The sequence below is a fragment of the Crocodylus siamensis genome, chromosome 13 (assembly GCF_052110815.1).
Source record: "Crocodylus siamensis isolate JL-2025a chromosome 13, ASM5211081v1, whole genome shotgun sequence".
In the NCBI taxonomy this organism is placed as follows: Eukaryota; Metazoa; Chordata; order Crocodylia; family Crocodylidae; genus Crocodylus; species Crocodylus siamensis.
This window is the reverse complement of record NC_143407.1, coordinates 9,383,056-9,524,745: the sequence shown is the minus strand read 5'-3', so window position 1 is coordinate 9,524,745 and position 141,690 is coordinate 9,383,056. Positions and strand designations below refer to the sequence as shown.

The 141,690-nt window shown below is 49.7% G+C and overlaps 3 protein-coding genes across 7 annotated transcripts; 1 reads left to right on the top strand and 2 right to left on the bottom strand.

The window, feature by feature from the left end:
* The first annotated feature begins 9,362 nt into the window (after nucleotides 1-9,362).
* On the top strand, nucleotides 9,363-25,669 carry LOC149853859 (chemokine-like protein TAFA-5). Its single transcript, XM_090026183.1, has 4 exons — nucleotides 9,363-9,794; nucleotides 16,870-17,022; nucleotides 18,669-18,796; nucleotides 23,381-25,669. The coding sequence occupies exons 1-4, from the start codon at nucleotides 9,698-9,700 to the stop codon at nucleotides 23,387-23,389; spliced, it is 387 nt and encodes a 128-aa protein (XP_089882309.1). The 5' UTR covers nucleotides 9,363-9,697; the 3' UTR covers nucleotides 23,390-25,669.
* A 37,514-nt stretch (nucleotides 25,670-63,183) lies between these two features.
* BRPF3 (bromodomain and PHD finger containing 3) lies at nucleotides 63,184-106,494 on the bottom strand. 4 transcript variants are annotated; one of them, XM_090025220.1, is made up of 13 exons: nucleotides 105,686-106,494; nucleotides 91,952-93,354; nucleotides 90,544-90,700; nucleotides 88,857-88,988; nucleotides 86,836-86,964; nucleotides 86,108-86,420; nucleotides 84,192-84,461; nucleotides 81,338-81,841; nucleotides 77,614-77,707; nucleotides 74,466-74,563; nucleotides 71,777-71,874; nucleotides 68,872-69,026; nucleotides 63,184-65,556 (listed from the first exon to the last, which is right to left on the bottom strand). In XM_090025220.1, exons 2-13 carry the CDS (start codon nucleotides 93,334-93,336, stop codon nucleotides 65,373-65,375), a joined length of 3,519 nt encoding a protein of 1,172 aa, XP_089881346.1. In that variant the 5' UTR covers nucleotides 93,337-93,354; nucleotides 105,686-106,494; the 3' UTR covers nucleotides 63,184-65,372. The 4 variants fall into 4 exon arrangements, with proteins under 4 accessions (XP_089881346.1, XP_089881348.1, XP_089881347.1 ...); XM_090025222.1 differs by having other exon boundaries at nucleotides 81,338-81,838; XM_090025221.1 differs by having other exon boundaries at nucleotides 105,734-106,494.
* A 13,279-nt stretch (nucleotides 106,495-119,773) lies between these two features.
* On the bottom strand, nucleotides 119,774-138,459 carry MAPK13 (mitogen-activated protein kinase 13). 2 transcript variants are annotated; one of them, XM_090025911.1, is made up of 12 exons: nucleotides 138,164-138,459; nucleotides 130,762-130,891; nucleotides 130,221-130,279; nucleotides 129,124-129,232; nucleotides 127,549-127,578; nucleotides 127,140-127,187; nucleotides 125,835-125,949; nucleotides 124,648-124,719; nucleotides 123,770-123,849; nucleotides 123,168-123,246; nucleotides 121,014-121,190; nucleotides 119,774-120,619 (listed from the first exon to the last, which is right to left on the bottom strand). In XM_090025911.1, the coding sequence occupies exons 1-12, from the start codon at nucleotides 138,280-138,282 to the stop codon at nucleotides 120,537-120,539; spliced, it is 1,101 nt and encodes a 366-aa protein (XP_089882037.1). In that variant the 5' UTR covers nucleotides 138,283-138,459; the 3' UTR covers nucleotides 119,774-120,536. The 2 variants fall into 2 exon arrangements, with proteins under 2 accessions (XP_089882037.1, XP_089882038.1); XM_090025912.1 differs by having other exon boundaries at nucleotides 121,014-121,187.
* Nucleotides 138,460-141,690: the final 3,231 nt, after the last annotated feature.

Genomic DNA, 141,690 nt, shown 5'->3' with positions numbered 1-141,690 from the left:
GCAGGATGCCAAGACCCCTCCACCTTCCCATCTAGCATTATGGGAAGAGCAAGCTGGTCATTGCGCTCGGATCCAAACCTCTGGGCATAGGCCATTGTGCTAGGTGCTGTACAAACACTGTACCAACCATGGCCCCTACCCAAAGAGCTTATCAGCTCAGTAAAGGCTCAGCTGCCCCAGGGTCACAGTGTGGATCCCTCTTTGGGTTCCCACTGTGCTGTGGAAATGCCTCCTGTGCTCACAGCTGTGAGCTACAGGGGGGTATTTCTCCACTCGGTCCACTAAACCTTGTTACTGCTTGGGGCAGGAAAGGAGTCCTGGCTTTCCTTGCCCTATGACTTATGGTCCTACAGCTGCCGTCGTTTACAGATGGGTCTAAGTTTCTGGGTTCTGGATTACACACCCACACACACTGCTGGCATACTATGCCACAGTATCTTTTCCTTTCCAGCCCAGTGAAAAAGCAAATGGTTATAAGTGTACAGAGCCTGATCTGTGGCTCATGGAGGAGGGACCAGCCAGCACAGGGAGTTTTCAGCAGTTTCACCTGCTTTGAGGAATATTTTTGTTGCCTGCTTGCTCAGGAAAGTCTTATTTTGTGAAAAATCACAATAGATTCACTTTGGCTTGCAAGGTAGACATGTGACCCCCAAACCGGTCTCCCCTGCCCAGTTCTATTAACGGGCTTACGACTTATTTAAAATTCTGAGCAGCTGGATATATCTCATCCACAGTGACGCATCCTGACGCACGCTGCTGTCACCGTGAGCCCTGATGCCTTCCCTCACCGATACAGGAGCCCACTGAAGGGCTGTAATTGCCCTTGTATCTGGCTGTTCAAAACCAGCTGCCTTTCCTTGTCTCCCTTACCAGGAATGTTTCCCCCTATGTTTCACGAATATCTTATACTAGGCTCCTGGCAATGACAGCAGGAAGGTTTAGCTCCCTGAAGTTCAGCCTGAGTATGAGGCCCCTCCGGTGTCCTTTCAAGCTACTCCAGTCATGTTCAACCATCATCTCAGACCGTGGTTAAATCTGCCTGTGCGGCTGTCCAGTGTACAGAACAATGATCCAGGGAAGAATTGCAGTTGGCATCACAACACAACCGGTGCGATTAACCCAGTTCAGGAAACATGCCCCCATACAGAGCTTCTCCAACAAAGCAATGAGCATCCCATCACAATCAACATCGCTTTGGTTTGGCAACCATCAGTGCTTCTGGATCATGGTGTATGTGTGAGAGGTCGCCCAGACCTTCAGTGCAAATGCCTAGGCAGGAGTTTGGAGAAATGGAGACTGCCCAGACCTTCCACCTCCCCTTAAAGTCACTAAGACCGAATCCAAAGGCCAGACTGAGTCCAGATGTTTGCTGCCTCCATAGCTGTATAAGCATCCCAGAACTGAATTCAGGTCTCCTGTGTGACAGGCAAGGGCCCTATACCACTGAACCACAGTGGACTTCGCAATCAATATTCATGTCGGTGAAATGGCCCCGAGGATCTGCTGACCATGGCAAAGGCTCCCCCTTCTCTCTGCGCATTCAGGAGTGGTGTGGGGGGAAGGGGAATCGGGATGTGAGCCCCAGGCATTGCCCCTTGATACTCTGAGGATCCACTGCACTAAATCGATCTATAACTCCCTGCAGACGGCTCGGCATCAGTCTTGCATAGCAGGACGCAGTGGTGTAGAAATGCAGGGCTAAAAGGGACCTCAAGAGGTCACATCTAGTCCAACCCTCCCTGCACAAGGCAGGATCGTGCCTGACAAATAACACCCTATTCAAGAATGAGTCTAACCTGCTCTTAAAAATTCACCCAACCTTCTCTAGCAACTACCAGGCACTGTACCTGCACTATCCGAAACACCTGTGCTTAATGGTGCTGCCGTCCTGTCGTAGAAGCATAGAGACATGGAGCTGCAAGGGCCCTCCAGAGGTCACCTAATCCAGTCCACTGCCTGAGGCAGGATCACCCCTATCCAAACCATCCTCACTGAATCCAGTTTTTAACCTCTTAGCAAAACTACCCAGTCAACCCTGACACAGCACAAGGTGTCACACCCAACCCTGCCACAGGTAAAGCAGGGGAAGGTAAAAACCCCCGCAGTCCATCCAAATCCAAGCATGAGGTTAAGTTCCTTCCTGACCCTAAGTGCAGCAATTGGTCTGACCTTGAGCGGGGGGGCAAGCTCCTCCAGCAAGGAAACTCCAGGTTTAAGTCCCAGCAGGAGCACTGGCACACCCCAGCCAAAATCCGCAGTCTGGGTGGCAGCCAACACCTGATGGCTCCGAGGAAGGTGGAAAAAACCCAAGCTGGATGCATGTAGCAGCAGGGAAATGACCATCCCCAGCTAGGAATTTCTAACCCCAAATTGATGATCACCCATCAAAAGCATCCAAGGCGACCCCCTTGTGCAGCGGGATCGCTACCCTTTCTGGAGCCCGTGGCACACAGCTCCAGACACACGTGGCTTTCCATCCCTGAACCTTGGGCAACAATTGCTGATTGTCCCAGTGTGAACTGATCCTTTTTCCTGGGCGAAGAAGCACGGCTCCACATCATGCAACTGGCCAGCCCGCGTCTGCTACATCTGGCAATTACCTTGCAGTGTCTGGCTCATGCTGCTTCTCCTCTGTGTTTTCATTTTTGCTGCTGGACGTCCAGCCGCTGCGGTAATTCCTGAAGTTCCTCAGGTGCAGAAGAGTCCAGCGTCCTTCCTTCAGAAGCCCTGCTGACCTGTTGGATGTCCATACTTCTGCCAGCAAGACAGTGGGGAGATTAAAACCTGGCCCTCAAATGATCAGGTTACGGGCTGCGACGGAGGAACCGTGGGAGTTTTAAAACAGGATTATGGGCTGGAACGAGGGAACCCCGAACTCCCACAAGGAAAGTGCAGTGCACTGCAAAATTAACCCATACGTCGGGATGCTAGGTGGTGATGTGGGGAGTTTGGGAGTATCCTCCCACAGTGCAGCATAGGCTTTCCAGGTACAATCTATGACAGTGAGGACACAGTGCGCTGGCTGTGTGTTCAAGGGGACAGCACTCTAAGGCATCTGCAGCTGGCTGCCAGCCACCAGGAAAACCTTTTCATGCAGACAGGGGCTGAGCCTTACCCTTAGCAGCTATGCCTACACGGCTGAGTAGTGTAGACTTCTCTGAGCTGGCCCCGAGTCAGCTAGCTTGGGTTGCCAGCAACCCTGCCCCTGTGGCAGCAGGGAGCTCAGCATGGGCTAACTCCCTGAGTGTTTTCCCCAGCTAGACTGCTTGCTTTGAGCTGGCTCAGGGAGTCTTCGCTCCCCTGAAGTCACATCGGCGACTGCAGTGCAGACACACCCCAGGAGACCAGTGTTGTCTCTGTTGCTGGCTATGGCGCTGTGAAGCTCGTTAGTACGGTACTACAGAAGCGGCTGCATAAACCAAATGACTGTCACGTGAGAGGGAATCAGATCACACACCAAGCATGCCCACCGTGCTGTCTCTGTGCAAGCAATCGGCTCTCATTCTGCAAGCGCGCGGTTGAATTAAACATATAATTACGTAGCATTCGAACGGCAAAGGCTATTTATTAGCAGGCACAAGTGGCCCCATCTGATTCCCACTTAACTCAGTGGAAGCCTTTCCGCTCACTTGAATGGGCACTGGCCAAGGCCCAAAATTACCCAGCATCACACAGAAAAAGACAACAGGCTGCTAGAGGAAGGGCGGCCCAATGGTTAGAGCAATAGCCTGTGACTCACAAAAGCCCAGTTTAATTTCCTGCTTTGCCTTCAGCCTCCCCGGTGTCCCTTCCCTGCCCCCCAGCAAGACCCCCCCATGTTTCTATGCCCCAGTTCCCCAACCCCGGAGCGAAGCAGATAGCACTGTCCTATCTCCCGGGAGTGTTGCGAGAGCGGGTCCATTAAAGGTAACGAGGAGCTCAGGTACTGTGATAACAGAAGCCGTAAGTACAGTGATAAAGAGAGGTGGCATCCAGCCTCCTGCCTCTGAGATAACACAGCTCTGTTAACTACTGTGTGGCGTGCCCTCAATATCCAAGCTCAGGCGCTAGTCTGCATGAGCCGCTGGCCTCTTCCAAGGTGGCATTTCCTTTCACAGTTGTGTGGCTTTAAACTAAAATAAATGAAGGCGCCTGATGGCTGCAGGGCTTTTGGGTCCTGAAAGCTCGGGAGTGTCTCAGAATCATTTAAAATTAAATTAAAAGAGCTGCTCCTTCTTGGTGCCCTTTCTTTGGGTCAGATCTCACCCGCAGGAGGCTAATTTGGTTAACGAGTTTCCCCAATGAACTGTTGTAGATTATACTCCAGCATCAGAAGACTTGCCAGACTAGCAGGTCACGCTCTTTTGTTTTCTCTGCCCAATTTATATAACGCAAACTAATGTGCGATAGGTTTGCAGGTGGTTTCTCAGACTCCTTTCTCTTCGGGAGACAGCGCTGTGCCTTTTCAAGGAGCACCCAGTTTTGATCTTGGGGGTCTTGGATGTTTCTCTAGATTGACTATTAGGCGGTTGCACAAACACACTCTCCAAGAGACCTGGCCCCAGCTGCACAATTGGGATCCAGGTTATGACACCCACAAGCTGGGAAAACTCAGAGGGGAGGCTGAGCTACCTTGTTGCTTCAGTCCATAAGAAAAGCAGGTGCCACCTGCAGAAATTTGCATTTAGATTTCAATCCCACGACAACCTAAGAGCGATCCAAGCCAGGGTTTTGCGGAAGGAAGTTTCCCAAGGCACTGTGAAACCAATCCAGCAAAGCACTTCAACACCTGCTTAACATCAAGCACGAGGCGAGTCCTACTGAAATCAAGAGGATGACGCACAAGCTTAAAAATAAGAGAGCGCTTAAGTCTTTCCTGGACAAGGGCCCAGATCAATGGCAGAGCCAAGCCCAAGGGGAGGAGAACGGTTTTGTCCTTAAAGCACTGGATAGGGTTTAGGGTTCAAATGCTGGCTCTTCCATAGACTTCCCCTCTTACCTTGGGCATCTCTCTCCACCTTAGTGCTCCATGTTGCTTTTTTCCCCTGTTCACTTAGATCAAAGTGTTTTCAAGCAGAACCTATGGGAAACCATCTCCCACTTGACGTGTGCCCAGAATGTGCACCAGAACCTGAAGATCAGTGGGAACTACCAAAATACGGTAATAAATCAGTAGGACACAGCTGTTCCCATCTCTCAGTGCCTTTGGCACATGTCTAGTGCAGGTGATGCTTCAAAGGCACATCAGCGGATGAGACACAATCCCAGTCAAGGAGGGAAAGGTTAGGTGAGCGTGCCTCCAGGAGGGGACTGCAGCAGAGGCCTGGCTTTTACAGCCCTCATTTCACATGTCACTGCGTCGTTGTCGCTTCCTTCACGGTAGGAATATTTTACAGGGCTCTGGGTCACGGGACTCTCCTGGAATGCTAAAGCGCTGTCATCAGAAACCCAAATGACTCCTCAAAGAGAGTCATCCATTCCCTGCGCCTCCCGCCTGCTGCCCCTCTGCGCCTGGGAGACAAGAACAACAGCCATAAATAACCGCTGTCAGGTGGTGGCAGATTCAACCTGCACTTAGCCAGAGACAACAAATGGGGAAATAATGTCTAGGCCCAGATTTAACCCCTGATGTTCATCCCTCTGGCAGGGAAACAGCGCAAGGCCTAGGACCACAAGGACGGCCAGCGCCAGTGCGTGCAAAGGCTTCGGGGCCAGAGATGCCCGCTTGCCTCTGCCAGATGCTGCACGGGGGTAGAGCTGGGGAAGAGGGAAGGGGCAGCCCTCCAAGAGAATCAGCTCAAAGCACAACTGGGAAACGGTCTCTCTCTCCACCCCCCAGCTCTCCTTTGATCTCCTCTCCTCTAACTGCTACACAAGGGTGTTTTCCCCCTTTGTTTCTGCTGACCTCATTTTCCCCACTCTTAATTTCTCCCCCATGACTTTAATTGGGGTCTCATTAGTCTCCCTATCTCCAATCTGGTGAGCACTTACTACTCCCCTCCCTGCCCCAAGTTTGATGCCCTGATTTCTCCCCCACGGCTCCCCTAAAAGAGCCACTCCCGTTCCAAGCACTTTGGGCATCTGACTTGTGTCTGTGCAGCAGGCAGCAGCAATCATGATGGGGCTAGGAAGGGTCTTCAAAGGGGAAAAGATTTGGGGGCTCCTCTTTGCTGTGGCTGTGCAGCAGCTCACTGCAGCACCCTGGCCTTTGCTCACTGATGGCCACTGAGCTTCTGGAAGCCAGTGCAGGTTCTGCCTGAATGAGGAGCACAGGCCTGGGCTAAGTGAGCCATTCCTAGTGCAGACACCAGCCGGCACAGGTCCTGCCCGCATCTGTCAGCTCATGTCCTCCCAGGACTCATTCACCCTGGAGATTGGTGACAAACACTTGACACTGCTCCTTGGATCGTCACGTCAAGACCCAAGCTGCATTTCTTCTGCAGAGGCAGCAAACCCCTCTCTGGGTGGGGTGGAGGTGGAGCGAGTCAGTTCAGGCCTCCTGGTGGCCCTCCATTAACAGCCGGGCTAACTGGACTTTGAACCTGTTTCAGCAATGGGTTAAGGGTTATTTGGAGATGAAGGAGGGAGGCAGATAATGATGGGCAGAGAAGTAGCAGAGCCCCTGGGTGTGGGAAGGCCACAGGCTGCCTCCCTCCCTCCTTACAGGGCTTGTCTAATGTTTGGAGAAGGGAAGTGAGAGCCAGGATGCTGGAGTTAGATCCCCTCTTGGACTGTAACCGAGCGGCTAAAACAGTTGTTCTCAGCCTTTACCCACTCGAGGCTGCCCTCAGAAATGCAAGCTCTTCGTTTTCACCCGTTTTTTGACTACAAAAAACCACTAAAGCACTTCTTCTGTTGCAAGGAACTCAGGAAGAGCATAGCAGGGCAGAGGGGTTTTAGCCCCAAGAATTTCTATTTGAAACCTTTGGGTTTATCTTGTCGGCATACCTAGCAGTGCTAACATTGTGAGGCAGCCCCAAAAGGTGTCCAGGCACCCCAAGGTGCTGCAACACCTTGGGGATCTTTGAGAGAAGGCTGGATAGGCATCTGGCTGGGGTCATCTCACCCCAGCACTCTTCCCTGCCCAGGCAGGGGGTCAGACTCGATGATCTGTTGAGGTCCCTTCTGACCCTAGGATCTATGAATCTATGGACACCCTGCTTGAGAATCGCTGGGCATGCCTACATGTGCATTTACAGCACAGTAAGCGGTTTTTAGGCTGGCATCTACACGTGCAGGTGTTACAGTGCAGGAACATTGTGTGTGGACTGACGTGGGGCTAAAGTTATTCCCAAGTCAGTCTATACACACAGTGTTCCTGTGCAGTAAGGCGTCTACACGTGCATTACTGCGCAGTGATGAATCGAGCACAGATTTGCTACCTGCATCATGGAGGTAGCAAATTTACGTCCAAGTTGGCATAAATCGCCATAGTTACTGTGCAGTACAGACATGCACGTTTAGACCCGTGCCCATACTGTACAGTAATTGTTGGTTACTGCACAATGACCTAAATTACTGAGCAGTAAATGTGCACGTGTAGACGTGCCCACTGAGTTGCAACAAGACTGCTGGGGTCAGGTTGCTGCTCCCAGCTCTGGGCAGATCACTGGGACCAGAAACAGAGCTCTCGCTGACAAGGAGCACAGCCTGAGACACCTCGCAGGGCAGATCCCCCCCACCCAAGTTCAGGGGGCGTGCAGGGGAGCTGCAGGTTCTTATCTCCTGGGAAGACCAGGCCTGTAACTGCTCTGTCTCCTTCTCCGTTGGGGAAAAGAGGGCAGTCATCCTGACTGATTTCAGACGGAAGGACCAAGGCGGCCACAACAGCACAGGATACCGAGTGCAAACGTCTCTGGGAACGCAGTGGGTCCTGGCCAGGCCTTGCAGGCCCTTGGAAAGCATCCCTCTGCTGACAGCACTAACGACTGCTCTTTAAGCAGAACTAATAAGGCTGCGTCGCGCCCCGGCTCCTTTTCAACTCCGATACGGCTCCCTTCCCTATTAATATTATCAGGTGCTTTATGAAGATAGAGTCTCCTTGCTTTGTGGCTCTAATAACAGTGCTGGCTATACTGGACAAGAGTCAATAATGGTAAGCTGGAGAGCTTATCTGAGGCTCGCTCCCCTGCATACAAATCTCATTTAAAGAACGCCCGGTGTCAGTAAACAGTTTTATTACTGACTATTTATATTGGTTTCCCTTTATCCTCGCGGATCGGATGGTAAATTACCTGCCTGAGTGCTGTTCATTCAGGGGTCCTCATAGTTAACAACCCAGTCACAGGCCCAGCCCTGGTGGAACACATGTATCGATTTCCCCCAAATCAAAGGAGAGGGCTGAGGGGCTGTGGTGGGTGGTTTTTAAACCAGAGCTCCCGGGGTAATGAAGTGACTCTCATCTCTGCGTCTGAATGGGGAACGTGGGGCCCGTTGCGCCGGAGCCTCCAGGGGCTGGAAGCGGGAGGGTTTCCAAGGTGCCAGTGAAGGGTGGATACCCCAGCACCTTCCCCTTCTCTGCCCTCTTCTTTCATGGCATGTGGGGGGGCAACCGCCCAGACACTGCCCTGCCTTGGAAACAGACCCGAAGTCCTGAGCAGGGTGGCAGATGTGCCCGTGCCCCCGCCTGCAGCACGGGCTCTGCCCACGACACAGGGAGGAGCCCCAAGTGCTGGGGTGGGGCCGGGGCTTGGTCTCCAGCCGCGTTCCCTTCCCTTTCCCCCCTGCCCCGTGGTGCTGACGGCCCCTCAAGGCCAAAACCAAACCTATCGGATGTGCCATTGGCAGCGCCCACCGAATCAGTGGGAGAAGAACCAGGGGAAACCCCCCCAGCCAGGCCCAGGTCGTGCCCCTTTCAGCACAGGAGGCGCCTACAGCCACGCCGAGGTAAACCTACAAGCCCCCTCGCTCGGGGGGCCGCTGGCTGGGGCTAGGAAGAGGAAGCCAGGGCAGGAGGGAAGCCTGGGGCGGGAATAGGGAAGCTTAAAGGTTGATGGGGAAGCTCAGGGGTTGACAGGGAAGTTTAGGGGTCAATAAGGAAGCCTGAGGGTCCATAGGGAAGTTTAAGGGGTCCACAGGGAAGCCTGAGGGTCCATAGGGAAGCTCAGGTGTAGGGACTGATAAGAAAGCTCAGGGGTCCACAGGGAAGCGTAGGGGTCGACAGGAGAGCGTAGGGGTCCGTAGGGAAGCTCAGGTAGATAGGGAAGTTTGGGGGGTTGACGGGGAAGCTCGGGTCCATAGGGAAGCGCAGGGGTGACAAGAAAGCTCTGGGCTCCACAGGGAAGTGCAGGGGTTGATGGGAAAGCTCAGGGGTCCACAGGGAAGCTCAGGGGTCGCCGGGAAGGCCGGGGGCGGATAACGCGGCCCCCACAGCCCCTGCCCGAGCCGCAGCGGCCGGCGCCCGGCTCGGCGCGGGCGGGAGCTGCCCGCCGCCCGCCGCTGCGGCCCCGCCAGGGGGCGGCCTCCCCCGGCCGGGGCGGGTTCGAGTCCCGCCCGGCGCCGCGCGGGCAGCGCCGACAGGTAGCGGCGCGGGAGGGGCCGGCGCTCATGCCCGCCCGGGGCGGCGGCGGCGGCGGCGGCGGCGGCGGCGGGGCTGGGCTGGGCCCCCCCCGGAGGAGGCGGCGGCGGCGGCGGCGGCGCGGACATGCCCGGCGCGGGGCGGTAGAGGCGGGCGGTGCGCGGCGCGGCCCCGGCCCCTGCCCCCGCCGCAGCGCGCAGGATGCCGGCCGGCTGGAGGGAGCTGTCGGCCGGCGGCGGGGCCGCGCTGTGCTGCCTGCTCTGCTTCTGGCTCCTCTACTCGCAGCCGCCCAAGGAAGGTAGGTGCCCGGCGGCGGCTGGCGCGAGCGCGGGCCCGGGGGCAGCCCCCGCCGGCCCGTGCCTCAGTTTCCCTCCTCCTCCTCCTCCTCGCGGGGACGCTGACCCCGCGTCCCCCCCTCTGGCGGGGAAACTGAGGCACGGGGCTGTTGTGGGGGTCGGGTGGCATCCTGCCTCGGGAGCGGGCGGCGGAGGAGCGGGGGTCCCCGATGGGAAGGGGAAGGTGGGCAGGACCGGGACAAGCCCCCTCCTCCCACAGGCCGGGGGCTTTCGCAGGCGGGTTGGGAGCCGGACGCGGCGCTCTCCCTGTCTCCTTGGCGTGCGATGCAGCCCAGCTCCTTCTTCCTTGCCGAAGCGAAATTCCCTCCCGGCGCTGCCGATCGCACTTGTGCGTGAGTCCTGCCACGGCTGAGACTGGGGAGGTCGCACGTGACCCAAGGAAGGACGGCAGGACCTGTCAGCAAGTGCCCGGGCCCCTTGCGGAGGGCGCCCCCGAGGCGCCGCGGCCAGGGCCCAGCCCTGGCAGGTGGGGTCGGTCTCTTGGCACCTTGACGGAGGGGACCGAGTGGTCCAACCCGCCACGTCGTGCAATATTTTCCCCCTCCGCCGCATGATTAACGGGGCTGCAGGACCCTGCAGAATCGTCCCTTCCCCCGCGCGCACCCCCCGAAATCTGCAGTCTTGCCTATGGCGACACTGCGTTAGGACGGTGGGAGCCCGGGCTGCTTCTCCCTCCCACCCAGAGGCTGCGTTCGCAAAGGAGGCCGGGAGAGGAGCCCTGCAGCTCTGTGTGGATCCATAAATAATGCCACAATTACCAACTGTAACTAAACATTTATGCAATCATTCAAATGATGCAGCATTACTCAGCCACGCGGGAGACACAAGTTCAAGCCTGGCCTCCGGCACAGGAGAGACTAGGCCTGGCGGAGGTCTCCGCTGGCAGAGCCCTGGGGTGCAAGAGTCCTTGCTGTGCAGCACCCCCTGCTGGGCAAACTGGTCAAGCAGCCGGGAGCCGCTCGCCAGCCGCGGGTGCTAGAGGAAAGGGGCAACTCAGTGACGGGGACACCCCAGCTGACTGCCTGGAGCTGACTCCAGTCCAGCCAGCGGATGGAGGGAAGCCCAGTGAATCAAGCCAGCAAGCCCTGAACACTCATCTCTGCCCCAAACCTGCTGTGATGCATCCCCAGGCCAAATCCCGTTCTCGGGAGTCAGCGGAGTCGCTCTGGATTTGTGCCGGCGCTACTCGGGCCCTCTGTGAACGTGAACCCCAGACCGTGCGAGAGTAGGAGCGGGGAGGACTCGACGGTCACATCGTTCCGTGAAACAAATGCTAAGGATTGTGATGTGGCTGGGTTGGGGGGGGTGTTGCGTGCGCGGGTATGTAAGAAGGCGAGTGTGTGTGTGCATGCATGTGTCTTAGTGATGGGAGGAGGAGGGGGAGTGGGAACATAAATACTTGGATGGACTCCAAGATTTTGATTTCGAACCGCAAATGATTTGGGCAGTATTGTGCCCTTTTACCTTGGCAGAACATCCCAAGGATTTCATGGGGGGGCTCTGATTTTTAAATCGGTGGCATACTCTTGCCCTTTATCTCCCCAGCTAACTTGATGGCAGTGATGGGAACCCTGCCGTGCTGGAGACCCTGCAGCGGCTCTGAGCAGCATGGGATGAAACACTCAGGGCAGTTCCCTAGCACTGCTTGTTGGGTGCAGAGTTTTTTAAAAGGGGGTTTGTCTGTCGCCATAGTAGGGGCTTTCTGAGCTGTCTGGTGTCCAAGGACTTTGCAATAGGTGGCATTTAAAAATCTTACCTGGATGTTTCTGGCACTGTGTATGTGAGCTGGGGGAGTGGGGGAACAGATGCTTTGAGCAGATCCTTGAGACTCACAGAGACTCAGTGACTTCCCGGATGCCTTACAAACCAAGCTGTGGTCCCAGCTAAGTTGATGGCAAGACTCCCACTGGCTTTCTCACAGCCAGGACCACTGAGGGCCAGGCTGTTCCAGTACCATTGGGCAAGGACTCTGGCTGTGTCCAGCAAACAGCAGTACTTCCAAAGCTACCCACCAACAGGAAAACTAGTTTTAGGGGGAGCAAAAACTGTTCCTGGTTATTGGTAAGAGTCAGTGAAGTCTTGACTGAAGAAAAGAGGGGGCATCCTTCCTCAGGTAGCGGGTTGAATTAGATGACCTCTAGAGGTCCCTTCCAGCTCTACCTCTCTGATTTTATCAATTTTAAAGGTTGAAACCATTCATTGCAACATTTCCTAAACCAGGGGTAGCCAGCCTGCAGCATGTGTGCCACAAGTGGCATGGGCAGCATCTATGTGTGGCACGCAACAGTCTGGGGAGGGGACTGGCAGATTGGGGAGGGAGCAGAAAGCGGAGCAGCGGACCAGGCAGATGAAGGGAATTGGAGTGGCATTCAGGCAGGGTACGGGGCCTAATTTTTGGCATGACTGAAAATCCCAGAGGTTCCTGGCTGGAGGGTTTTGCCCCTCTGCTCAGGGTCAGACTGACTGGGCATTTGGGACCAAGAAGACTTTTCTCCCATGGTCAGATCGACCTGACCGTGTGTGTGCTCGGGGGCAGAGGGGTTGCCTGCCTTGGCAGTGGGGGCATGGTCCAACAGTTCCTTGCATCTCTTGAGCATTTTTAAACAAACTGTTTCCTGCCTTTGCAGTGGCTGGATGTTGACTGTGCCGTTGTCCCCCTGCTTTACCTGTGGCAGGCTGAGGTGTTCTCGGGGTTTGGGGGCATTGTGTCTGGTGGAGGCAGAGGGTTGTTTGTGCAGTTTTAAGAATCGGTGAACCAAACACTTGTCTGAGATAGCTTAGATAGTGATGATCCTGCCTTGAGCAGCAGGTTGGACTAGATGACCTCCTGAGGTCCCTTCCAGCCCTAATTTTTATGATTCTATGAATGTTTTATAAGTTTGCCAGCAAGGAGAGAGCAAGGGAGCACTGATGATGAGTCCTGTAGGTCCCAGGGCTGTCACTTTGGAACACCCTGGGGACACCTTCTTGGTGTAGATCAACACATTGCATTTTCCTGTCTCCCCCCCAATCTCTCCCCACCTCCACGTGGCACTTTTCCCTGTCTAACAAAGCCTGATATTCTCAAAAATTTCTCACTTGTGTCAACTGAGGATAGAGGAGGAGGAGAAAGCTCCCGCCTCTTCCATGTTACTCACTGCGGATTGCAATGAGAGGGGAGATAGAAACACAGGCCAACAGAGCGAGGGATGTGCAAGCAACGTGTGTTTTAAACTAGGAACACATGGAGTGTCAAACACCTAATTAATGACAGGGTAATGTGAGTGATTGCAGCGTGTTCAGATATTGGCAGTAGGGGCAGGGGTTTGATGGCACCTACATACAGGCAGGAGGCATTTGGGGAGCATTAACAAGGCTGTCTTTGGCATGCAGCAAGAGCCCTGCACCTTGCCTTCCTCTCAGAGGAGCGGAGACTCTTCCTCCTTCAGTGGCTGGGGTGGATGTCTGAGCCCACTAGACTCCCTTCCAGTTTGCCCTAGGCTCTGACAGGGCCAAGACTCCTTCCTGGACCTTGCTGAAAGCCTTTCCCAGCAATGGCTGCTGCTCACACAGGCTCCCAGGCCTTGACAGAAGGCTGGGGCTCCATCCAGCCCACAGAAGCAGCAGTGACCTCAGTCACATATGGAACGGGAGGCAGCCGTGGCACGGGCTGCAAGCTGGAGCCAACTGGGCTTGCTCTGTGCTTGGGAGGGGACAAAACTAGAGAAACTGGGAGTAAACAGGGCTTGAACAGGGTTCTAGGCTAGTTTTGCTGGTGAGAGCAGCTGGAGTTTGCAAACCACTTTATGTCTGGTTACCCAGACATGACACTGGCCCCCAGTGTTTCCTACCTGAGATCCCTGTGCTGTTCAGCCATAAGGGCAGGGCAGGTTGTTCCTACTAATGCCTGTACAGCTGGTTTCAACCCCTTCCTGATGAGATTTGCAGGGCCTTTTGGATAGGGGCAACCTCTTCCAGGAAGGGCCTGAGCACAGCTTGAGGGGATCAGTAAAGCCTCCCTCTCTTACCCCAGTACCTCCTCACTATCCCCAGTGGCCTCATGCCTGCTTCATGCCCCTCTGAGCACATCTGCATACACAGCTGGTGCAGCATGGAGGCACTCTATGTAGCTCTCAAGGAACCAGCTCAGGTGCAGGACACACGCCAGCAGGGCCTATTTTCCCTGTTGAGAAGCCAAGATAAACTAGGGGGAGCCCACACTGCTATGGCAAGGCTGCTTCTGGTGCCCAGCTGACTGGGTCCATGCCTGCTCGGGCATCCTGACAGTGCCCTGCATTGCATGGTACAGACAGTGAGCAAGAACAGGCCCAGGCAGGTTTCAGGACTGCAGGGACACCAGACCAGCAAAGCACCCCAGTTCCTGGTTCCTCCACGAGGCTGCATGTCAGAGCTGCAGCTGAAGAGGCAGCGGTTATGGTCCCAAAAAATATTGAGGATAAATGCCTGTAAAGACTTGATGCAGCAGCAGTGCAGGACCAGATAAGTATGAAAGATTTAAGGATCAGAAAAGTTCTGAGAGCTTGGAAGTGCTTTGCCTCTCCTGTCCTTCAAGTCAAGAGCTCCATCCTTTCACAGGCTGAGCACCTGACTCCTGCTCACTTCAGCAGGCGTGGGAGGTGCTCAGGGCTTGGCTGGGTCAGGCCCAGACAGCTGAGGTTTATTACTGGAAAGTTAAACCTACTTAGAGCAAAGTGTTTTCTTTGTTCTTTATTTAATGGCTTCCCACTGAGTCTGAGCTACCAAGCCTGGCTTTGAGGGGTCTGGAGTTCAGCCCCAGCTGTTTGATGTGTTATGCTTTGCTGGCATTGGCTGGATTGGCCTGTTAGGTCGAAAGCCCATAATCACCACATTGGGATTCAGGCTTAGCTCCTGCTTTTTACACACACAAAGAACACAGACTTCCAATTTAAGCCCATTTCTAGCCCTCAGGTACTTATATATCTCACATCCTTGGGGTGGCAGAGCCCTTCACAACCTAGTGTCATATAGAGCCTTCAAACACGGTGGCTATTATTCCCATTTCACAGATGTGCAGAGAAACTTTCTGACTTTCCCAAGGAGCCTTTGTGGGAGTAGGGAATCGAAATGTAGCTGCTTGAGTCCTGGCCCAGAGCCCTAACCACTGCGCCGGCCTTCCTCTTCTCACCCAGTGCCCCAGAGTTGAAACCGTCAACCACAAAACCCAACAATCTCCAGGCTCAGGCAGTAATTAATCACCACTCAAGCCAAATGGTATAAAGCAGCACATTCGCAGGCAAGCCACAGCTAGCCAAAACCACTCAAATAGGCTCATGTCTCCTTACTCCGATAACAAACAGCTTACTCTAGGAGACGGAGCCATAGATTGAATTTGTGTGTTACGTCCCCATAAATAGGGAGAGACTGCCAAAGGCTCTCGTACGAGTCCCAACGATCTTGTGTTTTCATCGTATTTGCAGTGTTTATTGATAAATAAGAGAGGAAGGAGCTGCTAGCAGGAGGACTGAGCAGATGGCTGGCGTTCGAGCTGGCTTGAAGACGCAGATTTCCGCACGATAGAGGGGCGACGATTGCAGACCGTGTTTGCAAGGGGCTGTCGGGTATTGGAGGAATCCCCCGTCTTGCTTAAAAACTCCGGCCACGTTCCCATGTTCATAACCTGCCCCTGGTTTTAAAGGGAACAGGATTCCTACTCCTGTTTCAGTAACAACGCCTTAGCTTGTGACAGCTGAATGAACCACGTGAACTCTACTGGATACAAGAGGCTGCTGTGTGCATCTCTCAAAGCATCTGTCTCTGACCCCCTCCTCTCATAAGTGTGGTAATTCCTCTGCCATCTGCGGAGCTCCGTCGGCATAAATGAGAATGGGGAAGAAGCACGCCCGGTCTATGTTCGCCAGATATGTGGGCTCTCAGTGGGCTTTTGGATCAAGCCCTCAATGAGATGAGAATCTGGCCCCAGGTTTGTGGTTTCTAGGGACTTGGTTCTCTTCTATCTCACGCTTGTTCAGATGAGGAAGACTCGGTTGAAGGGCTAGGACTACACCAGGTCAAAGCAGAGGGGAGAGGGGAAACAAAGCCCTGGGGAAAGGAAATGTTACTGTCTCCTATTCTTCTCAGCCCCCAGAACAGGCCACAAGAGCCTTGAGCTGGCTGTAAGGGGCTGAGGGTTTGAGCCGGGTAAGAGCCGAGGGGTTCAGCTGAGGCAGCCTAATGCGGTTGTCCATTGGCTTCCTAAGCACCGTGTGCTTGTGCTGTATTGCCTTGACCTGGCTCAGTCTGAGTCTTTAAAAGCGTGGGTGACGAGGAAAAGCCAGCTCCAGGCTCTCTGAACGCAGCCAGGAAGCCTGTGGCTCTCCTCCGACACCCCTCCTGGGTGGGGGCTTTGCTCCTGCCTGCTTTACAGATGGCAGCACTGAGCTAAGGCTGGCTCTGGCTACAGCAGGCAGGCCAGCCTTGCCCTGCTTGACTCTGCATTGCTTGTCTTCTGCCCATTAGCTGCAGCAGCTTAGGATGTGGGCTTAGTACATGTTGGGACATGCTGGCTTGGCCATCCCATGTTCTCAGGCTGTCCCTGGGCAGTGGCACACATAGACTGCAGGAGAGCCGTTGAGCAGGACCTTCATGGTGCGGAAGTCATGCTATGGTGTCAGCCACACCAAGACACAAGAAGGGACTGAAGTAAAGCATTTGGCACAGAGAGGGCTGGGGAATTGGTGCGGGGGGGGCGGGGAACTAAGCAGGAGCGGTGCATGAATATGGACTGCAGGTCTGGACCTAGGAGTTTAGATTTTTTTTAATGGGCTGCAGCCAGTGTGGGGGATGCAGGGTGCGAGACCTACAGGATATCAGGCTCTTGATGTCTTTGGCTGAGACAAGAAACTGAAGCACCCAAGCAAGTGGCATCTTTATCTTAGGCAAGTTACCCAGGGACTTACAGCCACGTCAGTAGTAGAGCTGGCCAGAGAACCCAGGAATCCTATTTTCCAGTGTCCTGCGCTCAGTACCCTATGTCTCATGGCCTATGTCTCTCTACAGGGAAGGAGCTGGAGGTGGGGATGTGTGAGATCACAGCGCTGGACAGGGACCTCAGCCACCCCAGGAGGATGATTGCCAGGCAGACAGCGCGGTGCGCTTGCAGGAGGGGCCAAGTGGCTGGCACAACCAGGGCAAAACCAGCCTGTGTGGATGGTAAGAGAGCACCAAGCCTTCCCAGACTCCCTGTACTGACTGCTCCAGAAAGCTGGGAGCCAGGGTCACCTGATAGCAGGAAAACCCCAAGACCAAGGGTGACCTTGGTTCAGCGTGGTCAATGAGAGCTTTGCCAGCATTGGCTTGAAAAGCTCCCAGCAGATATACGCTAACACGTAGGCAGGCCCAGCTGGGGCTTCTGGGTTCTCACTGGCAGCCAGGGTTGTCACAGATGTCATGGCAGAGCTACTTTACAGCTGAAGCAGCCACAGAGCTCATGCTCCAAGATCACAGGCCTCTCCCATGAAGGTGAAAGGAGAATCCTAAGAGCTGCTAACAGTACAGGGCTCATGACACACAGGCAAGTAGTTCTACTTCTGTCCAGCAGAGGGTAGCAGTGACCCATCCAGCCTGGCTGGCTCATCGTTACCCTGTTGAAAGACTCTTGGTTAGGCAAAGCCCAGCATTCGGGGCTATTGGCAGAGCAGTGTGGGGCATGGGCACAAGGAGAGTATTGCTGCCTCTCCCCAGCCTGTCTCCAGGTCCACTGAGGGAGGAGGAATGAGGTGTATGAGCAAGACATGCTCCAGGTTCATCCCCCCCCAGCCCTCAAAAAACCCTCTTCTGGGGAGAAACCACACTGTGGCTGGATGAGGTGTGTGGCCCTGAAGCAGCGTGGCTGCCTCGTGGCGACTTGACTATTACAGGCCATGTTCTGCTCCTAAGTATGCAGCTGTAACCTGCCTGTCACCGCAGGGATTATACTGTGCTAGGTCCTCCAAGGCCAGACTCTCCAGGCGTCTGCACGGGGCACCAAGTTCTTCAGCAAACCCGTCCAGAGTGAGGACCTGGGTGCTGCCAGGCGCTACAAAAACTCAGGGCCTCACCGGGAGCAAAATTCATGAAGCTCTGCCCCTGATGGCAGGTGTTAGAAGAGCTGCCACAAGCTCTCAGTGCAGCCTGACTCTACAGGGCAGCTCCCCTCCTGTCCAAGACGGCTGGGTGGCAGGGAGGGAGGGGGCCAGCTCTTCGCTGAAAGCAAACCAGGAGCCCCCCATAGCACCTGGTGCTTGTGGGAAGCCGTGCAGAGCCCCTGCTGTGTGGGCATGTGTTATACCATGTTGCTACATGCTGTGACTTGCAGAAGCAACGCGCAGCCCCTGGCGTGGGCGGGACGTGTTGTCTTGTGATGCTGCGTGTGGCAAACGTGTCCCTCACCAGTAGGCACGTGTTGGTGTGTGTGTATGGGGTGGAGGGGGTGAGAGCCCCTGGCCTTCAGGCAGCTGCTAGCTCATGTTAATAGGTGTTAAAATAGTAGTGACTGCGCAAAACTCTCCCTAATGGTCTCGATTGTGTCTCCTGTTCTCCTCATGCTCCATCCCCTTCCTGCTTTTCATTTGGCACTTGTTTTCTCTCTCGTTCTCCTCCTTTGTGTATCTCTCCCCTTCTCCCATGCTGTCTTTGGCCTGGCGTTCCTTAATCGTTCCTGCTGTGTTATCCTGGGCCTTTTTTTGCTTCCATCTCTTCCTCCCCACATCCTTCCTTCCATCCCCACATACACCTATCGCCCTTCCATCCATCTTTCCCTATCCTACCCTGTCTCTCGCTCCCTCCTGCTCTGCTCCCTCCCCTGCCCTGCCTGGCAGCTCAGCTCATTGCCAGTAAACAGTGGTGCGGGATGGAGCCCTGCGACGAAGGAGAGCAGTGCACTTTGTTAATCAATCGCTCAGGATGGAGCTGTACAAGACGACTGGGCCGAATAAAGACCGTCACTGTAAGTACCTCTCCTCTGGCTGGGCAGGGACGGAAGGGGCAGCCAGCAGCTGCTGTCTCTCAGGAGGTGTTCAGGATGGTTGAACAGGGGGAAGGAAGCAAGCGTGATGGGCAGTGTCTTCCTAGGGTAAGCTGCCACCCCCCCCCGCAGGTATTTTGCACCTCCCCTCAGCCCCCTTCACTTGGTTATAGGCCATTCTGAGGACTCCCAGTATCACCTCCCCCAGGTGTTTGCAGTCAGGCCCCCAAACCTCATCATCTTAAAGAGCATGAGGTACTTTGAAGCAATCACTGTAGTATCAGGGCTCCTGAGAAACACAGAAGAGCCTGCATGGGGTTGAGGCAGATCAGCACCATTATTATCACCACCTTGGATAAGAGGGGAAACTGAGGCACAGAGCTGGGGGAGTGAATTGTTGCACGTCACAGATGTCGTTGCAGAGCCAGGGGCTCCTACCTCTCCTGGCTTCCAGCCCTCATATGTGCCCCTCTCCACAGAGGTGGGGAGGGGAGGCTGTGATGCATGTAGACCTGGCAGGAGCAAGTGTATTTGGGTAGGGGGGTAGGAGATCTGCAAGAGACAAGGCATCATCTGGACTGCAAGAGACTCAGATTGCACCATGATCTACAGATTGTGATGAGAGAAATGTCAGGGAGAGAAGCAGACCTGTGGCTAGAGCGAGCGTGGAGAGCAGCCGTCACGAAGACCCAGAACGAGGTTCTTCCTTCCCACTTCCCCTGAGAGCACCGGGAGGCAGCTCTGGGCCCTGCCGTCAACAGGAATCAACCTCACTAATAGGATGTGCCTGGGGCACCGAGGTGCTGCTCGCTTGCAGGACCCCGTCTGCTGGAGCCAGGGGGACTGGGCTCTCTGGAGGCTTTGCAACGCACCTGCTGTGATTCCCTGTAGAGATGGGTTTGAAACAAAGCCTCGTTGCCCTGGGACAGAGTAGCTGAGCATAAAGGAAGCACCTGCAGGGCCCGCACCCAGGCGCAGCTCTGTCCCACGAGGAGATGTTCACCTCAGGCTGAAAGGGAGGGTCATGGCATGACCCTTGAGCAGCTCCACTTCACCTCCACCTTCCTAGAAACAGAAAGGCATCGCTTTCCTGCCGGGGGTGGTGTAAAAGCTGGTACCTGCAGCACAGGGAGGAAGGGGAACTGGAAATAGGGCACCTGCCCCTGCCTTCTCCTGCCTGCTCAGGGAATCCCTCCTCTTCAGACAGGTCTTGGCCCCTAGCCAACAGGAGCCTGCAGCCATTTTAAGCCTATGAAACCAGCACGTGCTATTTCACGGCTGGTGCAATGCAGCCCTTTCCAGCAGGGGTGGTGTAGGGAAGAGGGCACATCAGGCTGTGGGGGAGCTTGTAGCCACTTCGGTCTCTCCCTCCTTCCAAAGGGCATAACCTCACCCCCTTTCAGCATGCAAGGCTTGGAGACGTTCTGCCAATTTGGCCCACTGCAGAAACAGGGGCCAGCTGTGCAGCTCTGTGCTGGATCCCTGGATGCCTCCCCCAAAATGGGGGCACCAGGATCAGGCACTGAAGCAGGTACTTGTCTCTCCTCCTTGGCTGGCAGCGCAGAGCGGTTGGAGCCCGGGGGCTGTGACATGGGGAGGGGGAGGAGGAGCCGGCATCCATTCATCTTGTATTCGAAGGCTGCTGAGGTGGAACGACTCCTGCAGCAGCATTGCCCAAATGAGCCTTCCCATCCAGAAGCAGCTGCCTGGCTTCCCTCTGTGCGCGGCCTGGTAGTCTGTGCTGCAGTCAGCTCAGCAAGTGCATAACAATGAACGGGGAGCTGGATGCTGCTGGCAGGAGCCTCGGAAGTGCATCGGGATATTTTATTAATGTCAGAGACATTAAGACTTGGAGGAGAGTGAATTACGCTCCCCGCAGCACAGGGGAGACAGGCACTGTCAGGCCACAGCTATTTGTCTCTCAGGAAGGCGGCAACGTGAGTGCTGCTGTCCTGGCCGCTAGCCATGTCAGCATCGTGGAGTTTGTCTCTCGAGGCCCTGGGGGACCTGTGCCCTGCTGCATGGGGAGCAATTATAACTGGAGGAAGCCTGTGCAGAAACATGCATCTCCAGCTGCTTCAGAGCGAAGTGTGCGCACGGCGCAGGCTACCGGAGTTGGGGGCATGGGGAAGTACCTCGCCGGCGGAGCTCCCAGAAGTGATCAGCGCAGGAGACCAGCCATGCAGAGTCCCGTCTCCAACAGGGGTTGACGCCAGCTGTAGCAGAGGAAGGAGTCAGACCCCCAGCACTAGGCAGGTGTGGGATAATCTGTCTCCACTGCACCCTCTTCTTGATCCCTTACAGAGCTGTGAAACCCCTGAAGCATGAGGGTCCACAGCCCTTTCGAATGACTCTGGATAATCACCCCATCCGTCTCCGTCGTTCTCCTGGCCTCGGCAATGTCCTGTGGCAGGGAGTTCCACGGTCTAGGGATGCAGGAAGTACTATTTTAGTGGTAGTATCAAGGCTGCACGCAGCTCTCTGGAGTGGTCAATGTAGAGATGGCCTTCTATCTGCAACGCCAGGCTCTGTTCACAGGACTAGGGCCCGGGGCTCTAAGAGACCAGAGCTCTAGCAGCCTGTATTCCCAGCTTCCCAGCACTCCGGCTCCTGGTCTGATCCCACCTCTGTACATGTCTTTTGTCTGAAAACCTGGCACACAGCATAAGCAAATGCTGCCTTCACTGTGGGGAAGGTGCTTCCCACTGCTGCTGAGCACTGCAGCCGAGAGCAAGCCACTGCCAGGCTGTTAGGGAAGATGAATATGCCCCGGGCTGCAGGGAGCAAGGACCAGGGGGGAGGAGAGGTGCGTTTGTATTTATCAAACACCTGCTCCGATTTGCCGAATCCTGCCCGAGCTGCACGGCCCTGCTTTGCATTATTAAATATTCATGTTGCCGGGTCGCCAGTGTAGAATACACACATGCCTGCCGCTGAATCATTTATGTACAATCAGGGGCGACGCAGAATCCTACTCGTGCTCCATCAGGGAGGGACCTCCCCACTGTTTACTCTGATCCATTTGGCTACACAAAGACGTGCCAGCTCGCTCCTGGAGTCTTAAAGGAGCAGCACAGCCTGCCTCTCCCTTGCTCTCCTCCCAGCGGTGTGTGGGGGGCGTCTTCTCTGCTGGGATCTGTGAGCCCCCAAATCTTTCAGCAAGCCTGACTGGGTCCCAGGACCAGAGACTGGGGAAGAAGGTGCCAGGAGGAAAGCAGGCATGCTGGAGTCGCACAGCTTCGGGAGGGGGTGCTCAGCCTATCCAGTACGATGAAAAGTCAGGGGATTCCCATGTGTCTGCCAAGCTTACCCAAACTGGCATTCATCAGGGCTAGCCTGAAGGAAGTCCTAGATGGGTCCCAGTACAGAGAAAGGTTTCCTAACATGGAAAGCTTAAGATCCACTGGCTCCATCAACTGGTTTGTTTTTTGCTCAGGCATGGGAAGTGTGTGATGCGTTGGCTGGCCCAGTTTATCAAGGACAGATGTCTTATTGGCAAGCAGGCTACTGCCCCAGCCTGCCCTCGGGCACCCAGAAGTACAATTGCCTCATCGTTCCCAAGTGAAATGGGTTCGTCGCTCTCGTTCCAAAGAGGCCGGGCACTAGAACAGCAGCTCAGACTTGAGCGGTCCTGGCAGGGCTGTCTAGGGCCTACACAGAGGGGCCAGGAGTGTCTGGCCTCCTCCTGGAAAGGTTAATGGGGATGAACCCAATGGGGTTGTTTGGAAATGAAGCAGGGCTCGGCAGTAAAGCCCCTTCAAATGAACAGAGAACAGGGGCTTTTCTGTGGCTCTTGGAAGCATCCCACCAAAGGGTCCGAATTGTGTCAGCATCTAGAGGAGGGGCCCAGAGAGCTGGTAGAGAGGTGATTGTTTCCTATGGGGCCCTTCTGTGGGTTCCCCCCACCAACGGCATCTCTGCTGGAGCATGGGGTCCCAGGTGAGAGCTCACAGCCTGTGTCATCCCCTTCCCCAGCCTGGAGGGGAGCTTAGCTCAGAGAGGAGAAGCCGGAACAAATGGGCTTAGGGTGGTAGAAGACGCTGTCTGCCAGCATGCCGCATGTAGAAGGAGCTTAACAGGATAACTCCAAGCTGATTAGACACAGAGTCAGTGTGTGTGTGTGCATGTATGTGTGTGGGCACCTCTCCCTCTACCCGCTGTCTTCCTTCACATGCCCTAAAGGCTGAGGCCAGCCTCATTTCTGAGCCACATCTACCCCCAGCATCTACCAATGCTTGCCATAGCCTCACATGGCAGGGGAGAGTCCCTGCTGCACCTCTGCTCTGCAGGCAGCCAGGCTTCCAGTGGCAGTGCTTGAGTTTGCCTTTTGTGGTCTCCTTCTCACCCCTCTTCCTCAGTTCTTATTTTTTTCACCCCTTAATCACATACATTGTGGGTTTTGGTCCCTGCCCTCGTACAGGCAGGTGGGACCTGTGCCATGGCACTGGGCTGCATTCAGCCTCACCAATAAGAAGGCCCATGCTGGGGTAGAGGGGCTGGGCTGGGAAGCCAGGAGGCAGCCAACTGGCCTGGGATTTATAGGTCTTCTGTGCTTTGTTCCCCCAGGTCTCCTGACAGCAGCAAGTCACCAGGTGCAAGAGCTGTGCCTCCACTCCTGGCTGCTGAGGCAGTCCCCATGCCACCTTCCTGGGGCCAGGGGAGCCCTGACTGTCTGGTATCCACATGGGTCGATCTCCTCGCAGTGGGGCTTTGTCTTGGCTCCATGGACTGCACCCTGGATCTGGAGCCACCTGGGCAGGGGCCTCACTCCATTGCTGCCAGGACGGTGCAAACTGCTCAAACAAATGGGCCGGATTTGGTTTTATTCCAGGCACTCTGGAGGGTTTTTAACTAAAATGCAACTTTCTGCAGATCTTTTCTTGTGAATGGCGGGAGCAACCTCTTGGCATCCCCAGTGTCAGAGGTCTGGTGGATATCTTTGCAGTGGCTGGGAATTGCCTGGCCCCCCAAGACATGGAGGAAAACAGCTTGGACAGATGTTTAATCGCACTGGGGGCTGAGAGTTGGAGAGATGCACCTTGAAGAAAATTGTCTCGTTTCCCCCAGTCTCTGGAGTGCAGAGTGTGAGCCATCCCAGAGGGAGTCCCTCTTAAGAGCCGCTGAGGTCTCCTTATCCATGGCTTCCCAGCCTATTCACAGCAGTTTGTACAGAGCAAGAGTCCTGTGGAGTGGGGCAAGCCGACTGCCCTCCACTTCTCAGCACGGCGTCCCCGGGGGCCGCTGTGCTGAGCGGAGGGAGTGATGATATACGGAAGATGAGCCGATCTGTTTCCATTTGCAGTTTGTCCATCGGCGGCTCCCTGTTTCCCCAGGTGTATTCCACGGCCCCGAACAAGCGGCTGAGTCGTCACTAGAAATAAATCCTCGGCCTGCCATCCACTCCCAGGCAGTCTATCAGTGGGCAGGCAGCGGAAGCTGGAAGCCGAGCCATGTTAATTTGTTTTGACCGGTCATGCAGCCTTGTGTTTGTGCCTGCAGCTGTGGGAGTTGAAGGGGGTCTGTGTCAAGAGTTTGCTGCCCTTGGTGGCTCCCACCAGTGTCCCTGCAAAAAAACATGTTCACTAGGAAAGAGTGAGAGTGGAAGGGAGGAAGCATGGTGGAAGCAGGCGGGCTTCCCTGCGTGGAGGACACATGGGTGAGGTGTTCAGCTGGAGGTGGAGGTATCATGGGGACACAATGTCTGACGGTAGAGTGGGGATGCGAGCTGGTGGCTGGGTTTGGAAGGGCTTGTTTGACTCCCGGCATGGACAGGACCTCAGTGTTAGAGGACGTTGGGGCTCTGCAGAAACACGTTAGGCCTGACTTTGGGGGCTTTGTCTAGAGCAAGCTTTGGAAGGCTTTGGCCAGCACATTAGCAGCCTAGCATAGATAATGCAGCGTGCTTTTAATGCAGGTAACACCAGAAATATTTGATTCCCAGCACAGAAACACCCTATCCTATATGAAAGGCACGCTGTTTTATCTACACTGGGCTGTAGCCTGTTAGCAAACACCTTCCAAACCCCAGGTTCCTCTAGGCAGGAGGTGCTAAATGTCCACAACCCACCCTGAAGCAAGTGGGCATTGAAGCTGCATAGGACCCCTCAGGATCAAGCCCTTTCTCACTGTCCATCCTGACTTCTCTATACAGCCCTACAGGTAACATCGTGCTTGATGCTGGAGAAGTGAAGGCCCTTGCCCCACAGAGCTCAGAGGCAGGGCTGAGCCGAATCCCCGGTGAGAACTTTGTACCGTGGGGCGTGTGTGTCCTCAGGGTCACTGCCACGTGGAGATCTGTGGTTTGCACCTGGATGTCCATGCCACCAGGCCTCGAAGAAGAGGTGGGAAAGGGAAGCATGAGCATATGTCACTGGCAGACCAAGGGGACGGCTGGACAAGAGAACAGAGGCAGGCGGAGGGGCAAGAAGAGGCTTGTGTGGAATCGGGTCCCCACGACTCTGTGATGCTAAAGAAGAGTCCCACTGATAAGATCCAGCCTGATCCCTGAGCCACAGCACCCTGTTTCCAAAGCAGTGTGCTTGTCTCGGTGCCCCATTCCCAGAGCAGACAGGCAGCTGCGTGGGGATTTCCCTATAGGGTGCCAGGCTCTGGCTTTGGTGGCAGTGCACAGGGTGACCCAGCGAGACACCGTGCACACCCCATAGAGCCAGCTGCTGCCGAGGGGACCAGCCCCTCCGTCACCTTGTAAATATTACCAGGGCTCCCTCTCGCCTCCCGCCCCCTCCCATCTCATCGTGAGTCGGACTCCTGGGTCCAAGGGCCTTTTCCACTGTAAGAAATTTCCAAAAACTTGTAATGTTGACATCGTCAGGAAATAAAATTCTAACTTTATTAATCAAAGAGGCCCCTCCGGGCAGGTGCTTGTCTTTTTAGTGACTCTCCTGGCCCCCACCCCTGCCCTCGGGGCTGCTGGTCTGGGGCAGGGGAGGGTAACTTCTCAGGAGTTCATGTTAATGGTTCAGGAAGCAGCTACAGAACAGACCTGTCTGCAGGAGAGATTGGATCAAGGAGCTGCCTGGCCCTGCAAAATCTCCGCTAATGGGGCTTCTGTCTCTCCTCCAACGCACCGCAGCTCTGCACTCGCGGTTTCCAGGCTTGTGGTCCAGCTGAACGCAAGGCACTGGCTGGAGCAGTGCTAAAGCTGGTTGATACACCATGCTTAGCTTAGCTTATTAGGCTCATTAGGATAAGGCTTGTCGCTTAATGTGGATCAAGCTGCTCAGAAAAGTTCAGGTTCAAAAGCCACTAACGTCTTCTCTGCTGTGATTTCACTTGGAGAGAGACTGCTGGGTTTACTGGAGTCCAGAGGAGTTTGATAGTGATACCACCGTAGTATCCGAGCAGTGCCCGTTCTTTAATTCTCCTCCCCGTGGCCTTGGGGGTGGGGCGAGGTCACCATCTCCAGGCAGAGCAGGGGAAAGTGAGGCACAGGAAAACCGATGCTGGGCAAGGAGCTCGGTTGAAGATCTGGCCAGAAGCCCCACAATGGGTGCTGAGGCCCAATTCCCATTGCAATCAGCATTTAAGGCCTGGCACCATCCAGTGCTCCCATGAGCAGCAACACCAGGGCAGCGTCACTTCGCTCTCCTTGCCCGCCTGCGGCCATGACAGCATGGGATTAGCACCAAGTCGCCCACGAGGCTGGGCTGGGGGCCGCTGCCCAAGCTAAACGCAAGGCTGCTGTCCTCCCTCTCTGCCAAGCTGCGCCCCATCTGTCTCCGTGTGCACACGTGCCATGGTAGCTGGATGGCAGCAAGCGCCAATGCTCAGAAAGCCCTGTGGAGAGAGCAGGCCTGAGGCAGGGTTAGGAAAGCTGCCTCCTTGCCTTTGCAGCGCCTCTCAGGTGCACGGCGCACTTCTCTTCCATCTGGGCAAGCTGCCAAAAGGAGCTGGGTAAAGCGAGTAGCCAGCAGCCTTTAAATACCTGTCCCTTCCTGCGGGGCTCCGGCGTCCTCCCCGGCTGCAATCAGAGTTCAGAGAATTGGTCTCCAAGGCACTAATTCATGTCTCGGCCTAATTACCGTTGATTGGATTTCCACGTACAACTGTCTCTGTCATTATCACAGCACTGCTCGGAGATGTTCTGCGCAAGGGGCTGTTAGAAAATCCATTTAAAAGCAAGAGTGGCACCGAGCAGCCCAGCCCAAGGGCCTTTCACCATAGAGCCTCATATGGCAGGGGCAGAGTATCGCTCATCTAGAAAGAGACTGTGCAGCAGGCTCCGTGTTCATCCAAGGCCTGCCCCAAAGTCCAGCCGAATCAGCAAGACCCCCCCCCCCCCCCCCCCCGCGATCTCTGGATCAGACCCTCCGTCCTTGGCTTCCTGCCCAGGTGGCTGCCTAAGGCAGGACTCGCATTACCACCGTATCTCAAGGACAGCGTCCTTATGGAGACACCACCGCTATGGTCTGGGTTTTGTAGCATAAATATCTGCTTGCTAGAGGCTAGACCAGCACAGCTCGTTTCACCAAAACACAACCATTCTTGATGGCTGGCTCCCCAAGCCACTGCCAGGCCTGCCAGTGGGGCTGTACTTGTGGGTCAGGGATGTGCTCGACTGAAGAATGCCTTTCGTGTGGAAGGACCCTCATGTAATAAAGGGAGGGATGCATTGAAACCATCCACTGTTGAAACGCAGCCGCTCTGGTGTGTGCAGCAGTTTCGCGATTTGCTCAGCACTGTAACATAGGGCAGGAAGTGAAGAAGAAAAACCTACCCAACTATAAATTGAGGGAGGCAGCAGTTTTAGGCCGATTAGAATCATCTGCCTTGAAATCGGGTCGGGACTCCCCCAGTTTCTAGAATGATTAATATTTGCAAGTGATCCTGTAGTCAAAAACTCATTTGAAAGAAAGTAACTCTATCAGGACTATGCCATTTTACTCCACACAAAGAGGCATTGATTCAGCCCTGAGTCAGAAGCCATCTGACATCACTCTCTCCTTCTAAAGCACCAGCCGTCTTCCTGCAACAGCTGGGAGTCATAAAGAAAGTCAAGATCCCACATTTTAATGCCTCCACAATTATGTTTTTCTCTGAACCAGTAATTCTTATGCACCATAAAAACCACCTCGTTATATATGCCATTAACACTCCAAATTAAAATGTGGAGACTTGAAATATTTACTGCAGGTCCTTCTTCCTTTTTTTAAAAAAAAAAATCCCCACTGATAAATCACATTAATTGACTACAAAACCTGCAGTTACCTGTTTGGCCAGTATCCAGGCTGGTAGTGATTGACAGCACTAACACTATAAAAACCTGGAAGTGAGCTGAAGGCACCTCAGTGCTGTCCTTCTCAGGCAGGCATTCACACTTGCAATATATTTTCTAGCCCCTGGATGTCTGTCTCTGTGTGGTCTAGAAGTCCAAACATCCTGGTCAACAAGAGAGACAAAGAAGAGCACAAGCTGAGTAGAGCCTGTTTGTATCTAGAGTTTGCAGCTAATTTCTTTAACAAGTGTCTCCTGTTTAAGGTGGAGTGTGATTTCATATAGGATGTGTGGGGCCTAGATAGGAACAGGCCGTAAAGCCCGATTCTTTGAGTTGATCCCTCTAAACCAGAGATAGGGACTGTATGTTAGAAGTGTCCTGTGTTACTGCCTCTGCTATAGCCGATCTCTTCATGAAAGGAGGTGGCCCAAATGAAGTGCCGCCTTTGCCTTGTTCACACATTCCCACCCCGTATGCTAAGCCCTGCCCTTGATTCAGAAAAAGCAAGGCCAAATACAGCACTCCTTGGAGCAGAACATGCAATGTGACTTGAAACCTATTTTGCTTTGACTCACTAAGGTGTTAAAATTGCAGTGTAGCGAGATTGATGGGGACTTTGGAAGACACTTCTGTGTAGTTAAAAACAATGTCTGTGCATTGGACAGAAAAATGCTGTCTCCCAGCTATGCCAGCTTGCCTGTCTTGGCATCACCAGCTATACTGCTTTGGTATCTCCTCCCTCTGGCTTTGGCACTGCAAAGAGCCTTGGCACGGTGGTGCTGCTGTTGGCTCTCTTCCCCACTCTCCTTCTGGCCGTGGGCTGGCTCCTCTCCAGACCTGCCAAGCTCCCAGCCAGAAGCTGATGGGGAATGAGAAGCCCTGTTAAAATGTTGCTGCCAGCTGTTCATTGGCAATGTGCTTAATGTCCCTTCCCCTCCCCCCCGACCCCCAATGTCAGCAGACCACATCACACAGTCAGTGGCTTCCTGATGGGGCTGGCAGCAGTTGAGGTGAATGCCATGCAACAGAAAGCAAAGATGCCATGAAGGCAAGACATTGCAAGGAAGGGCATAGCTTTGTAGCTCAAGTGGAGGCCTTTGGGTTCAGCAGGGAGCAGGCACAGCTGGCGAATCGTGCTCGCTGCAGCTGGAACGCTGCACTGTTGCGGAGAGCAAATTCCACAGCACTCCCAAACACAGAACAAGTTAGTTACTACATGTCCAAGGCTTCTATGCGCACAGATACATCAGGCAGAGCAGGTGTTGACTGCATTCAGACTACACCAGGGGGCTGTAGGGGGGTAGGCTTAATCCACTATGATAGTGAGAATAAGGATGAACAGATAATAACACTTGCAATTGTGATGAGCCTGAAATAAACCCCAAATGCAATGGAGGGTTTTTAAGATTTGAGCATGACTCAGTAGTAGTAGTAGTATTCCTTTTTGGAGTAATGCCTAGAGGCCGTAGTCAAGGAGTGTAATTCTACGGTGCTATTTGCACCGACAAACCCAAGACAGCCCTTGCCTCAAAGACTGTGCAGAGAGCTACAGTTATCCACAGGCATATCTTGCAAATCAGCCCTGAACTGGTTTCAATCTGAATTTAAGTTCTGTAGCTGGATGAGAAGTCACTTCTCATGCTTCAAGGCCTAAACTGGTGGTCTTCAATGGTCAGGAAGAAAGTTTCCCTGCATATAACACTGCCCATCTGGACAAGAGTGATACGAGCTATTTTACCTATGTATAAAGCAGCTTCTGTTGTTTCCAGTGCCAAAGCATAATATTAGCCTCATGACACGGATGGACCTATCTTATTCAAACCCTTTTTAGCATTTCATCTAAACTGCATTCACTTACAGATTCAGGAAAGGGTTTTTCCTCTGAATCATCTGATTCTCCCTCCCCGCCCCCCCTTTCTGCAAAGTGTAAATATCCTTTTCTAGCACAAATCATCCCACAAACCACCTCCACTCAATTCATAGCTCACCTCGCTCCCACAGCGTAGCCTTACTACAATCAACTCTCCTTTCGCTAAGACACGACCATCAGCGTCCAAAGCCCAAATAGCTTTTCTAGCATGGTGTGTTCCCATTCACAGCAGACTTATCTCAGCCCCATCAAACGCAACCGAAAGTACGTGCGGGGGGAACACAGGGTCAGACACTGAATTTTAAGTTAAATCTTTTTTGGAAGGCAGGAGAAATCATTTTGCATCGCACAAACCAAGAATGAGAAATGAAAGTTCACGCTTCGCCGCGTGCATCTGCCTGTGAAAATTTATATTATTTAGCAATTCTAATGGACCAATTAAAATATATTAGCATGACAATTTCATTTCTTTTCTGATCGGTTGCAAAGTAAACAGGCAGAGTTAAATATACAAGCTGTGAAGCAAACTCGCCAACGCTCCACAAAGGAGCTTTCCACATCCACGCGGCTTATCCACCGCTCTCGGATTTTCCTCTCACCTGGTAAATTCCTGTCGCCCTCTTCCTGCTCTGGAAACAATCCAGTGGCAGCATCAGTGAGTAACCAAACTGTTATAGGAATCAGTTGGAGCTGGGATTTTCAAACCAGCCAAAAGTGTCTACCCACCTATCTTAGGGTCCCGTCCTACAATTCATCGCCGTGTTATCTGGGCACCCCTCCATACGAGGATGATAGCAACGGTGAAGCTCTTGGCAGGTGTCTTGGGATCTCTGGTTCTTTTGCCTTTTGGGGGTTGCTGAAAACTCCGGTTGGGTTAGGATGATTGGGCTGTGAAGGAGGGTAGATGTTTCTTAATTTTCCTTGCTTTCTGGCTGGTCAGTCTGGTAAGGATGCTTGAGTAGAAGCAGATGTCAGAGTTATCAGGATAGCCTTTTCCAAAGAGAAAGGCTTTGCAGCATTTCTGAAGGGGCGTCAGACTCCAGTTTCCTGTGGTCTCCTCTGGTGCTAGGAGGAAGAATTTTCAGAGGTGCCCAAGTGATTTAGGAGTGCACAAGCTCCTATGGAGAGAAGTATGCCCCTAAACTACTTAAGCACTTTGGGAAATCCTCTGCTTTTAATACCCATTGGGTGCATCTACACAAGAAGCTTACTGTGCATTAGCCTAATCACACTGCGCAGTAGCGTGTCACAGGAAAAAAACGTGTTAATAGCACTACTGCGCAGTGTGACTAGGCTAATGCTCAGTAAGCATCACTAAATAATCGTGCACCAGCGCTACTGTCCAGTAACTCTAGGTACTGTGCGTTTAGTTAGTACTTCATTAAGCAAGCACTAAACTAAATGTGCAGGATCTAAGGTGCATTAATGAATGTGTAGACGTGCCCGCTGGCCCTGAATAGAGTTAGGCACCTAACTCAGTAAGGACCCCTTGAACGCGGCAGCTGCTATTTATCCATTCGTGCTGCCATGTCGTGGTCTTATTTTTCTGGGAGCTGCACATACATGTGGGCAAGAACAGGCCCTACCCTAAGGAGAAAATAGTCTGTCCTGTGGACAGACTAGATGGCCAGCTCAATGACGATGTACCATTTTTGCCATACTTGAAGGACTTAGGTGGTACCTACTGGCCTTCTGCATAGGGTGCATTGCACACAGCATATGCATCAGCCCTGATTCTCACCTTGCTCCTACTCAAAACATCTGTCAGCAGATGCTTGACTCCAAGGACCTGCTTGAGGGCTTTGCTGAATGGGAATGACTCAAGGAAATATTACTGTGCTTTGCCTGGCCGGGGCCCCATTCTTCTCCCCTGGGTGCCAGGTTGGGTGGGAGCCCGGGCAGGGATAAATGAGGCAGCACATTTTTTGCCTTATATAAATTCAGGTTGACGCATCTGCCCTCACGCCTTGTCCTTAGACTGCTCCATTCTTGCTCCCTCTGAAAAGCACCTCTAATGACCCTACTTCCAGAACTGGACACCCCTGTACAGTGCACCCCAGAAAACATCACTGAAGGACCTTCCTTCTGGCAAAACCGATCCTGATCAATCCCTGGCCAATGCTGATGGATGAGCCGAGGGCTTTGACTCACATAGTGGAAACAATGATGTGGGAGGAAGAGCTTGTGGTATACCAAACACTTTGGATGTATTAAGAGGTAACACCGGTGGAGTAGAGCCATGTCTCAGGATAATGGCCCCTTGCTACTACATAAATTCCCAGGCAAAGCCGAGGCATTTATTTTCAGTTTTATTGATCCAGTGACAATGTTCTATTATGATCCCTTTATTTCTTTTACTCCAAAAGATAGATAAGTATTTTGCCTGATGAATGTCGGTGTGGGAGAATGACAGCTGCTGGCTGCACTGTTATTAAAGAGCTGCTTTCTGATTGTCTTATAGACAAGCCTTATTGTTTGCTTCAGCCAGGGAGGGACCTGATTATCCAAAAAATTAGGCCTTTTCTTCCCAAAAAAATGACATATTGTTCTTTTGAAAGCAAGCTGGTTTCTTGGGAGAGGAAACTCTTTTAAGAAAATGCCTCGGGGGGGGGAAATGGACTGGATGAGAGAGACTGTACTTGGAGGGAAGTGAGTAACCCACACAGAAAATGCAGTTCCCCTCTTCTTTGCATGGGATCCGGCTCTCGATAATATGTGAGCGCCTTACAACACTCCATAGATCCTGACGTGGGAGATACCAGACCCGCTGTCTTCCTGTGGCTGGGTCAGTACTTTGGCAGGAGACCTCATGAGAGGCCTGGTCCCCAGGCAGGAGTGAGGACTGAGGCAATGGCGCTATCTCCGAGTCAGCGCTGTGATATGAAGGAGGATGCAGCCATTAGAAACACAGGCACGCTGTAAGAGGTGCAATGCTTGGCTCGCTACCGGCTCAGGCAGATGCTGCATATCTTGCCTGGGTCATGCAGCAACAGCAGAGCAAAAGCAAAACCCAGAAGTCCAGGTCCTGCAGCTCCTAACCTGCTTCCTTGTTGCCCATCAGTACCCTGCCCAATAGCCTCCTTCTTTTTGCCAGTCCCGTCATGGTCATCCCCTTGCTCCCTGCTTGTTGTCAGGCTGGAGGAGCCCTGGGGTTGGCCCAGGTGCATTACAAGAAGAGTCGGTGCTGAGCCAAGAGAGGGGTTTCCAGCTCCTTTGCTCACTGAAACAAGGATTTGGAGCTGGTGGTGATAAAAGCTGCTACCTCCGCCTCAGGCTGCGACCGGGGCATTGCTGCCTTCTCCTATTCAAAGGGAAGGGCGTACTCCTGGATGTGAGAGGGAGGCTTAATGTCCCCATGTGCACGAACGTGCACGTGCTTCCCCTTGCTGCCTCTCTCCCCACGGCCTGGAGATCCTCCAAGCGCAGGTAACGTGAGCACGTCTCGCCTTGCTGCACTGATCCCCTGGTCACCCACTCCCTGCTTTCACAGTGAACAGCCCCCAAGACACTTGCTCTCACTTGCCGGCAGGCTGGATGGCAGCCAGACCAGAGAACAGCTCCTGACTTGCAAATGGCCCAGCAAGTCGCCGGCTTAGGGGACCCAGGTCCCACACATCCACCTGAAGAAGCAACTCAGCCCTCATGGAAGAAAGCATGGGCTATGGAGCTGGAAATCCAGCCCCAAAGGCACCAAAGTACATACATGGAGAGCGGGGAGGAGCAGGTCTAACGGCAGGGAGAAGAGGAAGAGCTTCCAGGGTAGGAGGCTGCAGCTGCAACGGGGTACCTCATCGCCCTGTGCAGGCAGGTCACCCGGGCACCAGCAGCCGTCTCCAATGCAGAAGACCTGTAGGGCTGGGATCTTGCTTTGGGGTGAGCCAGCGCCATTCACGTGACTGCTCTCTCTCTTCCCTCTGCTGGAAATATGAAGTGTCCAGAGGAGAGCCACGTGCATGATCAAAGGGCAGGAGGACAGGCCTTATGAAGAGAGGCTGCGAGCCATGGGACCCTTCAGCCTGGAAAAGCACAGGCTTAGGGGGGACGTGGCGGCAGCCCATAAGTACATCGGGGTGTGCACCAGGATCTGGGGAACAGCTGTTCACCAGAGCGCCCCAAGGGATGACAGGGTCTGGTGGTCACAAACTCCTCCAAGACCGTTTCAGGCTGGACATAAGGAAAAACTTTTTTACTGTCCGAGCCCCCAAGGCCTGGAACAGACGGCTGCCAGAGGTGGTGCAAGCACCTACTCTGGACTCATTTAAGAAGCGTTTGGACACTTATCTTGCTGGAAACTTTTGACCCTAGCTGACTTCCTGCACCTGGGGCAGGGGGCTGGACTCGATGATCTTCCAAGGTCCCTTCCAGCCCCAACATCTATGAAATCCATGAAGGGTATTTCCTCCTCCTTTCTGTACTAAGTCCCCTTCTTCTGCCACAGCCCAGGTCCCTTTGCCTTCAGCTGGGACTACTGTCCTCCAGTGGTTTTCAGCCCTTTCCTCTCTCATGGGCTCCTAGTCGCCCACCCTCTTTGCACTCCCTGCCTCTCCACTCCCCTGCTCCCTGCCTTTGCCTTCCCCTGCCTCTGCCTCCAGCCAACAGCCCTCACAAAGGTGTCCACCCCACTCAAAGAGAAGAGACTCTTTGGACCTTCAAGGTCACCCTAATTGTTCCCCTGTGCCTCCGCGGGCCTCTGTTTCAACCTATTTTTGCAAGAATGATAGAATTTCTCAGTTCAGTGGTTCAGATAATCCCACTGCTCTCAGAAACAAACAGCAGTAATAAAGGACTGTAATGCCCTGGAAACTTATTTCAGATTTCTCAAACTTTCAGCAGGTTTCTCATTTCAGGGAACAGAATTGAGAAACAAACTAACCTTGAAGGGCATTCTGCATAATCCACTCTGTCTGCCACTGGCAGGGAGAAGGCAGAGGCAGCACCGGCTGCCTGCCAGCCCTGCCGGAGGGCAAAAAGGGGACCTGTGTGCATTCAAGAGCCAAGAGAAATGGATCTCAGCAGACATCCCAGCTGGGGGCCTAAGCGGAGAGTCTGCCCCGCAAGGGAGGAAGGGGGTCCCATGGAGGTTGCTCATACTGGGTCTAACTTTACGACTCGCATTCAGGCCAGGCTCGAAGGGCAAGAGCCTCCGCTGCTAGGAAGGGGTTGACTCTGGTGGAGCTATGCTGGTTTTCACCATTGAGGCTCAGGCGACACTAAGAACTGCGGGACAGGACCTGCTAGGGTAGTTTTCCCAGAGGCCAGGGTTGGCATTTCAAGGGCTCAGCCCCCGCCCCACAGAGTCTTTTTGCAAATCTGGCCACTGGCAATGGGGCCGCAGCCCTTCTCGAAACATCTGTGCCCAGTTATTGCCAGAGACATGGAGGTGGGGGGGAAGGGGAAAGAAGAACAGAGATGAAGTGGGAGGTGTTGGTGAGAGGAAGGCAAAGAGAACAGGAGGGACCAAGAGTTGTGGGGTAGAAGGCAAAAGGGAAGAAGAAAGAGAAATAAATGCAAAAGTAAAAGAGGGAGAATGAGGAGAGAAGGGGGCAGCTAAGGGAGGGACTCAGGAGAAAGGAGAGACGTGGAGAAAGCAAAGGCTGGGCTACCTGGCTTTGGCGTGACTGCACCCCCTCCCCAGCACTGCAGGACGGCTCGCTCTTCCCAGCACGCTTGCCAGTAGCTGCGGCTCCCCCAGCCAGCAGCAGCGATGGGGCTCTCTGCTGCAGGCTGCCTGCACACACAGAGCAGCCCTCTGCCCCGTGCAAAGGGCACATGCTAAGAGGCTGCGGGCACTTTGTCCTCCTGTTTCCCCCAAGGAAGCTGCAGGCGCTGGGGGCAGCAAGCTGGGCTCACACGATCCCTGCTCAAGACACAGGGGCCCACGCCTCGCACGAGCAAGTGTCCTCCGAGAGGCTGCCAAGAAGATTAATGACTCTCCAGAATAAGAACCGTCCTCCTCCTGCCGCGGGTGACACCTGTGTGACACCCCAGCTGCTGCTGCCACTGACAGGCGCCGGCGGCAGGCACAGCAAAGCTGAGCGCCTGGTCCTCCATGTCCGTGCGCGCGTGTGAAATGCATGTAGGTGAGCATGGGCCGGGCGTGAGAGGAAGAGAACACACGAGCGCAGGAAATCTGAGTTTGGGCACCAGTGCCGCTGGCCGTGGGCGTGCGCATACATGTGTGAGTGGGGAGTTTGTGAGCATCTGTGCAATCTGCCTGAGTGTGCGAGACCACTGCAACACATGTGGACAGAGAGGGTATACACAAGAGCAGGGGTGGCCGGAAAGAGCGGGAGCGGGTGTGCATGTGTGTGCCCCTCAGAGACGCAAGGCTGGCGTCAAAGTGATATACCGAGACGGGACCAGAGATGCACAGGGTGGGCACGAGGGGGAGGGAGAGGGGAAGATTCGCCCTTTCACTCTCACAGCCTGCTGCTACCTCTTCCCTCCTCTTCCTCCCTCTTCCCTTTCCATCTCCCTGCTATTGCTCCTCCACCCTCCCCATGCCCTAGCCACTCACCCTCTTTCCCCTCCGTACAGAGTCCCTTTTCCCTCTAGCTCCTGTGTGGTGCTTCCCCCACCATCTCTGAAAGAAATCACGTAAAGCAGCAGGTGCAAGCCTCCTGCCAGTCAGACAGCAAAACCTGCCAGAAAAACCTTTGAAACCGCAGCCACAAATAAAACTCCAGGCCCGAGCCCCCTGCAGCCACCCAGAGAGCAGCACTAGGGACGCCATCCATAATCCTGAGTGGGAATCGGTGTGGGGAGCACAGTAAACACGGCCTAATAGGGCCGAGCATTTATAATATGCACGTGTCTCCTGCAATATTCCCATTCATCTATCAGGCCCTTCTGGCCATAGCTTTCCAGGGAGACCACAGAGGAAGCCAGTCCCCCCTTGTCAGCCCTCAGGAACATAGGGGAGTTACACAAGCTGCCCCTTAAAGGCCAAGGTAGGTACAGCTCAAGCACACAAGCCCATGTATCCGTGTCTCACACTTTGGCATGGCACGAGCTGATGGGCACACTCAGAAACCTGATACACACCCAGGCACTCCTGCGACCACAAGCCTAGGTACACAGCCCTGTGCACACACGCACGCATACACATACAAAATGCTCAAGGACATGCTTAATATACACAAGCCCATAAGGAGACACACGCACCCTTACGCTCCAGCTTGCTTGTACGCATGCACGCACGCACATACGCGCGCACATGTTAGTTTGTTCTTCCTTACGAGCCCTTGCTGTTTGCATCTCAGCATTGTTCTACGATATCTCGGCGAGACATTCTCCCCAGTGAAAAGCACGGGGCGTTATGTGCGGTTCCTAAACCTGCTGGTCCCCGAGATCAAAACACCATGACAGTCCAGCCCTGCACAGTATATGGAAGTACCAGGTAAAACAGATTTATGCCTGTATAAGGACACTGTCACCAGCAGGGCCTGTAGGAGGTAGTGAAGCTATTCTATGCATACTGGGCAGCCTGGACCTGGGGTGGGAGGCAGAGAGCTAAGTTCAATTCCAGGCTCTGCCACTCACCTGAGGTGTGACCTTGGGCAAGACACTTATCTCCTCTGTTTCCCTCCCTACCATTGTCTGTCTTGTCTACCTAGGTACTAAACTCAACAAGGGCAGGGACTGTCTTTTTATAGGCATGTACAGCACAGTGCACAGTAAGACATTGAATACTTTTGGGACCTCAGTACACTTGGTTTCTATTTCCAGTTCTGGCACCGGCCTGCGGGATGACCTTGAGAAATCACTTCACCACTCTGCACCTCATTCCCCCACAGAGATAATGGCATGGCCCATGGCCCCTCCTTTTAGAAAGGGCCTTGAGATGTAAGCATGAAAAAGTGCTAAATACCAGCATGGTTCTGATTACCAAGCAGACTCTTCCAGGATCAAAAAACCACAGAGTTGCTTTAAGGAAAACCCCCTCTGACGGCTGAAAGAAAGTTTAAAACCCCAGCTGGCTTCACCTGATCTCTGCCGCTTGCTTGCTTTGCATTTCATGTATCTGGGATAGCGAAACAAGAGCCAGGAGCTCAGCTCCATGCTTGCAGGCCGCTTGTCACACACTGGTGTGTTGTTCCCAATTCGCAAACGCTGCAAAATACTCCCCTCCAACTAAAAAAAAAGTCTGTATAGCTATTTCCAGTTAAAAGGCAAAAAAAAAAAAAAAAGTTTCCATTCACATTCAGGTTTTAAAACCCTTTTTCTTTTCTAAATAAAGCTGCGGTAAGTGCTAATCCCTAATTACTTGACAGTGTCAGTTTAACATTAGCATTAAATCAATGCACCCTTCAATCAGGGACTGCAGGCCAGAGGGCACTAAAACCAGGCTTGGAATAAGCACTCAAGGGCAAGCAGCTATAAGGTGCTGCATTAAAGAGCCTGCTTTTTGCTGGCTGGGTCTTTCTCTTGCAGGAATGAACAATGCTGTTGCTACAGTTCAGCTTCCACCACTAGAGACCAGGTTTTCTAGGACAGGTCCATCAGCTGTCTCTGTCACTGGGCCAAAATATAGGGAGAAGCTACCAAGTAACTTTCTAATGGAGGCAGACCGAGGGATCCAAGTGCTCCTGGCTAGAGCCAGTTCTTGAATATCGATTGCTTAAAAGGGTTTGTGGAAACATCCTGGTTTTGACAAACTCCCGATAAAGGTGAGCAGGGGTTCACCTGCCACCTGCCTGATCTCCCCGATGTGCCGCAAGGAGCCCGGGCGCACGAGCTCCGAGGTGCCCGCCTCCCCCAAACCTCAGGGCTTCTAGCTGCAGTGGGCTGATAAGCCAGAAACCCACAGACCAGAGGGGAAGCCACAAACCTGCTGCGACCAGGAGTGGGGGCTGCTGGGCTCAGCATCGCTTCAAAGGCAGCATTTCAATGCCAATTTGTTCAGGTCTGGCTTCAGCTGGAAGTTTCCGAATGTCTCCTTTTCCTTTCTAACCAGAAGGGCTTTCCCCCTTTGGAAAGGAAACTCCGGCATTACTGACCAGCAGGGCTGGAGCTGTGTTCGCTCCTCCGCTCTACCTGCCCCCGGGGATGACAGAGGACACCCCCACTTCCCTGCCACTTTGCCATCACCAGCTGGCACTTGGCAGACCCTGGGTGGCCTTGCCTGGCCTAGAGAAAGGCTAGTGTGATGGCTCTAGGACATTCCCTGCTTAATCCCCCCCATGGCACAGAAAAAGTTGCCCTCCAAATGGTTCTGCAGGCATGCCAGGGCCTGCTCTGTGCTGCAAGCAAAGAGAAGAGGCAAATCCAGCTGTAGCTCATCGCTGCGGTAGCCTCACTCTACAAGCAGGCAGATGAAGCGGGCAGACATCCTTTCCTGGCAGTCTCCCTTCTGCTGTATTACACGGAGCCCACATTCTCTCCCTGGCACTGCTACGGGCTCCCTGTGTGACCTTGGGCAAGTCTTCCCTTCCCTGGGCTTGCCCTTAGGAGAATGATCATGTTTATCAGGAGCCTTTGCAAGCCCAAGGATGTGGCAGCATCGATAGCCTGCAGTCACAGCCTCTGAACATCAGGATGACTAAAAGCCAGATGTTTTAACCAGATCCTTGTGTTGGGTGCACATGAGGTGCTGAATACTCGTGTAAACCCGGACCTTACTTGGGTATTTTGAGAGGAGTGGCGGGTGGGGGGTGAGTCCTATTGAAACTCTGACCCAAATTCTGTACAATGCATTTGCCACGTGGCTTGCACAGCTGTATCGCCTGAACACGTGCGCACCCATTTTGGCACACAACCTGAGGACTATGCAGCTCCTGAGGGTTGCTTTCATGTTATATGCCTGATTATTGCTTGTCTGTGGCTGCGGGGTTGTGTGCTACATGTTCCTAAGCATGTTCAAGTGCAGTTGTGAGTCCGTGCTGCATCTCAGTGGCTGCGCATGTATATCGCCAGCTCTGCATGCACTTTGTCCGCCGTCGTGCATGGAAAGTGGTGAATCTGCGTGTGTCTCTGCGCTCGCATGCATACAGCCGTGAGTCTGCGTGTGACAGTGCAGCGCATGTGTCCACCCGCTTGTGGGCCTGTATGTCAGCAAGGCGTATGCGCAGCAGTGGGTCAGTGCACAAGTGTGCACGCAGCGGTTTGCCCACCAAGCAGCACACAGCTTCTCCCTCTGCTCCTCCTACCCCGTGTGCCCGGAGCAGAGCAGACCAGGGATGAAGGGTTTCATTGAACTGGAGGCTCTGAATATTGATCAGTGCCTGATGAATCCCTGCTGTCCCACTGAGTAATTACAGGACATTTTGCAGTGTAACATCATCTATCAAACACTGAGCAACGCTAAAGAAAAACTAATCACACACTTGAGAAAGGGCTTGGGCTCTACGCCCACCTATCCTGGCTATTTCTCCTTTCCTTCCTACCAGAAGCTTCACCCTGAACCTTGCTTTTGGCTTTGCCAAGGAAGAAGGAAAGGGTTGGAGTCCAGAAACTACCCCTGCCTGCCCATCCGCCTCAAAGCAGCATGAATTAGGTACTGACCACACAACGTGAACTCACAAAGGGACACAGGCAGCTCAAGCTCAGGGCATGAATTTGAGCTCAGGACTGGACAGGGCGCCTCCGTGCCAGGTAAGACCCTGACATCATAGCTCTGGACAGCAGCGACGGGATGAATCTGTGACATTAAAGAATCGGCCCCTATACAACATACAAGGTGGTGACATCATAGCATCGGCCAGCCTTGACTGGATACTACCATGTTGGTCTTCCTCAAGGAAACCAAAGCAAGAGCAGTTCTTCCCAACGAGCGGCCCGTCCTGGACGTTTCAAGCGCTCTCACATAGAAGCATTAGGGCTAAGCGGATACCGCGACTCTATGCCGGAAGCCAGCTGCTTGCAGAGGAGACAGGACCGGTTCTACGTCCAAGGTGCAAACAGCAGAGCTGCTTTGGCCCCAGTATGAACAGATTAACCCTGCTGGCCCACCTTCTCAGGGGCTCCCAGGCATGCCACTATTACCCTATTTATGGAAGGGGAGAAGGAACGTGTCCAGTGTTGTAGGCAGGGAGTTGAATCCAGGGGTTGCCCTGTGGTGACAAACACTTTAGGAGCATTAGAGGACTGTTAAGTTTCTGGAGCGAGCTAGGAAAACTGTTTCTCCCCCTCAGGGGTGGTGACTAATGATTTCAGGCCAGAATCTCTGCAACAAACAGAGCCTGCAGGTGACAGAAGGCAGGTCGGAGTCCTGAGCGACTTTACAGCCCACCTGCGATGCCCATAGTATCTTCCACTTCAATGGCTGGCCAGACCAGGTAATAGCTAACCAATACTACCAGCTAGGAACTGCTGCTGTATTGCAACCAACCGAGCTCTGTGCCATGCTGCTGATGGTCGGAGCAGACAGCCCATGGCGAGGCTCCATCCTGCTTCCCTAGGAGGTGGGGAGAGAAAGATTGCCATTGCTCTGCCAAACCGGCCCTGTGGGGAGCCGGGACTCGTGATGAAGGACCGTAGCCTGGGGAGTCGCGAGACCTTGCCCACAGCCCCTTCTCCCCATCACCGCCGCCGAGGACAAAGCTGATGAGCTGCCGCTCCTTTTTTTCTTTTCCTTTTTTTTTTTTTATTGCTGGTGAAATGAAGCAGCGAGCAGTTTTTATTCCTCTCTCAGGGAAGACACAAGCTGCAGCAGATATGATGGCTGCACACATTGATTTTCCATTTAAACAATTAACCTCAGGCTCCAGGTAATTTGCTTGTGTCACAATATCAGGGCAGCCTCTGCTGAAGGATCCTTGCTGCCCTCCTCCTCCCAGCCCTTCCCCCTCTGTCTTTGCCCACCCCCCTGCCCAGGGGCACCACTCAAAGGACCCCCCCCACCCCGCTGGCACTCGCCGGCCCCACCCCAGTGACCCCTCCAGGGCTTGTGGCTTCCTGCTGCGTTGATTGAGTCTTCAGTGGCGGCAGTGCTGTGAGGCCCTTTGTCTAGGCAGCAGAGAGCTGGCCCTAAGGGAGACGCAGGGTGGGAAGGAGGGGTGAGGGCAAAGCCGGGGAAATCAATCACTGCCCTGGAATCACTTATTTCCTGGGGAGGAAGGGGCCGGAGAATCAGGAGCGAGCAGAGCACAATGCAGGGAACAGGGTGCGCCTGGAGCATATGGAACAAGGACGTGGTAACCTCGCAGGGGAGGCAGCGGCCAGCCCCCCGCGCCGCTCCAGCTGCGCTGGGCGTGCTTGTCATGGGGCACAGAGCAGGGTGGAGGCAGCCGCGGCATCAATTACGGGGGAGAGGAGAAGGGAGGGTTTGCGGCCAACCCTCCATATGCACCCTGCACCTCGGGGTGATCTGCTTCAGCAGACGGCGAGACCCGCGAGAGCAGGCCAGGGGCTCTCCTTGCGGCTCTCGCAGCTCCAGCAGGTCACGGCGCTGGGCAGTGGGAGCCATTTACACCTGGGCGCAGGGAACGGGACCTCAGCAGCCATGTTTTAGGCCCCTTCCCTTTGGGTCCCGGGCGTCCCCAGCTGGGCATGCATCTGGAAGGCTGCCCTGCTCAGTCCGACACCCTGAGACGACCCTGGCCTTCTGGCTATACCCAGAGCCCCCCTAGAAGGAGGGGAAGAATAAGGCAACTCTATTGGGGTAGGTGGGGGTGGGTGTGCAGGGGCACAGGGGGGTGGGTGAGTTTATTGTCACGGGAAGCGCAGGTTTCTACATGCAGTTTTAAGAAGTGCGATGGAAAGTTTATGATACAGGATGTGTGTGTGTATATATATATATAACTCTCTCTCTCTCTCTCTCAAAATATATTTTATTAAAAAAAAATTAAAAACCTCTAGTAATCAACCCCACAGTGGCATTAAGGGCTCAATCCTGCCCTGCTGCGGTCAGAGGCACTGCCCAGGCTCAGCCATGCACAGGCACGGCCAGCGAGAGCCTGCAGTGCCCCGGGGGGACACCCCACACTGTGGGCACCTGTAGAGGGGTCACTTGCTGCTCCCCTCCTGCACCTCTGCTCCCGTCTGAGCCAGTCTCAGGCGAGGGGCAGCAGACAGGTCCACGCTGGGGCGGGAGTAAACGATCCCTGAGACTCTCAGTCTCCCAGGCACTCACCTGGCTGACCTTAGAGCATCGGTGACCTTTCAGGCCCACATCCATCTTCTCCCTGTCGGCCCAGCTGCCTCCCAGTCAAATAACTATCTGGCCACTTCCCTGGCCCTCCTTTATCTGCAACCCTGTGTGTCTTCATTGGGCAGCGACTAATTGCCTTGGTAATGGCTTCCTCGCCAGCTCTGAACCAGGTCCACAGAGCCCATGGCACGACACCCAAGGGATCCCAGCTTCTCGAGATGGGAAAGGCTGCTAGAGATGTCCAGCGGCAGCCCGGCCCTGCAGCAGGATGCGAATCTGCTGTTGTGATTGAGATTAAGCTAGCCCATTGCCTGCCTGTGCCAGTCCCGAGAGGAGAAACCACCCCCCCAGTGTCTTAGCACACCCTGCACCCAGCCAGTCCGGGGGTGTTTTCCCATGTTTGCTTCTACTGGGAGGCTGCGGGCTCGGGGGAGGTGGCTCGCTGGGGGAGCCCCTGGCCAGGCTCAGCAGAGCGCCTGCTATTTTCCGGTTGTGTTTTTCATCATCAGTCATCACCATTGGAGAACAGGAAGGGAAAGAGGCCAGCGTGCAGGACGCTGTACCAACAATAACAGGAGAAACCAGAGCAGTTTGCTTGTTTGCTTCCCCTCCGCACCCCACCGCGCTAGGAGCTGTGCTAGGAAGGCAGCCCCTGCCCCAGGGTGCTCACAGCCCGGGGGCATAACAGCAGGGCGCTGAGCCGCCTGGCGGGGAGCAAGGCTGAAGTCATGCGGAAAGAGCGAGTGCAGTGCTGGGTGGAGGGCGCAGCTTGCCACCTGCCCTCTGCACCAGCTGGCAGGGTGTCGGCATTCAGGGCTTCGTTTCTGTGCTTCGAGGGTAGGTGACGGGGGGTGGAGGTGGCAGCTTCCAAGCGAGGTCTGTCCATCTCTCTGTCACTCCCTCCTTCCCCGGTGGGCAGATGAGGGGTGTTCCGGTCACGGCGGGGTTTCCTTCCCGCCTGTCTCCTGGGTTCGTTCCTTGTAGACTGACACCCACCAACCCCGCTTTCCCCCCCAGTGTCAGGCCAGAAAATGCAAGCTTAACCTGGGAATACAGCCAGGGGAAGAGGCCAGGAGCCACAGCATTGCTGCCACCACGTGCCAGGCAGCCCGCAGCCCAGGCCCCGCTGGAAACCCCATAGGTGGGACATCCCTGACCCTTGGAACAAGCTGCCTTCGGCCCTCCCCTGGTCGCAGTCCCCCGCCAGCCTCCCTCCCCATCTCCGCAGCGCTCCCCGGGGCAAGAAGGCCGCCCTGCCACCCCCCGCATCTCCTCTTCAGCGGTTCCCTCACTCCCCGCTCCCACTGCCTGCCCCTGCCTCCTTGCCCACAGCCCTCTGAGCCCCTTGTGTCCCTGCCACCCTTTCTCCCGCAGCCCCCGTCTCTCCCCACCTGCCCTCCTCTCCCCGTCTTGCCGCTGTACCCCAGCGCGGCCTGCCTCCCTTGGCTGCAGCAGAGCAGCCTGCGCTGGGAGCCAGTGGGGCTGGGGCTGGAGTGAGCTGATCCCTCCCCTTGGCGGGAGGCCTGCAAACTAATTGTGCAGTCTTAATTAAAATTAAGTAATTTTTCATTTGCAGCCGAGCTGGTGCTTTCCTGATGATTTATTAAAGAGAGCGACGGGTAAATTAGTCACACGCTGACTGTCGTTGCTGGATGATGAATGGGCTGGAAAGCATCAAGCGCAGCAAGAAGGGATGAAGAGCAGCAAGCGAAACCGGCAGCCCTTCCCATCCCGGGCACCATCCTCTCCCTGCCTCCCTGATTCCAGCGTGGCAAAGCTTCCCCCTGCCCTCTGCCGGCAGCCAAGCTCAGAGTCGCTAGCTAAGGCGATGGTGGTGAAACTGCTGCTTCTGCTTTTTTCTCCCAGATCAGCACTCCCAAGGGGAGATGAGATCCCGTCCGCAAGCACCTGGGATAGGTACGTGGTAAGGCGATAACCCTCCAGTTCTTCCCAGCACTTCCCTCCTGGTCATGGGAGGGCAGCCCAGAGGAAGTGGCCGAGTCCAGTCTGAGAGGTGAAGGAACCTGGGCAGGATGGATGCAAGGTGTGAGGGGCTTGCCCAGCCCAGGGCGCTGTCTCACCTGCTTTCTGCTTCCCTTTCCTCTGAGACAGGACCTGTCTTCCATGAGCCTTGATGACACAGCTACAGCCTCCTGCGCCCAGGAGAGAGAGAGCTGGGACCAGAGATGGAGGGAGGGGGACGGGAAAGGAAGCGAGGGGACAGAGATGGAGGGGGAGACAGATGGGGAGAGGGAGGGATGGCCACCCCTGCAAGGGGCAAGCTGGGCTCTTGCCCAGCAGCTCCGCTCGTGCTCCAAGCTTGGAGGCAGCCTACCTGCAGCTGCTCCTGGGCTCTAATTAACTCAGCAGCCAAGCTCCTCCCTGATGACTGTCCTCCCCACCCAGCCGGGAGGGTACCAGCAGCAGTGAGAGGGAGACAGGCACTCAACTGGGGCCAGGAGACACTGTGAGAGGGAGACTGATGCCCACAACCAGGCAGGCCTGAGCTGTGCTCTCCAGATGCGGGCCCCCGTGTGCCTGCAACAGCCTCCATCTCGGCCAGACTGCCAGCGTGGGCTGAGCCCCGAGGCTCCTGGCTGCAAAGCACGGTGTGAACTGGGGATGTAACACACTCGCCGCCACGTTGTATTTGTGCCTGCTTGTCCTGCGATCCGACAGCGATGGCTGCATCTTGCCCATGTCCCCACGTCTGCTGCCCTGAACATCCCAGTCAAGACCCGGATGAGAAATGGGCTGATTTCTACCTTGGCCGAGCTACCCCCTGCATGAACTGGTTGGTCTCCAAAACAAGCAGGCCAGGGGAACCCTGCAGAGTTGTCACCCTTCAAGCACCAGCGGGTGCTGGCAGCACCCGCGGCCCATGGACTGGGGAAGAGCTGCGACATCTCAGCCACCAGCACGGTCCAGCCAAGCAAAGCAGGTGCTCAGTCCCCCCCAGCACAGCCGTTCCTCATCTGCAGGGCTCCACGTGAAGCCGTCTGCATCAGCCCTGCCCTGCTCCCACACGCAGTGGGCATGGCCAGCTCAGCAAAACTTCCTGGCCCTGGCCTCTCTCCTAGCTAGACGTGGCTGTTCCAGGACTTGGTCACCATGTGCCATCCCCAAGGGCTGGTTCTGGGTCCGGTGGCTTTACCTGCATGTCTAGCAGCGCAAGGCCTCTGGCAGTGTCCTGCCTGCATCGTGCAGCATTTATCTGGGAGCAGAGAGCAGCATATGAAATGCAGAGCACTAACACAACTGGACCACGCGCAGCTCGGCACAGTGTGGGCATAGCCGCACAGACCTGGAGCCTTAGAGGGGTAAAACACCCGCAAGGTGACACAAGGAGGGTCCCCAGTGGCCCAGGGAGAGGTGATGGAGTGAAACTGAGTGCAGGGGATGTGGGGACTGTCTCGGCAGTGGCACTGAGTGGGCAGGGGGGCCAGTTTTTCTCAGAGAGTAACGGTTGCCCCATTGCATGAAACAGCTGAGTCCAGTGCAGGTGAAGCGTTGTGCCCTAGGGAACAGTCCTTCCTCTTACGGGTGGGCTGGAGGATCTGTTTCCAGTCCCGGCTGCATGGCACCAGGGGGCATTTGAGAGGTTTGGGGGTGCGTGTTTGCTGTACCACGTCCTGTCTTTGGTGAGAGGTTAGCGGAGACGCTCACACCCAGCGATCTCCGGCCGATGCCCCTCAAGGCTCGCTGCGGGGAGGCTCCCTCTGCTGCGTGGCTCTGCTCTCCGCAAAAGCCGCAAGGCCAGCTTCGTTACCACGCTGCTGTCGGTGGCAGGCAGGCAGGACACGGACCACACCGCGGGAGTTAAGGGGACTCCGGCGGCATGAGTGAATCTCCCCTGAGCCGCAGGCGCGGGCTGTGGGAGTGCACTGTGCGGACCAGCTGGCCCCTGCCTTTATCCCTCAGGCTGCACAGAACTGGCCTGCCAGGTTTTCCTGCGGTGGCAGGACCCCGTCCTCCCCAGGCCCCCCTGGGCAGCAGAGCAAGGCTTCTGCCACCGCTGCCCATGGCGCAGCTGAAGATGCAGGTAGGCACTCCCCTGCCGTCTGGCCCGTTCCAGAGGTGGCACCGTCCCACAACGCGGCCTGGGGTAGCAGATGCCGGTGAAGCCCCTCCGGAGAGTCCTGTCTCTGCTGCCACTCACCCCCCCTGCTCCACGCTGACCAGGCCGTGGGAGCCTCTGATGCCACCTGCCCTGGGGCTGAGTCTTGCTTTCTGGATCACTCAGCCACAGGGGAGCACTGTCCTTAAGTCCAGAAGACCCAAAGAGGGATCTGTCACTGGTGACTGGATCCTGTTTGTCCAGGGGCTTTAACTCCCTCTTGGCTGCTGTTGGGATATCAGCCTGGCCCAGACGCTCCAGCCGGCTCCCCGGATGCACGCTCCACTCATCTTTCACGCCCCGCTGTTGGCTCAGGAGTCCTCAGCATCCCACTTCCCTCTGGACCTGCTTTAATTGCAGCTCCACTCCTGCAACCAATGCCGATGAAAGCATAGGCCTGTCAGCCGAGACGCATGGCATTATCCAGCTTAATGGCGTAGAACTGTGGCACTGATATCCGCCTGAGCCCATTACCTCCCGGAGAGAAACAGAACATTATAAAATAACTATTTATCCTGCACCCACCAGCACCTTTGCAGAGGCACAGCTATGCGGAGGGGTGCCCCTTTCGGGGGCAGAGACGGAGGGGATGTGTGTTGGGGGGGGGGGGGCCTTTACAATAGGAATTTCACTGGGCTGCTGTGAAAAGGTGGAGGTTGGTCCAACCAGCCGTCCTTGAGTGTGATTTCCTTCCAGAGAGATTCAGATGAAGTCCAGACTGCGCCCGCAGGCCAGACTCAGGGAGTTGCAGCTGTCAGAGCCCCTGGGGCCCAAGGGGCTGGCTCTGGCCTGAGAGTTATGATGAGGTTTAGGTTTTACAGCCAGTTCTGCCACTGGCCCAGTGAGTACAGCCTCACCCCCACTGTCCCTGTCACACCAGAGGCCTCTAGGCATGTCTATAGCAGAAGGCCTGGTTCTCCACTAAGCCTCATGCCTTTACTGGCCACCCAGTACTGAGAATATGAAGGATCCCACAGGGCCAAAGCTGGGCTCCAAAACACTCTGTTCACCAGCTGTCCGCAAATACCCGCGGCCTGACTACATATACACGCAGCAGCTCTGTTAGGTTCTGGAGCGGGCACCTTGGGTGCCTTGAGTTCCCTTCAAGGGTGACCTCAGTGCTATGCAATGAAACACTGTTGGGTGCACAGACATGATTCACAAGATAAAACCAGAAATTGCAAATAGGAATCCATAGGGTTAAAAACATGCCAGCCTGTTGTAGCCTTTCTGAGTTCTTTGCAACAGAAAGAAAAAACCTGTTCTATCATTTTTCCGCAGTCAAAAAACGAGTGAAAACGACCCGCTGGCATTTTCCGAGGGGCCCTGGAGTCCAATGAGGAGTGCCTCAAACCTGAAAAGGTTGAGCGCCGTTGTTCTGGAGGCCTCTGCAATGGAAGAGAAGGGGCTCACCTCTGGAGGGTTCACAAGCTATTTAAAAGGAAACCACCCAGTTCCTGCTGCCCGTGGCTGCTGCACCTTTCTACGACAGATGCTGCTCTTCCCAGAGGTGGCAAACAAGGGGCACAAGAAGTGACACGGGCCAAAAAAAAAAGGAAGGATGAGAGAGAGAGATCAAGGATGAGCTATCAGATGCAAAAAGGAGGGGAAAGGTGCAATTCTGATCACTCCCTCCCCTGTACACTGCTGCCCCCAGGCATCTCTGGCCCAACCCTCGTCCCTGCTGCTGGAGAAATACCCGTCGTAGCTATAAAGCTCTTCTCAGGCTATTCTGCTTTCTTCTCCAGCGAAAGCCGAGGACCCCAGCATTCCCGAGCTGTCGGTGGCTTCAGCTTCCTGGCCTGGAACTGGCTGGCAGTGGCAGACAGGTCATTTGGTGATGAAACAGCCAGAGGCAATATGTGATGCACACTTCTATAAACGGAGCTATTTTAGGAGCCTTGAGGAGCAGAGGATTAATCCTTAGCCCTACAGCACCATTAAGTTTTGTCACCTGCTATCCATCTGCTTTTAAGGAGCTGGCTCCACACCTCTCCCACTCCTCCCTCTCTCCTTTTGTCATGCAGGCAAGCCCAAGCTCAATCCTCTCAGCCGACCATGGCTGGGGTCTTGTCTGCTGCTGCCCGGCTCAGATTGATGTGCAGCAAATGCCTCAGAGTAACTAAGCCTGATGGATTTCCTGTCCATTAAGCAAATGCAGTGCATCAAGGCCTCAGGCACTCATATGGCCCAGGCAGGCAGCATAGAAATGCCTGTGGGTGTGCATCTACACGTGCTTTAATGCGCCTTTTCTAATGCACATTAAATTTAGCACCCTCAATGTGCGGTAAGCTGCACTAATGCACAGTAGAGCATTTGCATGCTTTTTAAGTGATGCTTAATGCGCAGTAGACTGTTTTACTGTGCATTCGTGTAATGTCGTGGTTTTTTATGTGATGCTTTAATGCACAGTAACATAACCTGCTGTGCATTCAAGTGCACATGGAGACACCCCCCTTATTTGCAGATGTGCCAGTCACTAGAGCCTCAGAGCGAGTCTGAAGATCCCCCTCTTCCCAGATCACCTGTTTGGGTGTCTGCCACTTGAAGGGCTGGGGCAGGGAGCTGCCAGGTGGCTGATGAGAGCAGCCATTTTGGAGAGCTCTCCTATAAGAGCTGAGCAGTTTGTGCCCTGCTGTTTGGGGAGCAACATTGTCTGATGGAGTTGCTGCTCCAGGGATCTCCTGGAGGGGAGGAGGTGGTCCCATTGGTCCTGGGCATGACCGAAAACTCCACCCTGCCGGGATAGGGAGGCCTGGTGGTCCTGCCTGTGGCAGGGCAGGACTACTTAAATACCAGGACCAAAGACCTCCCCGGTGTAAGGCGGGTTGGGGCGCCTAAACCCCTGCCCCCACCTTTGGGTGGGTTATAGAGGGCGTGGAGGGAAGATAAATTTAGCAGAAGTGCTTGAGTCCCATGGGGGGTTGGACCCTGGAGGTGGGCCAGGCATGCTCAAAAAGGAGCACCTGAGTTCAAGGGGTTGTAAGACCCTGGGGCCTGAGAGTGGCCAGGTGGAGTTGTGGGGCCAGCTAAGCTCGGGGAGGAGCGGCTGAGTCTCGAGGGGGTGGAAGACCCCAGGCTCCAGTGTAAGGGGTGAGTTGTGGCCCAAGAGAGGGGCATAGTGATCCAGTGAGGGGCCAGGGGCGAAGTAAGCCCATAGTTGAGCAATTGCACAGTCCCGTTTGGGTGAGGGTCATGGGAGAAGCCCAAAAGACATGCTAGGGCTGACCGAGGGGTAGAGAATAAAGCCTGAGGATTTTTGAGTAGGGCAGCGTGAATGTGGCCTGGATGGGCCGTATGCAGGAGAGTGGGTGAGAGCCGGTGGAGTATACGAGAGCCTGGTGACAGAGGGGTGGTGTGTGTGTAGCCTGAGAAGGCAGCGTGGGAGAGACACAACTAGGTGTCTAGTTGGACCCAACTTTGAACCAGAGATGAAATGCACTGAGACATCAGCAAGGCATAGGACACGTGTAGGGATGGTAGGAGTGTGTACTTGTGTAGCAAATACTGCGTCAGATCCGGAGCTGGGGAAAGCAGTGTAGCCCTGCTATCCTCACAGAAGTCAATTTGCAGGATATCAACACGCACAGAGATATAGGCAGACATATAAAATGCATGTATACATCTGTATCTATACACACACACACACACACACACACACACACACACACACACACACACACACACACACACACACACACACACACACACACACCAAGCAGTTAACATTCTGTAGTGTAGCAGATCTGTCTTCTATATATTGAAACAGGCACAAACCCACATATGTATAATCAGCATTCTCTTCCATAGGAAGGTTTGGCCTTATGTCTGTGTAGTTGTATGTATATATAGATAGCATTCACTTCATGCAATACACAGGACAAACTAGGATGCGTGTGCGTGTGTGCATGTGTGCGTGTGTGTGTGCGCGCGTGCACATACACATCTGTGTAATTTTCACCTCAAGGCAGTTGAATTACATAAAGGGAGATGTGTGCACAAGTGGGTGTGTGTCTGTGTGCACAAGTGTGTGTGTATAGTTTGCATTCTCTAAAGATTTGGTCCCATGCATCTATGTGTGCCTGCGCATAATTTGCATTCCCTGTAGGAAGATCTGGCTGTACAAATACATCTATGTGTGGGGGCACGTGTGTGATTATCATTCAATGTAGCAAACACTGGAACTGAAGTTACCTGCTGGGTCCTGTTCTAATCCTGCAATTTTCATTCACTCTGTGCTTCTCCTCTGGGAGATTAGTCTAAGTCCATCTGTGAATCATTATTAATCATTATTATTAATCAGCCTCATTTAGGGAGGTTGGAGGGGACCCCCAACCTGCTGCTTCAGGTTATTGGAAGAGGAGGAGGTGAGCACATGCTCTTCTGCAGCTTTATAACCGTGCCTCTTTGGCTTCTGTATACACACACAGAGCAATGCAGCCAACTGCAGCTGCCCCTGCCATTGATGCACTCCAGGACAAACCCTGCCATGGGCTGAGGACCTGGCGAAAGGGGCTGATTTCTCCCAGCTCCCACCTGCCTTGATTCTCCTGTCCCTTACATGGTCCATTGAGGAAGTGCAAAGGGCTGTAACTGCTCCTAGCTTGGGATAGTGGTGGTTTGCAGTCACTTTGCAGAGACAGAACTGATAGAGCAAGGGAAAAACCAGCCTGGTGTCCTACCTGGAGCGCCTCCCATCAGACTTACATGACCAGTCCCACACTTGTCAGAGAAGAGCACCCTGCTTGTTGCATCACTACAAGAGGCAGTGGGGTACAAGGGATAGAGCACTGACCTGGGTTCGGTTACCAGCCTGCTGGGGGAACTTGGCAACTTCCCGCCCCTCTCTGTGCCTCAGTTTCCCCAGCTGTAAAATGGAGATGCAAACACTGACCTGTGTGAAGCAGGTAGAGCTCCCAAAATAAACAGGAGCATGGGGGAAACTGTTCACTGAGCCTGATCTGCGTTATGCAGCTGGCTAGCAGAGTTACACTGGTTTGGCAAATGAAAAGAATTGCACCCCCTGGCACAAAAGCCTCATCTACACCACAGAGCTCTGCTCCCAGTATCCCACCAGGAGCTTCTGCAGTGGCAGCAGCCTGCCTCCCCCACAGCCCCTCTGTGCAAGGCTTCTGCCAGCACCCATCAGGCAGCTGAATGTGCAGGGAGGCACTCCCCTGCCTTCAGAGGTGGCACCTTTCCACAATGCACTTGTGCCCCCGGGGGCACCGTTGCTGATATGGAGCCATGTAGACAAGAGTCTCCAGGAGCACGTCATGTCCATGTGCTCTGGGGCCTTGGGGGCTGCTGTCTGCTATGGAGGCAGCTGAGTGTAGGCATAGCTCCAGCTCTGCTGGAAAAGCCTCCTATGTGGAAGGCAACAGGAGGCGGCTTTTGCCAGATTTGTTGACCATCACACAGGGATTAGATGAGGCTGAGCCAACAGAAATCTCCCACCCCACCACCACCACCACTATTGGCAAACACCTCATCTCCACCTGGTGTCTCTGCTGCCCTAGCCAAGCCAGCACAGCTGTAGCACCAACAAGCCCCTTATACTTCTCTGGAGATCTCCCATTTGAGTACCAGTCAACCCTGCCCTTGCTTAGCTGGTTAAAATCACAGGGCCCCTGTGTCAGATGGCTGCAAATTAACAAGAAAAGAAAAGAATCCAGGAAATCAGGAGTCATAGCAGAAATCCAATCCCTTCTTCATTAAAAACTGCCGGCACTTCAGCTTTTCCTCAACATTAATTAAAGAGCCACTTCCTTGGCCTGTCAATTTGCCATGCTGGGTTGTTTTTTTTAAACTCTTGATCCAAAAAGAAGTCTGGAGAAAGCCGTGCAGAAAGCTTGGTGATTGTATCCGAGACACTTGACAACACAGAGCAAGATGGAACAAGTAATTAAAGGGAAATTAAACTTCTCTGGCAGCAAGTTTTGCTTACAAGACTGCAAATTAATGGATGGTATCTGACCAGCTCGCTTGGTACCGCTGCAACTTCATGGGTGGTGCTTGTTAGCTTGGAGTCAGGAAAGCAGCTGGGCACATACTCATCTTCAGCACACACTGGAGTGCTCCGGGTCAAGGCCCTGCCTCACTCGCACCCCTGCAGTAGCTGAGTACTTGTCGGCTACTTAAAGGGAGGACCCGTGGGAGTGTTTGACTTGTTTTCCTTCATTCTTGCTTGTAGGAGAAAGAACTTGGCCTGGCCACAGGGTCTGTTCGTAGGAGATGAACTGATGGAGGAAAAGCTAAGTCACAGAGAAGAGCTTCACAGGGAATCTTGTGGCCTCTTCTCACTTACTAGAGCAAATCCCACCCATAAGGTCCAACACGCGGACAATCCTGCCTCCTACACATGAGCCTCATTGCACAATCCTGCCTGCCTCCTGCACATGAGCCTCATTGCTTTTGCAGAACAAAACACAGGCTGGGCAAATGCAGCAGACTCCCAGTGCCTGGCAGTGCCATCCAGGCCACCCCTGGAACTGCAAGCAGTGAGCCTGCCTCTTCAGACCACTTGGGGTGGGCTCATTAGCTCAGGGATCACCCCAATTAGCCCCTTGCTAACTAGTGTGCCTGCAGCACCCTGCAGTCCCCACTACCCTGCTTCCAGTTTAGGAGGCAGGCTGCACAGAATGGTATGGCATGATTGAGGATGCCATCACCATGATAAAATGACCACATAGGCATGGCCAGAGTCCTGCCTAAGCAGGATTGAAGTCTTTGCACTGGCCCACTGCAAAGGGGTGAATTTCACTCTTACTGAATTAGGATGCAGTTGAACAAAGAGGAGTGCAGAGTACTGCACTTAGGGAGAAAGAATCACCAACACACATACAAGCCGGGAAATGACTTCCTAAGCTGCAAAAAGGGATCTCAGAGTCATAGTCAACTCCAAGATGAACATGAGTCATTAATGCGACCCAGTGATCAACAAGGCTAACTGCACTTTATCATGCATGAGCAGGTGCATCACGAACAGGTCCAGGGAGGTGATACTTCCCCTCTATGCGGCACTGGTCAGGCCACAGCTGGAGTCCTGCGTCCAGTTCTGCATTTGTCTGACCCCAGCACTCTTTCCTGCCCAGGGAAGGGGGTCAGACTCGATCATCTACTAAGGTCCCTTCTGACCCTAAACATCTATCAAATCTATCAAATCTGTGCATTACGCGGGGAGGGGGACAGATTTTCAGGCACACATTCAGTGCAGCAGAATGCAAAGAGGCCTTTGAAGCAGGCTTAGAAAGCAGCAAACACCGGTTATCATGGTAGGGGAGGGTCAGTAGATCCAGTTCTTTCGCTCGTGTTATGCAGGAGGAACAGACTAGATGATCCTGTGGTTGCTTCCCTTATGAATGAAAGAATTTTGATTAAGGGGGCAAGAGAGGGTGTCTGTACTTGAAAAGGCTGTCATATCTCATAGGCACCCAACAAGCCATCAGCTGAGGGAAAGGAGTTGGCTCCACCAAGGCTAAAAGCTGACAATTGGCATAAACAGGACCTTTCATAGTTTCATAGAAGATGGGGTCGGAAGGGACCTGAGGAGATCATGGAGTCCATCCCCTGCCATGGCAGGGAAGAGTACTGCGGTCAAACGACCCTGGCAAGGTGTTCATCCAGCCTCCTCTTAAAGCCCCCCAGGGCAGGAGCCAGCATCACTTCACTTGGAAGTTGGTTCCAGACCCTAGCCGCCCTGACCGTGAAGTAGTGTCTCCTGATGTCTAGCCTAAACCTACCCTCTGCCAGCTTGTGACCGTTATTCCTGGTCACTCCTGGCGGTGCTCGGGGGAACAGGGACTCCCCCAATGCCTGCTGATCCCCCCTGACTAGTTTGTAACAGGCCACTAGATCCCCCTCGGCCTTCTCTTGTGGAGGCTGAACAGGTTCAGGTCCCGTCGCCTCTCCTCGTAGGGCCTGTCCTGCTGCCCCTGATCATGCGAGTGGCCTCCTCTGGCCCCTCTCCGTGCTGTCCACATCCCTCCTGAAGTGCGGCGCCCAGAGCTGGACGCAATACTCCCGCTGCGGCCTGACCAGTGCCACACAGAGGGGGAGGATCACCTCTTTGGACCTGCTTGAGATGCATCTGCGGATGCATGACGAGGTGCGGTTGGCCTTCCTGACCGCATCCCCACACTGCCGGCCCATGTTCATCTTGGAGTCAAAGATGACTCCAAGATCCTTTTCTGTCTCTGCCCTGCCGAGAAGGGAGTTCCCCAGCCTGTAGGTATGGTGCCAGTTGTTCCTCCCCAGGTGCAGCACCTTGCACTTGTCTGTGCTGAATCCCATCCTGTTCTCATCTGCCCACCCCTGTAACCTGTCTAGGTCCGATTGTAGCCTATTCCTCCCTTCTAGTGTGCCCACTTCCCCCCACACCTTAGTGGCATCAGCAAATTTGAACAGAGTGCTTTTTACCCCCTCGTCCAAGTCACTGATGAAGATGTCAAACAGTGCGGGCCTGAGGACCGAGCCCTGGGGGCCCCCACTGCCCACGTCCCTCCAGGTCGAAAATGACCCGTGCACCACCACTCTCTGGGTGCGGCCCTCCAGCCAGTTGGCAACCCATTTGACTGTGTGGGTGTCGACACCACAGCCCCCCAGTTTCTTAATGAGAACGGGGTGAGAGACAGTGTCGAAGGCCTTCCTAAAGTCCAGAAAGACTGTGTCCACTGCTACCCCTGCGTCTAAGGATTTGGTGACCTGGTTGTAGAAGGCCACCAAGCTGGTCTGACGACCTGCCACTGATGAACCTGTGTTGGTTGCCCCTAAGCATAATCTCCCCCGCTGGCCCCTCGTGGACATGTGCCAGGATAATTCTCTCAAAAAGCTTACCCAGGACCAAGGTAAGACTAACTGGCCTGCAGTTTCCTGGTCCTCCTTCCTCCCTTTTTTGAAGATGGGAACCACACTGGCCCTCTTCCAGTCCTCTGGCACCACACCAGAGCACCACGAGTGCTCGTACAGCCGTGCCGGGGTCCCGCAATGACCACAGTTAATTGCCTTAGTACTCTGGGGTGGAGATCGTCCAGACCAGCTGATTTAAACATGTCCGGTCCCTCCAGACGTTCCCTGACTAGATCCTCCCTGACCCTTGGCCTGGGTGCGCCTCCCCTGGAGCCTGAGGGGGGCCTGGTGGGGGGGGGTGACCTGGTCCCTGTTCAGGAAAATGGAGGCAAAGAAATTGTTAAATCGGTTAGTTTTGTCGTCTGGTGTGACGACCAGATTTCCTAGCATATCTTGCAGGGGCCCCACGTTACCCGGTACCTTCTTTTTGCCCGCTAAGTCTTTAAAAAAGGACTTCTTGCTGTCCTTGATCCGGGAAGCTAGTCCCAGTCCCATCTCCGCCTTGGCCTCCCTGACTGCCCCCCTGCAGCCCCGAGCAACCGCAGTGTAGTCCTCCCTGGGGATCCCCCTCCTTGCCATCGGGTGTGCGCCTCCCTTTTAGCTAGGAGACGTTCCTGGATGCTTTTGGTGAGCCATGGGGGCTTATGTGCCCTCCTGCCCCCTTTGATCCGTGTTGGGATTACCTCCCTTTGGGCTTGGAGGATCCTCTCCTTAAGGAGTGACCACTCTCCCTGGACACCTGGCTCCCCTCCCCCCCGGGACCTCCGTGCTTCCCCGACTAGTCTCCTTAGCTCGGTGAAGTCCGCCCTCCTGAAATCTAGGGCTGCTGCCTTGCTGCAGGCCTTTGCCGCCTTGCGCTGGATGGAGAATCCCAGCAGGCGATGATCGCTGTCGCCCAGGGGGTCGAGCACCCGCACCCCCCACACCAGGTCGTCGCCCGTGGCCGGCACCAGGTCCAGCAAGGCGTCTCCCCCGGTGGGGCTGTGCACCTCCGGGGTTAGACGGAGGTCCTGCACTCTGGCCAAGGACCTCCGTAAGCGGTCAGACCTGGCTGACTGCTCCTCCCAGCAGATGTCTGGGAAGTTCAGGTCCCCCACGATGACCACGTCCTTTGACCTAACTGCCTCCGTGAGCTGATTTAAGCATTCCTGGTCTAGCTCTTCCCCGTGGTTGGGTGGTCTGTAGTAGACCCCACCGATAAGTCTCTTTCCCTGCGACTGCCTTGTATCCTAACCCAGAGCACTTCCGTGTGCCCCTCCTCTGACCCTGTGCTACCTGGTGAGGACGTGTATTCCTCCTTAATGTAGAGCGCCACCCCCCGCCTTTCCTCCCTGCCCTGTCCCTCCTGTACAGCCGATAGCCCTTGACTTTCATCACTCAGTCGTGCGTTGGCTCCCACCATGTTTCAGTGAGCCCCGCTGTGTCTGGGTTGGTGTCAGCTAGCAGGAGGGGAAGTCCCTCCTGCTTCTTTCCCATACTACGAGCGTAGGCGTTTGAGGCCTCCTGGGGACGTGGGCACTGGCCCTCTAATCTCAGCATTGCCCTGGCCCCTGTTGCTGACCTGGGTATCTGTTCCGCTTGTCGGTCTAGGCCGGGCTGTACTTGTGGGTGCTGCTTGGTTTAGCGGTCCAAGGCTTCCTCCGCCCTCGTCTTCCCCTTTCCCCAACGAGCCTAGTTTAAAGTCCACTGGAGGAGATCCACCAACCTAGAAGAAAACACACGCTTACCTTTAGGGGAAAGGTGGAGCCCGTCCCACCCGAGCATGTCTCTCGTCATGATGTGCAGGTCATTGTCAAGGAAGCCAAAGGCCGCCTCGAGACACCATTCCCAAAGCCGCCAGTTGGTCTCTGCGATGCACATCGCATGCCGTCTTCCACGTCTGCTCACTGGTAGGACAGAAGAGAAAACCACCGGTGCGCCCATCTCCCTCAGCACGCCCCCAGAGCGTGGCCATCGGGTGACCTAAGCCACTAAGAGACTCTCTGCTTGGCTGTTTGCTCTTCCAGATATGGATGGGCAGCTCACAAAAGGCATTGCTATTTCGGTCCAGGGAGCTGGTGGGTAGGTGAGGAGGGACCGGTTCTTTCGGAGCCGTTACACTTGCATAGCATCAGCCGGTGGAAAATAACACTGCACTTTCCAAAGAGCAGGAAAGAGAGAGTTTGCAAACACCCCCATGAGGGGGGGACAGCCTTCCTGTCCAAGCTGTGCATCTGCTCACACAGGGAGGCTATGCTGCCTTGGTCTCTCATAGCAAACCTCTAGTTGCTACTGAAGTATTAACAGAATATGAATATACCATCCATGCTTTCCCTGCCTTGTAAATAAAACTGGAACTTGGGTTCTAGCTGTCCCTGGTATTCCCCTTCCGAGTGTAAAATGGGGCTCGCTGCTCATGATTTATCACACTACACATTTCTCCCGGAAAGACATAATTTCAGGCACCAATGAGGGGTGCTGCCGACGCATCCATTTTTGTCACTTTTTTTTCCACAGGCTTCCCAATCCACAATTGAGAGGCAGCACAGATCATCCGTGCAAGATGGCTTTACCAGATCTCACTGGAAATCTTCATGCCAAGGTCTAAGCCTGCCTTTCCCTGCTTTGTGCCAATGGGGGTATATATAGCTACAGCAGGGTGGCCATGCAGCCCCTACCAGCTATTCTCTCCTCTTCCATGAAGCCCAAACCTTCAAGCACAACGTGGTCTCTCTATAGGCTCCTCTCCCCACCCCCCAAATAGAAGAAAGCTCTCATATGAGGCCCACCCCACCCTGACTGCCCCATCCCTGCAGGACATTGGGCCTCCCACACTCTCACAGCAGCCGTCCAGTCTCCCATGATACAGGCAACCCTCCAGCCCAAAATGAAGCAGAAACTTCTCGGAGGAATCCCCTTTTTCCTGAGCCTCTCCAGGGGCACCAGCCTCACTCAACTGGAGCAGATAGGCCTGTGAGCATCTACCAAAGGCAAAAAACAAGCAGAAAGATGAAGGGAGAGGTGGCCATGTGTCCAAATCTTCACTCCACGGGTCCACCAGTGACACCCTGTCCCACCTGGGAACCAGCAGCCACTCAAAGAAAATGCAAGCTATTAGACTGATGTGCTTTCTCCCACTGCTACTTTGGTGGTCAAGCAGCTCTGAGCCAGGTTGTGCTCGGAGAGAGGTCCAGGAGATGGAACAGACAGTCCGGCCTTGGCATCAATCATCCTGGGCACATTACTGCCAGCAACATGGCATCACTTTCCTCCCATGCAGCAAGTGAAAGGAAGGAGCACAAGGTCCCAATGGTTTTCCTTCCACACGGAGTTTGCACAAATGAAAGCAGAATTGATCCATCCAGCATGGAGCCCTCCCTCTCCCCCTCCCACTGACACTGGCCGTATGGCCTTCACATCAAAGGCAACAATATCCAAAAGGACAAATCTATTTGTGGGGGGGGAATTTAATTCCTGGATATTGTACAAGCATCTTGAGACTAAGGGCCGGGAACGTGATAGCAGAGAGGCTGCCAGGGAAGGGAGCCTCCACTTCTCCAAAAATTTCTGCCCGGGCATATGCATTGAAGGTCTGGGTGGCCCTCATGCATACACCACGATCCAGGAGGATCGACGGTTGCCACCGCCAGGGAAAGGAGATTACCAGAAACCAGGGTTTTTCGTGAATCAGGATGATAGCCATCTGAACCACCCAAAAAAGCACATTTCAGGAAGGTGGGAAGCAGAGACCAGCAAAGGTTCAAAGCAAGACACTATGGGCAAATGCCAGGTACTGCCTCAGCGCGAGCCAGGGGAGGAGAAGAGCCACAAGGCTGGGGTGAGGGGTTTTTTCCATGCGTCTTTCTGCAAAGTTTATAATCTTCAGATCAGCTGGAGATGGAGCTATTTTAAGCACTTGAAGGCTGGATTCACAGTCAGGGAGTAAGGGCCCAATCCCAAGCTCATGGTGATCAGGCAGAAGGTTTCCTTTGATTGGATGGCTTTATTGGATGATGGCCTGCTCAGAGCAGGCAGCACACATGGCCCTCTGCCCCCCGGGTGCAAGGGGGGTGGTCTCGGTTGGAACAGGCCAGATCAGGACTGCATGCCCCTTGTCACTTGGCTAAGAGGGAGCTTCCACCAGGAGACCACAGTTTGGTCTGGGCAGGGGTCACCAAGCTTCCTCCCCGATGTAGTCTGTGGCCACGGCCCAACCACTGATAGAAGCAGCACAGCTCCACGAGCGTGTGAGAGATGCAGTCGAAAGGCAAGACTTACAGAGGACATCAGCCTCCGAGGAGCAAAATAGCACAGAGCCTGGGAACTCCCCCTTGCTGTGCCAGGAGCCCGGGCTGGGGGCATCCATCCTGACGAATGCAAAGGGAGTTCAGTCCCTAGAGCTCTTCCAGGCTTTGGTCTCTCTGCTGGGACCCTCCAGGCTGGAATTGGCTGGTTTGTACCATGCCGACTAGGAACTGGTCTGAGAGCAACAGCTCACATCGCACAGGCCAACAAACAGCCGCCAGATAAGCGACGGTTGCTCATTACCCACCTAGAAGGTAAAACTTTTGACCTCCCACCAGCCGCCTGATGGCCTTGGAGTCAGCACACCGACCGCGTCACCACGCTCCTTCCCTCCCTGTGTGCTGCAGGGCCGCAAGGTACCACTGACACACATTGTCAGGACCACAGAGAAGGGATGCTGCATTAAACAAGGTGCAAGAGAAAAACCCATCTGCGTGGAGAGACAGGAAAGGTCACGTTACCGAGACACTGTTGGGGATTAGGAAAAAAACAAGCAAAAGTGTCAAATGGAAAAGGACTGATATAGACTGAGCGGGTCAGAAACTCTCCGCCGGCCCAACGGCATGTCTTGTTTGGTCCTTGCCTCCCTCTGCTGGCAGATCACATCACCCACTGCCTGGCATTTCAGGAGATGGGAACGTAAGGGCTAAGGCTGTGGAAATGGGTCTTAAGTGGGATTTAGGTGTCTATATTCATGAGTGAGACCCTCAACCTTCAGCTCACCCTGAAGGTGCATGTCTGTCAGTGCCTGAGGTTTGCATCAAGCAGGGTCCCTTGGCACCCAAAGTCCTGCTCTGCGCCTGCCCAGGCCAGCCGCCGTCTTGGTGCCTACCTCACACCTGAGCCTGCGAGGCCTCCGATAGGCAAGGTCAGAGCAGGCCGAGCACATGCCGCATGCAGGAGTTGCACAAGGCACAGCAGCCACAGCCACAGCCACTTCCATTTAAAAATAATGCCCCCTTTATACCAATGACTCTGGGGTTAGAAACCCACCTGGATGTGGGAGACCTGGATTCTAGGCCCTTTTAGACTGAGAACACTGAAAACCACATCCCTCCCCTCCTACAGCGGTAACCTCACCTCATCTGGCTGAGCACAGTCTCCCGTTTTTTCTGCAGAGCCAGTGCCACTAGGCAGCAAAGGAGTCAAGAGTCAGAGAGAGGGAGCAAGACCCAGCAGCTCAACAAGGACGCTCACATGAGAGACCCGAGTTCCCACCCCTGCTCAGCAGCCTCTTTCTGTGCACTAGCCAAGGAGCTAATGCAAAAAAGGCAGAAGCAGTCCATAAGGCACAGATCAGTAACTCAGCCCCCTTTCTCTGCACTAAAGTCACAGTCCCTCTCTCCAAATCTTTTTCTGCAAAGGGGCCTAGCTTCAGCAGAATGGGTGGAGAGTCCCACACACCAGACCAGCCTCTGGGCAGCCTCTGGGAGAGGAACACGCAAGTTTGCACCCCTCCGGCTAAAGACGGACTAGATCTCCAGTCCCTGACATCAGGGCCAATGCTCCTATCTCTGAACTCCTGCATGAAAGGACACCGGGACCAGTCCAAGGACGCCCCCTCCATATTTAAACGGGATGATTTAGGCGCTGAGTCCAGGAGAGTTTTTTTGGCTGTGAATACCAGTTTAACATAGGCAGCTCCCTGCAGAATTGGGCACCTTAGTCCCTGAGGAGGGCAGGGTTTAAGACATACCCTTCCTTAGTGTTTCCTACCAGATGGCTCCTTGCTCTGTGGGCTGGCGGTTGGGAGCCCCATTATGATGACCTTCACTCTCCCTGTGCATGGTACAAGGGGCTCCGACGCTCTAGTTTCCCATTTGAAATCTCTGGGTTTACCTTTGGCATTGTGTACGTGTTTGCACAAACAGAGCTACTATTGGGTGGCATCTTGCAGCACCCTTCAAAGGATCTTGCGGCACCCTGGTTGAGAATCACAGCTCTAGCTTGTCATTCTCATTTGGCACAAACCCTATACTAGGGTGAGTCCATAGAAGACAGTGGGATCCCTTCTACTTTGCCCTGGTAGAAGCAAAATGAGATTCAGGCCCAGACAAATCTCCCCCGACAACTAGCGACAGGTGAGATTTCACCTGAAATATGACTGGATTAACTTCAGTGCTGTCACAGGTTTTGCAGTAGTGTTCTTAATCAAGAGCAATCAGGCCAGAATGACAGCCACCATCCCAGAGCTAAGAAAAGCAGGTGAATTAAGGCAGCCTCACAATAGCTCTGGAAGCAGACACACTGGCCCAAGGGGTCTGTCATGGGTGAAAGTCCCTGCTATGTTGAGGGTCAGTGCATGGCCACTCTTCATCCCTCACACCCTGAGCTACTCCTCTAGGCACAAGTCTCTGTATGTGCGTGCTGAGGTCTGGTGAAGGTGACAAGGATTTGCAAGACCAGGGCCCCACGGGGGTTTCAAAAGGGCTTTGGTGATGCCTAGAACGAACATCGGTCTTGATGAAAGAGTTCTCTCTGCAGGACTGTATTCATTGGCTTCTGCATGACATTCCTCTGGGAGCCATTCATCCTACTGTAATAAGAAGGATCAAAGTTAAGACATCGTAAATGCAAGGCTCCAGGAAGGACCAAGCAGTTGCTGTTCAGGCGGAAGATAAAAACTGTGCCCTTGTGTCATGAAGGAGACGTGTGCTCACCCAGCGGAAATTTTTCTAGGTCCCCTCCAGACATCAGGTCAACTTATTTATTCCTATGGGAGGCTGACCTGTCTTTTGAGTGGAAGTTTTTTCTAAGCCTAGCTTGGGCCATTCATGCCTGGATCCTGTCACTGGGAAGGGAAAGTAGAACAGGCAAGAGAATAGTCTTTATATGCGGTATTATCTGGCTTCTCATTCCAACAGGCCGTCAGAGGTAGGAAAAAATATTTTACCCACTTGAACACAAGGACAACGCAACCACAGGATTTTACATTAGAACATTTATTTCTCAGAGAGAAAATATAGTCTCAGACAGTCAGATTATAGTAGGTAAAATTAGCATTTTTTTTCTTTACAAGCATAGATTTTCTTATTACCTCTCTTATACCATCTGATATAAACAGTTCTAGAAAGCAAATAAACTCACTTTCTACAATAAATAGAGCGATCTGTGCTTTACAGCAGACTGACAGTAACGTTTAGGTCCCGTAGCAACAGCAGGATATTAGCCAATCCAAATTCTAAAATGTCATTTAAAAAAAAAACAAAAAAAAAAGGAAAAAAAAAATCCCCAAATCTTAAAACAGTTATACACAGGTCACAAGTCCACAGCTGAGCTACTACCTGGAAAAAAGTGTGTGTTCCTTTAAATAAATTACACTGTGCATACAAAAGACCCAGCAACACAACTGAGGACTTCAAGAATGGTGACTATAGGCCTGAATAATTTAGAACAGTATTTTACAACTATGTACACATCTTCTTTCCCTATCCACACTCCTTAGGCATTATTATTATTATTATTATTATTATTATTTTTTTTACAAAATCCTATACCCCATCTTTATATGTTACAGGTATCTTCCCTAAAGTGTGGTTCTATGTCCCAATGTATAAGAAGTGGTATTTTAAAAAAGTAGACCAAGTAGAAATGGCAGTGATTATTCCCCTATTTATTTATTATTCTTTTGTCCCCACATTCTCTTTAGTATGAAAAAGTTAAAATAATAAAAAAATATTGAGTTAAAAAGCAAAATGATGATACAATCTTGCTCTGCACCTTTGGTTCTTAAAATTTAAAGGAAAAAAAAAAAAGCAACACAACAGAACAGGTAGGAGAAATCAAAGAGTCCCTGGCTAATAAAAAAGAAAGGTATTGTTTTCAAACGTCAGCTGTCCCAGTTCTTGCAATACAAAAGAAGGGAAACGGGGTTATCTGCAGAGCTGGGTGGAATCTTAGTGGATCATGATGCTGGAGACCCGCAGAGTAGAGAAGGGTTGAAAGTGAAAAGGCAAAATGGTAATGTGCTCTGGTAAGCAGGAATCCAGTCGCAGCTTTAATTAAGTCCATCCAAACCAAACTAAAAGAAAACTTCGAAGGGACCATCAGTAGAAAAAACGGGGACAAAGCAACTGGTAGCTGACACACAAATGAGTTGTTCTAAACTGACTGTGCGTAAAAGGACACAGCGGTCATGTCTTCCTCTTACCCTGATCAACCTTAATGTCCATAAAGCCGTTTCAGCTGATTAGGTGCTTCCACAATTCGGTTAAAAACAAGTATTTTGTCCAGACATGATACTGCGTTAGGATGCAACAGGAAATGTTCTTGGAGTAATTATAAAGCCACAAAAATTAGAATTAAAACATCAAACTATTGAATAATCTTCTAGGAAATGCACAAAACCCTAAAAGATTGGGTCTTTTTTCCGTTAGTTTTTTTGTATTTAAAGCTCTGTGCATCTGTGTGCAGGGGCCAGGGAGGGTTATCAAAATATGGTCTCGGTCTTTTCTAATGGTGGTGAAACTCTCGGGAAAACCGATTATATACATAGGCATCAGAGTCATGCCAGTAACACCAGGCCATGAACTTAGAATGATGTGGTGGGACAACCAGTGTTTTAAAAAAACTGAAAATAAAAAGGCCGGTGATGGTTACTGTAAATTTGGCACAAGCGAGTCCAGCTGGGGTTCCACTCAAGGACACCGGTTTATTTACAATGGTGCTAGGTTCCAGAGAATTACTCAGGGCTGGTTGAAGACTAAAAACCCAAGAGGATGGGGCCTGAGGTCCACCCATCAGATTGCAGCTCCTCCCCGACTGCAGAGCTGGCCCCAGCTCCTGCCAAGGTGCAGCTCTCACAAGGCAGTTCCTCCTCACATCTTCCTTCCGCTCCAACCTAATACCTAATTTCCTCTCCTGCCGGCTCTTCAACAAGACACATTCAGAAGGAACCTGGGCAGGCTTTTTGGCACATATCAGGGTACTCTTTGTAGGAGCTGCTCACACTGCTAGGAATAGTGCATCTTGCGTAAGAACATGACCGAACGCAGCACCCGCCCCATCACCCTCCTCCTGGCAGGGAGAAATCCCCTGCCATTCAGTGCATGGAAGGTCCCCTGTGCCAGGTGCAAGCACTGGGCTTAAAAAAGAGGGGAAGGCTGTTGTGACTCCCTACAGGTAATGTGATGTGACAAAGGGGTGGTCTCCCCGTACACGGCTCATGTGGATCATGGCTCGGTCATATGCCACCTGGACGGACTTGCGGATGCTGGTCTTTCGGCCTTCCATCATCTTTAGCTTGTCCACCGTATCGTCCACGCCAAGGGGAAGAACTTTGTCACGTGGAAGCCACTGCCTGTAATCCAAAGAGAATGCAAAACCCCTGTCACTGAGAGCGCAAGCGGGTGCCCGAGAGAGAACAGCCAGTCCCCACGGGCCAAGCACACTGCCAGCCCTTTCATATCATGGGGCAAAAAAAGGTCTGGATTTGCAGAATCCCAACTGAATTTCCCAAGTCTACTGACCTCATTCCACAAATGCAAAAGGGGGCAGAAATTGGCCCTGAGCTTACAAGAAACAGCCAGAGAGCTCAGCATTGCCAGAGGCTCCCCACACCCTCCAAAAGCCACTGCAGGTACCAGACTCCCCACTCCTCCCACGGAACAGCTATGTTCCCCATGTTAGTTTATAATGAGCCAGTCACCCTCTCCAAGAATGCCACATGTTCTGAACTACTCAGGTTTTAACAAAAGGGATGAAAGTAAAACTTAAAGTAAAGACTAAAACCCTTTCTAGACCATCAGAGCCTCCTCGCTCAACCCTATTCAACCTCCATCTTCCAGGAAACCTGGGTCTGCCAGTAGTACATCGTGCAGTGTGTTCCACAGATGAATCGATATGGACTCTGATGGAAAATAAGATCCAGAGCCATGAAGTAGTTACCGAGAAAGCCTGTCACCACTCCAAGAGGTTTAACCTAGCCGCCACAGCTGCCTGGGTGCCTGCCAGGAAGAGAGGAGCTTTCTGGTAGACAGGATCTACGGGCAGGTTTTCCAAATTAGGCTTGACCCCAGCACTTAACATGTCCCCTTGCAAACTGCTGCATCCACACTAAAGATGTACAGTCTGTCTGTTAAGCTATTAACTAACTCCAGTCTTCTCGAAGAAGTGTTCAAGGTCAGGGGCCAAATCCTGTCTTCACTGACACGGATGCAATCACACCGGAGTCACCAGGATTTGGCTCTAAAAATCTCATTATCCTTGAGTGCTACAAGGAGTCTTCTGATTTCTGCCTTACAGTAAATGGTAATCAAGGCTCTAAGATGCCACTTTGAAAGAGTAAACCGGAGATCCTGCTTCACAGCAGTGGGCCCAGCAGAGGAAATGCTGACTTTGACAGGGAAGGCAGTTTCAATTACAAGCTGGGATTTAGATTTTCCAAAACTGATGACTATGGAACAGGAAGTGCGGTGCTGCCATTGATTTTCAGCTAAAAATCATTAGCGCCTTTTTGAAGAACATGCACTGTATCAAATGGCTTTGGTAATCAAGGAAGCTGAAACAATGCAGACTACTAACAAAAAAATACAGGCATGTGTCCCTGAGCATATTTTCATTGCAGTGCAAGGGAAAATGCTCAAAGGATACATAGCCCACACCATGCTCAGTCTTCCTGAAAAACAGTACATGCCTTGCTTTTTCCCCTGTGTTGCCTTCCTTCATCTACCCTGTCAATAGCATTAGAGTCACAGCAGCAACCTGGTAACTAATACAGTTGTCTCTGTGTGTAGGAGCACCTCCTAAGCTAACATGTCGGCTTAGACAACCACCTTGCGTTCCCCTTGCAACAGCTCCGCCTTCTGTAAAAGAACACCCTTCTGATGCTCCTTTTGAATACTGCTCCTCTAGTCTTCATTTATCTAGAGCTGCCACTCGCTTTGCTAATGCTGCACTGGTAACTGTTGTGTTAAAAATTGTGTTTATCTCACAGAGTGCTCTTGTATTCGTAATTACTGCTGCATTTTTGCCATAGGTAGGGATGCTTTATGAAATATAATCTGTCAATTAGTGTATTAATGTAACTTTATTATTATACTTCATTTACATACAGTTGCCTATGGGTTTTCTCTCATTCTTTCTGTTGATTTCATATGCCGAGGCTTGTTTCACAAGATGAGTAGTACATCCATTTTGATCCCTGAGCCTTGGTGCCATCTGTACAGAAATCCACTCTAAGAGGACACTTCAGTCTTAAGAATACTTCACTTGCTCTCCAAGAAGCACTCCCTTGGCCTCAGCCTGCGGTGTTGCAGGGAGCAACACGTCACTTATCACTTTGTCCCCTATTCAATCTGGTCTCCTGCCCTTCTCCCTCCACTAGTGATGCTGGCCTTAATGCACTATTCATCCCTTCCCACACCATCAGCAGCCTGCCCTTTTCCTTTCTTCTACTCCCACCCCCACATACAGAATACCCTTCCTATTTGGGCAGCCAAGCCGTCACCTCTTTCTCTATTCAAACCCCTTCTAAAGAAAAGGGCAGCGATTTTTCAAGTTAGGAACACACACCCTATTGACATGGAACCAAGGTGCCTCGTTTCAGAGGTTCCTTTCCTACTGCCACCTCATTTCATTTTTGAAATGAGAGCAGGAGTCAAGAACAACAGAGGAAGAAAAGCTGCATTTGTTCCCTCCTTTGGGCTTCCTCATGCACCCCGTCTATTCTGTGTCTGCTCTATTCCCACTGTCAGCTCTCTGAAACAACGATCACAGGTGCACCTGGATATTGCCTGCTCGCATGGTTCCTCTTCTCTTGTAGGAGGTCTTGGTTAATTAAGTCCACTCATTCAGAACAGGGCTGTCTGCACCATCATAGGGTCGCACCTCTCCCAATACAGCACTCAATTTTTACAATTGGTACACTGTTTCATGTACTGACTTGACATTATGGTTTATTTCTAATGGTGTTTGCTGGTTTGTGCCTTGCATCTAACTGGTCTCTTGTTGCTGTATGAACCAGGACATATACTGAGGCCAAAATCTGTGGGGGTTCTTAGTCTGTCTGAGATAGACTGATAAAGTCTTTGAGGCCTAGGGATGAAATTTTCACGTGGATGTCTTGAATTACATCTCAATTTGTGCCTTGAAGGTTAAAACAAATAGGAAGCAGCAGGAGCTCAGCACCTCTGAAAAACCCAGCTACTGGTTTAGGTGTTTAAATAAGGAATAAACTTAACATTTTGAAAATGTTACCTTAAAGCTTTTAGCAAAGCTTCTTCACAGCAGTAGAAACGGCTGCTCTGTTTGCTTCTGCTTTTAAAGTCAAATGGATTTTTTTTTATTCACTGCTGATTTTGACTGTAAAATTAGCTCTTCATACATCTCAGTATTCCTGCTGTAAAAGCATCCTGCAAACCCTGGGTGAAGGATGTTATGCAAATGCCTTTCCCTGCCATTAAAGATGTAAGTGAGGGACTTGACCATCATGCACTCAGGCACAGGAGAGGAAGGCAGGCCCCTCCACTGAGATTTTCCCGACTGCTGTATGTTTAAATTCTCCACTCTGAATTTGCCTTAATAAGAAGCATGTTTTGCGCTCTCCTGTCTCCCAGATCCTTTTGAAGCTTGCTTCTTGCATTCCCCTTCTCACAGTCCATCTCTGTTTACTCACCAGGTTCTCTTGTTGTCAAAGAAAAGGACAAGGAAGAGCTTTTCTCCTGCTTCTGTCTGCCTCTGCTCCCCCAGCTTCAGCACGTCAAGGGGAGGGACAGGGATGGGGACACCATTGTGAAGGAGGCCCTCACGTGGCATCTTAGGATCAATTATCTGTGGACACAAATGAGGGACACAGATCACTAGCCTGAAAACTCCACCATGCCATGTCTCCTTCAAATTCACCCTACAAGCAGTCCTGCTTAGTACTGCCTGAACAACAAGGCATGGGGCTCACGGCAGGGGAACCTGAAGGAAACGGGAGAACAGATATAGTGAACACAAGTGCGTTCAGCTTTTTGATGGCAAAAGTGGGGATTTCCTTAAACGAAATGCATTTTTACTTACCAGTGGTTCTAAACCTGCCCAGGACCAATTGTTTGGAGTCAGAAGGTGCAACTACATGTGCTATTAATACATAGCAATAAACTCCAGCACATACTGTGCAAGAGTTTACTGCTCCCGGGCTCTGCGTTTGAAAGTGCACCCAAGACTGCAGTATGTTGAGCCAGGGCAGAGAAGCCCTGGCTGGCAGGGGACCCAAGGGTCAGCCTGCCAGCCCTGGGCTGCTCCCCCCTGCTCAACTTGCTGCAGAGGGGCTGGCTGGGGTGCGAGGGTGCTCCAGTGTAGGACTAGCCAGCAGGAAGCCCCCACAGTGACTCAGCCAGCCCCATCAGTGGCCACATGTGCATCACTACAGAGTAAAAAACTATGCCGTAGGATAGTACTTGTATTTACAAATGCCAACCTACAGCAGAGTTAATTAGTTTACTCCACCTTAATAGCGCTGCAGGTGAAGACGCTAAGATGTTTACAGCAGATCTAATTAGGCAACTCCGCAGTAAACATCTTGTGTAGATGCACCCAGAGGGATTTAAGTCTGGAGAGAACTAAGGAAAAAGACAATATTTATTATGATGGCTGTAATTCAGTATTTGTACTACAGTGCTGTCCACATGCTCTGATCCACATGATTAAGTACGAAGCCTAGAAGGGCTGCAGGGGATGAACAGTTTATCTGCAACCCTTTTTTTTTGGTATGTCCAAGCTAGATATTTCAAGTACACTATAGCAAGTAAGCAAGATGCACCTGTCTGCTCCAGGGAGTAACTCCCTTTTCAGGGCCTTTCTAGAAGACAGTTTATCAAAGCTGCAAGCTAGGAGGCTGATCTCAAAAGGGAAAGGACTTGAATGTGCAGTTGTGAGAAGAGCCTGATATTACACATGGAATGTAATTTATATGTGTTTTGGTAATGAACACTTTGGTGCAAACTCATTGTATTATTGTGTAAGGAGGATTTTTCCCAAAAGTGAATACGTAAATGGTTTGAGGTTATCCAACCAGTGTAATCTGGTCTTGCATCAATTTTACCCAGTTGCAACTCATCTAACTTTTTCCTGGGAGTTATTTCTGATTTATATGGGTATTGGATCAAGGCCAGCAATTCAGAAGTACAGACAGGCAATGCCAGCACTGTGGCTCTATGGAAATGCCCAATGCAGTTATTTGGGGCAAATGTACAAACCCAGGTAACTACTCCTTCTGTATAAAGCAGGAATGCTAAATGTCCAGAGCTTATGTCATCAAAGTACATGGGGAGACTGAAACAACAGCAGACACAAAATCAACCCCAACTCTCTGCCCTTCCTGACCTTGGCACCAAGATGCAGTTTACTCATGACTGATCTGGCCCAGCTGCTGGCCAGCTGGGGTGAATGTGATAAGATGCTTTACCAGTGCAGCAGACTGCATTCAATTTCAAACCAAAAATAAGGTTCTGTGTATAGTGACGTAACAGTTTAGAGACCATGTTTAGGCACAGCTTAACTTTGGTTGTAGCAAAACAAGGCTCTGAGATGCCTTGGCTGACCAATATGGATATGGCAGCAGAACAACTGTACCTTAGACTCCTACCTAGGCTAGCGCCTGGTTTATGAACACTGTAGCATAGAGTCCAAGTTCACATATTGGAATTCTGCTGGCCGCAAGCAAATAAAAACCAGAGGTAAGCATCAATATGCTGTCAAAACTCTCCTGTACTCTGGTGTCAGTGGGGCAACAGCAGTAACAGTGCAAGCAAACTAAATGTATTAATTGCATGTGTGTTTTCCCTTTGGTGCTAGATGCCTGGCCTTTGGGAAATTACTAGGGCTGTCAAACAATTAAAAAATTTGATTGTGATTAGCTGTGCAATGAAAAAAATGAGTTGCAATTAATCGCAATTTTAATTGCACAGCTAAAAACTCAGACTCACAGACTTACCTGCTGAACGGTGCTCTACACGCTGCCAGCCTGCGTTCCTGGCTGTGTGCAAGCTGCGGCTGCTTGTCTGTGTCTGTGAGCACCATCCCGGCTCTGCTGCAGCAGCCCAAAGCCTGCACCAGGCCTACCCTAAGGTCCTCTGTGCTGCCACAGCTGCCCCGTTGGGCAACCCGGAGGTGGTGGTGATGGCAGCAGAGTGGAGCCCAGACTCCAAAACCACACGCACAATTAACACATTAAAAACATTAACGTGAACACTGATTAATGCGTTAATAGTGTGTGTTAACTGCGATTAATTGACAGCCCTAGAAATTACACACTCTGCTGCTAACAGCACAGATAGCAATCTTCATACCCTGAACATGTTAGGAGGAAAGGGTGTGCTTGGTATCCTATGCCTGGCACCAAGACTCATATTTATGTAATTTCCCCAATACTCAGAAACAATGAGAAAAGTGGAAATTCACTGTGCAAAGGAAAAGTGCACCCATGACAGGAGCTTGCAGAACTGTCCCTTCTCTCACTGGCTACGATGCACCAGGTCCAGTGCTGCTATAAGGACTGCTGCACAAAGCTAGTCCCATGCAACAGGTATACTTACCAAGGCAGGGTAGGACGGATAGCCTCGACACTTGGCCCACACAAGCTCCAAGGGTTCCAGGTCAGCCTGACTCTCAAAGGACATCAAGAGGTTTCTGCCTAAGGAGACACAAAGAGACATGACTTAAAACTGCTTGTGCAGTTCTCTGCCTCCTAAATCAGACAAGAAAGCCTACGCATTCACCACAGCAACAGCTAATGCGGATGAGATTGATTGTTGTAGTTAAAATGCATAAGCAGTGTTTTCAGCTTGCCTTTTTAAACTTTAAAGAAACCCGTTCAAGCCACTCTTCTCCTATTCAAGGATACATATTGCCATGAGGATGTATGCACATGTATTGTTTCATTGTCAGTAACACAGAGGACAAAAACCAATGCAAGTCACTCTTTTGGACCCCTGCTGCTTTCTCTGTCCCTGCTCTCAGGTCTATGCCAAGCTGCTTCCCACAGCACCGGATGAGGAGTTAGAGTCAGAGGGACTGGAGGAGGGTCTGGGAAGTAGTGCTCCCCCATAGCTTCCCCTTTCTTTGTCTGGTGCAACACAAGCTCTCCCTCCTGTTTCAATCCGTCTCGCTGGACAACCTGGCTTTACAAATAAGCCATTAAGTCCTGGAAGCTGGACACCAGCATGTGTCCACCTATGATTAAGTTCAATTGTGCAAAGCTTATTATTATTATTTGCGAAGTAGCAGGTAGAAGCCATAAGCACGGGGCTCTTGGCGAAGGTACCATTGTAAACAAGTCATTGGCAATGGCTCCCCTTGTGCTAAGAGCTAGCTCAAAACCTAGGCACTACACAGACCTTCAAAGCAGGTCTTCAAAAACATGACTTTAGCACTAGTGCTCTGTAGAGGGGTGGATTTCACCAGCTATAAGAAGGGTTGTGAGGAAACATGGTTCAGACAGTTTCATTTTGAAAAAGAAAAATTATTGGTGATAGTTTCACATGCAATAGAGGATACTGGGAAGCTTTTGCTTCTTGTTCTACATTCTGAAACCTGTTCTGAATCTTCTGGCACTTCTAAGATACTTGCAATTAAAGCATGTTCAGTGGTCCAGAGCCTACAGGTCTTGCTAGGGGTGCTACAAAGGGTCAAAAGTCTTAAGAGACAGGAGTTTCTCTCAGCGCGCACACTGGAGGCACAGGCTGTGGAAATGAGAATCCTACATTGATAAGATCATTAAAAAGGGTTCAATCATGTTATACCCCAGGGAAACTGAGGCAAAGAAAAGGGAAATGATTTGCTCAAGACTGTATGGCAAATGGGTAACAGTCAGGAGAAGGATTCTCCATTGCAATCCCGCCTCTAACCATGACATATTGCCTCCTCCATTACAAAGCTGTTTTTTAATTACTGTGTACCTGGGAAAAACCCTCATAAGCCCAAAGGGAAATATTTTGTCACTGAGAAATGACAAAAGTGCGTTTGTGCTGCCCAGCTGCTGCAACAGGGTATCTGGCTTTCCTTAACCAGCCACATGGCCCAGAGCTTTGTTGCATGTCTTACCATGAGGTTTGTCCAGCTATTTTATCACCTAATCCATGAAATTTCCCAAGTATAACAAATTATGAACAACGCACATAAAAGACTGGTAGAAAATCATGCAGTCTGACATCCCCATGGCAAAAGCCCAACTTTATTCATGTTAACGCATATAGTTTGTCTTGCATTTTAAATTAAGGTTATAGCCTCTTAATGGGAACTGGGATCACTGCTACACTGATCTAATAGCTGAACCCCAATGACACATACAGAAATATTGATCAGATTCAGTTTGCAGGTAAGTAGGGGTTACTCTATTGAAACCAACACCAAAGTTAGTAGAGCTATACAGGAATGAAGCTGAACCATTTTTCAGGCAGCACTTTTTTCTGTTGGAGTACAGATATGAAGGCCATTGCGCTGTCACATTTCATGGGCTGTTTGATCCCTGCAGGGAATGTCTGGTTCTTGTTGAAGGAATGATATTAGTGGCTATTTTTTATCCAAGTCAGGAGTGTTACAAAAGATCTGTTCAGGACACGAAGAAGTAATCTGATACCTTCTGGCCTTGGGAAAGAAAGCGTTTTCATTAAAGTGAATTTCTCAGAGGCAGAGTGAGAGTGTTTTGCTTGTGGAGAAAAGTCAATACACAGATTTTACTGGGAATCACAATGAATATGGAAAATGCCCATAAAAACTGAAATGGGGGTGAGATTCAGAATGCCTGAAGCATTGAGACACTATTAAATTGCAAGTGTATGCTGCAGCATACAAAATATCCTTACATTTTCTAATCCCCGTGGAAGTAGCCCCTCACTGCAAGCTTATCTCACAAGCTGAGTGCACAAGCTTATGAAAAGAATGGTTTTCACTGAGACAGGAGCCAGGGCAGAGAACAGGACTACAGCAGCATGGTGAAGCAAGACTGTAGTCCAGCCATAAAGATCAGCCCTCACTGAGCTAGATGTGGATTGCCTTGGAGAGTATTAGAAGCCCAGAGCTTAACTACACTGATGTATGGCGCCCAGAAAATGACCATCACAGACCTTGAAAGTAGTGAAGTCATTTTCAGGGACACTCCTTTTATAATTGTTTATTAATGGTATTGCAAGAACAGCAAGGAGCCCAAGTCATGGACAAGGTGCAGATGGTGTCACGCACCTAAGCACAGGATAAAATGACAGTGCTTTCCCCGAAGAACTTTACCTGAGCTGCTGTAATCAGAGTCTCCATTCACACCGTCCAAGAATGGAACCCGCGAAAGTGCAGGCTTCCCTCGACTACGTTTTGGAGGAGTCAAACCACTGTTAAAAGAAATGGAAAGGAGAGCATTATGGGGAAATGCATTTTTCCTACAAAAGTAGCCAAGTAACTGGAATGCCCAGCTCCACAGAAAATACTGGGAAATCATAAGACTGCTGCAGTCTTAAAGTAGAAGGAACACCACCTGCAGAACTGCTGCTGCAAAATTTATCAATACATCTGTTCTGATGTATGCTAGTTGGATGCCATCCCAATTTGGGCATGTTCAGCTCTGGACACCCACTGAAAATCTGGCTCTGAACCTGAGGGAGAAACTCACTGAAGAAATGCATGTTGAAGAACCTTAATGTCAAAAACCGGGAAGAGGTTGTTGCCTAGTTGTGTTCTGACCCTGGAGAATGAAAGAGCAGCTCATCTTATCTTCAGTAAGATTCTAGTATATAAAGAATGGGACCCTAACCTCATATTTTCCCTCTTTATTCTTGCTCTTTACTACTAGGAATATTTCCGAAAGCAGGCTCCCTACATCTTGAGCAATTACTGACTCCTGATTTCTCGTTCTTTGGCTGAAATTCTTAATTTGTGACATTATAATAGTTTCCTAGTAACCACTTATTTTAAGTGCAAGTGGATTTAATGCTGTTGAAAAAATGAAAAAAAAAACCCCTCCCAGTAAACAGAAACGATCCCAAATAGAATAAATGTTTAAGTTTTCCATGAGATGTCAGCTCATTTTTCATTCCTTGTTTTATGAGTGTCACACAACTCTAATGTAATTTTGTATGTCTGAATTGCTTGCAATTATAATATGCACTTAGCACTTTTCAGCTCTGAAGTACCTTACAAATATTAACCAACTACTTTGCACACTCGTTTGTGAACTTAATGTCATTCATTTCCTTCATATCAGAGATGGAGAAACCATGGCAAAAGGACTTCAATGACTTGCCAACGGCAGAGACACAGTTACTGCAGAGATCCTGACTACTGGTCCTGTTCTTAGATCATTGAACTGTTAAACCTTCTTGTTCCTTTAAAGCTTTAAACAGATGTGTTCTTTGAGTCAGTCTTGACAGATCCAAATCAAATGGAATGGGAAAGGATTCTCTGCTACAAACTCCAGCTGGCACTAACACTGATCAACACTTGTTCATCCTGCTCAGATGATGATGTGGACCTTTTAGAGCCTGTTAACGCAAACCTTTCCAAGTATTTGTCAGTGTATTTAAAGGATTATTTCATGCTATGAACTAACTTTCTGCAAAAAATTACCTTTAAAAGAGTGAGAGGCAAGAATTTCTTAGGAGTGATTTCTTTTATTGGACCCGCTATGTAGCTGGAATAAAGTTAAACAAGCTTTCAAATGCAAGGCATTCTTCAAAGGATATTCAGAGAGTCATAGTTTGTAAAGGGCCAGAAGGAACTTTGGAAGATCATCGGGTCCAGCCCCCTGCACCAAGCAGGAAAGACAATTGGGGTCAGGTGACCCCAGCAAGGTGCCTGTTCAGTCTCCTCTTGAAGATTTCCAGAGTAGGCGTTTGCACCACCTCTGGAGGCAGCTTATTCCACAGTCTGGACATCCTAGTTGTTATTTCTGAATCATCATGGCTGCAACATCACTCTTACATGACTATAAACAAACCTATTTTTAAATAAAAAGGGCATCTAATAAATCCTAGCTTCTATATTTTTGTGTCATATGAATATGCATTTTGAAGATTTTTCATTAAATCCAATGTACCAATCCTCAGATTTTGCTCTACTGTTAAATTATATTATGTTACTTTCAGTCCAGAACAATTTCTTCTTTTGCCAAATTTGAAGCCTCTGTAAATAGGTTTATAAGGTGGGCACAAATCAAATCTTGGCTACAATAGCAAAACTGCATACATCTTTTGACAGTTAATATTTTGGGACACTGTATAGAAGAGATGGTTTCTAAACATCCCCCTGTGGCTTAGTCCCAGTGCAGAATAATTTAAGGGGAAAAAACCCCAGTCCCAATCATGCAAAGCAGTGTCCATGGGGGGTCTAATTATGCAGGACTGAGCTCTTACAAGACTAAATAAGCATTTACTTAGGGGAAAGAGTATAGAATTATGTAGTGGTTCCCTTCCTGCAGCCCTCTGAACCTTCAGCGGTCTGTATGACCTGAAGATTGAACAGGAAATCTGGAGATTGCTGGCTTGGTACAGGTGTTTCTCAGCTGCCAGGTCACAACTCCCACGGGGTTATCAAAGGTGATGAGGTGGGTCATGAGATGTGGAAGTTACTGAAAAGTTTATTAAAATCAAAGAGAATCTTGCTCCTCCATCCCATGTCAGGCATTCTCTGCCCACCTCTCACAACACATACAAATAAATTATGGAGGCCAAGTATTCTTGAACCTCTCATGTGTATTTTAACAACCCTCACAGCAGCAGGACTTTGGCCACTGCTGTCCCCCTGCTTTACCTGGGGGGGGGGGGGGTGCCAAGTTAGGGTGCTGTCCCTTGTGGTTGTGAGACAGCGTAGCCTGTGTTGTTTTAGTTAATAGGTTAGTAAGGATTTGCATGGGATGGTTTGGATAGGGATGACCCTGCCTCAGGCAGAGGGTTGGACTAGCTGACTTCCAGAGGTCGCTTCCAGCTCTACTCTTCTATGAGTCTATGAAGCTACTGTCACATATGTTACTTGTGCTTTTACAGTAAGAGGAAGGCCGCAGTGCCAGTAAGTGGTGGACGCTTGTCATCACCTGCTGGGGGTTGGGCAAACTGCACAGGACCAATAATTCCTAAGCTTTGAGTTTCTGGTAACACAGAGGTGCATATAAGCATGTTTGTGTGCACTGAGTGACTTCAGTATCATATACATCAGTTCATCTGAAACATCAAGCACTTTCTCGAGACTTATGAACTGTTTTGGAACCCCTGCCTTGAAAGTTAATAATGGAGATCAAAAGTCATCCTGGCTTTCAGCCCCAGTATTGATACAAAAGGTAAAAAAAAACCCTTCAGGTGGATTTTAAACAATGAAGCTGTCTTAGTAGGAATGGCCAAGTAAACCAGTGGGTATCATTACTGTGGGGGAGGTTGAGTAAATGAGGACTTACCTGCAGGCCTCAAATGTCAGCCTGCTGCCAAGGCCAGAGCTGCATTCTGAGTCAGACCCGCTTTCCACATGTTTCCCAAAGCCATTGGTCACTCCTGCCGAGAACACACAAGAGAGATGAGCCAAACTGCCCGGACCATCCCTCCAAGGTCATGGGGTCCTTAAAGAGGGAGGCACAGAGATCCCACAACCTGCTCAGGAATAGTTACCCTAAGGCTCAAGGCTCTGCATTTCAGATGGGTGGTAGCATACTGCCAGGCTATTATTCCTCTCCCTGCTTTTAAAAAAAAAAGGCTTTACAAGATAATGTGATTCCATGCCCATTTCTGCACCCCTGGCTGTAGCTGCCAGCTGTAAAACAGCATTTTTTCCTAAGCTGTACCAAATGCAGTTGTGACTCTCCAGAAGGCCTGGAGGTCCTCTAACAAACTCGCTAGTCGTGGCTGCTGTTCTATCAGTTTCTGATTGTTAATGAGGGAATGATCCTTGTCCCCTCCCCTTCCTTCCTTCTATAAATCGCCTATTGACTCTGTAACTTTCAAGGCCTCTTGTACAGACAATCAAAAACCTCGTTTGGGAAAATAAAGTCCTTTATTTACTGTACACTGCCCAAGCTGCTGAATGACATGTGGATCCTGGATATACTCACTAACTAACCCCTAATCTGAAAATGAGGGCAAGCCTCTTGTTTTAATGGCTTTGTACAGCTGCAGTGCCCCGTAAGGGGAGCCGCATATGGCAGCCCAGTCTGGGGTAAAACTAGCTGAGCAGTCAGAGAAAGGCTAGGCAAGTGAATCCTCTTCTCTTATCTTCTGGTGCCATTCGAAAAGAAACAGAGGCAAGAGACAAGTTTTAGCTTCAGTCTCATGTAGGCTATGCCGATGAATAGACCCCAATGCATTTTCAATATTAGAGCTCACCCACCAGTATCAAAATACATTAAAAGGTTATGATGTGTTACTGCCCTACTTTAAGGAGGGTGAAATGAGACACAAAGAAACAAAGTAATTTGCTCAAAGTCACTTAGCAAGTTACTGATGAAGCCCCAGAGTCCTGGACCCCCATTGAGTGCGCTATCCAGTGGAACACTTACAATTTAACATTAGGTTGCCTTGCGTAACTCACTGGGTTACAAACCACATTAGGGAAAACCTTCTATCTTCACCTTCCAGAAGTGATGTTTTCTCTGGGTTTATCCTGTGACTCATGTGTAGGCATCTGCACACTTAACAGTGCTCAAGTTGCACAGCACCCTGTGGTACCCTTAAAAGGGTCCGACAGCACCCCAGGCTGCTGTGTCACCTTGACTGAGAAATCACTGGAGCAGACATGCAACATACAGGCCCACACTGGTATGACTTACTAGAATCCAGCGTACAGTTCCTCTGGGGAAGATGAGGGTAAAACTATACTGCAACAGATACTGGGCATCTCTACAGATTCATTAATATGCTTTAATTGCTGTGCATTTAGTTTAGTACTTGCTTAATGAAGTACTAACTAAATGTGCAGTAACTAGAGTAGCACCTGCACAGTTATTTTGTGACATTTACTGCACATCAGCCTAACAGCACTGCACAATAGGCTATTAGTACAGTTTTTAACTGCCACGCTACTGCGCAGTGTTATTGGGTTAATGCGCAGTAACCACCTCGTGTAGATGCACCCGCTGTGTGTCTGCTTCTGTTCTGGTGTATAGGTAAGCAGACTTCCACTGCCATCTACTGGCAAGTACCCACGGCAGCAGCTACCCCAGGAAACCTGGCCCTCTGTCCTCTCTGGAGCCCAGTGTGACTTACACAGGTGTTCCACACCGATATGTTATATTATTGTTAATGTGGCAAAGCCTTGCGCTGCCAAGGTTGATAATGTACAAAGTTACAGAAATTACCAGCCCTGCAAAACACAGCCTGCATCGCAGGGATACTTAAACATACTGTTGTCTCCAACAGATGTATATGTGCATATGTACAACATCTGAGGGATCATCTCTCAGCTTACACAAGACATGCTGAGGAGACAAAAATTCCTTAGCACAGGCAGGGTCAGTGGAGGCAGGTCCAGTAAGAGCTTTCAATTTGTCTCCTATTAAATGCATTCCAGGGACACCAGAAACAAAATTCAGAACTGATGTAAGCAGGTGTGACTCCACTGGCATCACATGGACTGAATTTGGCTCCAGGTGTCTATTGCCACGCACGTTTCCAACCAGGATGTCTGAATTTTAACAAGGATAAGGGTTCTGCTTCGGTGATGATCACCCAGCATAGGTGAGTCACTGCCAATGTCACAATCATCTCTGAACCAGTCAACATGGACTGCACATGGAGCTTGCTTCTAGGAAACACCTGGTTCTGGCAACACAGGTTGTGCCAACCTGTTCCTACAATAATGCAAATCCTGCATACTAGTCACTCCCCTGACATCAGGATAAATCAGCCATGTTTGAAGTTGGGGAAGGAACCAAATCACAAAAGCAAAACTTCAGCCCCTAGACCCTGAAGGAAAACATCATTCCCTATTCCAGCCGTCAACTTCCCAATACCCCATTTCATTTTTACCTCTTTTTCTTACTTCATCCTCTTACTCATAGTTTTATCCACCTAGAACAGATTCAAGCAATCCTTCCTCTGTTAAATTCTTGCAGATGGTTCATGTATCCCTTAGCTCTAAGTTTTGTTTAGGCCAGCTATTCTTAGGTATCTCTTTTAACCTTTCTTTTGAGTCAATCCCAGCACTCTGACTACTTTTCTGTAACCCTCTCTAATTTATTAACATCATCCTGGCAGTAAGATATCTTTAAATTAATGCAGTATGCCAGGTGTGGGCTGAGTTAAGCTTTACTGAGAGGGGTTATTATTACCTCCCTGGTCTGTGATATCTCTGACTACAGCTCAAAGGCACTCTGACTTTGTTTGCTGCCTTATCTCCTCCTATTTGTTTTTGCTTTGAATCATTTTCATTTGTATGTTTGCCCTTCACCTTGCATCTTTCTAATTTTGATCTCATTTATTTATTCCTGCCTGTATTTCTAACTTCAAAGGGCCCTCTGCATTTTTTCCTTCTCACCGATTTTCGTCCTACCTCTCAATTTGCGGCCATTAGGAAATTTAATAAATATGGTGTTTACCATAAGTCATGTCTCCTCGAACACCAGCTATTATGTTGCCTAGAGTAACATACATGCCCAGTCTGAGCCTGAATGGGTCAGCACTGTGATAAGAGGGGCAGTGCAGTGCAGGTAGGCGCTGGGGATTTCCTTCTCCAGATTGTCAGTAAAACCCTTCTGACAGGCATGCCATGAAGAAAATAAATGAATCGCCTGCTGATGTCACTGCAAGACTCATCTAGAGATGGAAGAAAAGATTCAGCCTTTGCTGAGTAAAGAGGAAGTTCCTGCTCCGGTAAGCCAAGCTCTCACATGCCATACCTGCCCTTGGCACGCGACTGGCGCGTAACACTCAACCATGCAAACAGATTCTTAACTAAAGATAATTTCCCCTAATTACCTAACACGGGTGTCATTCAATACCCACAAATCACCAACCTGTTTGGCAGCCCCTTTGCAAGTGACTGAATCAAACAGCTCACACGTCCATGGTTTGAAGTCCATCTTTAACAAAAGCAGCCCTGCCAGCTGGCAAAAAATGCTTACCAGGCCCCACTGCCCTAACCAGTTCCTGCTGGTCAGAGGCGCCAGAGGAAGAAAAGCCCAGAGGAGTCACCTGTGTCTCCTGACTGCCTGGGGGATTTCTCAACATCGCTCTCACTGCAGCTCCTGCTCCGTGGCCGTTTCCTGGCTTGCCGCTCACCCTCTGTGCCAGAAGAGGAAATCTGTCCAGTCTGGCTGTGGTCCTCTCCGTTCTCCAGCGGGCAGTCCAGGCCTTTCTGCAGCTTCACCCCATTCTTAGCTTTTTTAAAAAGGACAGATGTCCGCCTGCCCACACCACTGAATGGAGGGTTGGCAGGAGTGTCCGTGGCCTGGAGGGCCAGGCCATTCAGGCCATTGTCACTGAGCAAGCGCTGGAAGGCTTGGCTCTCCCTCTGCAGCGTCTTCTTGTCAAAGAGCTCGCCGTCCGATTTCATGCGCTTCTGCAGCCGGCTCAAGGACTTGCTTTCACTAATGGGCTTGAGCATTGGTGGGTCCTGCAGAGAGTCCAGCTCAGACAGGGAGGGTGCGGGTCCTGTGGGCTCCAGAGTGGGGGGGTGGGGGGGCTTGGTGTCATCTGCTAAAGAACAACAGAATCTGCTTGGACATTTTAGAAAGAGTAATTCCCCAAAATACTAACATCCACCCTACCGCTTCTCTATGGTGAGGGGAAAGCCATAGGCTCCAGTGCTATCAGGCATCTGTACTCCCCTAGGGGGGTACCCAGATAAAGATGTAATGACACCCCCCAACCTGAAGAGATAGCCCCTCTTCTCCCACACTAGATCCAGCCTCCTGGCCAGTCACTTGCACCATATCACTAAGGTCACTCTCTGGACATTTTATCACCAACATGAAAAAGAATAACCTCAGGGCATTCCTTCCCCAACTCCTAGGATGCTTGTCTCCTTTCTGGCACTGGCTGCTACTGCTGCAATGCTTTGCCAACAGTAAGGGAAAAAGGTAGTTACTTCCCTTGCTTCTCTACCATGTCAGATGCCGTTGCTGGCAGAGGGAGGACAACTAGCCCACCACCTCCCTGCAACCAAAAATGATCAAAGCAGATCTCTGCAGGTGGAATACTGCTGCTCCAGATGCTATAGCCCAGCCAGGAGCAAAGTGAACCAGGGAAGGAAGAGTCAGACTGAGCCACTGCCTAACCTATTCTTGCCCTACGGGATATGATTACCAAATATAAGATGAGAAAGCCCAGATGCCTGCACCAAAACCTGATATTCTCCCTCTAAGCCCAGGCACTGACAACCCATCAAGAGCCTTCCTCCTGCTATCTGCTGGTCTGAATGGACTCTCTACACCAGTGGTTTTCGACATGTAGTCTGCAGACCTTTGTGGGGGGTCCACAGACTATGTCTAAAGGGCCCACAAAAAATTATTATGATCACTCAAAAGTATGTGTATACCCACACTTTCAATTCCAAGGAGTCTGCAACTCCCTTCAAAATTTCCAAAGGGGCCTACACCTCCATTCAAAATTGTTTAGGGGTTCGCAAATAAAAAAGGTTGAAAACCTCTACTCTAAAAAGTATTGGGGGCCAGCTAGTTCAAGCCCACCTTGCAGAGAGTTGGCAGCAAATTGCCTGCCAAATATGTCTGTAACAAGCCACTCCAGCTCCATGTCACTGCTGTGCTTGTGACCCTTCTGAACAGGAGGGCCCAGATCACAAAGATCCTACCTTGCTCTGCTCCACACACTATGAATTCTTGGTCTGTGGTATATAGTGTCTATATGGCACTGTACAGGCATAGAGGGCACTCTGCATCATCACCTGCTAGTACATACTCAACAAACGCTGACACACTCATATCCCAGCTATGAGAGGGCTCACACTCTGTAACCAGGGCTGCCACATGCCTTACTAATAACACACCCTTATTTCTTAATTTCTAAATGGACTCCTACTGCAGGTTACTGATAATAGTCCTGGAGGGTGAAGCCTCCCATTTCAGTGCAAAGGCAAAATACCATATCTACTCCTATACCACACACCTTTCCCCCAAAAAATTAGCCCACCAAAACCGTGTCTTAAGCAGGGAAGCTGGTTTCTGTGCCAGAACAGAAGCATGGAGACAGTATAAAGTCTGCCAAGTGTTCTGCTTCTCTTCCTTCTCTCCAGGGCCAACACTCAACAGGGGCAGAATCCAGTTTTAACCCGCTTACAGCCACTGCCAAGCTGGCAATAGCTTTTGGCTGAGCAGGCTAAGGGCGAGTGAACTGCCGAGTGAGCCACTTCATGCAGTCAACTTTCAGCCATGACTCTGGAAAAACCTTTCTTCTTTCTGCCTCCTAAAACCAAGGTGTGTCTCAGTACAAATAAGGAGGGGGTGCCAGCTTCCCATCACCTTCCTCCACCACACCTCATGCCTGCCTTTGGGAGAACCCCTACAGGGGAGGTTCCTTCTCTGTGATGTTTCAGACCCTGGACTCTCCACTTAATCTACTGACAATCTCAGTTAGCACCACTTCTAAAGGTGCTCATATGACATGCACAACTAAAGGCACTGGAATGGGATCCCACACTCACTGCCCTCTATGCTATGGATTAGGCTTTGCTTTTGGCTTCCAACCTGGCCACATTTCCCATTGGAGCCGAGGTTGGAGGCATGTAAACCCATGCCTGATTCTAATTTCCCAGAAACTGAAACATCGGTCGGTAAAGCAGCACAACACAACAGGAAGGTTTGAAGTCCTACGTGCCCTTCACAACCTGCTCCCTGTTGTTTTAAACACTGCTTGTTAGATATGACATCTCTTCTGCTACAGTAGAGGTCTGGCTGTTCAGCGTTCTAGTGCAAAGAGGAATAACTCTATTGCACATTCAGTCTGCTGCAATCGCCTGCACACACCCCTGCCTGTCCAACCTGCAGGGCTCTCTTTCCCTTTCCCTTGGTGACTTGCTGAAAACTCTCACCTTTCTCCCCATCATCATCCTGTTCTCCCCTCAGTACTCTGTCCAGCCCTTCCTCCCGTGGTGCGGACTCTCCATTCGGCATGGTCTTGTTCTGTTGCTGGGCCACCTTCTGCCGGATGGAGTTGATCTCACGTCTCAGGAGCCGAATGCGTCGGGTTCTGGCTCCGCTGGACCTCATGGTGCTCACCATGTCCAGCTTCTCCAGCAGCTCCTTCAGCTGTGCCTCCAGTGAAAGGTGAGCCCGATTCTCAGGGACAAGGATGTTATCCACTGCAGCAAGAAGAGAGGTGAACCGAGATTATTGACCCCTTATGTCATGAAGAAGCAAGCCTTTGGAGAAGGAAATTCTGCAGTACTGAAGCTCGGTCACCCCAGGTCACACCCACATGCGAGTCTGCAACATGCAAACCCTGAAGGATTTCAGGATTCTCAGCCTTAGATGCCAAGAGGGCTGCAGCCACTGGGAAGCACATCACAGATAGAGAGCACATCTAAGCTGTGGCCTGGTGCCGTCAAGGCTACCACTGAACAGCATGCCTCCCCTCTCCTGTTCCCACTCCCACACACCCTGCCTGAAAAGGCAGCAATACCAGTGCTTCGGGGCATTCCCCACCACTGCCCTCCAGGCCTCTCTCTCCAGTGTGCTTGAGAGTGGTCACTTGAGATGCCCCTGGAGCAGCTTCCCTGTCATTTTTCCAGGCATGATAGACAGACAAGGGTGGGCAGGGCAGGGGTGCACATCAGCAGCAGCAGCCACATAAGCATCAAGGATGTAGCACAGATATAACCAGAGAGATCCAAAGAAAGGAGATGCAGTGGCCTAGAATAAGTTTGGCCATGTCATTCAGCACTGTTGCAAACAAACACTCACAGACACAGATGCAGGTGGTTTGGGGAACAGAAGCAGTCGCATACTCCCTAAATAAAGGTCCAACTGACAGTATTTTTGGATTTTGATAAGATTTTGGCAGGAGTCAAGACACCAGCAACATTGACACCATCTCCCCCATAAAGAATTTCTTCCTTTCCCCTACTCTCACCTTAAAAACAAGCTAATCCTTTGATTTATGCTCATTATGTCCTGTGCAGTTCTAGGACAGGGTTAAAAATCTGCAGTTCATTTATCCTGGATTGTCTGCAGCAGTTGTGACCCAAGAAAATCACAGAAACTAAGAGACAGAAGACACCATCCCACTGCACTCCCAGACTACAATGAACTGCCAAGGGATGCAAGGGATTTTTCTTGAAGACATATGAAATGTATCGCCTCAAACCAGGGAGTAAAAGGAGACTGGGGGAGGAAATCTGGGTACATGACAATCTGATCCTGCATGAAGTCAATTTTTCAAGGCCCTTTAAAACTACCCAGGTTCCAGTACTACTGCAGTATACAGAGTCCACAGCAACTAGCAAGCCCTTGGTCTGATGAGACTCAAAAGAGGTGGAGTCAATGCCTGGCTCTGCCATGAACTTTCTGTGTGACCTTGGACTTAATCTTTCTGGGTCCCAGCTTCCCACCCAGAAAAGGGGGATTAAAAATACCTCTTGGGCTCATAGTAGTGTTGCATAAGGGAAATTCTTCAATGTCAGATACAAAGAGCCAATGCTCTCTCATGAGAGTTTGGGGCTATGTTTTCAGAAGGTTTCAACACCAATGTCAGGACCAGATTTTCCAGTGTGCCCAGTAGCCAGGAGCTCCCATTGTGACACTTTCCAAAGATCCTAGTCTCTTTTAAATGCCTTGAGATGTTCAAAGGCTGGGAGCTATGTCAGACAGGTGAGGCCAAATCTTACACCTTTTGAATGGTGGATTCAGGACAATGGCTGAGTGACAGCTGGGCCTAGACACAGAGTTAGGACATGACATTTCCTGGACTGCTAACTAAGACAAAAACACACAGGCAAGGGTGACTCACCATCCTCCCAGGAAAAGCGGTAAAAGTCTTCTGTTTTGGGTGACTCAGGCAGGTGAATCCCCACTTCAGTGTCAAAGCCAATGTTTTCAGCCTGCCGTCGCGCATGGCGCAATATCGCTCCTCCAAGGTCTCTGAGCCGGACAGCTGCTCGGTGGAAAATGGTGTCTTTAGCATTATACCTCATGCAGTTGGTAACTATAAGGTTAAAGTCTTCCTCAAACTCATCCAAGGTTCGGTACAGGTGGGACTCCAGCTTCCGCCTCATGGTGGAAAAATCCATTGGTTTGGAAATGAATTCCAGGTAATCTGGAACCTAAACATATAAAACCTGTACAATTACAAAAACCATTTACTAGCCAACTAGAGCGCATCCATCACAAGCACTCTTCATGTCCTTCCCACCCGCAGAGGGACAGCACCATCAATCCATTTCTGTTCCACCCAGTTAAACCAGACCTGCCCTAACTGCAGAATGGTATTATTTGACTGAGGCACTCTAGTAGGCTTCCAGTGAACAGTTCCCTGTCTTGGCCAGCTAGGATAGTGCCACTTTGAGAAATTCCTTACTGAATTCCAGTGTTGGACAAAGAAGGAATGAGTTTCTACACAGAAGTGCCCTAGTTTTGTCATCCACACCATGAGGGCTTCTCCCTTCCTCCCAGCAATACCCCACCAAAACCTCAGCTCCACCCCCACCAAACTGCACTTCTTGGAAAGAAGATACTTGCCTCATTCAGGTTAACGGGCTCTGCAAAGATCTGAGCAGGATCCTTCTCCTGTAGCAGGTCCAAGGTTGTACGCAGTAGTACATTGAAAGGAGTCAGCTGTAACTCCATAGCAGCTTGCTGAACTTTGACCTGAGGATGGGAGAAAGGAATAATGCACAGACATCCAAGATGGGGACAGCTCAGGCATTACCCAGTCCCCTCTCTAGTGCTTCTTTTGAACTTGAGTCATTGCCCCTTGCATTTACTATTCACTGAACATAATGGATGGAGAGCACATAATACAGCAGGGAAGTTTCTGCCCCACTGGCAACAAGGGCCAGGACTAGAACCCAGAGCCTGCTCCCTTTCAGTGCAGCAGCCTTCTCACTGAGCCACATACCCTCACAACTTGACGCCATGTTATCTTCTTCTCTTGGCTGTCCAGGGAGACCGCTTCAAAGGAAGCATTGGAAGAGGCCTAGATAATGCCTCGCTTGTGAGACATCACCTAGAGCACCGCATTTGGGAAGACTGAGACACACAGGTTCAAACCCTGCCACACCAGGCTGTAGGATAGTGCAATAGATTGAGTGTCAACCCAATATCCTCTTACTTGTTCCTGTTTGATTTTCTAGGACCTGGGCCCCCAGTTTCCTGGGCAGTGCCCTAACCACTCAGTTATAGGAACTAAAGCAGAGGGAGGACCCTTCCTCCTCCAGTATCTAATGTCCATTAGTTACTGCTTTTCGTCCAGCTTCATTTTTGTGACTCGTATGCATTTACACACCCACAATGGGTGCCTATACATAGCAGGGTACGTTCACAGCCAGTGTGTAGTCAACTGCACATGATCAGTCTAAGTGCACACATTTATGCATCCGTAGTTTAAGGATAACAGAATCACAACCTGTGCATAAGTGCCAAAAACACCACTCACAGCTGAAAAGCTGCTATTTAAATACACAGAGGGAAACAGAATCATGCCCTATGGCCTCCATGATAACAGCAATGAATTTAAACAAAGATCAAAGAGGTGGAACAGGTGGCATGCTATATACCTACAAGTTGGGTTGGGAAACAGCTTCAGCTAGATGTGTTTCTCTGAGATAAATTTTCCTTTCTAAACTGCACTGGGGTTTCAGCTAGTTTGGCTAGACATACTGTGCCACGGATACATCAAGATAGTGAAAGCAAAAAGAAACAAAATCTAGGGATGATTTCTGACTGCATTAGAAGCAGGATCAGGCCAAAACTTTAAGTCAGGTACACTGCAAGCAGCAGATGAACACTGATGGCACCATCAGACAGGCTCAATCTAAAAATACATGAAGTCCAGTCAGCTGTCTCTAGAAATGATCCCCAACTGGACAGCCTAGTAAGCATAGTAAATAACATTGATGCCAGAATGGAACGTGTGAGAGAACTATGATCATACAACTCAGTGCAAGCTGGAAAAAATACGACGACCAAAGGGAAAACTTTCTAGTTATTAAGTGATCTAAGTTTACCTCTTCTCAAAAATCACCCAAAGAAGGCAAGACACAGGAAGCTAGGGCTTACCAACTGAAGAGGAGATGGGTGGTTTAGGATCATTCTTAGAGTGATGGTTATCAAAATACAGTAATAAATATTAACAGAGATCCTGTTTCGATTGTGTAAGCACCTGGTCCATGCCCAAAACTGAATTAGAAGTGGGGTTAAAGTCAGGATTAAAATGCACAGGTAGTTATGTAAAGAAGCTGGCAGCATTTGCAGCACACTGCTGGGCTCCAGTCCGTGCCACTAGTCAGCTGTCGCTCGCAGTGCAAACCACTGAGGGTCTGTTCTACAGAGGTTCTGAACACCAGCACCTCCTCTCTTTGACATCAGTAGGAGTCATGGATGCTCAGAGCCTCAGAAAAATCACACCTTGTGAAAAAGAGAGATTCAGTAAAGGTGCAGTGGTTCTGTTCCTCTGCCAGGACAGAGCAGCTGCAGGTAGCAAGGGACACCAGACTCTATGGTAGCATAATGAAGTGATTCTCAGCCCTAGAGCCACCTACCTGTTCCCGTTTGAGTTTCTCCCTCTTACGGATCAGCTCAATAAGCAACCGTGCCCTCTCCAAGTCATGCCGCAGTTTCTGCCAGTACTTCAGTTCCTCCTTCACTGCACTGGTCTTCTCATCCTGCTCCTTCTGCACAAGGAAACACGGGAATGAGAGGACTTACACATAAAGGCTTCTTGTGTTTTCTATGCTTTCCAAGTGTTTATGCTGCATTGCTCCCACACCTTGCTCATGTTTACTTCCACATTTATCTACACTATAGAATTGTCTGTGCTGAAACACTGTAACTACCTACCTCACCATGTTAAAAAAAGTTTGATTTTGTCCATATGGGCAGATCTAAGCCACACTATAACCTCATTCCAGAAGTATGCTCTAGCCCATGTTCACTCTCACTAACTCCTTCCATATCAAAGTTACTTGATAGAGCTGAGATGGGGGACTCACTGTGTTAAATGCTGTACTTAGAAAGGGAAGATCCATGCCCCAAAGAGTTGTCTAAACAGACTAGATAAGACAGCATGAGAAAAAGGAACTATTATCTCCTCTTTTACAAATAAGAAACCAAGCCATCAAGAGCAAGTGCCTTTCCCAAAATCAGAGCCAGAGATGGGAGAAATATCTGAAGTCTTACTCCAGTGCCTTAATCTATAGGTATCTTTCCTCCTCTTAATCCCTGTATAGGTTTTCAAACGGATAGACTCACATATAAATGCTTGCCTGTAACTATCAATAAAGGACAAACCCAAATTCTTTCATGAAAGAAATAGTGGTGATTTATAATTATAGTGTCTTTAACCCAGAAGCATTCATTTATACATACTACCTGCTGTAAGCTGCTAAATTAATATATCAAACAAATGTTGTACTCTCCACACTCTACATTAATTAGCATGAGATAATTTTGTACTAATCACCCAGAGGAGGCTGCATGCAAATTGAAGTCTGTGATTTCAGCTCAATATGGGAAAAAATACATGTGCACAATATGCACAATGCACACCAATAGGTTAGTTGCAAGGATTAGTAATTCTACTGCATAGGGAAATAACTTCAGTTCACTACCTCACCAGCTATCTCTGTTCCAGAATGCAAACACTGCTGAATGCCACATCAGTCCAGAAGAGAAAGCAAAAGAGGACAACTGGAGACTGTGTATATGGTGCCATGTAAACGTGAATGGGAAGAACTGAATGTGAGGCTGAGGGAGGAATTACCCAAACCAACTTTTGGCCAGGACTCTAGAGCTAACACCCATTTTCTTGAGAATGATGTGTTGAATGACCACTGTTACTCAGGACCTTGGTTTTATAAATCATCTAAGGGATTATCCCACCCCACCCCACTTCTTTTGGCATAGTGGATGTTGCATTCGAGTACAAACCTGACCTGACCCCTTGTGCACACTATCAAAAGGCAAGAAAGGTTTAGAAAGAGAAAGCACTCATTCTTCACTGTGACACTTATTTTAAAGGATGGTTTGCTTGCCCTTTCCAAATCCCAAATTCAATAACTACAACTCATTACCTAGCTGCACAAGAGTTCAAACTTGGATCACCTCTTCCCAGTCCATCCACCCTGCTTCCCTTTCCATTAACCTCAAGCTTACTCCCTCCCCACACACATTTCTCTTTTCTCCCACACTACTGCAGCACAGGGCACAGTGCTGAACAGCAAGCAGTACCTGCTCTGCGTTTCTTTGGGACTGTAAGTGAGAGTGCAGGCGCCGTATGAGAGGCACACCATTCCTCGACTGGCGTTTCAGCAGCCAGTAGTTGTGCAGCCGCTGCATAAACTGGTTCTTCCTCTGGAGTGAGAGCCCGCTGCAGATTTTATTCAACCTAAGGACAAGAAAAAAGGGTCAGTGAGCAGACTATCCCATACAACAAAGCAATCATCAGATTCTGTGGACCATGCTGACACGTTAGCTCTCCTGTTGTGGCTCAACTGCATAATTTTTGCAAACTTGTGTCAAGGCACAGTAAGATCCATGCACATAGCTTGTGCCAGTCCATGCCAATCTGGGGTCTGTCAGCTGTGAGGTTATCCCTCTCTACCTTTTGCTATTTTAACATCAGCTCTGCTGGAGGTTCTCACCAAAGCAGGTATCCCACCTCCAGTTCTTCTCAACAACAGCAATTAACTTCAAACTCATTTCAATGTCAGTAACTTTACTGGAGTCATTCAAGTTTAGCATTCTGAAGGTTGGAAATCTAGGAAAGAAACACAACTGGAGTCCAAGGAAAGCATGTGTTAACCCCTTCACAACACTGGGTGTGCCTAAGTGGTATCTTGGCAGCAGTTTTGGAAAGAAGATCTATTAAAATATCAGGTATATCCAGCTGCGTGTTCCAAGATGTCCAACGAAAATAAAGCAACATTTAAATCTTCATGCGCCTGATCTGCCTGAAATATATTAAGCCAAATTCAAAGTTGTTCAGGACAATGGCAGAATTTTTTGAGCTATGAGATCAGGAATCAAAATACAGTAGTTCTTTATCATACAAAAGCTTCCATTCACCTGATGACTTGTAACCTTGCCCACAACTATTTTCAGACATGGTCACCATACAACATGAACATCCCCTGTAATGATACTGTCTACCTGATACAGATCACCTGAGAACAGATACTAGTTTACTACACAGTTGGGGAATTGTTCTGAGGGTGTGCAGATTAAAGATTAGAGGGAAGACAGATGCTGGACTCAGTGCTCAACATACAAGCCCTATCCCAGTGACACTCAGATTATAGCTCCTGAGCCACAAGACACTCTTCAACTTAAAATCTCTGGCTGCTTGCCAGAAAAGTGATCAATTTTTCTTCTCTTAGTGCATGCACATAAATTTAGTAAACACTGCAGAGGCCAACTGGTCCCCTGTCAGACTGTGCAAATGGCAACTACAGTACTGCACTTGGTTTCTTTTTTCTGCAATAGAGTGTGATAGTCAAACTTCACCTGACAGCCTGCATCTTGTTGTGGCTGTTTGGTTAACACTGACCGCTCCTGTGGATTCAGCCCCTGTCAGGACTTGAGTCTCACTGCCCAACTCAGTCCCCCATGACCAAAGAGCTTCTTCCCCAACACTCACCGGTAAGAAGGGATTTGTGTGACCATCACCAGTGGCACAGATGAGCGTCCATCTGTCAGGTCACCACCTTCCTTTTTGATCTTCTGTTTCAACTTCACTTTGTTCTTCTTCAGAGATCCCTTGGGGGTCCCAGTGCTGCCCTCCTCCTCTCTTTCCTCCTTCATAATGTCCTCCTCCCCCTCACTGGTAGCAGCTGGAGACCCTTTTTTCAGTGTCCCAGGTGGGGAATGAGCCTCACAATAAGCAGTCTTACGCACCGTGAAAGTCGTGCCGTTGACACTGGTCTCTCTCATGGGCTCAATCTTCATGAAGAGACCAGCACGCTGGGCACAGGTGACATGGAAGGCAGTGTAGCAGTTCACCTTGTGGCACTGGATGGCAGCTCCCATGCCTTTTTGCTTGCAGATGTAGCAAGTGAGTTTCCAGCGAGCGGGTGGGATGTTGTTGATCCCCTCAATGGGCTCCAGGAACACAGTGTTAGCAAAGCAGACCTCTGGGATCCAGATGGCACAAACAACATGGGCCCAGTGGCCATCGCTGGTCTGCTTGAAGGCGCCACCTTTGTTTGGACAAAGAACACAATCAACCGGGCGGGAAGGGGACTGAAGGCAACAGCGGCAAAGCCACTGGCCCTCGGGGATGTAGGGCACGCCGTAACACTCCTGGTGCACGGCCAAGTTACAGATGTCACAGAACAGGATGACATTACTGTTGTGACACTCATCGTCCATGCAGACGCAGCAGAAGGCATCCTCGTCAATAAGGGACTGTTGAGCCCCGTTGTTGCGGCTCTCTAAATAGGACTCCTTCTCCAGTCGATCCACTAGCAGCTCAAAAGTGTCAGCAGAAATCGACCCATAGCCATCTTCCGTCCTCTTCTGGTTGACCATTTCCAGCCAAGCCAGATCCTCCTCATCCATGTCATACTCCACGTCTGCATCGAGGTCCTCAGGAGGTTTCTCAATGTACCGGTAATATGCTGCAGGCAGGGGAGGAGCATCCGGCTGGCTGAAGGAGTCCATTACCCGGAAGCTGGGCTGGGGTAAGTGTAAGGATGTCCCTGGCGCATGTTTGGAACACGACTCCTTCTTTTTGCCTTTAGATGGTGTTTTCTTGGACTTTGATGGGAACAGGGGCTGCTCACTGTTTTCTTTGTTGCTGTTGCACTCTGTGATATCCTGAGCTGTCAGCTCATCCTCTGTGATGATCTTCAGAGGATCATAGATGCTGATACGATGAAGACGTCCATCAATGTCAACCTCTACAATCCGCTGGGCCTGGGCATATGTCAGAGTCTCTCGGGTGGGTGAGCATTTCAAGCTGTAGGGCGAGGGAGAGCGTCTCCCCTCGAGGTTCTGCCGGGACCTCCTCCGAGGTTTCCTCATAGCTGCAACCCAGAAAACCTGTAATACAACCCAGGCAGAATGCAATTTAAGACAGGAGGACAGACAATCATGAGCAGCAGATTCAAAATCTTACTCTGAACTATGGAGTGCAACATTTTCATTAAAGACACAATTGCAGACTTCCTAAAGTATTGGAAGTCCTTCCACTTTCTTTAAGTCGAAGAGGTACACACACATCAATAGGTATTTTTTTATTATTATTATTATTTCCGGTAGCTCACGCAATGTGCTGGGTGTCTTCCAAACTTAAGAGGAAGCACTGTTCCTACCTGGGAAATCACAATGCTGTTTTTATTCACTACATGTTTCAATATTTCCAGAGTCTAGTAGAAAAAACAGTTAAGCATTCTACACAAGAGTATTACATACCTATACCTGAAAGTAAAATCCCACTGCTGATCAAATGCACCATGGGATTTGCAGATATATGGCTATCGAGGGGAAGCAGTCTTTTGTCAATGGTGGCAATGCCTATTTTACACAACTAAGGTTGCAACTGCCATTCCAACGTAGCCTTTATACAACCCTTTTCAAGAAGTCCACCACAGTAGTGAACTCAGACATGGGCCCAGAGAGTTGTGCTAGGCATTTTCTCAAGAAAATGGTGTGCAATCACATATGGAGAGGTTTGAAAGAGATTTATCTGGCCAAGTGCTGTCTGAAGTGGTCTAATAATGCTGGGGCTACAAACAGATATTGTATTTATCCCAGGAAAAACTATTGTACCTAGGGACAAAGTGGGATCATTCAGCGATCTGTGTCGGTTGTTCTGAGACAAATCCTAAAAATGTGCATGGGATAAGAAGTGCTAACAGTTTCTTCCAGGACTTCAGAAAGTGTGTCTAAACGATTACCCCAGGATTGCACTGTTGAATCAATAGCAGAAAAGTGCATTCAGCCACTCACTCACTAAACTCTGAATGGAAGGGCAATGTGTGCACACACCAATCCCAGGACATTTCTGTTCTGGGATAAACACAGGCACAAATTGTCCTAGGACAAATGCAATGCCTCTTCCTTGTCTGGGACATTTCCAGGTATCTGCCTAAAGGATTGGATTGAAGTAGGTTGGGGACACTGCATGTCTTCATGGCATAGTGTAGTCTAAAAATCCAATTTTATAAACTGTAATAATAATTGTACACGGATGCAAAACTTCACCATGGGCAATTGTTTTGAACATTCAAAGCAATAAATTAATAAATAAAGCATGCATGGCTATAGAAATAGCTCCAAGCAGGAGAATGCAACGTCCACACACAGCATAGGGACTGGTGACGACTTGGTTATTCATTCATCATGGCTCTCTTTTGTGTCAAGGGAAGTATGAAAGGAATTTTCTCAATCTTCCACCCGGTCCAAATAACCACTTCCTCAGAGACCTGGAGATTCCTTCTATAGAGCATCACTGGTTTCTAATGGCAAAAGTAGCTTTGATCTGCAAATCAACCTGGATCAGTAATCAACCCGATTCACAAGTCTAGTGAAGATATTAGCTTCGGTGGGTCAAGAGTGGATAGAAACTGGACAGACACAAAGAAATGACTAGTGAGTGGGATTGGGAGAAAGAGGCATGGAAATCACCAAGGCTGGGCAAAGACTTAAAAGAGTTATCTTTAAAAGTAAGTTTTATTCTGTGTTGCATGTTCTCTTCACACGGCTGAGCTGGTATTTTAGTGCAGTGGTTCTCAACCTCTTTTAGACTCAAGGCACCCCTCATTACACTCAAGGTACCTGTCAGAAAATGCCAGCTCTTAGCTTTCACTCCAATTTTGACTACAGAAAAATAAAACAGAAACTCTTTTGTTGCAAAGAACTCAGAAAGATGAAAGCAAGTTAGAATGCTTTCACTGCTATAGGCTTCTATTTAAAATCTCTGGGTTTATCTTGTGAATCATATTTGCACACCTAATAGTGCTCACATCACATGGCACCTTGCAGCACCCTTGAAAGAATCTCAACCCCCACAGGGTGCTAAAGCACCCAGGTTGAGAAACATTGCTCTAGCGTGAAGGTCTTATGGTAGCTGTTGCAAAATTAGCACTACACTTGGAGAAATCTGAATCCACCTTGATTTAAAAAGCTTTTGTACCTTGACTATATGACACAACTGAGCCAAGGCAGTGAAAAACCAGTCTGTCTCACTGTCCCTGTGAAAAGTGTTCCCCAGACAGCACTCCAGAGAAAATGGTATATTATTAGATATGCTGGTGCTTTCAGACATATGGCATGAGCTAAACAGAGCCCAAGGAAGAATGCAGCAATGTTGTGGGCCAAGCATGAGGACAACGCATCGCCTTCTTCTGATATTTGCCAGGGTCTACAAAGAAATTAAATGGGCGTGTGGCAGAGCACCAGTGGGGTGCTCACCACTTTAGGACTATCACAGGCTCCGGGGGAGCCAGTTTTTGGGAGCAGCAGGGAAAAGCCTTCCCTGCTAAACATGGTAAGGGGAAGGTGCGTGGCAGGGCAACTTCAGTGCTCTCCCACTTTACAACCTGGATCTGGCAGCAGGCAGGTGCAGCCCCAGCCCTGATGAGTGGCCATTTTAAGTCCCAGGCCAGGAAGGCTGGAGACAAATAGTTTTGCTGCCAGGCACCGCGGAAGCAACATCTCCCAGAAAAGCTGCTGCTCCAAGAACATCTCAGAGGCTAGGGTGAGGCTATGGGGAAGGAGGAAGCCTCACTGGTCCTGGGCATGACCAAAAACTGCATCCTGCTGGGACAGGGAGGCCTAGTAGTCCTGCCTGTGGCAGGGCAGGACCACTTATATGCCAGAACCGAGGGCTCCCTGGTGTAAGGTGGGTTGGGGCACCTAAACTCCTGCCCTCACCACCTGGTGGGTTACAGGTTTAATATCAGAGGAAGTAGTGGGGCCACGGACACTCATAGGGGACACCTGAGCAAGACCCCAAAGAGGTGTAGTGGAGACCAGGTGAGTTTTGAGAAGCACCTGAGCCTGAAGGGGTGGAAGACCCCATAACAGGAGCAGTTGATGCCTTGGTGAGAGGGTGTGAGTTGTGGGCCAGGCACACCGACGAGTGGCACCTGGGCCTGCAGGGGTGTTTGACCCCAGGCCCCACAGTACGCGGCGGACTAGAGAGCGGCAGTGGTGAAGCCCTGAGAGCAAGGGGCATGTGTTGGGGTACGGCAGGGGTTTGAGCGGAGGCCCTGCTAGCACGGGGCTGGAGTTAGGTCCAGGTAAGCCTCCAGGCATCTGAGGCCATAGGTGGACCAGAGGCCGACTGGAGGGCGGCAGAGGAGGAAAACAGGGGGTGAGCCATCGCTCCCTGAATAGGGAGTAGCTGTGGGGAGTTACCTGGCTATGAGACCAGGGACAGAGTTAGCACAGCATTTTGTGAACTACCCAATGCTTGCTAAGGTGAGGGTAGCAGGAGATGCCCCAAAGACTGTGTGTTTGCTGGCCAAGGAGTGAAGAGTAGCAAGCCTGAAGACCCTTTGGGAGAGGGCAGGGTGAGTGTGGTCCCCTGGAGAGAAGGGGCAGTACCACAAAGGGCAGTATGAGAGAGACCGGGTGAGAGCCGGTGGAGCATCAGAGGCCTCGGTGAGAAGGAGGTGGTATGAGTGTGGCCCTAGCAGGGCAGAAAGAAAGAAACTCAATACTGTGATGAGTTGAACCTGGCCTCAGGCTGGAGCTTAGCATAGCTGTGAGCAACATCTGCGAGGCATGGGACACACGTAGGGATGCTCGGAGAGTGTACATTTGGCCCTCATCAACAGGGCAGTCGAAAGGCAGCCTCCCGCCTAATTAATAACTCAATAATTTACAATCAAGGCATGGCAGGAAAGCAGGTGGGCAGCGTTGCCCAAAGATAGGTGGGTGGCCAGTACTGTGCTGGTCGAGGAGTTCCCACTTGTCACAAAGAGACACAGGCTAGGTTTCATTTCCAACCTCAAGCAATAGACTGGTGGTAGATAGTGAAGGGAAAGACTGTGCTACAGGGAAGAAAATTAATATCCTTTCCAGCACCCTTCAAACAACAAATGGAACATTTAGGGGGTAGAAAAAGATGAAAAGAGTGGAATATTGGGGCCAGAGTTTCCATGTCACTTTGGAGTTGGAGCAGCTAGAGAAGGGTAAGACACTGCACTGTCCACAAGAGGACTAGGTTGGAAGAGAGGTGGGAAACGGGTATGAAGGGAAAGCTAAGGAAGCCAGGGAACAACCTGGGAGGAGAGCGAGGACAAAAAAATAAGCTGTGGGAAGAAATGGGCTAAAGGACACGAGGCAGCAGGCCAAAGAAGAGAGTGACAGCAGGGTGTGAAACCAGAGTGCAAAAGCCTCCTGAGATGATATGCGCACTTACTGCTTATCACTTGTCTCAGAGAGGGTGTATTAAGGGGCTGAACTGCTGCCTCACCCATTGGTTTTTTTGAATTACATAAATTCAACCCTTCCTAGAAAACCTGCAGTCATGAAAAACCATTAGAACCCATGTTTGTATTAATAAACTGCATCCCTCCAGGTCTATAAAACTCTTGGGTGCTGCAAAACCCTCACAAGACAAGAATAAGAAAGAACTTGCAGGCTTGGGTCCTACAACAGTAGTGAATTAGCTCCAGTAATTAGCAATCAAGATCCAGCTCTAAAGTATAACCAGTGAAGGATCATACAATGCACCCAGGGTTCAGGGGTAAATTGTCAAGGGGGGAGGCCTCCCTTTGTACAGACTCAATTTGCACCCATAACAATAACTGGCAGGTGCTAATACAAGGCCCTGTAGCTACAGCGGCAATTCACTTCAGCCCCCACCTGCAACAGAGAGATCATGCATTTCAACACCTTGCACTTAAAGTACTACTAAGCACTTGATCAACAGGTAGTAAAGAAGCCAATTTCACATGTCCTGAGTCTGTCTCAGTCTGTGCAATAACAGACTTTTCAAATAAAATAAGGCAGCCCTGTTGGAGGGATACAAGCCAACAAGCTGTTCACTACAAAAGGACCCAGGAAGGAAAGCAGTCACTGTAAATATCATGCCTAAGAAAAGCAAGTTGCTAGATGCTTTTTAAAGCAAAGAAGCAGATTCCAGAGAAAGTGACTGCCACAGCCTAGTACAGGCATACCTCGTTTTATTGCGCTTCGCTTTATTGCGCTTTGCAGATATTGTGTTTTTTTACAAATTGAAGGTTTGTGGCAGCCCTGCGTCGAGCAAGTCTATTGGCGCCATTTTTCCATCGGTGCCATTTTTCCAACAGCATTTGCTCACTTCGTGTCTCTGTGTCACATTTTGGTAATTCTCGCAATATTTCAAACTTTTTCATTATTATTATATTTGTTATGGTGATCTGTGATCTTTTGAAAGAAGTTCCACTGTGGGTAAAATGCTATCAAACGGCATCGCATGCTACAGAGAAATCTTTCATGAAAGGAAGAGTCAGTCGATGCGGCAAACTTCTTTGTTGTCTTATTTTAAGAAATTGCCACAGCCACCCCAATCTTCAGCAACCACCACCCTAATCAGTCAGCAGCCATCAACATCGAGGCAAGACCCTCCACCAGCAAAAAGATTATGACTCACTGAAGGCTCAGATGACGGTTAGCATTTTTTAGCAAAAAAGTATTTTTTAATTAAGGTATGTACATTTTTTTTTAGACATAATGCTATTGCACACTTAATAGACTATAGTATAGTGTAAACATAACTTTTATATGCACTGGGAAACCAAAAAATTCGTGTGACTCGCTTTATTGCGATATTCGCTTTATTGCGGTGGTCTGGAACCGAATCCGCAGTATCTCCGAGGTATGCCTGTACCTGTAACAGTAAGAGCTAAGTCACCCGCTGACCTGAAACACAAAGGTGGGATGTGCTTGCTGAGACAGTCTGAGTATTGCCTGGGAAAACTGCAACTTAGGAAGGGAGCTAACAAAGGGATCAAATGAGGCAGTAAGAAAAGGGAGGTCCAAGAAAAGAGACACGATATTCTTACTCAGCTTCCTTCCCAGATCATCATAGTAAACCAGGTGTTGGCAACCTAGGCCCACAGGCCAGATTTAGCCCACAAAGAGGTTGGATCCAGCCCGGGGGGGACTGGGCATCACCCAGGCCAGTGAGGAGTGAAGCATGGCTCACATGAGGGAGAATAAAGTGCATAAATGGCATAAGTGATGGGGCAGCCTGTGAAAACTGAAGCTGGCCTCAGGTTTGTAGAAACGGAATTAAATTCTACTACTCAGGTGAACTAACAGAGATGGCCCTACGTTCCTAAGGCTCCTTCAAAAAATGTATGCATGCACCCTAACGAGGGTAAGGCTCTATTGAAGTCACTGTAACTAGTACATTTGGGGATAGAAAATAAAGCTGTTTAGATGCTTTTTTGAAGGAAAGACATTTAGACAGTTAAGATTTCAGGGCCAGCATGTACCACAGGCTAGGACCTGCTGTAGCAAAAGCTAAGTCACTCGCTAACCCAAAGCCCACAGGTGAGATGTGTGTTGTCTTACTGACACAATCACATTGCCAGAAATTATGCAAGCAGGGTCTCTACCATAGCAACAGGCTGCCATAAAACAACCGACTTACAAAACACAATTATTTAATACGATGCAGAAACACTGAAACCATTATGAATGGCAGGGTCAGGGAGAACCGCTAGTCTCAGAAGGGATATTGTAGCTGTCCTGATGTTCAGACCCTATCTCCACAATGTTAACAAATCTCCAAAACAAATGGCTTGAAATATGTCTGCGCAAACACCAAGGTCTTTTGCACGCTTAAACGTTGCTATTCTATGAATTCTCCTAGGCACCATGCTCACATGTAAAACACTTCTCCCGGTAGCCCAAAAGAGCATTCCTGACAGCAGACACACGTGTTGAAATACAGACTAAGCTTGATTTCAGCAGAACTAAATACTACACATTTTGGGCTGTTCTGGTTTGGTTGTGATGTGGACAAGGCCACCAGTGTAACAACACAAAGGTTCACACAGTCCTCCACTCGCTGTCCCCACACTGCACTGGCAAGTTTTCAAAAATCTCCCGTCATCCACTGCTTCCGGGTACTGTGCCAGGAACCGTGGGACAGGTTCCTAGAGAGCAACACAACCAAACAAAATAGCATGGCTCTTACATACGCATTGGACCATGTGGCTCTTTCCTACCTGGTTTTGGGGAGCAGTTTCATTCTCTAGCCTGCAACGCTTCAATGGCACAAATGGGTCCTCCAGTCTAAGGGCGAAATGCTGCCCTGATTTACCTTCATGCTGTATGTATGCTTCCAGAATTTCAATATTATTTTCCAGCACCCTCCTAACTTCAACACCCTCTATTATATTCCACTCCTTTCCAATGACGACCAGCCCTTCCCTTTGCATCCTTCGTTCTGTTAGATGTCCTTCCCATGCTGTTATGCATCACTTCTTCCTAAACCCTACCCCAATGAAGTCAAGTCACATTCCCCTGGTGCCTCTCTGGAGATCTCCCTCTGTACTGGTAATTAAAGCACCTTTTTTCCCAGTATCAACAGCCCACTGTGCCTTTGCCAATTGATTGCCAGTGCCATTCAGCTTCAGACTTTGCCTAATGGGCCTCCAGAACTCACTTCCAGAGTAACAACGCAACCAACCATCCAAGTTTGCTTAGCCACTGTAAACATCCACGTTCCTCCCACTTATCACAAGGTCAGACTCTTTCTTTGGCAATATACTTGTGCCAGCAACCTACATTCCAGCCACCCGTCCCACTTCCACCCGCCAAAGCCAGACGCTGCACTCTCTTACCCGTGAGAGCTGCCAGGGGAAGATGTAAGTCAGCTCCTCCATCACCACTGAGTAGAGCTGGAAGAAAGCCACTGACACTTGAATGGGTGGTGGTTTGGGATTTTTTTAATTGCATCTGCCTTGTTTTGTGGGTACAGCTGGATTGGTTTACATGGAAGGAACAGAGGTGGTTTAAGAGCAAGTGGCTGGGAATGAGAGCCCGTCAAGAAGTAGCAGAGAATCCCACAGGGAATGCAGCAAGGGTTGAAGCAGTCAGGTACCATCTGGGTGGACGTACCTTGGGAAACAGCAGCATGCCAGGGGAATTGTGCTCTAGAAGTCATGACCTGCCCTGGAGGTTCTTATCTGAACACCTGTTTCCTCCACTAATTGTCTATGGTTGGCCAAAAAGGCTGGGCCACAGTCTCCTGGGCTGAGGATGCAGAAGACTGCAGGCAGATAAAGTCTAGTAACCAAGAGACCAAACAAGAAAATATCACACACTGATTAAGACAAGAAGCGTAAACTAAGGCCAAGTAGTAAAATTCTGGGTCCTTTGATTTCACTAAACCATTCTCAGTGAACAAGATGTGAGGAGCAGGATTCATGCTGCTGAATACAAGGCTAAAATGTTAAAACTATCCATGGTATAATAAAGACAGAGCCCCTTGCTTTTTGCATGTGAAGTCCGGATGATACTACAAGACCATCTGGGATACATTTGACTCCAGCTAGGTATTTGGTTCAATATGAAAAAGCTCTCAGGGAAGAGGCACAGACATGCTTTTTCCATCTGACATCAGACAGAAGTGACCTCCGGTACCAGTGCTCCATCTGACTGCCCATGTGCAACTCATGTGAGCCTCAGGTTGCAGCCTAACATGGGGTTAGGGGTGGTGCACAGGCCACTCCACATTGATGAAGCAGCTCAGTCTGCAATGACTAGGTTCTTCATTGCAGTGACACAGGAACCAGCAAACCTGATGGCGCTTGGTGATTTCAAAAGCCACATAAATAGCAATTCCTCTGGTTCATCCCAACATTACACAGCTGCCAGGGGACTGAACGATGTAGTTGCAGTTTCCGCTCTTAAAGGAGGGCACACTCTCTGAATCTGGTTGTAGGGGTCGAAAAGAAAGAAGAACAGACTTGACTTTTGTTATGGGCCTGCCACTGTTTCACTGTTTCCTTCAATCTGAGGCTTGGTGCACTTCTTTCACTGGAGCTCAGCCTCAGAAGCGGAGACAAAACATGAAAGGCAGACAACCTGGATGTCAGAGGCAGGAGCTCTAAGCAGACTGTGCCACGTGAAATTTCTCCAATCGCATATTGTGACTGTGCTAAGGATTTTTCACTTTCACCACAGCATCCACAAAACTTTGTCCAACTCTACACAGCTTTGCTGTTTAGCTGGTGAGCCCTTCAGTGGGTTGCTGAGTCGTGTTTCTGTTGTGACATTTTCATGCTAACTTTGCAGAAAGAATTGCTCATTTAGACTGTGCTGTACCATGTCTGGCAAATACACTTTGTCTTTTCTAATAGAGTTCCAGCCAGGATCACTTACTAAGAGGTGCTGGGACAGCTTCACACCATGAACTGCAAGTTGGACTCCTGTCCTTTCTGGCAAGTGAACATGAGTGGAAAAATCCTAGGCCCTAGGTCTGCTGTGGGTCAAAATATCAATGTTTCACTACAGGGGCAAGTTCAAGCAGTTCTTCAAAAATGCCTTTTTGCAAATAAATTCTTAATGCAAACACTCTGGATGACAGAGGACTGACTATCCCCTCTCATTTTTAAGGAAGGTTAATTCAGAAGGCTGCGATGAGGCAAATCTAGCTATTATTCCATTCCTCAGATCCCAGAAGTCCTGTTGATGGCCTGGACAAAGGATAAGAAACTGCACTGACTGCTGGGCAAAAGATGAAACAGCCATCCAAGTTGGCTCTGAGGTTTCTTAGTTTATTTGTGGACATTAGCAGGGGTGGAAGAAGTTGATTTTGTGTGGCTCCATGCCTGATCTTCTGAGAACCCAAAGGATAGTCATGGTGCAAACAGGTTTCCTGAGATCTGGCTTTTGGGGTGGTATAAGGGTCGATGTTGCCAACTCTCTTGTTCACTGTGTCTAAAATACCTCTCACAGAGGATTAGTGAGTATTCAGTACAGATGACACTCAGACCTATGCTGCCATCATGACTGATCCAGCCAGAGCTGTGAAATAAACTGTACAGTGTCAAAATGAATGGGTGCTTGAATAAAAGCTAGATGGCTGTGACTCAATCCAGACAAAAGTGAGATAATGCTGCTGGCCTAAGGGAAGCAGCTGGAATTGTTGGAATTTATGTCAGTGCTGGTCACTGAGAGCACACAAGCAACATTTGCAAAATAGGTGTATAATCTGAGGAAGCTGTGAGATCCCGGGCTGCTCTCAGATAGCTGATGTAACCAAGAGTATTTTTCCATCTACAAACTTTTCTGTCCAAAATGAACTTTGCTGCAATTTTCCCGTGCTTTTCCTACCTAAAGATTAGATCAGAATAATGTTCTCTCAAGGGGGCTGCTGCTTGGGAACTTCCAGCCACTGAAGCTGACGTAGAATGTAATTGCCCATTTAATAAGCCAAGTTGCGTGACAGCAGCACACTAGATAGAGCAGTATTCCATCATCAAACTTGGCTTCCATTAAGGGTCCAGGTGGAATTCAAGGTGTGGGTTTTAGCTTTTAACATCCTGAATGGTTTAGGATCTGGTTACCTGAGAAGCTGCCTCTTTCCCCAGGCGTACTGGCACAGCTGAGAGCAGCAGAAGCGAGAAGTGCTCATGCTGCAGCTCCTTCAATACAATCAAGGAGTTCCTGGCAGGATGCTCTAGGAGGAGTTCTCACGGTTGTCATTTGTCCACATTTTTAACACACCGGCTATGCCTACATCACATCCCCAGGGAGCTCAAGCATGCCCCACCTCCCCGCTCCTACAGCAACCTGGAAATGTGGCCTCAGAGCTGCTCTGGGCCCACCTCCTACCCCCCAACCACTGTCCAGGTCTCTGTCCCCAGTGTGTTCAACAACAGCTGCCCTTAAAGCATAAACCATATCTCCAGGTTTGGCATGAAAGAGTAGGAGCAGCTGGGTGGGGTATGCTTGAGAGACTAGGGCAGGGGGGATGTGGTGTGGACACCCCTACTTTAAACACCCTGGCCCCTCTCTTTTCCCTCTCCTCAGTGGCAGTGTAGGAGAGCATGGGATGACAGTACAAGTTGTGGAGAGCCCCTTGTTTATGTTTGTTGTGATTTATAGTTTTTTTTCCTCCCAAGGCATCAGGTAAACACCCAAATCCTATCTTTTGTCAACACAAATAAATAAATAAATGCCACAAAACAAAAACCCTCACTACCTCGCACTGACAACTAACACCAGCCATGCTCCTGCCCATGTGATCCTACTTCTTCCACAAGGCCCACGAACCCCTGGCTGCTTGCACGCCTGCCAGGCTGCCGTGTCCGCAACTCTGCTCCTTTCCACAGGCAAAACTCACAGCATGTTTTCAGACAGTGTGGACCCTTCTGCCCTCATACACCTACTAAAGTATAAAATGAGCTGCCAGGGCTCAGCAGAGGCACAATACAGCTACAACTTGTCAGTGGCTTCATTGCGCTTTAGCAAGCCTGCTTGGGTTTTTAGCATGGGATGTACCCACTAGTGGTAATGTGTGCAATGGGGTTTTTAGCACAGGATACACTCACTAATGATATAGTGCGTGCAATGGGATTTTTAGCATGGGATATACCCGCTAATGATGGCACATGCAATGAAGTGAGTCCAGCCTTGATAAAGGGGACTAAGGAACCAGGCAAGTAACTGTTGACATAGCAAAATATAGCAGAGCAGGGCGGTGTCAAGCCTCAGCAAGGGATGGTGCACGTAGCCAGAAAAACAGAAATACATGCTAGGAATTGGGCCAGACGTTAACCCAGGGGGGGATCTCTGCTAAACCAGGGGCCGGCCTCACTGCTGGTGTCCAGGCTCCACATTAGGGATAGCCATGAGCTATGCCTGGCACTCCCCCAGGAAACCTGCTTGCAGGTGAGGATGACGTAGGCCACCATGTTGCCTGTTAGGCCTCAGGAGAGAAATGACACCGGGGGGGCGTGCAACATGGCATGAGCAATGAGTTGCATTGGGTCTCAGCAAAGGCCCATCCAAGCAGCATGGAGTGTGCAGGGTCAAGGGGAGGCACCAGCAGCTGCACGCCCCACGTCCAGGGAGCTTCCCCCCACCAGCGCCCTGCAATAAGCGGTATCAGGCCTCAGCGCAGGTGTGGAAGAGGGGGAAGAGGGGCAGCAGCTAGGTCTCCGCTGCCATTGGCCGCTGCCGCCGTCCATCCTCGCCCCGCGCCCAATGGCAAGACGAGACCCGCGGGCCGGAACAGGGGGGGGTCTGGCTCCCGGCTGAGCCAATGGGGCGGGAGAAGGGGGGCGGGGCTAGCCGTGCGGCAAGCGAAGGGGGGCCCAAGATGGCGGCGGGGGCTCGGCCGCCCCGGGCCTCACCCCCCCCGCCCCGCGCCGTCCTGGGGCCGGTCGCAGCGCGTCCGCCCGCTCCTCCCGCTCACCTTGCCGTGACCCCAGGCTGCGGGAGGGGGCGCCGGGGCCCGCGTTACCTGCCCGCTCCTCCTCCGCCTCCTCCGCCGCCGCGGCTCCGGGGCTGCGCCGCCGCCTCCCCCGCGCGCGGCCGGGCGCGCACACTAGGGGGGGCCGGGGGAGGGGGCAAGATGTCGGCTCGCCGCCTCAGCGCCGCCTCCTCATGGCCCCGCCGCGGCCCGGCTGCTGCTCCCCGCTCGCTCCGGCGGCTCCGGCTCCTGCTGCTGCTGCGGGCGGGCGGGGGGACAAGATGGAGGCGGCGGCGGCAGCGCAGCCCGGCCGCGCGGTGAGGGAAGGCGGCAGCGAGCGCGGGAGGGGAGGGGGCTGCCGCGCCGCGCCGCGCTCCCCCCGCTGGCAGGGCCCGCCCCCCCTCTCCCCCTCCCCGGACACCGCCGGGGGCAGCGGCCTCACAAGGAGGGAGGGAGGGAGGAGAGCGGGGCTGACCGCTGCGCCGCCCGCGCCCCCCCCGGTCGCCTCCTCCTTCTTCCCCCGCAGCCCCCTCAGTGCTGGGGGTGCAGCCCAGCCTGGGGGGCCTCGGCTGTGGCAGCCGCGCTGGAAAGGAGCAGCCCTCGTGTCCTCGCTTCCGGGGGGGGGAGGGGGCCTCCGGCTCTAGTGGTCGGAGGGGCAGGCTGGGCCCCCCACAGGGGGAAGTGATGCCTCTATAGAGAGGGGGTCTGCCTGTAGGGCTGGATGCCCCCCCATGTACTTAGGGGTGCTTCTTATGGGGCTGGACACCCCTGCCACTGTTCCCCTGTGTGCTTGGTCTGCCTTTAGGGCTGGACATCTGCCCCCCCCAGTGAACTTGGTCTGCCTGTGGCTCTGCCCCAAGAACCGAGGGGTCTGCTGGGAGGGCCGCCTCGCACACCTGTACAAACTCGGCTACCCTGCATGTGAAAGCTGTGCCTGCCCCCCCCCCAAGCCACACCGCTCAGATAGCTTGAAACCCTGTCTCCTGTTTACCTGAGTGACCAACAGAAAAGGGCAGAACTGTGTCACACACGTACACAAGTGTGGGGCCTCCTGAAGTGCTGCACATGTGCACATACTCGCGCAAGCTTGAGGCCTCCGAAAGTACTGGGGAGTTGCATAAGGAACAGGACAGCAGCAGAGAAGAACTAAGAGGCATGAATTTATCTTTTCAGCTGAGATCTAGGATGAAATAAGGAATCGGAAGAACTCCCAAACTTTTTTCTTGGCTGCAGTGCATAACATTGTCAAGTAGCTTCTGGTCACGAGCGCGTGTAATTTTATATCCTGTCACTGTCACAAATGTATTGTTAAAGAATTTGTTGGAAACTATAAAGGCAATACTTGCTTGTTTTCTTCCTCCTGTTCCATCCAGCAATAACTTTGACTTTCTGCTAACGCAGGTTAGCGGTGGGTTTAGAGGTCAGCCAGCAGCATGTGACCACTCACATTTACAAAGCATGGGTATTCAGGGACTAGTTTGGGGAACCACTTAATGCAGTTTCCCAGGGCAGACATCTAACAATGTAAAACATGCAGCATAGGCAAAGACATGTCAGCTTTGACATCGTGAGCATCATCCTTTTTCAAAACACACTTCGGTACCTTTTTCTCACCATGGAAGTCAGCGTTAGCATATTGGAATTTGCAGACAGCCCGTCAGTAATATGGACTGGGTTACGTGTTGCCTTTCTCCTGCGTCCTTAGTAGTCAATAAGTTCTTAGAATTTAAAGGGTTAAGTCTTGGTATCTGTACAATACTCTCATTGACTTCAGAAGGACCACAATCAGCTTTAAAATGAATTACTTTGACCCGATTTCACTAAAAAAAGAACACTTTCTTTACAAATAGATGTTTCAAGTGTCTGAAACTGAAATCTAGGGTGTGAAGGAATGTTAAATACTAAGTAAAAAATACTTTCGGTACTTATGAGTAACTTGATTCCCCTACCTCATTTTCCTTGTTTATGTCAGAAGTATGCTTTTATTTCTACAAAGGATTTTCTCTGTGGCTTTTCATTACTTTTGACTTATAATTTTAAAGGATAGTACAAAACTTGAGTCAGTTCTATTTTAACTTCATCTCAGGGTGTAGATTTCAACTGGGACTGATTTGTTATAACCACATTAGGCTCCCGTGTTGCCAAGGCATTATATAATATGCTTAATATCAAGCATATGACTAACCCAACTGAGTTCAGAAGGACTACTCGGGCCTAAAGTTAAGTATGTAAATGTAAATCTTTGCAAGCTAGAGGACATTAATGTTGTAACATCAAAACAGGCTACCCATCATTTAATTTCATAATATAACTACAGAACTAACGTGTTGTTTGAAAAAACATTCTGAGCATATCTCAAAATCCCAAAGGTGCAAATTAATTCTGTTTATTTTTTCCATTTTTTTAATGTACGAGTACAAAACCAATGGTACTTTTTCATAAAAATGGCAGGCAATGAAGCTCAAACAGAATTGTGGCACCACCTCTTCCAAATTACACATTTTTCTTCTTGATTGAACTATATATTTGTACTTAAAGATGAGCAAGAGGACTATTTGTTTAAAGTATCCAGTTATATTTACTAATCAAAGTGTGTGTGTGTGGTGTTTTTTCAACTTAAATATTTTGTGTCTTTAAAAAAAATACTTTAAAATACTGTTGATACACACTTTCAGCTCTTAAGTCACCTGCAGTTGTGAGTGCTCAGTTTTTTTTTTTCCAAAAGCGGCTTAAATGACCCTGGTTTGTCTTTATTCTACCTAGGACATCTTATAAGGTTAGAGCCTAAGTGATCTAAGTGTCCTTGGAAAACTTTTTGGCAGTTTTCCGTTGTTTGTTTTGAACATGTCTGGCAACAAAAGTCTGAAACTCTAGTAGGAAATGAAATTTGCATGGTTTTCATTTGTTATTTTTACATAAAACTGAGTTAAAGGAGTTCCAATCATCTTTATGAAACAAAAATGACAACAGGAATAAAGATACATGTGCTAAGCTTGCAATATGATTGAATACAGTAAAAACCAAAAGAAATTAATCAATTAACAGAAACGGTGGTGGAACAAAATGTGAATCAACACCAGGCATGCTGCTCTGTTAAAAACATGTAAATTGGCATGCTTCAGTGTCCCTTTGGAGAGGATTTTGGCAAGATACTATATGCACCACATTTGCCCTTATACACTAAAAACCTTATCTTGAAGTGACATTGACAGACAAATCCATCAGCACTTAAGTGGTAGTGTAAGAATATTGTCCTTTTTGGGGGGAAATGAGTTCACACCGTTTACTTTGCTCATTGTTCAGTCTTCCCTTTCCATCTGTTTTGCTTCTCAGATGGAAAAGCCATCAGCATGTGATCAGCCAAATCTCTCCAGACCTATGAAGGGATCAGTCACCATTCACCTTGTTAGCTGAGGTAGGCATGAGACAAGAGACCATGAGAATCTGTAGTAGTCATTCTCCCCATATCATGTTGCTGTGAACAGAGTTCTTCAGAGATTTCTGTCACTTTCCTCTTTTTCTTCCCTACCTTCCATTATAACAATGCTCAGCATACCAGCAAATGATGCATGTGCCCAGTCTGTTATGTAGGCTGCTTAAAGGTAAAATATAAAAACAGACTTTATTTTTTTCCTATGGGACAAAATAAACTTACTGTTTTCCAGACAGCAGTAGAGGTTTTCCAGAGATTCACATTGAAAGGAAATTAAATGCTTCCTAAGAGGTATCGGATGCCCTAAGGCTGTATTAGAGAATTCTGATAATGTTGCAGCTCCTCTTGCTGACATTTCTAACACAGTGCTTCTAATAAATAAGATCAGCCCATAAAGTGGCTATTCACAGATCTAGTTTGCTGTCAGAAATACTTTTGCAGAATGATTGCTTGATGTGAAAGGTTCACATTCAAACTAAAAACATGCCGTGTAACCTAAAACATAAATATAGGAGTAGCAAGTAAAGGAGCCGGTGCTTGGATTATTTCAGGAATTCAAGGTTAGCATCCAGATGTTATAAGAGGTGGGGGCTGAGGAAAGTAAATCTGCACAGGTTTTGAGTATAGACTTGTAATCTAAATGTAAAAATATTTCTTGCTGGAGTTGACCTAATTTATTATGGAATTTGATATTTGTATTTAGGGTGTCAAGTAATATTGAGCATTCATTTTGCATTTAGTAATATATAAATCATATCACTTATATAGAGAAACCAAAATGAATGTTTTCAAGTGTGTGTCTGTCAGCGATTCTCAACCAAGGTCCCATGGCACCCTGAAGTGCTGTGGGATTCTATAAAGGATGCGGTGCAGTACTAGATATATAAACACATACATGTGAATCAGAAGATAAAGCCAAAGATTTCTCACGTTGGCCAGATTCCTTCACAACAGCAAAAAGAAGCTCAAGGACCTAAAATAAGGCCAACTGGTGACCAAGATAGCTTTGCAGTTAGTGATAGATGTCTCGGACACTGACTACATCTACGCACCCATAGTGACTTCGCAGGACTGAGGTCATGCAGGCACTAAGGTGTGGTTAACAGCCCAGAGGTTGCAATTTTGAGGTCAGAGCAGAAGCACTCAGGGTGCAGCCCTGTCAGATTCCAGTGAATTTGTGAACTCTGCTAAATGCCTTGTTACAAGGACAGAAGGAGGAAATGACTTTGCACAGAGCATAGTGGTTCTAAGAATTAGGTTTTTCATGAGAAACGTATGCTGGGATTGAGGATTTACCCTTTGAGGACTCAGACATGTTCAGTGAAAGGTTCAAAAGCACTTTACATACACTGAAGAACTCAGAAGCCAGTCTGGTCTTTGGCAATATATGCTTTTTCTCCATCCTGTAAGCTATAACAGACAATCTTAGCTTCAGCCAAGACAGCACATACAGATAAAATAGTATGCCAGAAAGCACCCCAAACACAGCGGAGTGCGATAGCCTTCATACTCCCTGGGCATATCTTTGAGATCCTTCAGCTCCCTACATGGAGCAACTCACTGACCCTTCTTAAACATTAGCACTTGCCATAGCAGCCAAGTCAGATGCCATGCTCTAAAAGGCAGTACTTCAGTTGCTGTTTGATAGAGCTGAAATACAACACTCTCACTATCCAGACAGAATAGTGCTTGTTAGTCACTGACACTGGGATTCACACTCCAAAAAAAACCAAAAAACATTTACCCTGGTATAAATACGGTCCTTCAAGATGCAGTCCACATAGATCCTACAGCCTGTTTCCAACCCTGTTTGTTAGAACCCTCTGCAACATGGTCTTTGATTTAGGAGGGAACTGAAGGAAGGCTGCAACCACTTTCCTTCTAATAGCCTCACAGAGGAGCATGTACATGGCACAAGCAAACATTGAGAGGCAAGAAATATTCCAATCTAATGTTCAAGGCCAGTCATAGAAAATTAGGGCTGGAAGGGACCTCTGGAGGCCATCTAGTCCAACCCCCTGCTTAAAGCAGGACGGGATGCATGTTGATGGACAACTACTCAAAGACATACAGTTGCTGTAAAGCTAAGCAACTGCTCTGTATAACACACAGCATAACTTGTAGCTGTGAAACATCCAGGAAATCCAGTAACACCTCATCTAATTCTCAAGAAGGATTTATTACTGTAAATGGCACTGAGAGGCCACAGCTGGGAGCTATCTGTTTATGTTACACTGTTTTCCTCATTTGTGATTCTACTCAGCAGAATCACAAGTCACCTGCAGTGAAGAAGTTTGCGGGAAGGCGGGTGAAATCAAACAGCTGTATAGACTTTTGGGGACAACAAAAAGGCCTTGAAGTTGAGGGGAGTAAAACCACTGGTGTAAACAACAAAGGAAAGTAATGCAAAAAATACATATAAGAATATCAAGAGAATGGTGCAAAACTCTAGAACTCTTGGTTTAGAGATGATACCTTTTATTAGATTAACTAAGAAATTGCAAAAAAAAAATCTTTTTCTGAAAGCTTTCAGGCACACACCTTTCCTCAGGCATGTGCGCCCAAAAGCTTGCAGAAATTTTTTTTTTTTTTGCAGTTTCTTAGTTGGTCTAATAAAAGGTATCATCTCTGAACCAAAGTTCTAGAGTTTTGTGTCACAGACCAGCACGGCTAACCAAATACATCCTTGAGAGAATGGTGTAATTAGTACAGCAGTAATGACTAGGGAAGTAAATAGACCAAGAAGATTCATAGATTCATAGAAGTTAGGAGCTGGAAGGGCCCTTCCATAGCAGGAAGATAAGGTAGATAAGAGAAACTGATGGTAGGGTTTAGGAAGACTTAAGAATAAAGAAGTTCTTCACTTAAAAATTGATTTTTTTTCCATCTGTGTCCTAACATTTGTGACCAAAACAAAACCAAATGATCCACAAATATGAAGTTTTCCCAATAAATTGCGAAGTGGAGTTGATTACACTCCATAACTAATATAGTTGGGTGTAGGCTACATAATCTATCTGGCGCCCTAGGTAAATACTCCAGCAGCTAGCCCTTACTGATCTCCATGCTGACACATCTATACTGCTATCAGTCTCAAGTTAATAAGTTTAAAGCTAGCTCGGGTGTGTTTACAGATGCTCAAATTGCACCTTTTGGCTGTAGTGTAGATGAACCAGTGTCACCACATACAAATGAAACGGCTTAAAAAGCTGATTAATAGAGAAATACAGTGTCGCTGTCAAGGGCGGCAGTATATTGGCAGGAAGTATTAACAGCTGCACAAGATTAGACACCACTAGCCTTCCAGAGCATGGTGTGCAACAGTAGTCACAAAGGAGCTGTAGTGATATGACCTGTATATTTTCAGAGAAGGGCTAAAGTACAAAACAGAAACATTTATATAGATATAGTATGATCTTGATGGTCCTAGGAAGACTCCCTGAGTTGCTATAGTGGACCTGATAGCTAGAGGTTTCTAAGGACACGTGGGTAGAATGGCTTTTTTCATCTTATTGAGTGATGGTACTGTTAGATGTATCTGTGCAGATCTTTCTAGTTTGTGAAGTGTATTAAAATTGCTCCATCACTACTTGGACTCTTCTTTGCAGCAACCTTATAAGGATTTAACTTTTAATCAATCTGCGGGGGTGGGGAAAAAGATTCCACTCAAACCAACTCCATCCATTTACATCTATCAACAAAGGTGTAGAAAGGTTTCCTATTAGAGAATCACAGTTTACAGAAAAGTGTGCACTTATACCCCACTCAGAGCAAAACCTGCAGATGATGACATCTTTTTTGTAAGGGCCTCTATAAACTTGTTTTAACAATTAGCATTTCTAAAACTGTGATCATTAACCAAAGTCATATTTAAAGAAATGTGTGACCTATTCCAGGGGCCCTGGTACATAGTTGGTGATTTTGTGTGGAGGTGAAATATATTCATTCATATTTCAAGCAGGCAGAAATAAATGGCTGTCAGAAGGAAATTTATTCTGTAGCATTGCAAAGAGGGGATAAATAGCCCTAAAGACCCTATTGTACTTAAGAAGCTCTGGCAATTAACTGTTTAGCATATTAACAATGAGAACTTTCAAGCTTGGAGTAAGAAGGGGAAATTTCTCAAAAAGCTCTAGTTTATGGGGATATAATAGTGTTAATCAAATCTCTTGGCCTAACAAACATTGGAGGATCATGACATCATCTTGAATTCAAGTGGCCAAGACAGAACAGTTCTGTTGCTTTAGGATGAGCTATGTAAGCCAACATAGGATGTATTTCAAAAGAACTAATGAAGATTAATGTCTCCAAGATCATCCAGTCTTGCTGGGACTAGTACTGTCACAGAGACTCAAGACTTTAAATAACTGAAATATTTGGGTTCAAGGCACCCTGTGCATCCATGTTAGTGACACAGTCCCTGCCTCCTCCATGACTTAACCGTGGGGGACTACTACAGACCTCACAACCAGGGGGAAGAGCTTAACCAGGAATTCTTGGGTCAGCTCACAGAGGTAGTGAAGTCCAAGGATGTGGTAGTCATGGGGGACCTGAACTTCCTGGACATCTGCTGGGAAAAGCAGTCAGCCAGGTCTGACCGCTCACGTAGGTTCTTGGCCAGAGTGCAGGACCTCCATCTAACCCAGGAGGTGCACAGCCTGACCAGGGGAGACGCCTTGTTGGACCTAGTGCTGGCCATGGGAGACGACCTGGTGAGGGGGCTGCGAGTGCTCGACCACCTGGGCGACTGGTCATTGCCTGCTGGAATTCACCATCCAGCGCAAGGTGGCAAAGGCCTGCAGTAAGGCAGCAGCCCTAGAGTTCAGGAGGGCGGACTTCAACGAGCTAAGGAGGATAGTTGGGGAAGCACTGAGGTCCCAGAGGGGAGGGGAGCCAGGTGTCCAAGGAGAGTGGTCACTCCTTAAGGAGATGATCCTTCAAGCCCTAAGGAAGGTAATCCCAATGAGGATCAAAGGGAGCAGGAGGACACACAAGCCTCCATAGCTCACCAAAAGCATTCAGGAATGTCTCCTTGCTAAAAGGGAGGCGTACATCCAATGGAAAGAAGGGGACATCACCAGGGATGACTATACTGCAGTTGCTCGGGGATGTAGGGGGGCAGTCAGGAAGGCCAAGGCAGAGATGGAATTAGGACTAGCTTCCCAGATTAAGGACAATCAGAAGTCCTTCTTTAAATACATAGGGGGTAAAAAGAAGGTTCCGGGTAATGTGGGGCCCCTGCAGGACGTGTTGGGAAATTTGGTCGTCACACCAGATAACAAAGCTAACGTTTAACAATTTCTTTGCCTCCGTCTTCCTAAGTAGGGACCAGAAGAGCCACCTCCCTGCTGGGCCCCCCTTGGGCCCCAGGGGAGGCACACCTGGGCCATGGGGTAGCGAGGATTTAGTTAGGGAGCTTCTGGAGGGACTGGATGTATTCAAGTCAGCCGGCCCGGATGATCTGCATCCTAGAGTTCTAAAGGAACTGGCCGAGGTCATTGCAGGACCCCTGGCACAGCTTTACAAGCACTCGTGGTGCTCTGGTGGTGCCAGAGGATTGGAAGAGGGCCAGCGTGGTTCCCATCTTCAAAAAGGGGAAGAAGGAGGACCCAGGAAACTATAGGCCAGTTAGTCTTACCTCGATCCTAGACAAGCTGTTTGAGAAAATTATTCTGGCACACATCCACGAGGGGCCAGCAGGGGACTGCATGCTTAGGGGCAACCAACACAGGTTCATCAGTGGCAGGTCCTGTCAGACCAACCTGGTGGCCTTTTACGATCAGATCACCAAATCCTTAGACGCAGGGGTAGCAGTGGACACAGTCTTCCTGGACTTCCGGAAGGCATTCGACACTGTCTCTCACCCCTTTCTCATTAAGAAACTGGGGGGCTGTGGTGTCAACACCCACACAGTCAAATGGGTTACCAACTGGCTGGAGGGCCGCACCCAGAGAGCGGTGGTGGATGGGTCATTCTCAACCTGGAAGGACGTGGGCAGTGGGGTCCCCCAGGGCTCGGTCCTCGGGCCCGCACTGTTCAACATCTTCATCAGTGACTTGGACGAGGGGGTAAAAAGCACTCTGTTCAAATTTGCCGATGACACTAAGATGTGGGGGGATGTGAACACACTAGAAGGAAGCAACAGGCTACAACTGGACCTGGACAGGTTGCAAGCGTGGGTGGATGAGAATAGGATGGGATTCAACACAGACAAGTGCAAAGTGATGCACCTGGGGAGGAACAACCGGCACCATACCTGCAGGTTGAGGAACTCCCCTCTTGTCAGCACAGAGGCAGAAAAGGATCTTGGAGTCGTCATTGACTCCAAGATGAACGTGGGCCGGCAGTGTGGGGAGGCAGTCAGGAAGGCCAACTGTACCTTGCCATGCATCCACAAATGCATCTCGAGCAGGTCCAAGGAGGTGATCCTCCCCCTCTATGCGGCACTGGTTAGGCCGCAGTGGGAGTACTGCGTCCAGTTCTGGGCGCCACACTGCAGGAGGGATGTGGACAGCACGGAGAGGGGCCAGAGGAGGGCCACTCGCATGATCGGGGGGCAGCAGGGCAGGCCCTATGAGGAGAGGCGACAGGACCTGAACCTGTTCACCCTCCACAAGAGAAGGCTGAGGGGGGATCTAGTGGTCTGTTATAAACTAGTCAGGGGGGATCAGCAGGCATTGGGGGAGTCACTGTTCCCCCAAGCACCACCAGGAGTGACCAGGAATAACGGTCACAAGCTGGCAGAGGGTAGATTTAGGCTGGATATCAGGGAGCGCTACTTCACAGTCAGGGCAGCTAGGATCTGGAACCAACTTCCTTCTGACACTAGAAACTATGAAACTATGACGGAACAATCCCATGCAGTAGCACAGGCTGTGGGTTGACTGGCTGGGCAATAGCTCTGCAGAAAAGGACCTTGGGGTTACAGTAAGCTGAATATGAGCTAACAGTGTGTCCTTGTTGCAAAGAAGGCTAACAGCATACTGGGGTGCACTGGTAGGAGTGTTGCCAGCAGGGCAAGGGAAATGATTATTCCCCTCTATTCAGTACTGGTGAAGCCACATCTAAAGTACTGTGATTCAGTTTGGGGCTGGAAGGGGTCTCCCACTACAGAAAGGATGTGGACAAATTGAAAAAGGTCTAGTGGAAGGCAACCAAAATGGTGAGGGGACTGGGGGACATAACTTGTGAGGAAAGACTGAGGGAACTGGGCTTGTTTAGTCTAGAGAAGAGACCAAGAGATTTAATAGCAGCCTTCAACTACCTGAAGGAGGTTTTGAAAGAGGATGGAGCTGGACTGTTCTCAATGGTGGCAGATGATAGAACAAGAAGCAACAGTCTCATGTTGCAGCAAGGGAAGTTTAGATTAGATGTTAGGAAGAATTTTCTCACTAGGAGGGTAATAAAGCACTGGAATAGGTTACTTAGAGAGGTGGTAGACTCTCCATCCTTGGGGGGATTTAATACTTGGCTAGACAAAGCTTTGGTTGGGATAATCTAGTTGGGGCTGGTCCTGCTTTGAGCAGAGGACTGTACTAGATGTGACCTCCTGAGGTCCCTTCCAACCCGCATTTTCTATGATTATGTGATCCAAATTTAAAAATGTGGATGCAATCTGTCATAGAGAAAGAAACACATGAATTAACATTCCAAGGGTCTTGGCCTCTGTACCAGTACATGCATAATTTTAAAGAGCAAAATATAAATATATTATATCTAACTGAACTAATTAGTATGTTATAGGACAAATCCAATCTAAGCTTCATTGAGAAAGTAGATTTGAATGGTGGGACAGTGAGTCTGGTGACAAAAACATCTATTATGTATTTGTGTTCCTCTTATTACCATGGTATCTGAGAGTCCTACAAAATTGCCCAAATCCAGACAGGTGGCCTGAACCGAGCATTGTTTCACACAGACCTAGAATTTTCTAGTCTCTGCCATTCAGGAACAGAAAGAGCCAAGCTTTTATTGTTTATACCAACGTAAGCATCTCCAGGTCCACCACAAAGAAAATTATGGGCCATAGGGCATGTCTACATGTGCCGTTAATGCACAGGAATAAACTGCGGCGCATATTGCTCCACAGTTTATTGCTCCCAGGAAGCTCCCATGCATTCTGTTTATACATGTGCCCAGACTGAAGCACATTGAGCTGGGTTGGAGAAACCCCAGCTGGCAGGGGGCCTCAGGAGTCAGCCTGCCAGCCCAGGGCTGCTCTAAAGGGGTGCAGTGTGCTGCAGAGGGGCTGGGTGGAGTATGAGGGTGCTTTAGCATGGGACTAGCTGGCAGGCAGCCCCTGCACTGAAGCACCCTCGTGCCCCAGCCAGCCAGATCAGCATCTACACATCCACTGCTGCACATAAAAAAAACCCTCTGCAGCAGGGTAGTACTTGTATTTACAAGTACTAACCTGTTGCACAGTGTATTAGTTTTCTGCACCCTAATAGGGGCACACATGTAGACGCTGAGATGTTTACTGCACAGTTAATAAGTCACCTGCGCAGTAAACATCTCGCGTAGACTTGCCCAGAGTACCAGAACCCTGCAGGCTGTGTGGATAAGCACCATGTCCTAGCGTGTGTGAATCCCTGTCTTGCCCATCTGTGTCCTGCACACTCCCAAATGAGGACTGAAACCAAAATTGCAAACAAGAGACCCGCAAAGCATCTGTTTTATATCTGTTTCATGACAGCTCTTGGAATTCTGTGTCTCAACACATTTTTCTCTACCTGAGCTGTTGAAAGAACCTGGCATTTTCTTACCCCATTTAAGCACTGTAATTCATACAGTGGGCAATATATATTGTGACTGCCAAGAAGTGGTTGGCAAACTGAATTTATTTGAATGTATTTATACAAATGAGAAATGCCAAATCCTACATGAAGGGAATATAAAATAGTTGTAACTGATTCAAGGGAGAAAAATCTTCGTACTATCATCTTTTTCATGTGGGATATACCAGTTTTTATGTTCTTCTTAATTGTTGTTTTTTAAAAATTCTTGCTGAAAAGTTCATTCAAGCTAAAACATCTATACAAGATGGCCAGTGATCATAGAGAACAGAGAAGGCTTATTTAGTTCATTTCCTTGCTGTGCTGGTTGTTCCTCTGATATATTTTCTAGTATTTTGTCCCCAAGTGATGGAGCTTCCTCTTTTTTATGTGGGAACCTGTCCTTGGTCTCACAAATTTGGTTCTCAAGGGATGCATCTACACATGACGTTTACTGCTGAGCTGGCTAATTAGCTCCACAGGAAACATCTCAGTGTCTGCATATTCAGCCCTATTAGGCCACAGGAAACTAATAAACTGCAGCAGGATAATACTTGCAAATACAGAGTTTTTTAGTGTGCAGCAGCACACGTGTAGATGCTGACCCAGCAGGCTGGGGCTCAAGGGCACAGGGATGCCTGCCAACTAATCCAGCACTGAAGCACTCTCGTGCCCCAGCCAACCCCTCTGCAGCACACTGAGCTGGGCAGATCAGCCCTGGACTGGCAAGCTGATCCTCAGGGTCCCCTGCCAGCTGGAGCTGCTCTGACCCAGCTCAGCGTGCTGCAGTCTTGGGCACACATTCAAAGGCATGCCTAAACTGGTGCAGTAAACACTGGAGTTTCTCACTTCCCATGAATTGCATGTGTAGATGTGCCCTGTATTTCTTACTACTGTATTCAGGTTAAACCTCCCTTAGGACTATGTGAAGACCTGGCCATTAAGAGAGTTGTGGCTCAGCCTCACCTGTGCCTGTTCTGACCCATGTGTCCAGGTACAGGGAATGAAAGTACAAGGGTTTGGCTTGGAGACAAGGTCAGGCTGTAGTCAGTCAGTGGAAAGACTCTAAGAAGGGATTACCGAATTAAAAAGACCACCTGAGAGGAAACAGTGAGGAGGCTGAGCACATAGGAAGAGGATCTGGAAAGGATGGATGGAATAGTTTACCTCATAGGGGAAACACAGTAATCTGTTTAAGGTTCCCGTGTTGGGAGCCTGAAGAAATGGATGTGCCTTCCCTCTGCACTGCTAGTTTGTTAGGAGGTATAGTTGTCCATGTCAGCATGAGGAACAAGGGGCTGATTGGAGCCTATGAGGGTTAGAAGCTGAGCCCAAGAAAAAAGCTAAAGATGGTCATGTAGGAGAAAACCTGGGAGGAGGAACTGGGCCAACAAAAATCTGGGTTGAATATTAGGTTGTTTTGGTTTTATTTTTACCTTTGTTTGATTTCCAGAAGGGGTGGACTCCTGCGACTAGGCTGGAGGACTACATCATCTCAGCAACCTCCTTGCACTAGAAGTTAGCAGGGAGAGTCAGACATGCCCAAAGCTAAATTGCATAAGTTTCTGACCTATTTAGCAGAATTTCATCATTCCTGGTTCTGTTGCCTTTTGGTCTCCCCCACCCCAAAATGATTCAGTTTCATTCTGATATTCTATACTGATAACTAGTACTGCACTAAAACATTTACCAAAGGACACTGTTCTCTTGTCTGCAATTTTTCTTGCTACGTTATAACATTTGACATAGCTAAGATGGTATCTCTATGTTGCCAGCTGCCAACTGCATTTTAACTTGTTAAACATTCATTTTAACACGCCGATTTTTGTCACTATATCTGTATAAGGCATTACTTCAAAAACCAAAACATACTTTTATATTGGTTACTAATCAATGTAGTTTATTATAGAATAAGACCATCATTTGATGGAGATACAGTAATTATTCTTGGCAGTGATCTAATACTCTTAAGTTGAAGTTGATTGCAGAACATTTTTGCAAATCAGGCTACTTTGAGTTAGGTGCTTGCATTTAGGTCTAGCTATCTAAATTAGGAAACCCAGTAACCAAGGGACTCAGAATTAGGGACCGCTTCTTGCCTAAGTTCCCCTGGCAAGTCACTGGCAGAGCTTTCAATAGAGACCAGGAATCCTGATTTCCTGTGTTCTTCTCTAACCAGTGGACCGCTGGCTGTTTTCCAGGCCCCTCCTGCCTGATTTCCAGTGTTTATCTACAAGGGTCCAAACTCCTTTTCTAGGGGTGCTGAAGAAGAAGTGGGCGGCAAATGGAGGGAACAGTGACAAGGAACCACTGAAATATCAGAACACTTGAAATCAACTGGAGAGTCAATGGAAAAAAATGTGAATGAGCACGAAAACCAAAAAGCACCAGGCAAAATTCTCCTGTGTAGGTATTTTAAAATAAGCCATTCATCTTTGGTACTGTTCGATGTTTCAGGTGCAGTTCCCTTCAGTAGGAACAAAGTCCAACACACAGCCAATATCTTTGTGCTCGGGACACACAAAAGATCCAGGTGGCCAGGTATTTCTTGACTTGGATGGGATGTGGTCCAAATCCCAATAGACATCCTCTTTATGATCCAGCATGGGAAGGTTAGCCCCAACTGCAGGTGTCCCAGTGACTGCAGTCATGACAATGACATACCACTCCGCCTCTTGGAGTCCTTCCGGGCAATTGGACTGAAGGAGAGAATCTCACTGTAAATATGCCCTTCAAAACAAGCAGAATAATAATCGATATGAGTAGTGTGTTACTTGATTTTAGAGGATGCTAAAAAGAATGTGACCTTAAGGATAAAGCAGTGTTGTGCTGAGGACCAGAGACCAGATATAAGGTTTCAGCATGTGGACACTGAAATGAAGAGAAGAGACAAAAAAGGTTGTTTGGAAAGATGCAGGCAAACAGCGTTTTCTACAGGTGCAGAAGCCAAAGCAAAGGACAGGGAGTGGCACTGACTGCATTGTCAGCATGTGTGCAGGGGACAAGAAGAAGATGGGAATGACACCTGGCATATTAAGTATGTAGGCAGCTGGTGTTGTGGGGCTGAGAAGTTAAGGCATGGACGGAGTGATGGCAACCCAAAGAAGTTAAATTGCTTACGTACTTCTCCACTCATCTATTGAAAGCTTCTCATGCTCTAGAGTGTCATCATAGGACTGCTGTGCCTCTGTCTCCTCCTCTGTGTCTCTAAACTGGTCAAAATATGAGTGGGCCAGAGCCTCTGTGGCTGTAAGACGCTTTTCCACATCCAACTGTAACATCTTGTCAAGCAAGTCCACTGCTGAAAAAAGAGAGGCACATTGCTAGATGAATAGAGGTTAGGATGTCTGGAATGTAAACCCTGAAATAGCAGCCAAAAGTCAAATGGGTAGCACTTTCATAAAATAAGTGTTCCCATCCATGTAGAAGTGGTAAATTCAAGGAGTCAGTAGTGGATGGTTGATTCCTCAGGCTGAAGATCTGACTAGGGTGTGACACTGCCACCAAACTAATGGTGCTGTTGAAGCTAAGTGCACTTCAAGAACATAACTAACAAACAGTAATTTCAAGATAAACTTTCTTTCAGTCTTAATAGTTTGCTTCTGACCCCCTCAACTCAAAGTATTATCAGCCCAAGTAATCTGTAAAGTAATCTATACTTTGGTTGGCAAACAGGAAGGCAGGAAGCTCAGAAATTAACTCGTCTGTCAGACTGGTTTCCTTTTGGGTTTAACTGCTTGATACCTTTTTTTAAATTGTATTTTCAGTTTGGGAAAGGCTTTTCTTTCCTCATCTATGACCTGCAAGGATAAACAGCTCATTGGGGGAGAAGCTTCATTTTCAAAATGTACACCATGAAAATATAGTAACCAGGTACATATCAGGATGAGAGATATTTGACACATGGCTAAGAGCTCACTTGTATATTTTCCCTGGGTAATAAACCCGACTGCATCAGAAAATGTAATTCTCTTTGGTTCTTCTCAGAGCGCCTTGTGGCTTTGGATCTTAACTCGAAGGGAAAACAGTAGAAAGTGAGCTTGCTTATTTATTTGTTTGACTTAAATGGTACTAATGTGAAAGCACTAGTTTGGCTATAGGCAACTCAAGTCAGAAGTGGCTACATTCGTTCCACAGGCCAAATGGAGCCCAGAGATCTGCAGTATGATGAGTGATTGTCCTCATTCCAGATGAAGGTGTGATCTGCAACCTGAAGGGGCTATTATGTAATACTCCACCAGGCAAGAAGCCATGCTGCTTGGGCACGAGAGCGAGCATTGGATGCTGAGAGCTGTATATCAGTTCTGAAGGGAGGAGCAATCTACTCCATGTAAAACACAGTAAGTATGGTGCTGTACCCTTCCCACTATCACCACCACCACTGCTGCCCAGAACAACCCCTACAGACAAGTGACCTTCAGTTTAGCAAACCTATTAATATCTGAATTTAGGAGAGGAGTTGACTAGACTTGTCCAAGATTGTTTTTCATTCGCATGCTTGCATCTATCCTGTGTAAGCCCAGAAGCTTCATTTGAATTGTTTCTTATTAAAGAACTTCTTCACGGTAAGGGTGGCCGAAATTTGGAACGGGCTTCCAAGGAAAGTAGTGCTCTCCCATACCTTGGGGGTCTTCAGGAGAAGGCTGGATAGGCATCTGCCTGGGGTCATCTGACCCCAGCACTCCTAACTGCCCAGGGAGGGGGTCGGACTTGATGATCTGTTGAGGTCCCTTCCAACCCTAGCATCTATGAATCTATTATAAAACCACGTTCTTTAGACTGCAGGAAAAAGTGAGCTCAGACAAGACATCACAGGATTCTGCAAAATGACTCGTGTTCTGTGCTTAGCACAAACCCTCACTCTGCCTCCCAAGACCTACAGATCCTAGAAACATTTGCTGTTAACACTGTCTTTACACTCATGACAAAAATTCTGGGAAATGTTTGCTTTTTAAAAAGTGCCCAAAGTTATGGGGCATGTTATTTTAAGCAAAAACCAAATACAAAAGGCCGAAAAAATGCTATTTCAATGCCACTAAAGAATCATTTTTCCCACTTAATGACTAAGTACCTTCAGCCCCGTGATGAAAGCTAGTGACTGGGAGAGGCACCACTGGTTCCCTGTAAGAGATAGGGGCAGCAGAGCAGTCAGGTATCAGGGAGCTTTAGGAAGGGGAGGGGGAAGCAGAAGTCACAGCCAGCCCTCAGGAGAAACAGCCTGCTTTAGTTATCATGGAGTGAAGGTGGCATGAGAGAAAGTGGCATGAAGATGACTTACCCAGAGGATTGACTTTTGGGAAAAGCCGAGACAAATCCATTTTAGGAATCTTAGGGAGGGACTGGATATAACTTTTTGCCTGAAAGAGAGGTGGAAAAAACAGTCTGCAGTCTTTCTGAATTGGACAATTGCAAGGGTACACTAGAAAAGTTTGTGTCTAAGGGAGCAGTATCTCAGGCTCCACACTTCCTTAGCCTGTTTCTCGTGAAGTGCTGCTCTCACACACTGGTGAGCCCCACAACTACCCCAGGAAACAGAAATAACCTCGGCTGGAAGATGACTGAGCTGAGGTGGCAACAAGTGAAATCAAGAAATGATTTGCCCAAGTCACACCAAGAATCAACATCAGGTGCAGAACCATGGAGTCCTGACTTTCAGTCCGTGCTCCACACCTGTCCCCTCCAGGAGCACCTCCTGGCAAACGGGGAACTCTTCCCGCATCTCAGGAGAATGGGAAATGTTGCTGCATGAGTAGAAAGGATTCTGTTACTAACTGCACCCATGCACATTGCGAAGACATTGTGGTACCAACTTATCTTTCCATAGCTTCCCCAGCAATGCCTTCAGAAATAAAGCATTGGTCCTGGTGAGTTTTTTCTTACCGCTTTGTCCTCCAGTTTCTCCACAAATTCCTCTCCTGGGTGCCCTGTTACTTTCAGGATCTGAGTCAGCTGATCTAGATCTGGGAGTCTGAGTTAAAGGTTGAACACTTTGGAGCAAATCCTGGAGCCAGTTAGCAGCCCAAGTGCACAGGCTGGGAAAGTCAGTGAGGATTAAGGAGGCTGAGGGCTAGTCTACATTACAAAAATTTGCAGCTATAGCTGCACTGGTATAGCCCGCTAGTTAAGGCACGACTTATACTGGCAAAAGGAGTTATATTCTGATATACACATCCACAGTTGACTTAAGCTGTATCAGCAAAAGGACTCTGACTGGTACAAGTTGCATCTAGATGGGGGATTTTCCAGCAGTTAGGGGTGCCTGGTACATTGTTTCTTTCCCACTGTTTTGATGGCAACATAGCTGATAAAACGTTGTACACAGACCTGGCCTGAATTTAGTTCCCACTGGCTCTGTTTCAACTAACACAGAGTCAGGGCTGCAGTACCCCCAAATCAGTGGCAATTTCTCGCAAGATTTTGGCATGGAGCATTTGGGTTCACGAAGCTTGCGCCAACCCCTCCATCTTTGGGTGCCAGCAGTCCCCACAGAGCTGTGTTGTGCCATTTGATTTTCCCCCTCCTATCTTGCTTAGTTTCTCCCCACATAAGAGAACCCACTGAGCCTACTGTGTTCAGGGACATTATGCCTGCCATAGGACACAGGACAGGATTTATCTTTCAGTAAGCCACATCTGCACTTCTTTCCCCTAGTACCTCCACCCTTGCATACTTGGAACAGCACATTTGCATGTAGCCAGAGCATCTCTATTGGTTGTTCCCCAGATTTCCAATTCATCTGCAGCACTTTGAAAGGATACAATCTTTTCCTTTAAACAGTGTTTTCCCAGTCAGCATTTCTGCCATGATACAACCGACAGACCAGATGTCCACTATTCAGGGAAAGGCGGAGAGGAATGTGAGAAAGAATGAAGTGGGGTTAGGGAAGAAATAGTTGCAACTGAGGTGTTTTGCTTCTGAGGACTGCAACCCTTGCTGAATTATTTAGCCATTAGTCTGAGTTGCTAAGAGGAACATGGTATCTGAGTGATGGAAGGTGTTTTGCTACAGGTTTGGTGGGGTGAGTTCAAGCTAGACTTACGTCGAAGGCTGCCATCTTTTTAACCCAGCTATAAATGGGTGAGAGCCAAAGGTAGCTGGATGTGATGCCAGCCACATCACCCCTTTGTCTGCCTTTGGCTACGAAACTGGTGTGCCTTATCCATGCTAGCCAAATAGGCTGTCAAGCTCTGATGGACCTTCCTTGGTTTCATCCCTACCCTTGGCCCTCACAGGCCACGTCCAGACAAGCATGAGCACTTGTTTCTCTGGGAATAAGTAGCAGCTGCACACCTTATGCCGCTGCTACTTGTCCCTGGGGAACACCTGTGCCACATGTGCTCTGGCGTGCAGCAGGTTACCCAGGGTGGGGTAGGGGAAGCTGGGGCCAGCAACCTGACCTAGGGTCGTGGGGGCCTCGGGGAGCTGCAGCCATGGCACTTCTGCAGCTGGGAGCCTGGCCAGCAGCTGAAGCGTGACTCAAGCTGGCCAGGCTCCAGTTTTGGATCTGCACACACTGCCACCATATGTGCCACCCTGCTTTGTTTTGGGGGGGTGGGTTTTTTTGACTCCAGGACCTCCTGGGGTCAACCCCCTACTCCCCCACGCTGCAAGGGAACAGTGCAGGGAATGCCTGCATGTGCGGTGTGTGGTGCTGCAGACCTGTCTTCAGTGCCGCAGACCTCACGTCCCCGTTCGTCTGGACGTGGCCACCTGTTCCTTTTGGGCTACCTTTGAATTCAGCTGTACCAAAGGCAAAAGCTTTGGGCAACAGTCCAGCTGAGACTGTCTCCTAGCGGGGAGCTTCATAACTTCTGTGGAAGATACATTGATGAGGAGGAATTAAAAACAATCAGGAGATGGAGGATTGTGTGAGATTGCTCCCAGCCCTCAAGCAGGGCCCCAGTGCTGATTCCCAGACAGCCGCAGCTGAAATGGTTTAACTCACCAGTCTGATTGTAATGCATCCAGTTCAGAATGACTTCTGGCGCTCTGTACCATCGTGTCACCACATATCCCGTCATTTCAGAATCTGCATGTCTTGCCAAGCCAAAGTCCAAGATCTACAGCTCAGCAAAGGAGCAAGACAGGGGGAGTGGGGAAAAGGGAAAGAAAAATCCTGCAGGTGTGTGTGAATCTATTTCCATGGGTAAAGAAAGTGGATCCAATCAGATAGTAATGAAACTGTAACTGCCTTGGAGACACGTAGGGTATAGTTCAGCGAGATAACAGGATTGTCTTAATTGTACTGGGAATTACAAGTAGGCTGTAAAACTAGATGTAGCCTCAAGGGAGTATGCAGTGTTGTAAGGCCTGCAAGATCACCGCCTTTCTTGAACCACTGCCTTTCACTCCCCCATTCCCTGCATGCTCAAGCATCTTGGGGGCCAGTGACAGCATCTCTAGCTTGTTGACAACAGGTGGCCTCTTCCTCCAAATGGAGCTGAGCACGGTTTGACCTGACTTGACCCTTGGAGTAGATGGGGCCAAGTCACTTTAACACTCATTACACAAAGCATGCCGGACTTTCAATCCACCAGGGCTCTAACAAGTCCTTTGTAGCAGGTGTTGAAAATGCCTTTGTCCACAATTGTAACCAGTCTGTTTCAGCTCTGGTTGATGGAAGCTGAGGAAGAACTGTGGCTGACCCTAGTTCCATCTACAGGTTATTTTCCTGGTATGTAAGTAACTGTAAGGCACTGAATGCATTTAGCAAGTCACTGAACTTCAGCATAGTACAAGTTTCCCTGGCCAACCACAGGGGTTAGGTTCCTGAAAGTTACTGTGGTTGGCAAAACCGGCGGGGCTGGGGGAGCAGGGGCTGGGGGTGGGTGGTGAGGGGCACCAGCAAGGCTGTAGGGGGAGTGCAAGGCATGAGCAGGGCCAGGGGGGCCATGGAGGGTATTTTCAGACTGTACCCCCCTTCTCTGAAGCATGGGTACTCAGAACTGTGGTTGGCAAGGGAAACCTGTAGTAACTGCACCATGGCAGGCTGTTCACTCCAAGGCCAGGCCCTGATTCAAAATGGTACACGTGTTTATGTGTAACTTTAACCACAGGAGTTCATTGAGCGCCAAGTATATTAAGCACTGACTTCAACTGCCATGTGCTTAAATGCACTGAATCGGGCCTCAGAATATAATAGGAGCCCCAAAGACACATTAATGCCAGGATTCAAGCACTTGGAGCACTTCCCCAGTTATCCGATATGCTACATTTCTCACAGGCTGGAAAGTGGCACCTTTATTCTTACCTTTAGTTCACAGTCTTCATTCACAGCCAGATTGCCTGGCTTTAGGTCCTGAGACAGACAAAATCAGAATAGTCAGATTGCAACTCAGTACCCAAGATACTGATGTGATAAGTTCAGCACCCATATAAATTACAAGGACCTTTCTTTCCTGGAGCTCTTTCATTTAAGGAGTGTCACAAAATGTAACATTTTATCGAACTATTGCTGAGCTATTAGAGCAAAGCCAGGCGTATGTAAGGCAGGAGGGAATAAAATGAGACAGCCAAAGAGAAGGGGGTTTTAGTCTAGGGAGTACTTAGGGAAGCAAAGACAATGTTCAGGGACCCAGCAGAAGCTGTTAACTTTATGGCTGAGTTGTGGTTCTGTCTGAACGGAAATAAAATTAGAGTAATGAAGCACAGGGACTTACCCTGTGAATGATTCCAGCAGAATGAATATACTGCAATAAAAAGGGAAGCCACAGTGTGATCACCAGCCAATAAATCTTTCCTTTCCCCAAAGGAGAAACACATGTTACAAGCAGGAGTCTGCCTGCTGAGACAAAAACAACTTGAATTCTCCCTCTCCAAGACCCGTGCCCTCAATCCTGTGACTCTACAGTACAGGTCACAGCTGTGGAGGAGAAACAACCGCTGCTAAAAGATAAATGGCAAGCTAAAATGGTAGCTAAAACCTATTTCATGTATTAAATTCCTCATAATAGGTGTAATTATGATACTGCCCTGAAGAAGAGGCATATCTGGTCTGGAGTGAAAGGTGTTTAAATCGGTTATAGACATTCAGCCTCAAACTTCTCAATTGGCTAGGTGGAGTCCTGAATGAGCAGGAGTGTGAGCACGTGGAAGTCTTTGGTTCGTCTGGATTATTTAGGAGGTGGACTCGAGCACCCAGCACACATGATTGGGACCCAAAATACAGCTTCTAACCAGGCTCTTCACAGATGTGCTACATGGCTTTTGGGAAACCGCTTAATTTCTACATAGATTTTTCCCAACTCTAAACTGGAGATAATAATGACCTGGAGAAAGTTGTTATGTAGTTAATTCACTAATGCTTCTAAAGTGCTGTTAGAGCTTCAGATGAAAGTCCTATAGTGGGATGTATTCATTTAATATCTCAACAGTTCAGTGGTTAAAAAAGTGATTTCCAACCAGGGTACTGTAGCACCCCGGATTGCCACGAGATCCTTTTAAGGACGCTGTGAGGTTCCACGCAATATTATGTGTACAAACACATACATAATTCCCAAAATAAGCCTAAAGGGTTCAGACAAGCTCAGATGTGTGGTATGTGGCACCACAGACCCATCTGCAGTGCCACATGCCACGCATGTTGGCATTCCCCATGCTGCTACTTTGCAGTGCAGGGGGTGTTTCTGACCCTGGGAAAAACCAGGGTGGCACATGTGGCAGCAGCACACGCTGCCCAAAACCGGAGCCTGGTCAGCTGGAGCCAAGCTCTGGCTGCTGGCCAGGCTCTCTGCTGCAGGAGCACCATGGCTGCTGCTCCCGGAGGCTCCCAGGACCTGTCAGTCTCAGTTGGCATAGAGTAACTGAGAATGATTGCAGCTCTCTTCTCCAAAAGGCGAGTAAAGGAGGGAGTCAACAGAAGCTGCATTTGCTAAAAAGCCTCTTGCCACCCTGCTGAGTTTTGCTAAGCCCCTCGCATTTCAGCCAACTGAACAAAGCAAATCAATTGCCTTCATAGAAAGAAATGGCATGACCAGGACCATGTAAAGACTAAAGCTGTTTTATTGCTGGGTGCTAGATCCAGATTAGTTTAGTAAGAAAAGTGGTTTTTTCAGTGGGTAAACTTAGAGGTACTGCTTTTGTAAGGATGATGGGCCATAAGGTATTCTGTCAACAATCTAATGGTCCACTCAAGGGTGATACAGAGTATGGACTTTTCTTAAAAGAGGTGGTGATTCAGTGGGTAAATCTGTTAGACCCCAATCCTTACTTTTAGCTTTTCCATACCCACCTACCTTCAACCCTTTCAGCATTTGATAGACCAGGTACTGGATCTTTTCATCGCTGAACTCATGTCCCATGATCTTTTGTAAGTCTGTCTGCATGTATGGCATCACCAGGTAGCTAAAAGGCAGTAAGACAAGTCCCTCAGTCTAGGAGAAAAACATAGGAAGCCATGCTAGCCTTGTTCTCGCTATGAAGGTAAGACCAGTTGCTGCATGTGTGTAACTGTGTTACTAAGACAACTATTGAGGATCTTGGAGTTGTTACCTGTTCCAACAATTTACTTTTAGCACACTCCTGAGCTTGGAATATCATCTCTGTTCACTGTACTCTAGTTTTCATCGGGTGTGAAGTTCAAATGAAAGCAATGCCAGACTTTTAAGGTCCTGATTCAGTTGACTGAGATCTCAGCGACGTGCACATCCAGACAGTTCTGCACTACCTACTGTCTGGAGCTTCTTAATGATTTTAAAGGGGGTCTTTCAAAACTGCTGTCCTGGCTTCCAAATTTATCCCCACACCATACCATATTCCTTCTGCTTGCTGCTTTTTGCAGCTTAATCTTAAGGCTCGGATGAAGAAGTATTAACATTAACATTTTTTCAAGGACTTGAGCAGGGTGGACCAGGATCACGCTGACTCTACCAACAGGTAGATTAGAATCTGACTCTTTCCGTTCTAATAGCCTACGTTCTCATCCATAACGTTCTTCCTTTATTGTGACTTTTAATACACCAGCATCACAAAATCACTGTTCTAACGCATGTAATTCTTTCTTGGGAACATTATGTGCCCATCACCATTATATCTTGCTATTTCAATTACAAGAAATTACATGCACGATACATGTGCACACAATATGACGTGCATGAGCTGCTTAGGTTTCCCTTAGCGATTTTAGTAACTAGATTTGATCTGTGCTTTTGACCTTCCTTGTATAGACTTCTTTAGGAATTTTGGGCTTCAGATAGGCCTCTTTTTAATCAGTTCATGTCATTGTGTTTCAGGGTGGCACACTATTCTTCCTTCAAGTGTATGTCTGCAGTTGTCCTGGACAATGACTGAACATAAGGAATTCAAAACACTTGGAAAAAAGCCACAAACTTACAAGTCTTGGAATCCACTGAAAGAGGTGGCTGAGGTGAAGACATCAAGCAATCCAATGACCTGCAGGACAAGTGAGGTCAACATGTAAGCCTTGAAAACACACATATAGGAGGACAGGCATCCTCTGTATCAGACCTCAGTTCAAGAGTCGCATGTCAGTGACAGTTCAGGATTCCAAGTGAGGAATTTAGAAATCCTTTAATAAGTCTTAGGGTTGATTCCCTTCTTACATGCATCTTAAGGAGCCCATCGTAAGTCCAACCCCATTGCAGAAGCAGTGCTTGGGTGGCAAGAACTCTAGACTGAACAACCACAGCAAATGCATGGTGCTCCAGATTCAAAAGAGGATGCTCTCACAGGTGAGCTTGATGCCCATTAGCAGGAAAACCTCACCTTGCTCCACCTTTTGGAACACTATGGGGGTTTTTCTTCTTGGGGTCACTCTTCATCTTTGGGCAAAGCAATGATTCAAATGTTGAGAACCTGGGGAGCTGCTCCTTGAGGTCCCCTTTCTGGGTAAATTCAGAGCAGCGGGTACTCACATTCTCGTGTTGCATATGTTTCAGCAGCATGAGCTCTCTGTATGCTCTCTTGGCAAAGATCTGAGACTGGAATGGGCGGCTCAGCTTCTTGATGGCCACTTTCTCGCCTGTTTTCTTATCTATGGCTGAACTGTGGCAAACACAGAAATGGTTCTAACTCACAGGGTCCAATATACTGTGCAATCTCAAGTCACCTAACAGGAAGCATGGATTTTGGAAGCTGGAGCTGATAAGGAGGAGGGGTGTTTTCCCTTCCCTCCCTCTTTCCACTATGTACACAAATGTGCAGCTGGGCCTGCATATGCTAGCACTGTACTTCAGTTCTTTCCGCAGCATTGCTAGCAGAAACAGGCCTTAACTTTCTAATTTTTAACATAGAGACACTGATAACACCTGCCTACCTTAAGGCTGGATGAAGGCAGAGCAAGGTGTCAACTTAAAGACTAACTGGTTCAGAGATGCATAAGGTAGGTCATCTATGAAAGCTCGCATCTCTCTGAACCAGTTAGTCCCTAAGGTGCCGCCCTGCCCTGCCTTCTACCTAACTTAACATTAATGTGGCTAACTTAAGGTAGGATAAGAGTAACTATAAATGGAAGAACTTATCTGGGATGTGGTGGGTATTCCTTCACTTTAAGTGGGACCAGGCCACTTTTCTAAGTGGTGTTCTCTAATACAAACCAAAGTTACAGACTTGACGCAGCTGTTACTGTATGGTAGCATCTGACCTTAATCTATGAATTTATGTTTGTAAAGTGTTCTGAACAGGAAAAGTTTATGTTTTAGGTGTTTAGAACTGGAGAGAAATGCACTTTTGAAGGGAGTGAATAGTATTTAGCACTCAAGTCCTTTTCCTGTTCAAAGCACTAAATCTCAGCATACCTATCAGAAAGGAATTGTCTCTGGTTTAAAGACATAGCCATGGAAGCAGCAAGGGATAGAAAGAGAGGTGTTATCACAACCAGGATTAGAACACTGGAGTTCCAGGTTTGGTCCCAAGCTTTGAAGATGACGAACCCCCAAGTCACAGCCCCCCAGCAGCGCCTGAGCCCCAACTATCACCCATGGGAGGTGGCAGCTGCTGCAGCTGAAGCTAAGTGCAGAGCCCAGCTTCCCCACAGCCCCCCATCCCTCCGTCCCTTCTTTCACGGGCAGCACTGTCAGAGCAGAGCCCATGGTGGGAGTGGGATGCAGGCTGCCCGCTGCAGGCTTGGAGCTCCCCACCCTGATGCCTTGCCCCTGGGGGCTCCACGGGCCAGTGGGAAGGACCTGGCTTGGGAGGGAGGGAGCACCACGCTGCCATGGCTGCCAAGCTGAGGCACCCCCTGCTCGCTCAGCAGCAGGATGGGCACAACTCCTCACTGTGGTGGCCATGCTGGTACAGCACTCCCTCCCACAGTGGGTCCCACCCGCTGGGCCGCAGAGGCGGCTCCTGCCCAGATCTGGCCCAGCCCAGCTTCAGCCCCACACCCTGCTATGGGCGCAGAACTCTTGGGGCACATTTATTGCGGCCCCAGCTGCCGATGTTGTGATCCCAGTTGCGGTTGCGACCCACGGGTTGGGAACCAGTGTGTTCAGGTGACACTCGCACTCCTTTTTGAAGTTCTTTGGCAGAATTGCCAAGAAGTTGGGCATTAGATTTAACCAGCAAGTGGACAGAGAGAAAAAGCCACCGGGCTTCTTTCAGAGATTGCTGTAATTGTTTGGATTCTTTCCAGGATTTCTCAAGATATAGGACGTTGCAGAGGAGTCTCTCTACTGAGCATCATGAGGCAGTTCAGCTAAGCTGGCCCACACTTGACCTCTGGGAAAGGTTACCTGTATGTTAAGGCTGACAGCTTCCAGCTGCTAACTGAGGGGAGAGGTGGGAAGGGCTTTCTGGAGCAAACCTCTCTGTTGGGTTGACACTCCCTGCTGCTTTGGAATTCCTTATCTCAGCTTGTAAGAAACTTGGAGGTTGTAAATCAATAGAGATTGTTTGCTGTGGCTGGTAATGGAGCAGCCCATGGGAAGCTTAATGTTATCACTCTGCACATTTCATCCCAAAGCCAGTTTCTGTCTATGAACAGAGCGCCCCTATTCTTGCATCATTTCTTGAAGAGAAGGATGATTTCCCCAACGCTCCCATTTGCTCACTCGGACAGGTTCCAGCCCTGGTTCTTTCCTTTGCATCTGTAGTAGACCCAGAATTTGGATCTACAACAGATGCTATGGAAATCATCTGGGAGTATAAAATGCAGTAATTGCTCTATAACTAATGGTTCAGACAAACAGTATTTTTCCAGGATTTTGGCAGACTCGCAAAGCAGTCAGTTGGATTTTCAATCAGGCTGCTAATGTCTGGGGCCGGCTCTTGATGCATCTGCTAATTTTAAATGGCTCTCAGTCATGATGTGTTCTGACTTCTTTGGGAAGCAAGAGTGATAAAAGAAGATGCCCTGGTGGCAACAGGCAAATAGCAACACTTCTTAAGAGCAGGGGCAATCAGGAAAAAGACAGGGTTATGTTGAGTTTATGGATGTGTGTGTGGCTTCCTTCTGTGCCTGTCTCCTCCATCCAGTGGTGGCTTTCACTACAGAAGAGGTACCTGCAAAGGTATTAAGGACCTTTAAAAATGCAGTCCAGTGTTGTGTAAGTCCCTCGAAATGCCTATCAGCACATTTGGGTGCCTCAGTATTATTGTAAATCTGGATCTAAATCTTTCTCATCAGACAAATACATAAATAGTGGTTGGAGACTGAAGTTAGCAGTAGGTCCATTTTTCTTATATAGAAAGGAAGCTGAGATGTAAGTCTTCAGGCTGACTTTGCTAGACAGTCCAAATATATCATCTAGCTGCAGAGGCAAAAGCATCGGTAACTGGGAAGAAACTGAACAAAAATTGTCTTTAAAAATGCTGTACCTGGAGAGTTAGATGACATCTTTGGCTGGTTTTACTGATGTTTGATAATTGGGAGCACTGGAATTTCTAGGTCAGTATCACTTCTCATTTGTTTTACCTTGGAAAGGAGCTTGTCAAATTTATCTTAATTTTTATGTAAAGATCTGTTGCATCAAACCTCTGTTACACCCCTTAACTTGCTTGTTAACCACAAGTAGGTCAGACTTATCTGGTTTGGACTTGAGAGCGCTACTTTGTCTTGCATGCATATATTCAGTGATATAACAACTCTGTTCTGTAAAGCAAAGCAGGGAGGAGAATATTTACAGACCCTCTGGTTTCGTGATAAGTGCCCTAGACACTTAGCTGTTTGGGCATAAGATGCTGGGGGTCTTTGTCCTGCTAGTGATGGGGTTTGGTTAACTCCATTTTTGGGCCCTGTCACAACCCAAGCCCATACATTTGCAGAACCATACACTTAGAGGGTAGCTTAATCAACCTTTTGCTGTGTTTCATCCAAGATGCAGCTGGGCTTTGTAAGCCAAAGGAAGTCCTTTCTGACATTGCAAGTACCGTCAGCAAAAATGTGTTGCATTTCTCCATTGTCTGTTTCCTGTGCAATCAGACTTGTGAAACTTTGAATGATTGGTGTGTTACATGAGTGTCGGTCCTCGCCCTATGCATGCTGTATCAGATATGTTCAATGGTTTAGTCTGTGAGCCTTGCATTTTTGGAACAAAATTAGACTTTCACTCACGCTACCTTGTATTTGTTGTCTATACTTTATCTAGTCAGTCTCTAATAGAACTGCTGTCATTGAATTGAAAGGGTGTCCCACAGAATCCTTCGGCCTATATGGCTGGGTCCAGATGGGCGCTGTGTGTGCAGTGCCGGGGGGGGGGGGCGCAAGTGCAATGGGGTGACCGTCCTGGGCGCCAAAGCAAAGGAGTGCTAACAGGCGCTGCCCAGCCTGAGCAGGGTGCAGAACAGAGCCTCAAGCAGCACATTAGGGGGGCATGGGGACAGGGGAAGGGTGGCTCCCACCGCTGCATGTACTCCCAGGCAAGCATGGGGGCGGCATGTGCCTCCCAGATCTGTGCACAGGGCAAGGGCGGGCTGCCACTGTGGGCTTTGTCCTGGGCACCAAACTTCGTTGCTACGGCACTGAGTATATGGTGCCACACACCACACATGCAGAAGCACAAGGGTTTTTTTGTGATCTTGGGGTAAAAAAAAACACACTGAAAAAAAGCGGGGCAGCGTGTGTGGCGGCAGCCCGTGCTGCCCAAAACCAGAGCCTGACTGGCCGGAGCCACATTCCAGCTACTAGCCAGGCTTCCTGCCATGGCTGCAGCCCCAGGAGGCCCCCAGGACCCTAAATAAGACTCTGGGGCCAGCACGTTTGCTGGCCTCAGCCTCCCCAACCCCACGTGAGGGAACCTGCCACATGCCAGAGCACGTGTGGCATGGGCATTCCCTGGGGACAAGCAGCAGTGGCACAAGGTCCCCAGGGAAACAAACATCCACGCTTGCCTGGACGCACCCCATGGTTTTATCTGGACTCTTTCTGTTCTTTTCCATCTCATTACAATTCATTTAATTGGCTTGACTACAAGTATCAGCACCTCCAGAAAGTTCTTGGTCAGCTCGGCTTACAAGATGGTTCTGCTCTAGTGTCAAAACGGCATGGCTTTTACGGAAGCTGAGCTTTTTCACGAGAGTCACCAACTCAGCACATTTCCCAAACACTTAATACTTGCAGAACAGAATCGTATGTACATCTGAGCAAGAATCAGCCACTCTAAGGTGCTCTTGGCGAAGAAATTATTCCTTTGCAGTTTAGCATTTAATGGAGTGAGGCAAAACATTGTTACTATCCGATACTCATTTATGCAGCGGAACCTGTCTCTTTCACATGAACGAGTTTCATGTTCAGGAATTAATGTCTCTTAAGATAGCACCAATTCAGGCATTGAGGGTGCAAGCTCATCATTTGATGGCAGAATTTTGATTCAATTGCAGATGGAGTGAAGGTAAAAAGCAGGGTGAAATAAATAAATGAGCTGGAATCAGTACTGAAGAGGGGATGACAGGAGAAAACCCTCTTGTGATGATGAAAGGTAAGCCTCGCCTAGTACTTCTAGTCAGACTCCAGCAGATGTCTTTTGTGGAGCTGCTACTCTGGGGGAGTAAGAAGGATAAGGGAGGACTGAATGGATCACATATTTAAATATTTCCCAAGGCTACTTTCTTATTCTTAGAGTTAATTTGTCCTTTGTGCAGTAGCTTCTGCCCTGTGAAACAGGTAGTTAACCCCTCTGTCCACAAACCTGTCAACATGGGAAAGTCTTTCTGATATAATTTTAGGATTTTCTGTATAACATTCACACTTGACTTCAGGTTGTATTTATTGTTCAATCCAGTTGAAATGAATGGGGTGGGAACCAGTTAGCCGGATAACCAGTGTGAACTATAGCTTCTGGTGCATCTGGTGTTGGGTATGTTAGACAGCTTTCTTTGCTGCGTTCTTTCAAACAAAGGTTCTGCGGATTTCAGGTATTAGAAGGAGGGAGCAAAAGTGATCCCTATGAGACCTATCGCTGCTGGGATGACTGTTGATTTGTCAAGAGTCCCAATACCAAGTTCTAATAAATTGCTCCATTTTTTTGTCCATTTTAAACACCTGGAAGAACACAGAGAAGCTGTTCCAAGAGCACTGTACATCAGTACTGTAGAAAGAAACATCCCAGTGGTTCCCAGCAGAGGACAGCAAATCCTAACTCCCTACATTTCCATTCATGCTTCCCCCAGGAATTGAACACCAACATTGAGCCTATAGTATAGCATTCATTGAACAGGTAATAGTGATACCACTTGACTTACTCACCTGTATCTAGCTCCTTTTTCTGGGAATTTCTACAGTCGCTGAGAACCTTTCTTTAAAAGGGACCAGAATCATATTTCTTTCATTTGTGTTTTGATTTCTTTATGATGTGTAAGGAACCCTCCAAAAGATGTATCCCTCTCTCCTTCCCTCTCCCATCCCCTCTATCTTTAAAACCTTCACAAAGATCCAAAATGTCAAGCCAGGCCTTTCCTGTCTACCTAAACGTCTCCTTAGCATGTCTTAGAGAAATACAATTTCTAATATAAGAAATGAGGAGCAGAAGCAACCCTTCCAGTGTATCTTTACATGCCATAAAGAAGTGAACACCATTGCGCAACCTCATATCCAGTGGCCCTGGGATGCGAAGCAAGGGTGTTTCATAATCCTTGTTCTGACAACTGAGGAACATTTCTGCAGAATACCTAGAACAGGGAATACTTCTCTTCCTTTCATGGCATGGGACACAGGATAAAGTTTACATCCACATGGAAATCAGTGGAGTTGTATTAGATTTACAGCAGCGTAACTGAGCAGAATCCAACCATACACATTCACATGTGTCACGGCTGCCTTTGTTCAGCCGGTTTGACTAATAGTGACTGAAGTGCTCTTTGTGTGGTCTTATTCATTCAGTCTGAGAACTCATCATCAATAGATTCCAGGGTGTCACTGATGAGGGATTGCATTAATATGAAATAACGTAGCTTGTTAGATATTGAATTAACATAGAAATGTTGAGCTGGAAGGGACTTCAAAAAGTTTTCTTATTTCAACCTCTGGTCTGAGGCAGGATCAAGTGTCCCTGGACCAGGGGCAGGGAATTATTTCAGGTGGAGGGCCGCTTACTGAGTTTTGGCAAGCCATTGAGGGCCACTTGACAGGCAGCCAGAGGCAGATAAATTTTTTAGGGGCTCCATGGGCTGGAAAGTATGGCCTGGCGGGCTGCATCCGGCCCACATTTTGCCCACCTCTGCCCTAAACCATCCTGAATAGATGTCTGTCCTAATCTTGAAGACCTCCACTGAAGGGGATTCCACCACCTCCTCAGGTCACCTGTCCCAACGCTTAATTATCCTTACAGTTAGAAACTTTTCCTAATGTCCAACTTAACCCTTCTGTGTTGCTTCATCAGGAGAGACCCTTTCCCATTGGGGAATGAGAGACAGTCTGTGCATGTCTCCAAATCCTTTTTGGGGAAAGAGTATCACTGCTGGAAACAGACTTTTGCCTTCTGGCACTATTAGCCCTGCCTCACTTGTATCCTGGTCACCGCTAAGAGAAGGGAAAGAGAGGGGCTGAACAAGTCAAGTCAAACCTACGGGACGAGACTCTATTCCCTGTCATCTGGGGTAGCCCCGGCAGAAAGCGTACCGATTGTGTAACAGGGAGGCCCAGCTCTTTAGGCAGTAAATGCCCTAACACGCAAACTAACAGCTGCTCAAGCTGGAAGTGAAAGAAGTTACAACAGTCATCTTCTTCGCCTAACATGCAGACGTATTTCACAACGGTGGAGCACAAGGAGGAACCTCCCTTGTTTTCTTCCCATGAGCCCATGCTTTAAGCTCTGACCACCCCATTCGTTCCCCTCCCACTTGCCAGGACCCTTGGACCAAGGAAAAACAAGACCCACTCACCAGACAGAGCCATAAGCCCCAGATCCCACGGGGATGATGGACGTGTATCTTCTGGGCAGCTCCCAGACGGTTTTGTTTACTTCCTGTCTGTAGAACCCTTTTCTCCTTGACATGTTCATGGTCTCCCGGGTCCTGGAGTGACGTCCTCCCAGCGCACAGGACTACACTGATGCTTCTGGGGGGAGACGAGGGGGAGGCAAAATTCCCTAATTGTTCCTTTTGCCTGGGAGGACAGTCCTGGACAGTTTCCTTCTCGAGTTTCAACTGCCCTGTGCAGGATGGTATACGTCCCTCCTCCCTCCGCCCCCACATCAGCCCAGTGACGAGGCATCAGGTTTCACAGACACACCTCTACCTCATACAGGTACTTGTGGGGCCTCTCTACAGGAGGGAGGAGCGAAGTCCTCCAGGCTGGACACGCCTCTATCTCATAAGGCACTTCCCAGTCCTCTCCTGTCCAAGCAGTTGAGCAGCAGCTGGCAGGTGCCTGCAAAATGTGGAACCAGAAGCTGCTATTCACACTGGGGATCTCTGGATTCCTGAAACCTTCCCCCTTGTCCACAAGTGCACTCGCCCTTCATTTAAAATTTCCTTTATGTGTTACATCAGGTCCTGTAAAAATCAAGATTCTTCCAGAGGTGGATGAGGATTGTGTTGTGGACGCCAAGAAACCTGGGGTCTAGTTCAAGCTTGGCCACTGACTCTCTGTATGACCCCAACCAAATCACTTCTCTCCCTGTCTGTGCTTCCCCACCTCTATTAAATATATATATAATGACCTACCATAGAGGGTGTTAATGAGGTCTACTCTATTTGTAATGTGCAACGTGAGCCTTGAATAAAAGGAACCTTAGGCCATAATGCTCTTGCATCTGTCTGCCCTCAGCACAGTCTTTGCTTGAACAGGTCAATTAATATTTGCATGTTTTTGGTCACTCCAGCTGAGAAGTAGAGGCCAGATTTGGACCAAAGTTCATACCAGCTTTTTGCCCGCTTTCCCTGCACTGGGTCCTGCATGAAGGGAGGGAGTTCAGGTCACATTTTTTTTCTGACTGGAGAGAGGGAAAGTTTTGAATTCCTAATCCTGCAGATACTGGGGCATCTGATTCACCCAGCCTAAAAAGCCAGATATCTTCGGCATCTTTTCAGTCCCAGGGCTTCACTTTAGCTTTCCTAATGAAGTAGATGCACAGAGACTGAGAGCTGCTTTTTTTGTGCTTGTCCAGACAGAGGGAGGAGGAGGAAAATACAGTTTTCTACATAATACAAACATTTGTCAGAACAGACTTGTGCAAAGGATAAGTTGAAACGGGAGTATCCCAGGGGCAGAAACAGTGGTGTGTAATCATCATGTTACAAATGCTGCCGGAGCTCCCTTCAAATATTGATTGGCGACCTAGTTACTGAGCGAGACTGTACAACTCGGAGGGGGTAGTCAAATATTTAATAGATGCCGTAATGCTTGAATTCACCACAAGCTGAGGACAGGGAACCCAGCTAATCAAAAGCATGACTCCTCTGATAGGAACACCTAGAAGGATGCTTGAAACAAAACACAACCAACCAGTGCGAGTAGCCATTAGCTTCAGAGATTCTGCCTGCTGTTGTAAACTTCAATTTGGCATGGCAGGATGCAGAGACAAAAAGACAACTAGAGTTAAAAAGCCTTTCTGGAGTCTGGGAGGGGATAGAGGGACTCGCTAATCAGCAGCCAAGTGGCCAAGATGAAGCAGACTGTGGAGAGAATCGGAAGGACTGGGCCCTTCCACATCTAGGGGATGGGCACAATCCTCAAAGGTGATGATGAGGCATCATTGGTTTTGAGATCTGCTGACTCTGAAACAATTTGCTCCAAGGAAGCTGTTTGATCAGTACTGGCACTTCCCCGGTAAGAAGAGACCTGCAGGGACCAGCCCAGACCAGAGCAGCCAGGATGATCACAGCTGACACCAGGGGACAGTTCTGTAGTACACGAAGAAATGCCTGAAGTCTCAAGACCTTGGAGAGAAGACCAAGGGGAGACTAGGAAGCACGTGAGGCAGTTAAGTCTGGGGGGCTGCGGCAATACCTAATGGATTAGTGAGCTATGGTCATTATTCTGGTAAGCTCCTGGGCCCAGGCTGGCAGCAGAGCGCAGGTGGGCACTCCTGTGACTTGAAAGCAGTCTTGGTGGCATCATATATATGTACCTCTGCCAGGCAGCCGGGCTCCTCCCCGCCCTTCAAAATCAGTTTTGACTGCAGTCTGAAGAAGAGCTCAGCAAGGATCATTCTAGCTCCCAGCAATGCTTACTGCTCTCCTGCCTCCATGCAGCTCATCTCATTTGCTGCCTCGTGGTGTATGCATTTAGAGTGCTATTTGGCACGTTGGCTTTAATTTGGCCAGACAAGACCTCAGGAAGCCACAGCCACGCACGCTTTCTGGTCCTTGCGTCTGGTCTAACCCCTTAGCTTTTCTGATCATAGAGAGCCAAAGAACAGTTATGTTGCCAAGTTCTTCTGAGCCACCAGTAAAACAATGTACCTCATATAAAAGGCCATTTTCCTGGAAGCAGAGACTTCGTGGCATGATGAGCTCTTGGATCTAGTGAATGTGCCACCCTTCCATTTGGTTTTATAAGCGTAAAGCGGTGCTTTGGTTGCAGCCACAAGTCCTGCCAGAGGCAGTGACCACCAGGTGCTACCTAAATAATCCTTCCTACACGTCTCCTAACATCCTGCTGACCATTCAGTCAGACTCTTTGCTAGAAGCTCCGTGGGACAGAGCTTTTGTAGCCCAACTCAGACTTGCCCCTTGAAGACACCTGCAAAACTGCTCCAGTGCTTTATTAAATGAGGGCAACTGAAACCCTTAGAGCATCCGTCCAGCTTTTAGTCTGTACACACCAATACTAAATGTGATCGTGAAACAGCAAGACTCGTTCTTTAGAGTAAAGTGTCTTTGGAGCCTGCTTCAGACTGTTCCCTTGAAGACAACAGCTCCATAGTTTGCTCCGCACACTTTTTTCCTACAGAGGCAAGAGCCTCAGGTTAGCCATACTACAACATTTATTTAAATATGCTACAAATGCCAGAACTCCTCATGTTCTACGTTGTTAAGTCTGTTTGGATTCGCTTCTTCTTGACGGTGCCCCCCTCTTAGCATTCTCACGTCTTACTTGTTTGCACTTCATACTGCGAAATACTGCCTCCCACATATACAAAAATAGACATAATCCATAAGCTTTGAAAGGCTTATTAGTCTTTGTGCATGAGCATATATTATAGAGGGTATGTTATGTTGGTACATTATTATAGACATGTCTTTGAGCTTTTAGCCTCAAACACTGGGAATCCCGGAAGAAAATTTGCTTTCAAAATCATTATTCTGAAATGGGAAGTGTATCTAGATACAGCACAGGGATCATAAAATCAGAGAAGTAGGGCTTGAAGGGACCTCAGGAAGTCATCTAATACAACCCCCCTGCTCAAAGTAGGCTCATCCCTGTCTAACCCCGCCAGGCAGGGAACAGCCCTCATGGACAACTG

Excerpts from the sequence above, each read along its gene's own strand:
- MAPK13 (XM_090025911.1), bottom strand. The coding sequence starts at position 138,282 with ATGAACATGTCAAGGAGAAAAGGGTTCTACAGACAGGAAGTAAACAAA. Across the intron at positions 127,188-127,548 it reads CTGCTGGAATCATTCACAGG|GACCTAAAGCCAGGCAATCT; the intron begins GTAAGTCCCTGT and ends TGTCTGTCTCAG. Across the intron at positions 121,191-123,167 it reads CCCAAAAGTCAATCCTCTGG|CAGTGGACTTGCTTGACAAG; the intron begins GTAAGTCATCTT and ends CTCTTTTTTCAG.
- BRPF3 (XM_090025220.1), bottom strand. The coding sequence starts at position 93,336 with ATGAGGAAACCTCGGAGGAGGTCCCGGCAGAACCTCGAGGGGAGACGC. Across the intron at positions 90,701-91,951 it reads ACACAAATCCCTTCTTACCG|GTTGAATAAAATCTGCAGCG; the intron begins GTGAGTGTTGGG and ends TCTTGTCCTTAG. Across the intron at positions 88,989-90,543 it reads CCCAAAGAAACGCAGAGCAG|AAGGAGCAGGATGAGAAGAC; the intron begins GTACTGCTTGCT and ends TTCCTTGTGCAG.
- LOC149853859 (XM_090026183.1), top strand. The coding sequence starts at position 9,698 with ATGCCGGCCGGCTGGAGGGAGCTGTCGGCCGGCGGCGGGGCCGCGCTG. Across the intron at positions 9,795-16,869 it reads CTCGCAGCCGCCCAAGGAAG|GGAAGGAGCTGGAGGTGGGG; the intron begins GTAGGTGCCCGG and ends GTCTCTCTACAG. Across the intron at positions 17,023-18,668 it reads AAAACCAGCCTGTGTGGATG|CTCAGCTCATTGCCAGTAAA; the intron begins GTAAGAGAGCAC and ends CCTGCCTGGCAG.